The sequence below is a fragment of the Lepidochelys kempii genome, chromosome 1, assembly GCF_965140285.1.
Source record: "Lepidochelys kempii isolate rLepKem1 chromosome 1, rLepKem1.hap1, whole genome shotgun sequence".
NCBI lineage: Eukaryota > Metazoa > Chordata > Testudines > Cheloniidae > Lepidochelys > Lepidochelys kempii.
This window is the reverse complement of record NC_136380.1, coordinates 66,579,333-66,723,511: the sequence shown is the minus strand read 5'-3', so window position 1 is coordinate 66,723,511 and position 144,179 is coordinate 66,579,333.

Below are 144,179 nucleotides of genomic sequence, written 5' to 3'. Positions count from 1 at the left end.
TTACAGTAACTGTTAAACTGAAAGTTCAGAAATTAATTAACTGAACTCCAGCTAGTAGATTCTTATCTAAAATAGCATATATTAAAACATCTCTTTTATTTGTCCACAGTCTCATTCTAAATACCACTTTATTTGCTTCTTGTCCACAGTGGTGACAAATTGCAGATGCTGAGTCGACCTGAATGAATAATACAGAAAAATATTCACAGAACATTTAATATAAAATATGTCCTGAAATTTGCTAAATAACTTTTTGTAAATATGTTCAAAACTTTTGTGCCAGCGTTATGATTCTGGGTGAATAGTAGAAAAAAATCATCAACTAATTTATTCAGTAATATCACAAAACTTGTCAAAGAAATTACAATATTCAGAAAATATTACTTCATGAGTTCTAAGGCTGAGCTAATGCCAAATTTATTCCATACCTTGCACCACATGATTTACTCTAATATCTAATGAAAGCATGGCATGGGGAAAATGGTGTCATGGAAGACCTGGATTTTGTTAAAACATGTAGTAAATCAGAATTTGCTATATGCCCTTTTGTAATCTGTGGGCCTAATTGACTTCAGGAGCAGTGTAAAATCCTTCCTAAAATGGAAAGATCTTTTGTGCACAGATCTAATCACACTTAGTTAATATATGCACATTGTAATATTGAAATGCCTGACCAAGTTTTTCATCAATACATTCATGAGTGCAGCCTCTACAACTGCCTTTTGCTAGTCCACTGCACATGTGAATTGTTCTCCACACAAACAATGGTATTACAGTGGAAAATGTCTGCTCTAAAAGTGAATGTATAATGAAAACTAGTAATTTTACACCACTATTTTCAAGAGTTTAAAGGTTTTTCATGAGTTGTTTGAGAGGGCGAGGGCAATCATATATTGGGTTTAATTTAGGTTTACTGGTGTATTGGACAAATATTATCATTAAGTTGTGTGTCATTCTAATATATATGATGTAGTTATGGGATTACCCACAGAAATAAGTATTCATGCCCTATCTATCCCTAGAATTCTTAAATTACTCATAACCTCTTATCCTATCATAATCTTCTTTCCATGCATGGAATTTCCATTGAAGTCAGTGGGACTTCTATATACAGTAGGAGTAGGTCCAAATATACAATTATAAGTATACATGGTGGAGACTGATTAATGATAAAAAACTGTTTCTTTCCTCCACTTTTGCATCCATGAAGACTGATTCAATGGGACTTCTCTGTGTGGTTGACAACCTAGTAAATTCCAGTTCTCTCTGAATACAATTGTTTGCTAAGGCTTCGAGCTTACTCTTGCACAAACTCTCACTCTATCTACTCATCTTTCCTTCCTCCTTCTCAGTCTTCTTTCAGTCTGCTTCCCTGAGAAAAGGAACTCCCCACTCCTCTTCTATGAGTCTCCTACCTCCAACTGGACTCATCAACTCTTAAGGAGAGAAAAAAAAAAAACAAACCCTCTCTCTTCCAGCTGGGCTTTATCTCTGATTATGCCTGGCCCGCTCTCCAGGTGCAACCAGGAGGGCTAATTCACCTCTCAGGCTCATTTTAACCCTCTCATGGCATGTATGGGGTAAGTACCCTATCACACAATTTGAAACAACATTTTGTTTTGAAACTGAAGATAATTAGACTAAATAATAGATCATTCGACAATTGCTGAAATGTTTTGATTGACCCAAACTGGAAAAAAAATAATTGGGTGGGTTGGTTTGCTTTGTGACAATTTCTGAGATTTTGAATTTGTCATGATTTGAGACAGGAAACATTTGTGAACGCTTGAAAGTATTTGAGGGACAGGAAAATTATTTCCCACCTAGCTGTAGTGCCAGCATTTTCTAATAAACATCTTTTATATACGTTTTCAAGAAGGCAAACTTTAACCTTGCAAATCTTGCGCCCTTTTTGGTGCAGATTACTAAGAAGGATATGGTAAGTATATATGGCATCATATGACATTCTCAGATTTCCTTACTTCTTTTCATTCTCACTTTAGTTCTAGTATGGCATAGACACCACTTTGGTAACTTTGCTTAAGTGTTTATGTTGACTCTTCTAAATTACTATCTCTCTTTTTAGTAAGCTACCCTATAAAGAGAACATTGGAGACAGGTAGATAGGTATATCCTTATCACATTACTCTTTTGTAGTTAAAAAAGTGTGTGTGTGTGTGTGTTTAATCCTTGCTTGTGCTGTTCTAACTACTTAAGAATTTGCAAGACTCTTTAAACCTGCCTCAGCATCTTTACAAACACAGAAGAGTTTGCCTTTTTATGCTTTCAATTTGTGAAAGCATAAAATATGTGTGGGAGCCCATCCAAATGTGCTTGGATAGTGGAAACATAAAAACAGACTCTTCTATCTCTCAAAGGCTCCAGATCCATTAAGTGTTGTTCACTCTTTCCTATAATAGCGATGATCTGTGAAGTAAACTAAAAGGTAATGACTAACTACAAAAGGCTTTGGGCCATACCCTGACCCCTGGGTATGTGGGAGTAAGGAACATCTTGGCCCATTAGGCTTTTGAAAATCACACTAGGCAACTCTTTGCATCATTCAGCGCCTAAATACCTTGAAAAATCAGGCTCTTAGTCACTATATATGAACTAAGTACTGGGCTCACTGTTCCTGAGATTGGTCTGCCTGATGCAGAAAGTTGTGTGGCGAGGACTCTGCATCACAGATGTACTGTGTTTGGGATCTGTGGAGTTGCTGGGGGGCAGGACATTTTTGTAAATGAGTTCCTGTTTCCCTGACTATCCCTCCTCACATATTTCCTCTTTTTCTTCCCTATGGAGGCCCTGATGATGCTCCTGAATTCTTAAAAATGCACAAACCCCATGGGAACTAAGAACATAAGAATGGCCCGACTGGGTCAGACCAAAGGTCTGTCTAGCCCACTATCCTGTCTTCCGACAGTGGCCAGTCCTAGGTGCCTCAGAGGAAATGAACAGAACAGGTAATCATCAAGTGATTCATCCCCTGTCACTCATTCCCAGCTTCTGGCAACAGCTACTACTGTGAAGATGGAGAAGTAGATGGGGATAAGGGAACAGAAATGATGAGTGAGAGATTTTTGGAGTCACGGGGAAATATGCCTTCACCCCATGACTCCTGATTTCCGATGGTAGAAGGGTCTTTCAGGAACATGGTCCCAACTTCTGCAACTGAAAACTCAGTTTCAGAGCCTCTGAAGTTTCTATGCGCCTCTTGACTGAACTCTCTATGATTTTGCTTAGCTGGGGAGACTGTGCTCTCATTCTAGGATTTCTGAAGAGGCACTACTTTCCCTAGTGTTCCACTTCTTCCCCTTCTGTGGGGATATGTTCCAGCAAGTCTTATGGTGGAGGTGTGATGTCTTACTCACTAATGACTATGAAGGGCACAGAAATATAAATAGCAGATGGTGGACTAGAATGCATGGGGATGTGGCTCTAGTTTATGGTACTAAGGCATCTTTTGTAGGAGCCTCACTCTGTTGCAAGTTTGCAGAACAAGAAACTTGGTGAAGCTGAAGTGCAGACCATTCCACAAAAGGTAATATGCTTGAGAGCTCTTACTGAATGTTGGTCTGCCAGTGCAAACACTATTTTAAGATGCTCATCATACAAAGGAAGTTAAGCTAGGATTGTTACTCAGCTAGTTCAAGACGATGTTATGGGTGAATTATTGGTAAATTGAAGGTTATTTGATTCAGCTTAATCCCACTTCCTGGAGCTCAAAGGACCATGTGAGATGAAATTGGCAATCCCATTTCTCCTCTTGTACTTTTCTTTCCCCTAACTACTACTGCTGACTTGTTTGAACTTCCTAGACTGGGCTTGCCACCTTTACTTGCTATTTGTTTCTGAAGTGCCATCATGGTGTCTGAATTATTTGTTGTTGTTTTTTTCTCTCTTTAACAAAAGCAAAGAGAGAATTGCTAATGTATGCCATTTTCAGTTTTAATGTCAATTTACCTCCTTTATTAAGCTTTCCCAGACTGAGAATTTGGCTCTTTCAATTGGCTCTTTCTCCATCTGGCATGTGGGATTTCAAGATATGTATATTATTACCCTAGATTTTGCTGTTATTATTATTATTAATATTTTGAATTCATTGTCATCCTGAATGCTTATTTTAGATACACATTTTTTGTAGGTTGACTGCTAAATCACTGGTAATTGATTTTTAGTTTGAACTCTCAGTTTGAATGTTAATAATTGAACTTGTAACCATGGTGATTGTTCAATATTTTTCTTCTGCTTTGAAGCCTTTTATCTATGTATATGAAGGAGCACATCCACTCCCCATAAGCCAGTCATTCAGCTTCATAAGAGTAAGGGACATTTTTGAAGTCTTCAATAAACTTAATGAGAAGTAGCGGTATTTCTATGTGAATACTATATATATAAGATAGACATGGTCAAAAAAACCCCACAAACCACATATTTTGTCTGCTGATACAGCAGTCAAAAGTTTTCTTATTGTTTCATTTTTTTATTAATACTTCTGTTTCTGAATTGTGGGTAGGTCACTAATAGAGACCAGTCACCATCTCTCAATGGCTTGTGAGAAATAGGTGTGGGTCTCAGGCCAGCGCCCCGTGACTGATAGCCATATCACATAAACCACTATCATAGTTAACACCAACTGGCACCTTTGGGGCAGTCTCCGCCAAAAAGGCATAATCAAAGCTAACATGTCAGCTGAAATATGTTCACAGAAAACATCCATGAAACAGTTTTAAAAATATCAATACATTTGCCAAACTCAAAGTCTGCTTGAGGACAATTCAAAATCACAACAGGGCTTCATTCCTCAAGTAAATTATTTGCTATGAATAATACATCCTAATGATATTTGAAAATAATGGTAGTGAAAAACCAACCCCTCTTTGTTAAAGAAGCAATATTTTTCTTGGGTTAATTCAAATAAAATAAAAGCCCTTGGGAGTCTTCGTCACCAGGTGAATCTACAACTCTTATCTATCTTACATTTTGAAGGATTAATTATTGGCTTGAGGGGCTAATTCGTACTAACTTTACTTACAGGAAAAGTTTTACTGAAGTCAATGAAACTACTCTTGTGAGTAAGAAGAGTAGGATTTATCTCCTGAGATCTCAGATAAGGAATCTTTGTTGTATGTATTGAACAAATGTACGTATCTGGCTTTTGTCAGGATAAGTAACAAATTTATACAAAATCTCAACATTTCAAGAAGATGCAAATGCATAAAAGTAGGACTACTGTTCCATAACTCAATGAAAATAGATAAAATTCAATAAAACCAGGAGTCAGATTTGTAGCTGAATTTCATATATATGATGCTGTTAATGTTTCTTTTCTTGTCTTCAAATTATTTCATATTTATCATCTTATCTTATCAGTTCCACCACAGATAGTTGTTCGGACTTATGTCACTGCAAGACTTTATTATTGTAAAATCTCATTTGCTGCCTTTTCAATAACTATTTTCCTGACAATTACCATCCAGTACAATATATGCATCCATAGTAAAATAATGGAACATTAGGTAACAAATATCAAATAACTAGAGGCTAATGAAACTATCAGGAACAATCAGCACAGGAAATAATGGACAGTTGTTCCTGACTGACTTAATAGAGATACAAAACCATGGCCTGTTCCTGTAAACTTTACTTATTTAAATCATCCTTACTCACATGAGTACATACGTGTTTAAGGACTACTCAGGACTGGGCCCTTGACCCGGTTAATAGTTCTGTAGATTAGAGAAAATTCCTATAACAAAATTGTGGGACAATATCCTACACTAATAGGGGCACAGACTAGAACAGCTAACAGATCTTTATAATTTCCAGGATTTCCCACCCCTTATTCTCCTATTCTTGACTCAACCTGTAGACCCTGCATCTAACTGCCATCTTTCTTAGCTGAGACAGATGAATAGGTTTCCCTTTGGAAACTGTTAACCATGCTCCCTAATTGGGTGGAACAATTGATGGATAATACAAAGTTAATGTTAATATGCAGTGATTTCACTAACAAACATTGCAGCTCTAATATTATTTGTCACATACCCAAAGCCCTTCATTTTAGGTTTTTATTTTTTTTTAAATTTCCCAGGAAGTTATCAGCATTTGTTAGAATTTTTTTTTAAAACAGGTGAAAATCAGTGCAAAATTTAACTTCACGGCGTTCTGGGTAAATATAAGAGTTAATACTGTGGAAAAGTAAGAGTACTTCTGTCGTGGATCCCTGCTCTGGAAACAGAGACTGCAGTATTGGTAACCTGGGTGGCCCATTTTACCAAAACATGACCTCTCCTTTGGGAGTGGGCCTGGAATGGGTTCTGAAGCAGGCGAGGTAGAGAAAGTGAGGGGGTCATCGTCTCACATTGCCTCCTTCACCTCTTCTTCTTCTGGCCTACTCCAGAAGGAGAGATGGTAGCTTGGTTATGTAGGCCACCCCAGTTACTGATCCACCATGTCTCCTTCCAGAGAAGGGAGCTGGGTGCAAGGGCTCTGCCTGGGTTCCCTGAGATCCACTCAGGTAACTAATCCACCATCTCTGTTTCCAAAGCAGGGAGTTGGGTTCAGGGGTTCTCCCTGGGTTCCTACAGGATCCACCCAGATTACTGAGCTGCCAAGTCTCTTTCCAGGGGGAACCCCAGGATCCAGATCCTGTTCCTCACTCTGGAAGGAGCAATGACATCTCAGTCGCCTGGTCTGCCCAGGTAACAAAGTCACCATCTCTGTTTCCAGAGCAGGGAGTTCCACTACGTCTTTAATTAGGACTGATGTACACGTGTGTGTGTGTGAGTGTGAGTGTGTGTATTACAATTACCTTTAACAGACAGACTCACATTTACACTTAGACTCATTTATTATTAACATAAACATATTTACCTACTGTAATGTATTGGATTTTTTTAGTGTAGTCAGTATTTTCATGCACTTGAGTGGTCCACAATTAGGGTGAAAATTGGCAAAAAAACATACATCAGAGGTACAGAATCTGGGAGCAAACAGCATTTTTTCAATGTTTACTCACTATTTTTGCAAATTTCCAGGTTAGTAAAGCACAAAATCCTAAAATTACCTAATCCCAGACAATGGGATACCCCAATAAGTGTACAATTGTCTCTGTCTCATTTTCCTCATCTGTAAACTTTGGATAAACCTATGCACTTATCTCCTAAAGCTGTTGAAAATATGTTGATAGTTAATTGTTCACTGTTTATAAAATGCTTTAATGTAAATGCCAAGTATTGTTTATTATTAGCTATCTTCAATTCGTAGTATTGGTTAACTGATCTTTCAGGCTGTCTTCTATTAATTTCTGTGTCTTCACATTACTGAAGCAGATTTCTGCATGTAAAAGTGTTTAGAGTTATTTTGCTTTCAAAATAATCAGTACTATTCTCCTCACTGACCTCATCATCATTATCTATCTTTACATTCTAGGACAGATTATTGGCCTAATACAGCCCTTCTGTGCTATTTCAGCAATGCATAGGGGACATAAAACTGCCCTAAACATTCATCTGAGGAGTCCTCTAGGGTAGAGGAATTCCCAGGTAGCACAGAGCTTTTTGTGATATTGGTGAGTCATATTTTGCTCTAGGAAACTGGTCAGTTACTCAGTTCTGTTAAAGTTACCTAAGTGTCTTGTGAAATTGAAGGTGAAGTGTATGTGGCTGCTGGGTTGAGGATCTGATTCAAAACTACTCTGAGCATTTGAGTCCCACTCTGCCATATTTCCCACACCCATATCCAACCTATTCTTCTTGGCTAGGCCTCTCATTGGGAGTTACCTCCCTCTGCTTTTTATAGCCCAGGAGGCAGCTGGCAGACATGGTATGTGCCTACAGGGCAAGGATTTCTTGTCATAGATGCCAAAGTGGTGTTTTGATAGTCCCGATTCTCCATTGTCTTATACCTTATATAGTAATTTACAAAGGGAAAAGTAGGTGTAAAACACCACCATTCTGATTTGGTAACATTTTACACTCACTACACAAGGAGCAAGGCAGTGGAGAACTAGACCCTATACATATGGGTAACTAGGGGAAGTTTTGGAAGGGGGAAGTAGAGAGAGGGAACTGTGTTATGGTGGACAGGCTATGTATTGTGCAGGCATTGTGAGCTTAAGGTCTCCAGGATAAGTTCGCTCATCCTCAACACCTTAGTGCAATTTGTTGGAGATATCTTAGAGTCAAAGTGTTAATGAATTTTAAAGTATACAGAAGTAACATTACCCTCTAACTTTTGTGATGGTATTTTCTTCTTTGAAGCCATAAAATATGCTGTGCATTAAATTAAAGGACAAAAGGGCATTAGTAGCCTCTCAAGAGGATGAGGTCTGGTAGCTTAGTCTGAGTCTATCACTCCCAAGCAATTAACCCAAGGACTAAATAATAATAATAATAATAGGAAGCATATGTGTTATTTTCAATTTTGAAATGACTACATGATGACACATTATCAAGTTACAGTTGTGGGCAGAGTATATTTAATTTTAGTTGCAGGTTTTCTGATAAAAATACCACACATCAGTAACGCCATATTGGAAACACACTGCCAGAATGCTGACATTTGCCATGGGTAGGAAATTTACCTGTATGACCTCTGTGTTTAATACATTTACAATTGATGTTATTATATCTATTGTGGTAACATCTAGAGACTTCAAAAATACAGGAACTACAGGAACAGTACAAACAGAGTATGAGATAACCCATGCCCTGAAAAGCTAGCATCCTAAATAGACAAAGGATGGGAGAAAGGAGGTATCATTACCCCCCTCCTAACAGAGGGGGCTAGAGAGATTAAGGGTTTGTCTACACTTAGAAATTTACTGCTTCAACTATGCTTGCACAGTAAAAAAATGCATCCTCCTTTTCCTCCGCCCCCCACTATAAATGCAGTTATAGTTGTTATAGCTTATTTTGATTTGGGAACCAAAACAAGCTATACCAGTATCAATGCATCTCCACTAGGGTTTTTTACTGGCACAACTATGGTGGCAATAAATCACACTGACACAGTTATGTCAGTAGAACTTTTGAAGTATCTACCAGCCCTAAGCAATTTACCTGAGCAAGGTGGCAGAACTGCAAATTAAATGCCAATCTTGGGGTCTCATCCAGTGCCTGTAGCCACAAGACCACCCTTCCTGTCAAGACTGAGCTAATTTTGAAGGTAATTTCATTGGTGAACTGTGAGAGCTCTTAGAATTTGAGGATACACAGCAATTTGTAGAAAAGGGGTTCATAGAAAGAGGATGAAGTTAAGGTGGAATTGACAGAAATGGCATTCCAACATTTTCTCTCAACATGAAATTTATCTCCTGACTGCCCTTGAGTGAAAGTGTGTCAAGAAATAGCCCCAAGACAATGGTATTAACAGAAAAAGTGGTTATGTTAATTTATGGGGAGGAGTACAATGAATACATTTGATTAATTGTTTGAACTTTCTCAAAATAATGTTCCTGCAGGGATTGATAGTTGACAGCTGTGTTCACTGATTAGTAACCTTGATGCAAGTTCTCTGAAGAAAGATGTTCTTCTTCACTGGACTTGTCTCTGCTTTGTAATTTTTTTCTCAGAGCCAACACTGCTATTGTTACATTTTAAAATATTTTTATCATGTATTTCTTCTCTGAAATAATTATTTTTTCTTTACAATGCTTGGTTGATAACATGTCATAATGTAGGCTGCCAAGTGTCAAATGACTCTCAGAATCATTCAAGCTATCAAAGCAAGGAAAACCATTCATCTAGATAAGATCTTGTCTGACAAGTCAAGCTCAAGGAATCTCAGTTTAATTATACGGTGTTAATGAAGACCATGTATACAGGCAGTTCCCACTATTAACCTCTGTGTTAATCTATCAACAGTAATGCGGATCCATCATTTTAAGTTAGAACAAATAAGTAAATTTAGAAAAACTAAAACAAAAACTTTTTGCATAAACAGAACTTTGTATCTTTGTAACAGCTCATTAAGTTATAGCCTTCATTAAGATGTCATTGTTCTGTTTTTATTAACCAGTGCTTTTGAACAGGTGCTTAGAAACCAACAAATAGGCATTTTTGCTCAACAAAGGCTATTGCTTGATGTCTAATGTATCGGTTAATAGAACCCATTGATTCCATGTTTGTCTTTCTTGCCATGTCTTTCTTGTCTGTCTATCTAAATTTAAAATGACTGAAATTTCTGGATTTCAGAAATGCTGTGATTAACAATAATTTCTTGAAAGTATTCTTAATGGTAGAGCTGTGAATATATTTTAATCATTGATGGTAATTTCCTCTGGCTCTTTTTATTTCTTGGTCCGAGGTTGGTGTGAGAAGGTTTTATTTCATGAATTTACTTATTTATTAATTAGGTTAGATGTGTCTGGTTTGGGAAAATGACTTCAATCATGTCCTCTTACAATTATAAAGTTATCAGAGAGTTTGAATAACGTATCACACATAAAAAGCCCATTATGTTTACTTTTCATGTCTAAGGAAGATCACAAATTGGGTAAAATTGCACATGTACAAGAAACTGAACACAAGCAGAAAGTGCAATAACCAAGGGGAAGTTGCTATAGCACACAGTTGGGCAAACTACGGCCCGGGGGCCACATCCAGCCTGCAGGGCCATTTGGCCCGGCCCCTGAGCTCCTGGCCCAGCCCCTGAGCTCGCCCCGGCCCCTCCCCTGCTGCCCCCTCTCCCCTGCAGGCTCAGCTCACTGCACTGCCAGCGCAATGCTCTGGGCGGCTGGGCTGCGAGCTTCTGGTGCAGCGCAGCTGCAGAGCCCGGCCTGACCCGGTACTGTGTGCTGTGTGGTGCATGGCTGGCTCCAGCCGGGCAGCGCAACTGCCTGTTCTGGTGCAGCCGCGCCGCCAGGCAGCGGTTCTCCAGGCAGCGGGGCAAGGAGCAGGGGAGGGGGTTGGACAGAGGGCAGGGAAGTTCGGGGGGTGGTCAGGGGCCGGGAATGGGGATAGAGGTTGGGGTGGTCAGAGGGCAGGGAATAGGGGGGTTGAATGGGGACAGGGGTTCCGGCCTGTCACGGAGAAGGGATGGTTGGATGGGGCAGGGGTCCTGGGGAGGGCAGTCAGGAAGGAGAGGGGGTGTTGGATGGGGCAGTTAGGGGTGGGGGGTCCGGGGTTGGTCAGGAGACACAGACCAGGGAGTTGGCTGGGGCAGGGGCCATCAGGGGGCGGGAAGCGGGGGAGGGTCGGATAGGGGTGGGGGCCGGGCCACGCCTGGCTGTTTGGGGAGGCACAACCTCCCCTAACTGGCCTTCCATACAATTTCTGAAACCCGATGCAGCCCTCAGGTCAAAAAGTTTGCCCACCCCTGCTATAGTATGTATGTTGCCAAAAAAAGATGTAAAATCATATTGACTGTATTTGAGGCTATAATAATAATGCAGTACAGTAAATGTATGGATCACCTATATACACTGATATTCAAATTCCAAGAAACCTTTCTACATTTGAGTAGTCCCAATGTCGTTAATAGGTAATCTCCTTGGAGCAGGAACCATCTTTTTGCTATGAGTTTGTACAGCTCCTACCAGAAAGGATCTCTGATACCCCGTTGGGGGCCCTAACCACTACTGCAATACAATACAGATATATAATATATCAACATAATAATGTAAGTAAGGATTGCTCATGTAAGTAAGGGTTTGCTGAACTCACCCACCACATGCTTTGACCCTCATCCTCCACAGTGACCAGTGCCTGATTTTGTGGTCAGTCTCACTAATAGTTGAGGTTTGATTTATTATTTTTGAACTTTGGGGGTTGGCAATATTGAATCTGCTCCCATGAGAGCAACTGTAGAGGGCTTAAAGGAATACGTAAAAAAACTTTTAGAAAGAACTACAATTTCTAAATACAGAATTGTGTCATATTAGATTCAGGGAGTGAGAAGTGAGTGCCAAGTTTTACTGGGAAGTTGGGTAACTCCCTTTCCAATGGTACAGAGCCCCCACTTTTATCTATCTCAGTCATGGAATATTGAACAATACAGCATCACTGGTTCAATTCTGAATATTGACATGCGGCAGGTGAGATGAAAGCAGATGGGAGTCTAAGGGATTTAGCAGGTTGAGTTTGCTAACAGAGGAAGTCAGGGAAATAGAGTTGTATGGGTTTTTTTCCCTTTTCCTTTCCTTAACTTGCAGCTATCCCCAAGGAAGAACCTGCCAAGGAGGAAAACAGTATCACCAACAATACTGCTAACTCTTCTGTCTGCACCTCTGGAGGTCTCCACCAGACAGGCATCCTGACCCGAACCCTGGTCTTAACTTGCTGGGAATGCAGAATGCATGTTCCTGCCAACAAAAGCCAGACAGGGATACCGTATTGTTGGAATCCCTCAAGAAACATGTAAGAGAGCTGCAGGAGGTGGTGGCTTGTCTTTGTAGCATCATTGACTTCTTTGACAGTATGCATGTAGAAATATCTGAGATGGAAGAATCTAGCCAACCACAGATGACTGCAGCAACACCAGAGGAGGAAGGAGAGCCAGTTGCTATACAGGGGCAGACTGGCTGCTGGCCACCTCAGGCAGTGGGCAGTGCTCAACCCCGCACCACTGGGTGACACTACCCTGAGCTATTGCCACTAGGTAAAGCATTCTTTGGACTCTTGCCAGTGGGTGACACTACCTCAAGACATGAATGCCAGGGATACAGACTTTTTGACTCTCACCATGAGGTGATTCTGCCCTACCCAGAGTACACCGCTAATCCCCTGACTGGCATATTCATGAATTTTTAACAATTTGGGTTAGCAATACTACACACATCTGTTTCCTCACATACTCACTCATGTGGAGAAACTGAATTCCAACTTCATGTTTTCAATTTAAAAGTACCATGTTAAAGATTTTACCCCATCACATACATCCGTACATCACATAACCAACCTGTATTTACATTCAGGTTGGGTATGTGAGTGTGACTGTGAAGACCTAGATATGCAAATTGTGGGTTGATATTGATTTTTTCCCTGGATTTTTGGTGATGGTATTGATAGGATGTGCAGTTGAGCAGCCATAACTGTAAATTAACAACGTTTTTGGTATAGAACAAAAACAGATATAAAATCACCATGGACAAATTTTTGCCTTCACCTTTACTGAACTGGTCAAGAATTATCCAGTACTCACAGAACATTACATTTATAAATAAGTAGCTCAGTGTTTTGAGCATTGGCCTGCTAATGAGTTCAATCCTTGTGAGTTCAATCCCTGAGGGGGCCATTTAGGGATATGGGGGAAAAAATTGGGGATTGGTCCTGCTTTGAGCAGGGGGTTGGACTAGATGACCTCCTGAGGTCCCTTTCAACCTTGATATTCTAAGTATTGGCAGATTTTACTTTTGGTATTTCCAAAGAGAAAAAGCCACAACTTTGCTCATTGAATTTCACACTTTTTTAAATTCTTAATTCTTCTGCTTGAAAATCCACATCACTGCTTCAAACACTGAAAAGATATACAGACAACTCTAGGTAGATGCATATAATAATAATTAGTGTACAAGGTGCACTTCAGGATACATGAATCATATGTTCTAAAGAAGTAAAATCAGTGTCTTGTTCAAGAAATAAAGCACCGTGGTGAGTACAGACTGTATATATTACAAAAGCCCAATTCAGTCCTTGTCCAATTAAAATAATACAAAGCTAAAACAAAACTAGATATCAAAAATAGATTAGGTGATAACAGGAAAACATTTCTGACAAAAACACTTCAACATGTTTTTTCCTCTCATTTTGATTTAAGTATAAAATGGATATAGTAGTGTGGTACTGAAGAAAAACACGCAATGAATGGAAAAGTTCTGACTGCCTCATGACTACCTTGATTTTGAAGATTATCGCTAATGTGTCTTTTTTATTCTGACAGGGGCAGGGTAGTTGTTAGTTGTTGGAGAAGAATTCTGCCTTCTTTAGAAAGAAAGAAAGAAAGAAAGAAAGAAAGAAAGAAAGAAAGAAAGAAAGAAAGAAAGAAAGAAAGAAAGAAAGAAAGAAAGAAAGAAAGAAAGAAAGAAAATAGGAGGATGAATACAAGGAACAAGCAATCTATGAAATACTAAAAGATTTTTAAACTCCAGAAGGATCTGGTTCATATTTGAGCCAATCTGTAGATCCACATCTCTTCTCCATTTTCATGGATTATTCTGTCTTCTCCTAGCTCTGCAAATTCTCAGCCCTCCTCCTTTCAGCTGCCTAATCTGTATTTTTGACGTTCTCTTCTCCAAAATAACCATCAACTCTGTCTCCAGTTTAGCTGTCACTCTTGTGCTTGTTGACCTCTTTCTCCAAGTGAGAGTTGCTCATAATGCTCCTTCCTTTCCTCTACTCACCAATAGAACCTGCTTTAGCTTTAATCCCATTTCCCCATGCCCAGCAAGCAGTTGCTACAATTCCAGTCCACTGCCCATTGAGCTACCACCTAGTCCATATCATGAGCCTCTCTAGTTAGTTGGGCTGGACACTAAGTAATTTCACAAGGAACTGGGGGGTGGGGGACATTCACCTCATCCCAAGTCACACGACTTGGCCAGTGGCCAGTAGTGTAGGCTATAATAGCCATCTCTAACTCACACTCTGGAGGGTACATGTAGAGCAGGAGGAACCTCCATCACTGTCCCATTCCCATGCTTGTTGATTTAAAGGGAGATGCCACATGAAATCAGTGAGAAGCAATCTGCAATGTGCAGAGTTAGGCTGTAGTGACGTCCACATTTTTATCTTCCAAACATCTTACACATGAAGAATAGAAATACCAACTTAGCTGCACAGTATACATGATCTTTTTCTCTCTTTCCTAAAATCATTGGAAAGGCAGAGGAAGCATTTTTTTGTATTCATTAAAACAAATGACCAGTGATACTGCATTTTAGGACAACCTTTAGTATTCCCCTGTTCTTGACGATACCTTTCTTTCCATACATTGCATTTGCTAGGAGCTCAGTAATAAGGGTATCAGAAAGAAATTTATCTTCAAATCAATGAAAGGTTGTTGGTTTTTTTTGGGAAAGTATCATCTATGTCATCACCTTTAAGAAAGCCTGACAGTATTTTCACTCAGCCAAAAGAAGCAAAATAAGCCTCCTTTAAGTTTTGATTAGTTTAGAAAAAATATGTGCTCAGCATGCAAGGATAAAATGGGTTCAGTTCAGTTCATATACTCTACCTAGGTATGAATCTGTGTTTGTATCTTTTCTTTAAATGAGGAAAGCCTAAAACCATGTATACCTCGATATTCAATCATTGGATGTTACTCAGATTTTTTTGTATTAAGTAAGCCACCAAATGCTAGGCTGATGGGCACATTTAAAAGGTGAATACTAATTCAGTAAACTGATTTTTTTAAAATTTACATATCAGTTGAGTACTCTGTGCAGAATGATATTAATCTTGTATGAATACTCCTTTTATAAACACTATCATATGTTTAGTATAAAGATCAGTTTTTTTGAAGTTGACACAAAAATAAGTTTTACGTCTATCTATCTATCTATCTATCTATCTATCGATCTATCTATCTATCTATCTATCTATCTATCTATCTATCTATCTATCTATCGTTGTGTACTAAACCGACCAAACACAGAAACATAGCACCCAGCCTGAGAAGTGGGAACCAGCAAATGCAAAGGTATGAGAAAATATAAAGTATTATGAAAATAAGTTTGTCTCAATTTTCAAAAAGGGCTTTCTGGTGGGTTCAGTCCAAATGTTGTTCAGAAACTGGTTTGTCCATGTTTAGTGGCATTATGTCCTACTTCTGGTTTCTGAAATTGTTTTGAATACAGGTCCTGCTATTTAGTTCACTTCAGATATTCTTTCTGATTTCCCTTTCCTGTGAATATTAATATCACGCTTGAGAAAGACAAGCTCTCTGTATGTATAATAATGTGTGTAGCACAAGTTTGTATAGCAATGTGGGTACTGTGAGTTACAATACCTTCTTTCAAATCCCTTATCCTTCTGAAATTCTATCTTCTAGGGAATAGGTATTAATCTGAGGAAGACTGAGCAGTGGGGAAACCTTCCTTCGCCTCTTTTATGGATTTTTCTCAGTACTGGTGAGATTTTAGATTCTGCACATGTATTTCTGTATCTTTACTAACATTTTAATCAAAAGCAGAATGGAAGAATTATTTATTTATGGTCAATATCCTCTGGAAGTCTGAGAATTGATGGCATGACACACAAAGTTCTGGGTCCCCTTGTGTCTTCCATTAATATTGCACCTGCTAGTTTGTTGTTGCTAACGTACTTACTGGTCTGTCCTGTATTGGCTCGTTGCTGTAACTGTTACCCTATCACTGGCATTTGTAGAACAGGGGCCTGTACCAATACTTTCAGTTTTGTATTGTCTCTTTTTATTTCTGTTTGAAAGACCAAAAATGCCTACTCCACTAAACAGTAAAGCTTAGTCTCAGACAGCAGGGTTATGGACACACCTCCCAGTTTGAACTACTGGGAGAGGACCCTTCTTTCTTTTCTTCCCCCACTCCTGGATATGTAGCAGTGTAGCCTCAATATGCAGCCAAACCCAGAGGAGTGATTGGTTGAGTGGCAGACTGCAGTCTTGGCCATACTCCTTCTCTCCTATTGCTGACTGAGCCATTTGCGGGCAACTAAGGGCTGGATTGGCCCCTACTGCATCTGTCCCCACAACACCTTATATGATTCCTCCTAAGTAAAGCTGCTTTAGTTGTCATCATTTTGTGCTGACCATTCTCGCTCCCTAAATAGTTAAGTGTCAGTTGGAGATTGTTGTTGTCTTGGACTTCTGGATGTGCTGAGAGCAGAGATTAATGTCATTTGTTATTGGGAAAGACGTTTTTCTCTCACAAAGCAAAGATGGCATGCTCCTTTCGTGGGTTTTGCCTTCCTGTCTGCACCCTGTAGATCTGGTCGGGGAGCTGTTTTGTTAGTTGGTTTTTGTTTTAATCGTCACTGCATTGGCATGGGTCCAGTGCCTGCTGTCAGGGGGCTAGTTTGGAAGGCCAGAAATTTTGGCTGTGTTTAGAACAAATTTGTCTTTGACTTTCATTCAGCAGGATGGACTTGCTAGGCCATTATGTCTTCTATAAATTTTGATATTTCTGAAGTCACCAACTCTTACAGATTTATCACTAGTCATGCAATATTTGGTCCTTTTTCTTTAGTCCAGGTGTAGATTAATGTGGTTATATGACAATTTTAGCTTGCATTAAAAATAAAAAGTCAAAGTGAATGTCTAGCCCTTGCTAGACAAACATCGAGAAAAGCTAGAAAATATTAAGTGAGTGTACCCTAAAACTCAGAATCTGAAGACACATAAAAATAACCCAACCCTTTTTTTATCTCATTATTTATAAGTCAATCTCATGATCATTTAATGTTTGGAGTTGACAATACTGTACCTCTCAGTACTCTCATGAGAAATGGTTCTATGGGATATTGGCAGAGTAAGCTAATTCCCAACCATTGGCTTGGACAGGGTGTGGTGAGGACTTGCGGTTGCACTAAACCTTCTGGATTACAAATTAGATGACCACTGGGACAGCTTAAAGACAGCTTTGGGCTAGGTATGTCAGGCCAAGCACTGGGGAGTATAAGAGTAAAAATAACACATACATTGAACGTAGAGTTTTGCACATATAATTGAGCAAACTCCCGTTTGAAAATTAGATCCAAATGGTGCACCTGAATCAGCTCATTCTTTTTCCCATTGCACTATAACTAGGCACTTTCCCCCATGTAATATTCAAGAGCTGTTTTATAGCCTTCAACCTCTCCTTAATTTGTTCATGGGTTTCAAAGGTTATTGGATAGCAAATGAAGAAAATACTTGATTTCAATTAACAAGGGTATGTAGCTATCTGATCCTTTGGAGATATTCTTTCTTGTCTATCATACATGTGCTTTTCCACTGGCTTAAGTCCTGAAAAAAACAGACACAAACTACTTTGGCAAACAGCTGATCTCTCAGAACCATGAAAACTTTACAGATTTTCTTTCTGCAGAATTCCATCATGTTTCTTTAATATTACACGTGTCACAAAGAAAAGAATTAAAGACGTTTATCTTCCACAGTGCACTATTTGTATCTTTATATAATTTACCAATGAGAAAAGGTCATTTTGGGACAGGGCCAGCTCTACGTGCCGAATACACCGCCGCCGGAGAGAACAGGAACATCGGAGAGGTGCTTCTGCCGAATTGCCGCAGGGGCTGCTGCCGGAGCACCACCCCAAGAACAGCTGGATTGCCGCCCCTTCAGCAGCGCCGCCCCAGGCACCAGCTTGCTTAGCTGGTGCCTAGAACCAGCCCTGTTTTGCCGGGAGGGGAATTCATCAACATTAGAGGTGAAAAAGACCTCTTAGATTAACTAACATACTCTCTTGCACCCTGGCAACCCCTTGTTTAAAATCCAGTGTGAACAAATAAAAGGGGAGGGTTGTTTCCTTGCCTCCCATGGAATATATTCCCTCTTTTAATACTGCTTACTTAATTAGCCTTGCCAGACACTATTTACCTTTTTGGCTCATCAAAAAGCTCCTGTAAAAGCTGCTTTTTTTCCCCCCTCCCCTTTTTGGAATGTAACACATTACACTGAGTATAAAGAATTTTAAAAAGTAAAATTCCAAAAGGAGGATACTCCTGGCATTGCTCTACAAATTCTTCATAGACCCACCATATTAAAGTACACAAGTTGAATACAGTGTTATACTATTATGATACTTGGCATAATTTCAGGGACAAAGTGTAACTATTTCCAGCAAAGTCTTACCAGGTTCTTTGGTTATGCATCTCAGAAAGGATTTTTGTTTGAGTAGTGTTGCCCTTTCTTTCAACACCAATATTGTTATTCTATCGGGGAGAGCAGATAACGGGCTTGCAGGATAGCTTCCTAATGGAGGAGAAATTAGTGACACAGTCTGGGTATATTCCAAGTGTAATTTGCTTTATTTATAAATGTATCCCACTGTGGAAATGAGATGACCAAATAGTATGCAGGCCAGGAATCTCAGCCCAATACCAACCCCCAGTTCCCAAAGAGTAACTCTCCCTCAAAAATTTACTGCAATGAGAGCCCAAGTTAGACAGCAAACTCTTCTTCCTCTTGCACAACTCCCTCTCCAAGATGTCTTTAACACACAACCTTGAATAACCTAAAACTAACAAAAACACAGCATATTTTCCCAAGAGTCAAAATTTCCTCACACACAAACTGAGAAAAAATGACTTGGAAGACTATGTGGGGATGTCTTCCATAATAATAGCAAAACAAACAATCAAAAATAGATCTTTCAATTCATTACCCATCTTCCTTACAGGCATTTGTACCTCTGGTTATCATACAGAATTTTTCACCGGTTTTAGGGAATATATTTGTAGAAGTCCTTCATTAAAATATTGGCAATACATTGCCACTTCTGTCCTGGAGCAATATATTAGTTGAAACCTGAGCAGCTTTGGGGTGGATATAACTGTTGATGCTGGTACCTGGGATGCATTTACTCATTCTTGTGATATCTGATTTTTTTTAAAGGTTGCAACAGTAGATTTATTATTTTAGTTGAAGACAGCAGCCTTCACATGCATAAAGCAGGAACAAAGAGAAAGTTCACCTTCACCTTTAATCCCTTATTAATTGCTTTTGAGTAACACTGGCTATGGTTTTTCAAAGAATGGTAAAAACAGAATGAAATAATTTCACTAGACCTTAAAACATTTCCAAATTGTTATAACATGAGCATAGTAGCAGTTGTGCCTATATAAAGGTTGTGGATTTGTCACACTTGTGACAATGCATGAGATAAGATTGCTTTTCTTATACCAACATTTTCCACGTATATACTACTATGAGCCTGAGCTCAAACGTGCCCTAGTGCTTCATGCTATGTCAATACTTGGAACTAGGATTGTGATTCCCAGCTCATGCAAAAAGAAAAGGAGGACTTGTGGCACCTTAGAGACTAACCAATTTATTTGAGCATAAGCTTTTGTGAGCTACAGCTCACTTCATCAGATGCATATTATGGAAAATACAGATGTTTTTATACACACAAGCCATGAAAAAATGGGTGTTTATCACTACAAAAGGTTTTCTCTCCCCCCCAAACTACTCTCCTGCTGGTAATAGCTTATCTAAAGTGATCACTCTCCTTACAATGTGTATGATAATCAAGGTGGGCCATTTCCAGCACAAATCCAGGTTTTCTCCCCCCCTGCCCCCAACAAACCCACTCTCCTGTTGGTAATAGCTTATCTAAAGTGATCACTCTCCTTACCACATTGTAAGGAGAGTGATCACTTTTGATAAGCTATTACCAGCAGGAGAGTAGTTTGGGGGGGAGAGAAAACCTTTTGTAGTGATAAATACCCATTTTTTCATGGTCTGTGTGTATAAAAACATTTCTATTTTCCACAGTATGCATCTGATGAAGTGAGCTGTAGCTCACGAAAGCTTATGCTCAAATAAATTGGTTAGTCTCTAAAGTGCCACAAGTACTCTTTTTCTTTTTGCGAATACAGACTAACACGGCTGTTACTCTGAAACCTGTAATTTTGTAATATATTGAAAATAATACCACTTGTTTAGATCTCTAAAAACTTCTAAAATAGATTTTCTGTAACATTCATGTCATAGAATACATGATGTCATGGTAGAAAGTTGGAATTAGGTATTGGGGGTGAGATGCATAACTCATCTGTAATTTTGTCATATGTGAATAATGTGATCTTCTCAAACTCCTGTCAATGAAACATCTAAACCAGGAATCGACAAGCTTTGCGACACAGACCGTCAGGGAAATCCGCTAACAGGCCGCGACGGTTTGTTTACCTGCAGCGTCCGCCGGTTCGGCCGATCGCAGGTCCCACTGGCTGCAGTTTGCTGTTCCAGGTGAATGGGGCCTGCATAAAGATGCATGGGCCAAGGATGTGCTGGCTGACACTTCCCGCAGCCTCCATTGGCCTGGAGCGGTGAACCGCGGCCAGTGGGAGCTGTGATCGGCCGAACCTGCGGATGCTGCAGGTAAACAAACTGTCCTGGATTGCCAGCAGATTTCCCTGATGGGCCACGTGCCAAAGGTTGCCGATCCCAACTCTAAACCATGCCGCATCTTCAGATTCAGTCCTCATAAAACACTATTGCTCTGACACATGAGAAATAAACCAATTTATGATGGCTAAATCAGGGGCAGATATGGATAGCTGATGTTTATTTTGTTAGTTTATAATACCTTTTAAGAGGTGTAAATGCATACATGTATGTAAAATATTAGGGCTGTCAAATGATTAAAAAATTAATCATGATTAATCATGTGATTAATTGCGCTGTTAATAATAGAATACCATTTATTTAAATATTTTTGGATGTTTTCTACATTTTCAGATATACTGATTTCAATTATGACACAGCATACGTGTACAGTGCTCACTTTATATATATTTTTGATTACAAATATTTGCACTGTAAAAAACAAAAGATATAGTATTTTTCAATTCACCTAATAAAAGTGCTGTAGTGCAATCTCTTTATCATGAAAATTGAACTTACAAATGTAGAATTCTGTACCAAAAAAAACCCGTATTCAAAAATATATTTTTTTAAACCTTTAGAGCCGACAAGTCCACTTAATCATACTTGAGCCAATCGCTCAGACAACCAAGTTTGGTTGCAATATGCAGGAGATAATGCTGCCTGCTTCTTGTTCACAATGTCACCTGAAAGTGAGAACAGGCGTTTGCATGGCACTGTTATGGCTGGCATTGCAAGATATTTACATGCCAGATGCGCTAAAGATTCATATGTCCCTTCATGTTTCAACCACCCTGATGATGGATTCTGCTTGATAATGATCCAAGGCAAAGCAGACTGACACATGTTCATTTTCATCATTTGAATTGGATGCCACCAGCAGAAGGTTGATTTTCTTTTTTGATGATTCAGGTTCTGTAGTTTCCGCATCTGCATGTTGCTCTTTTAAGACTTCTGAAGGCATGCTCCCCACCTCGCCCCTCTCAGATTTTGGATGGCACTTCAGATTCTTAAACCTTGGGTCGAGTGCTGTAGTTATTTTTAGAAATCTCACATTTTTACCTTCTTTGTGTTTTGTCAAATCTGCTGTGAAAGTGTTCTTAAAACGAACATGTGCTGGGTCATTATCTGAGACTGCTATAACATGAAATATATGGCAGAATGCGGGTAAAACAGAACAAGAGACATACAATTCTCCCCCAAGGAGTTCAGCCACAAATTTAATTAATGCATTATTTTTTAACAAGCATCATCAGCATGGAAGCATGTCCTCTGCAATGGTGGCCAAAGCATGAAGGGGCATGAATGTTTAGCATATCTGGCACGTAAATACCTTGCAACACCGGCTACAAAAATGCCATGTAGATGCCTGTTCTAACTTTCAGGTGACATTGTAAATAAGAAGCAGGCAGCAGTATCTCCTGTAAATATAAACAAACTTGTTTGTCTTAGCAATTTGCTGAACAAAAAGTAGGACTGAGTGGACTTGTAGGCTCTAAAGTTTTACATTGTTTTGTTTTTTGAGTGCGGTTATGTAACAAAAAAATCTATATTAGTAAATTACACTTTCACGATAAAGAGATTAATTTTTAATCATGATTAATGTTTTGAGTTATTTGCATGAGTTAATTGTGATTAATTGACAGCCCTATAATATATATATATATATATACATCTAGGCTTGGAAGGATCAGATTTTTATCAATAATGTCAATTTCACTGTAGCCACACAATTGAACAAATATTATTTATATTGATAACAATTGTAATATACAGATAGACAAAGTAAGAAAAATGCTGATCAATAACTTATTGGAATTTGATTTCAGGACATTTACTTTGTGTATTTTGAAATGTGATGTTAATTTATCTTTTAACAGCTAGAAAAGCTTTAAATATTTTAATCTCAAAAACTATTGTCACTAAATAATTATTTTTGGTTTCTCTCTCATAATTTCTCTTAACTATGAAAGCTGAAATGAATAAAAATAGAAGAAAATGCTGACAAACTGATATTATCTGTCAAAATGATATAAAAACATAAAAACTGAATTCTGTGAAGCCAATTATATCGGATTGTATTCCTCTAGTTCTATTCTGAGATGGCCCTTGTTAGGTCTCAATTCTGCAGACATTTCAACACATGTAATTTGCTTAGGTGAGTCCATCTTGGGGGGAAAATGATACTTTATCAGCCACACTTCTAGCTGGGTTTTTCCTTGTTGCCAGGTGGTATAAAGAGCTGCAATTCCCTTACATTAGGTATAGGAGATAGGAGGGGCACACACATACACTGAGGAGAGGGCATATCAGAGCTTCACTTCACCAGCGGCAGAAGTCAGAGCTGCCCAGAACCAGCTTCAGTTGCTGATGGGGCTAGGGATGGCCCTCGGAATGAGGGGACTGGAACCAACTTGTTGACATTGCCCCATCCTCCTGTGCCAAACAGAGCTCCAGCCTAGAAGAGAATAAAACCCTTTGAGTCTATTCCTGCCAACATGCACGTTAATCATGTGAATAGCCCTAGATGTGTAAAGTTACTCACATGCTAAGGGTTTGCAGGATCTGGGCTCCATTTCATAAATATAACTACGAAGCCTCACTCAGTTGTGGAAGAGCAGACAGCTATGTGAAGGCTCAAAGGGAATCTGTGTGTGTGTGCGTGTGTTTATACAATTGTCAATGTGCAGAAAAAGTACTCCAGCTGCTCTGCATCAAGTGACTATTATTTAGCCTACTGTCATTTTAACTGGTGACTGTGATTAAATGGAGCACATGGCTGATACAAATAACATTTATGATTCACATTTATTAAAATGATTCCATAAACCTTTTCTTCTCTCCAATCTAAGCCTGCTTTCGACTAGTCCTTGTGATGTCTCTGAGGAGGAAGTTCATACCAATCGCATGACAGCATTCTGGAGAGTGACTTCTCTACACTTCCTGAGAACATGTCATTCCAAATCACTAAGGCCAGGTCTATACTAAAGAGTTAAGTTGACCCAGTTACATCGCTCAGCCAACTTACCCTGGTGTAGACAATACTAGGCTGACAGAAGAATTCTTCCTTCAACCTAGTTACCTCCTCTCAGGATTAACTATAGAGATGGGAGAACCCCTCCCGTCACTGTAGTAAGCGTCTACACTGACGCACTACAGCAGTGCAGCTGCAGTGTTACCTCTGTAGCCATTCAAGTGTAGGCATAGCCTAAGGAACAACATGGCTGTTGTTTTCTTTTTGTAAAATAGTAGACAACTTAACTGATGTGGTTTAGACTGTGTTTAATTTTCTGGACTTGCAAAAAGGTGCTCACGTTAGTTGTGTTTGGAAATAAGGGCTAGATTCCCTATGTATATATAGGTGTGCATACCACACATGCATGCGTGTATGTAGGTCTGTATGTATATAAATCTGCACATTATTTCCTCCGTGAAAGCAGCAAGCTCGTTTGTCTTTTGTTTGAAAGAATGCACACTGCTTGCCTTTCTTACTTTAAAAAAATAAACAACAAAACAAATTGTGTAAAATAAATACCCGTGAATTCAAAAGAACTACTCATTAAAAAATAATGGCTAATAATTAATTATTAATTATGGTGAGGAAAGACTGTCTGCAGTTGCCTCCGGCTTGACAAGCTGTCATGAATACCTGCCAAGGCTGCCAGGCTTACCAGGCTCCTGGGTAGTCACCATGTTAAACACAGAAAGTTAAATGACATTTCCAGGAACCTGGAGAGTAGCATTTGGACATAAAAATAAAAGTTTATCTTCCCCCTTTTTTTTTTTCCTATTTTTGGCAAAGGATAGAAAGATAATAGAAAATCTGTTTAACAGACAGTAAGTGGCACATTAACTGTGGAGCAGCTAATAGATTCTTACAACAGTGCCCCGAGAAAACAATTTGGAAAGCCAATAATCACAAAGGGATAAACTCCTTCCCTCATAAATATAACTTGTATAAATGTAAATGATAAAAAGTGATAGAAGACAAACAATAATAGAAATCATGGTGTATAGAATACTGTGTCGGTGTAGCCATTACTCCAGCCTCACATCTGGAGTATCATCTGCTGATCCACTATACCTGTTATGTGGTGGTTAGTGGTCACTGGCCCCATGCAAGCCTGGACCCAGTAGCCCTCCACTGGCCCCCTCCCAATGCTCCCTTCCCCTCTGGCACATTATGAGGCATTGATGCTTTTTGAACTTAGTTTTCACTCTACTCAAAGCCTGGCAACCAGGATCGGTGCTGATCCCCTAAGGTACCCCATTACTAAAGCATACCTTCCCCAGAACTCCACCCTCATGGGTACTCCAGTTTATATTTTAACCCTTCACAGACACATGACTGTTGAAGTAAGTAACCCATAGACTTTGCGGAGGACTTTTTAAAGCAATTATATTTTACTCAAAGACATAGCCCCAAAGAAGCATACTTAGTCAAAAAACAATAAACATCTGCATGCAATTCCGTCCCTTAGAGTCCTCATCATTCTTGAATGTTCTTTGTGTTTCAGTCAGTGCCTTCAGGTTCCCTCTCCTCACCCCGACTCCCATGACTCAGTCTTGTCATCATGGACTCTCTTCTAACTCCTGCAACAAGTTGTCCTTAGTGTGTTTAGACCCACCAGTCATAAGACTCCCTCTTAGCTCAGTGAGCATGTCCCTCTTTAACAGCAACTTCTAATACCTTCTATCTTTGGCCCTTCTTTTCTGCTGAGTCATTTCCATTGTTGCAACCCCACACCTTACAGGGAACCTGAGAAGAACTGATTTCTCTTAAGCTGCAGCCTTCTCATCATTCTTGCATGTAGCTCTTTGAATTGAAGATCAGTCAGTTAATGACTCTTATTTGTTCCTGTAGAATGTCCCTAGCTCAGGTCTGGGGGTATGTGACACAAACCCTAATATCAAATGGCTGATTCAGTATACAGTGAGACATTTTGTAAGGTTTACTTAGCTACATTTTCCAAACTGCCACACTAGGCTATTCTGCCTCTATACTGTCTGGAGATTTCCTCAACTGGGGAGATTCCTCAAGTCTGGTTAAGCTGGTTTACAAACCTCTTTTGTATTGCAAAATTCAAAATGGGTTAGCCCTGTCTTCTCTGTCAGACAAACAGTTTTCACCATTGGTTGATGAACATAGAGTGTGACAGCTGACAAGGATTGTCAACAGTGGGTCATTTTCCAAGTATCAGTGGACCTTAGACTATTGTGTGTGGAAGGAGCTAATCTGCAGTCTGCTGTTTCACTGGCTGTGAAAGATGATTGGTCTGGAATAAATACTTCTGGTTACAAGCCTTGTTTACACTAGGGATGAAATCCTGGTCCTATGAAAATAAATTGCAGTTTTGTCACTGACTTCAATAGGGCCAGATTTTCTCACTAGATATTAAAAAATGTGAAGGTAAAATGTCAAATACAAAGAATGCCACAGTAGGTATGGGTATTTTGTGAGTGCCATTGGGTCAAATAATAAACCGACACATCTTTTGATTTATTAACCTGTCTTGTAACTGAGCCAACTTCTGGCAAACTAAAAGTAGTATTCTAAATTATAAATTAACATGAGCTTCCCCCTATTAACAGCAAAACAACTTTTAGAAGACATTATGACACTTTATACAAAGGGAAAGTAATATGAGTGATTCTGGGAGTAAGCATACCGTATGCTATGGCATGTACAGGATTATAAAAAACATAAAGATGAAACAGTTAAATAAACAAAATAAAAACAAGTGCCAGGGTCCCAAAACACAATTTTCAGTTCAGCATACTGTAGATACTAGAAATAGTGCAAGAGGGAACTTTTTAAAAGTGCAAGAAAAATCTTAGAAGGAGCATATTCTCCAGAGGACTTTATGGGTACAGAGTAGCTGTATGTATTGTAATTGAAGAAATAGGAGCACTAAAAACAAACTAGCACTGCTTTTTTTTTAAAATTTGTATTAAAGATGTCTTAATGGACTGGATAAAACTAGATATATGCTATACAATGTACAGTAACTCCTATATCCAGAATATAATATACATGGCCAAATTCCGTTATGATTTACAATCTCTGGAACACAATTGGGATGCATCTGGATTGTACCATGTGTAGAATTTCCCCCTGCCCCTGAAACCTCCATGTGACCGCAGCATGTTTCAGGGCTAACATGAGGAAGGACATGCTCTCAGACAATTTTAGAAAAGCCCAGCCAGCTTGCAAAAAAGAAATTGAGAAGACAGAATTAACCTTTCCTTCCTTCCTTATGTGCAAGCATTTTCTTGTCATTTTTATTTATTATTCCTTTTTTAGTTGGTTATCATTTGCCTGGTCTTGTTTCATTTCTGATTATGTTTCTATTCTTCATTTTGGTTATTGACACATGATTCTTTGAGATGGGCACAGGTTCTCATTGTTAAAGCCCATCTGTTAGCAATTGTACATTTTCCCATTGCATTACAGAGTTTGGTGTAACATTTATTTCCCTACTTCTACAGGTTTTTCAACTTATCACAAGGGATCCACTCTCTGTGCTCGCTCCCTCCTCATAGATTTGCTCTTTCTTTCTCAATCCAGGTCAGAAGCTTTGAGAATTTGCCCTTGTCAGCTTCTGTGTTTTTATTTTATAGTTGCTGACCACACAGTCACTTGGGAGTTGTTGTTAAATCACTCCTCCCAGGGCCACTGAATCTGCATGTGCTATTATTAGAAAAGTCTGAAAGTACACAAAATGGATACCTATGATACAGAAAGCAGTCAAAATGGGCCCAAGTCCCATTTTGTGGGTACACAACTTCCTGGTGTTCATCACAGTTGCACATGCAAATTCTTTGCTACTGAAAATCAGGTATGCATCCTTCTTCCCACTCCTCTCAGTTTACTTGTATACAATTTCCATATGTAGCCTTCTGAAAAGACCTTCTTTTCCCCTGAAGGCTGTCATAGTCATGTCAAACAGAGGGTTATATTTCGGTGTCAGACACTGGAATGTGGGATTTATTAATCTCACATGAAAAATACTGCTAGCAACAATGTTTCTAAAAAGCAATCCTGTCCTCACTGCAGATTTTAAGTGTATAAAGATGGTTGGCTATTGTTGAGATAGAAATATAAATGGCACTGGGGCAATCCATTGCTGCCATGCATAGACATTTGCCAGCAGCAGTAACAGCGAATCTTGTGCTTTGTACTGCATAATGCATACCCAGTTTTCTGTGTGGACAGGGACGTCCTGAAAATATCTCTCAACAAATTTCTACACTATCACTCTGTTGTGGCTGGCTGGACCTGCCAAATGAGATTACTTCTCTTGTTCTGTCTTTGTCTCACCTTCTGGCTGTTGTTCCTCTCCCCAGGTATTTCTGTTTGGCTCTTTGTTTCATGAGGAACTTTAGCAATAATTCTAGCAAATTAGACTACCAACAATTCTGTTCAACATGCGGTAAGGGTCTGACTAAAATCCACAAAAGAAAGGAAATTCAAGCCTACAGCAGGGCTTAAACCTACGTCTATTTCAGTTATTTATATATAAGCAATTATAGTAGTGCCCATGTGCTGTTCATAACTCACTCTATTATACCGTCCAGTAATCCCCCCACACACACGCACTTATATAGTCATGCATATTTTAGATGACACATTCCAAATCTGGTGTGTCAAGAGCAGCCGGTGGATAGGACACATGACATGCATTCAGGATATCTGAGTTCTATTTCCTTTTTTCACTACTGACTTAACATTGAGGAAGTCACTGATATTACGAAAAAGAATGAGGAGTACTTGTGGCACCTTAGAGATTAACACATTTATTTCGGCATAAGCTTTCGTGGACTAAAACCCACTTCATCAGATGCATGCAGTGGAAAATACGGTAGGAAGATATATATACACAGCGAACATGAAAATATGGGTGTTGCCATACCAACTCTAACAAGACTAATCAATTAAGGTGGGCTATTATCAGCAGGAGAAAAAAAGATTGTAGTGATAATTAGGATGGCCCATTTTAAACAGTTGACAAGAAGGTGTGAGTAACAGTAGACAAATCACTTAAGCTGTCTGTGTGTTAGTTTCTTCACATCCACAATGAAGATAACAATACTTACCTTTGAAAAGCAGTTTGAGATCTGTGGATGAAAATTACTATATTGCGTAACAATTTACAGTACTCAGAGTACTCCTCTGTGAAGTCTATGGGAGCACTCACATAAGGTACTACTCAGCATGAACAAAGATGGTAGGACTAGGTGCAATATAGAAGGAAAGTATGTTATAAAATGATAAAATATTATTTATTATTTATCATCCCACTAAAAGTGTGGCACACACTAAGGCAGAGGGAAATCATCAAAGAAGTGAAAGCTAAATCCAGAATGTTATGCAGCAATTTTGCCTGCAGTGCAGTGAATGGGGCAATATCAAATAGGTCTGCTGTGTGTTAGTGGGCAACACAGTGTGAAAAAGCATGGTTTATGCACTGATGGACATTTTGAAGGGCTTGGAAATGGAAAGAGGTATAATTTCCCAATGAAATGGGTGTGTTGCATATATATGGGAGATGCAGGATCCAAACCTGCTAGGAGCTGTAACACGTTTTACCCCAGGTTGCAGGAGAGTTGCTGAGCATGAAAAACATGAAAGCTGGTCAAACAATTAAAAACAGGGATACATTTTCCAGAAAATGGTTGGGAAAGATGTGTTCCATTTTTTCTACCAGCTCTAATTCTGATTCATTACCTCAACGTCTGAGGATACCCACTGTTCCCCAATCTCTAATACCCATTTTCCTTTTATAGAGGATGTGATTACTTTAATATGCGTATCCATCAATGATTGGGGCAAGGCTCATTGCAAGTCATTCTGGCCCCAATTCTGTCGCGCTTGCTCACAACCAATGATGCTTTACTTGGAGAGCTGTCCCATAAAAATCCACTTCAGAACAGTGTGATTCCTCTTGAAGTAAAGTATTACTCAGAGTTTAGTAAGGGTAGTAGAATCTGGCCCTGGAATAGCAAGAGATGAACTGGCCACTAGTGAAGAAGGGTAAGACCATTTCCACACTTATGTTCTTTACTGATTATTTTTGTTATTACTTTTTAATTCATATTATCACCCAGACAGTGATTTTAACCTTTCCTCCCTGGCACCATTGTTCTGGGCTCTGTTTGGCTCCTATGTCATTGTTCAATTTTGTTTTCTTGAGTTCATTTATGACATCCTTATGATATCCATAAGGTGATTTTCTGACCTTCTGTGTTACCATGGAATACAACTATGTTCAGGCAACTTTGAGACCTTATCTTCTCTTGACTATACTTGTAATTACTAGCTCCTTTTCCCTCCATTTATAACCCCCAGCTTAAATTGTGGCTTAAATTGTGCTACTCAGCTTCTGGATGCTAACAGACAGCACATTTTCCCCCTGTGCAACATATGGTGCATTTCAAGTAACTGTACAATATTCTGAGCACTGGAGGAGATAGGGCCTCTGATTAGAAAAAATCTTCCCCTGTTTGTTTGAGAATATTTGAGTCCTTTGGATACAAGATTACACCAGAGCAGACTCAATCCCATGTTGATATGGTAACTACAGTTAACTCCTCAAATGCACAGGTTGTTTCACCTTTTGGGGTTACACTCATGGCTTTCAATTCAGGCCCAACTCCTTAGTAAATTAGCTCCCTTTTCAGCTTTGTGCTAAACTGTGCTAAATTTGCTCGTAGTCAGTGTGAATATATATTTACATATTTGATGCTATGGAGCTGTGGAGATTTTCTTTACAAAATGGCACCACAGATCCAGTAGTTCCCTTCAACTCATTAGATTAGTTGGAATTTCTTATTTCTTTTGTGCCACTAGTATTAAAGCTGAGACCCCCGACCCCCCCCCCCCCACACACACACACTTTTCTAGAAATAAAGGTCAGCGACTTAGAGTGAACACAAATGTTTTTTGGTCTATCAGGGCCATTGTCACTGACCAAAGGATTCTGTCTAACAGCACTATGGAGAAGCTTATCTTCATAAAAATGAACGAAGTCTCCCACACTATGCCTTGGGGACAGCCCTAAAGACTTAAGCAATCCACATGTTAAGGTCAGGAGATAAGAGGAAGTGCAAAAAAGTCAGAAAAAATTATTTGCCCATAGTCATGGAAATCACAGAAGAGGTAACTTTTCTTTTTAAGTGAAATAAAACGCTGTTAGTCTAAACATGTTTTTACTGATTTCAGGTTTTTGTTGTTCAGCTCACTTTTGTTCAGCGATTCACTTCATTTTTAATGGTTCACTGAGTTGGGACAAAGTAAAATGTACAATAACTATGCTTTATGTGTTTTCTTGTGTTGGGATGAATTTGGTGAAATGTATTGCTTTCGAAAGGAATTGATAGGCACTAATAGCCCTGGCGAAAGGCGAGTAGACAGGGAGAAGGAGCTACACAGGTTTCGGCAAGTAGCTCTGTCAATGTAGCTCAATTACTTGCAGTCCACCCTGCTCTTGCCATCCAAAATGTGCTGTGAGAAATGTAAGCGGTCAATTTCTGATTGCTAATCTGCCAAATATAATTTGAAACCTGAAATCACCCAGCAACCAGCCTTCAGACGTGAGATCATTATGGGTCTAGTACACCCAACGATAGAACTGAATGCTTGTGTTTGGTGACACTACTGAATTCATTTAAAACAACGAGGAGTACGGTGGCACCTTAAAGACTAACAAGTTATTTATTTATTTATTTATAACAGATGACTCCATGCATCTGAAGAAGTGGGGTTTTTACCCACGAAAGCTTATGCCCAAATAAATCTGTTAGTCTTTTAGGTGCCACCGCGCTCCTCGTTGTTTTTGTGGATACAGACTAACACGGCTAGCCCTCTGATACTTGAATTCAGTTGCACCTGCATTTGTGGTTTTCTCATTTCTAAGTTGAACATCTGCAATATCTGCATCAGATCAAGTCATAAACTGGCTGATACAAGTCATAAACTGGCTGATATGTTTTTATGGGTGAAAATTCTTCACAGTAAACATTCTCGTCTAGTTGACTGAAGGAGAAGAAAACCAGATCACATTGTTATTTTCAGGTTAGCATAGAACAGGCATTAACAGCTCAATTCATGTATATACCAAGCAATGATGTGAAAAATAAGACAAAATATTGGGAGGGATATACTTCTACTGAACCAATATCTTCCTATGCCAATGGCTGAACTGATAAAAATCTTTTGAAAGGGTCATTAGTAGCACTAGCTGAAGCACTAGCTACGGCCATCTCATTACTGAAATATTGCAAGCTCCTTGACAACAGAATGTCCCTCAGTTTCCCAATTGGTGAAAATTGGCTGACTGTGCCAGTTGTGGATCATTGTCTCTGGAATCACAGTGGCACTGTAGTTGCATTTTATTTAGATGTTTCTGTCTTAATTGAGTATTTAGTTTTGCAGCAGCAAAACTCTGTAAAATGAAGAGGGGAAATGTAGTGAGGTGTGTGGGGGGGCAAGGGGGATTAATTAAGGTCAGACATTCTTTGCATTTCTTTTTTCGTCACTTTTCTTGGCAGTTTACTTTGTCAAAATGGGCACTTAACTTATAGAGGGCCCAAACATCCATCTTTTGTGCGGAGCGCAAAGGGGTAACAGTCATTTTGAGTGAAAGAAAAGTAGTCAAATTTACACACACAAAAACAATATTACCATGCTGGTGCAGTGCACAGAGCAGGGAAAGTTGCACAGTGTGCTGGATGTGCATATCTACAAAAAAGAGGGCATGCCACATAAACAGAGAAAACGTGACCCAGGGAAACTGGCCTTTCCTTTCTTTGCTGCCCCCCAACCCCTGACACGCACATTAAAAATCTAAGCAGAAATAGGGAATGCTACTGCTGCCCTAGACAAATTAAACCCTACCTCCTTGTTGTGTATTCAAATATGGCCAACATTGGATGGGATTTCAGAGAAAGATGCTTCATTTGTCTGCCCACAATGCTAATCTTAGGTAAGGTAGAGAAAGGGAGTATTCCATGGGCTACTGAAGGACTGGAAGCAAATCATAAGACTGCACTGTCAGAAGAAAAAGTTGATCACCTGATATAAGGCAAAGAGGCTCCTTTAGGGTCAGGAAGGGCACAGGAGGTAAATGATGGTATGCTGGATCAAGTTCAGTCCAAGAGAAGTGATGTTAGAAAGAAGGGAGTAACACTAAGTGAGCTGTCAATAGATGAAGTTTTCCATTTATCAGAAACAGCAAAACAAAGATATCAAAGTGTGTGAAATCTGAGAGCCATGTTATCACTGATGGGCAAGCAGATTGACATAGTGAGTAAGAATACTTTTCTCCATCTTCAGCTAGCCAGAAGAGCTCTCAGAAGAGGACCTAGTCACATTTGTCTCCTCAGGTGTAGACTACTTGTACTCACTCTGATGTGGGGTGAACATAATCATCACAAAAAGGCTGCAGTTGGTGCAACATGTAGCAGTGTACCTGAGATGAGAACACAAGGTTATTAGGGAAGGATAGAAGAGGGAGATCTGAGGAGGTACTTGGAACGGACACTTTTGTCCTTAACAACAGCCTTATTGACAGGGGAAGACAGATTGCTTCTTTTGGCCTAGGGGAAAGCGGTGAAGGGATCTGAGGCTCTTCCCTTCCTCTGAGTGGGGAAGCTCCAGTAATCTTTCTCATAAGTGTGTACATTCTAAAGCTTCTCTTTGCTTCAGTGAAAGCACAGCTGCCACATGGGAAAATTATTCTCCAAATAAGATAAAGGTCAGCTTTCGTTATATATAAAGAGGTGAGGTCATTGGGTCCAATTTGAAAATGTGGATGTTTAAACATAGTCACCTAAATATCCATTATGGCCACTTAAATTACCACTTAGGTGTCTAAAATGGTTGTTTAGGTGACTGAATATAGATTTAGATGCCTAACTTGAAGCACCAAGTTGTCAAACTTCAGCATGTGTATTAGAAATAATTTTCAGATTCTTGGACAAACTCCTGAACATATTAGAAATGTCAGCATCTTTAGTGATTGTAGATAGCTGTTAAACTCTCTCGTGTCTAAACATACACATCCATGCTCATCATGAATTTCATCTGTTGTCTTTTTTGACAGAAATAGGTCATAAAGTTTAGTACTGGTAGCAAATTGAAAGATGATAACCCCAAAAGCACAGGAAATAGGACAGACATGAATGCAAGTAAATGCACGTATATGGCTGATTGAAAAAAAACTGCTCTTGGAAATCAAAAAGAAGATAAATAGAACTGGAAAAGTACAGCCTCAGTGTAGCATTTTCTTGCAACTTTAGCCTTTCTTCCTCAAAGCTATTGTTTGTGACTGTACCATAGATTAGCAGGTTCACTTGCTGCTCCATCAATGAGTTTTTTGGTGGTAGAAGTGCAACTTGCTGATGGCCACGTCAGTCAGAATCACCTAACTAAGTAGGTGGTTTGTTTTTTTGCAGCCCTTTGATAGATGCTTGTATCACTACCATTTTCTGAGTACTAGTGCGATGTCCAAGATGTGTTTTGCAAATGTATAGTATGGAATAATGAATTGAAAATACACTAAGACAGCAGGTTTTTTTTAATAATGAATTCAGAGTTGTCAATTGTAAAATAAGCACAAAACCATACACATAAATATTATTGTATTGGTCTCCATTGTTTCTGTTGTATTTTGAAAATATTTTATTTTGTCAAGTGACTGTTCTCTTACATTCCAAATGTCCTAATTACGCAATAGTTTAGCTAGATCAAAAGGAAGCATTCACAGTTTTCACATCCTTATAAGGTCTCTGGAAAGGAAGTGTATTGGGGGTGTGTGAGGACTACACCACATTTCCTGGTCTCTATATCATGTTTGGAGTCCTACTTTATTTAAGGTTTTTTTCCCGTTTAGGCAAGGCTGTTGAAAGCACTAACAGGCATGGCGTATGCTCAGGCCTGATACTCCAGTCAGGGCGAATTGATCCGAAAAATGGTTCATCCAGGGCAGAGTTGGTGCTGATGCTTCCTGCGGAGGCACATCTTTATAATCCATATACTAACAGGGATGGAGAAGGAGGATAAAGCCTCACTGAACCTTAACCATACAAGCCTCTCAGCAGCTCTTTCTGTGGTTGGGCCCTGACCAGTGTGGAAACAAGTCGCTAGCTAGTAATTCATTTGTTTGTAACTCTTATTTTCAGTTTATTTGTTTATCTTTTCTTGCTCCAGACCTGTGAGCTGTACTCAAGCTTTGGGGAGAGCAGAACAAACCATGGAGCTGCTGCTTCCCTCTGCTTTTGGAGGTCTTTTTCACCCCTTGTCTATCAATTGATGCCTCCATCTCTTGTAGCAAAGGAGATCATCAGGCCCAAGTGCTATAAGTGATTCTTACTTCTTCCTAGTGAGCCTGTACCTTCCTTTTTTAAGCTTTGGGAGTGTGCGGGAGATTGTTGTACTGTGCAAACTGAAGGAGGACTGCCTGGACCTGATGACTGAATATGTAAGTAATGTAGAACAATGTATTGAGCAGAATCAGGATTAAGCTCCATGGAAGCAGAGTTAGGAAAACCCACCAGAGGATCCATAGCAAAATCCACAGACAATGAATGCTGACAGGAATTAAACCCTTAATTACATTACAAATATTTAATTTTGGAAGTAGGATTATTCATGTGTTATGTTCAATTGCTGACAGCTGCCCAGCATTCATGAGTCTGACTAATTTTGTTTCCTTATATCTATATGAAGAGAATGAGCTATGCAGAAATAATTTACAATTGCCATGGATGTTAGCAGAGCACAGAGAAATTGCCCACCAATGTTTCTGGTGCCACCTTATCTTTGTGTTTTCAGAGTTCCTGAACAAAGGAAGACTACACTACATTCTTTCTCATTCATTTTGAGAGACTGAAGTGTCATTTTGAAGATCACTTCTTTTTTATGAGCTTTACTTAATTTCAATGAAGATATTTGGTGTTCCAAAAATACAGTTAGCTCAGCATCTTGACTGCCTCTAGCTTTTATTGCAGACAGATTTATCACTGCTTACATCTGTGTACTATTTGTGTACTATTTCCAAGATATGGTGCAATAGCACTTTGTACACTGTTCATATCAGCAAAAAGAAAAGGAGGACTTGTGGCACCTTAGAGACTAACCAATTTATTTGAGCATCAGCTTTCGTGAGCTACAGCTCACTTCATCGGATGCATATTATGGAAAGTGTAGAAGATCTTTTTATATACACACAAAGCATGAAAAAATACCTCCTCCCACCCCACTGTCCTGCTGGTAATAGCTTATCTAAAGTGATCACTCTCCTTACAATGTGTATGATAATCAAGTTGGGCCATTTCCAGCACAAATCCAGGTTTTCTCACCCCCCCCCCCCACACACACACAAACTCGCTCTCCTGCTGGTAATAGCTTATCTAAAGTGACCACTCTCCTTACTGTCAGTGAGTTTGCCTGTGTGTGGGGGGTGGGGGGTGAGAAAACCTGGATTTGCACTGGAAATGGCCCACCTTGATTATCATACACATTGTAAGGAGAGTGGTCACTTTAGATAAGCTATTACCAGCAGGAGAGTGGGGTGGGAGGAGGTATTTTTTCATGCTTTGTGTGTATATAAAAAGATCTTCTACACTTTCCATAATATGCATCCGATGAAGTGAGCTGTAGCTCACGAAAGCTGATGCTCAAATAAATTGGTTAGTCTCTAAGATGCCACAAGTACTCCTTTTCTTTTTGTGAATACAGACTAACACGGCTGTTACTCTGAAACCTGTTCATATCAGGAAGTTGATGTGTGAAAAAGCATGTTTTTGTGGTTAAGGCATGGAGTTGGTCAGTTAGGAGATGCAAGTTTGTTCTTGATTTTGTCACAGGTTCACTTGGCTAAGGCAGATTTCAGAGTAACAGCCGTGTTAGTTTGTATTCGCAAAAAGAAAAGGAGGACTTGTGGCATCTTAGAGACTAACCAATTTATTTGAGCATAAGCTTTCGTGAGCTACAGCTCACTTCATTGGATGAACTGAGCTGTAGCTCACGAAAGCTTATGCTCAAATAAATTGGTTAGTCTCTAAGGTGCCACCAGTACTCCTTTTCTTTTTGGCTAAGGCACTGACCCTTTCTGTGATACAGTTAGCTTGCTGGTAACCAGACCCCTGATAAGGCTATGAAAACAGTGATTGCTTCCTTTTGATCTAGCTAAACTATTGCTTAATTAAGAAATTTGGAATGGAAGAGTATAGCTACCTTACTGGTAAAATGAAGATAATGATCCTTGCTTGTGCATATATAAGTGTATTGTAAGACCAAATGCATTTGTAACATTAGTGTTTGTTTTTTAACATCTTTTTTTAAAAAAAAACGTGTATTATATATATATATATATATAGGATTGGTTGAACATTTTCTGTCAGAACTGTTTTTGATGGAAAATTGGGTTTTTGACAAACCAATTTTTCCCAAAGTCTCTGCTTTCTACAGAAAATTTCAATATTTTGTTGGAAAACTTAATGAAAACTGAAATGTTTCTGCTCTTTGGTTGACAATATTTTAGTTTTCAGACAAACATTTCAATTTTCAATATTTCACTGAAAAGCTGAAATTTCCCACGGGGAAAAAACAAAAACAAAACCAACTCAGCCCACCCCCACCATTTTCCAACCACCTCTTTATTTAAATACAAACACATAGAACTTTAATTAACACTCTCTGTGAATATACACACACACTTAAAATGTTTATTCAAAGTCATTGTTGTGAATTGGATGTATCTTTTAAAAAGTCCCCATTTTCTCCAGGAATGTTCCAAAACATTACAGCCTATTATCATTATTATGATAGCCCATTGGATCATTATTATGTAGAATTCTGGATTATTTCTATAAAGCATATTGAATATAGTTGGTTGAACAGATATTTTGATTCACTGCTAATTTTGAAAAAAAATATTTTAAGTTGAACAAAGAGCAATATTTATTTATTTATTTATTTATTTATTTTGCAATTTCTCTGAATCCAGATCCAAAAGTGGAAGAAAATTGTTTCAGGTCACACGAACAGTTTTTGTTCAAACTAAAACAAAACATTTTATTTTGGCTTTGAGTATTTGTTAACCTTATTGAAAAATGAAAAGGTTTTGCTTTGGTAAAAGTTGAAACCAAATGCTTCATTCCCCTCTATGAAAAAAAGAAAAGAAACATTTGTTGAAATGGACATGAATCTTTGAAACATTCCAGTGTAAATGAATCTGCAATTCTGCCTAATTTCTCCTGGCTCCAATATCAATTACTGGCATGTATAATTTAGAGGTGATGTGCATCATTTTAGCAAGCTCATGTTACAATGAAACATCTAATACATCCTTTGACACTGAAGCCATAATGTGACTAAACCATTTTGCCTTCCAACATTAAAGACCCCATTCTGCATTCAAGGTCAGCAAATCTCTCCTTAACTTAAATGAAGTTGACTTCAGATTTAGTATACAAGGATTGAAGTAACATACATGAACAGAATCTACTTGATTTATAATGGTTTGAGTCAGAAGCTTGTTGGAATGCCAGAGGATTGCTTTATTTATTTCAATTTCTAATTATAAAATTATTATTCATACCAGGTCTAGGACTATTATGTTAGGTTGATATGATATCTTTGGAGTACTAAAATGTTGAATTTAAGGAAAGATTAAATTTGTCTGGATCAAACAGAAAATTAAAGTCTACAGTACCATAGCAGATTTATATAAACTGCCACCCTCATGCTTTTTAAACTTTGTACAACATTGATCCCATGGGAATGTAAAACAGATCATTAAGGACTAGAAACTGACTGGCAGTTAATGTTTTCAAAGCTTGCTGCTTTGCTATGGAAATTGGGAGTTTCAAATTTCTTATGAATGTATTTGAATTTTTACTCATTGTTTGTCTTCGTCAGGCACTTCTGTTGGAAAAGTACTTGCAAAAATATCAAGGGTATTATAATCTATTTTTCTAGCATAGCCCATATGATTATATATTGCTTCATAAATTAAATAGTAGTTTTACTTCTTGTTTGGGGGTCTATTTTTGGCAGAAGAATACGTGGTCTACTCATTTTCAATATAATTTACATTCACTGCTGGAAGGCTACAAGCTTGCTTGGTGCCACATGATGTTGTGAATGAGACAAAAAGAACACCGTTAGAGAAATGTGAAATAATTAGCACATTAACACTTGGCCACTACGGAATTTCTTTTGGTCATAATAATGAGGAGATTTGTGCCATCAAAAGTTGCTGTGAAAATGGTGACAATTAAGTATCTTCAAAAATTACCATTGCCTTGGGCAAATTTGTCAAATTTTTGCTATGTTTCAGCATTGAACTGTTTTGTTTTGGTTTTTTTAGCCAAGAAAAGTGTTGACAGAAAGGGTGATGATTTACCTTTTAACCACAGTTGGAAATTCCTGTATAAACCTGAGGATATATTGATAGCTTCACGTAATTTTATTTATCTGGGAAATCCTTGTTCTTAAAGCTGAGACCAGAAAAACTTTAAACATCAACAAAGCTCTAGTGAAGGAAACAGGAAATCAGACACACTGGTTTGCAACCTAGAATGAAAGCAATAAATGCGTGGGTAGACTTGAGGTGGAAACCCTGCAAGCTTGACAGGAATCCAGTTTTTCTAGTGTAAGTCTTCCACTGCATTTTCTTGACCCTAATACTAACAAGCTGGACTCAAGACTCTATATACTGTTCTGGTGGACATCAGGAAAAAAACACCAAGGCAGAAATCATGAAAGTAGAAACCCCTAACAAGAGTAGGATTCTTTGTCCACTCCAGTTACCAGAGAGGACCAGCATGTGTTGTAGGGAACTTACTAAACGCGGGGACATCCTGGCCAGTGAGTTTTCTCTAGTTGTTGCTTAAAGCATGACTCTTTTTGTATATGTTGTCATGCTACATGTGTCAGAAGTGAATCAATTCCTCTCTCTAAAGGAGTAAAGGAAAGAAAAGAGACCCTTAGATTGCCAGAGTTGTGAATGAGGGAGGAAAGTGGAAAATCAGGGAGAAGACCTATGAAAGCTTCAGCAGGAAGAGGCACAGCCCTGTCTCAGCACCATTGTGGAGACAATGGCGTAAACGGGAATACTAAAGAAGCTGGATTTTAGCAATGCAGGAAGCTGGACACTATTTTACTAGGAGGGTGGTGAAGCATTGGAATGGGTTACCTAGGGAGGTGGTGGAATCTCCTTCCTTAGAAGTTTTTAAGGCCCAGCTTGACAAAGCCCTGGCTGGGATGATTTAGTTGGTGTTGATCCTGCTTTGAGCAGGGGATTGGACTAGATGACCTTCTGAAGTCTCTTCCAACCCTAATAGTCTATGATTCTATGATTCTATGGATCCATGGATCTGAGCTATTCCAGACGGCTTCTGTTTTAATTCAGAAAGCTCAAGAATACCAGGTAAATGACCTGATATTAGTCATGTGTGTGATGCTTCCAGGGGGCGCCCAGCATTGTGAGGAACCTTGCCACCACCTGCCCTCAGTGAGAGGAAGGCTTGTTTGTGCCTTCTGTGGATAAGCTACCTGAAACCACCAGTTTCAGAACTACCAGAAACACAAGCACTGCCTTCTAAGCCTTCACAGGCCTCGCTCTGCCTGGACAGGTAACGATAGGCACACAGAGCAACCCCTGAGTCCTTGGAGAGTTTGTTGTAGTGTCCAGCCCTTATTCACTGAACACTCACAGAATTACCAGGCCTGCTGTTCCCAAAAGAACAGTACACACCAGTTTATTAGTTATACCTTGGAACACAACTCTCAGATATATTTATAGAGAAAACAAAAATAAATTTATTGTCAAAGAACAGAGATTCAGGAGATAGTGAATAATAATATTGGAAACAAATGTTTACAAATAAAACAAAATCATCACCTGCTTTCTAGAGACTAAATTTGGTTAACCAGGCATTCCCCTATCTGCTGCAAGAAATCGTAACTCAAATTCTTTCCCCAGCATTTTCAATCAGTTGTTTGAGACCCCTTCTCATAAGATTAACCCTGCTGATAGCTTGTTCTCACAGACTGAAGGAATAACTAGGGGTTCATCTGTATGCAATTTATATCTTCCAAAGTTCATTGTATTACCCCTAAACAGAATATTCCCTGCTGTTTACCTCTTCCTGTTAATTTCCTCTCTTTGGAGATTTCACAATCACTCATTAGCATTTGGTTCAGAAATCTGAGGGGAGGCCCACTGTGAACCATACAGTACTTAATTTTCATTAAAAAGCAGCCTGATTTTTGTTTTACCTGAAAGAAAACCTCTTTTTAACCTTTGCTGATGATCAGGCCCCAGATACAGACCTTAAGAACATTATTTTCAGTATAGATACGTAACTCCTTACACAACATCTATACATGTGTTTTGCAATGATATTGATGACCAGTCTGACATGGGCTCTTATTAGAGACCTTACATGATCCCTTTTGGTGAACTAGAATGTAAATACCAGACTCAGGGGATTCTTGAAACACTTATGCACCTCTTACACTTGCTGGCATTAGGAGGTCCCTAGTCAGAACATCTTCCATTGGCACAGCAGGGTCAGCCATCGGCTGATCCATTGGCATGGTCTCAGAACCCTCTTGCCTGGTTAAAACATAAGCTACTACATTTTATTTACCCTTAATGTGTACAATTTCCGTGCTACATTCTTTGAGGGCAATGCTTCAATGTAGCAGTTTGAATTTGGTATCTTTTGTCCTGTGCAGCCATACCAATGGAAAGTGGTTTTAGGAATTTTCTGTTAAATAGATAAGGTCTTAGCTGCTTGATTGCCCACACAAATGCATAACATTCTTTTACTATGACCAAATAGTTCAGTTCAGTGATCTCAGTTTTATTTTTTTAACATAAGTAAGCAATGCATTGCTTCTTGTTATTTTCCCCTATTTGTATCAGTTCTGCTCCTAGGCCTGTGTCCGGTGCATCAGTGCACAGTTCAAAGATTTGTCTAAGTTTGGACTGGCCAGAACAGGATTTCCTGACAGAATTTTCTTTATCTCAAAGTCTTTCTGACAAGCTGCCATCCACCCTACTTTATATGGTTTTGTCTATGATAGCAGGCACAATGTTACTGAATTTTCAGAGTAACAGCCGTGTTAGTCTGTATTCGCAAAAAGAAAAGGAGTACTTGTGGCACCTTAGAGACTAACCAGTTTATTTGAGCATAAGCTTTCGTGAGCTACAGCTCACTTCATCGGATGCAACTAAATGTTACTGAAACCATTTACAAACTGGTGGTAATAGTTAACCAAGCCTATAAAAAAACAACAACTGGATTTTCACTTTAGTCTGGAGTATAAGCAAGTTAACAATGGATAGGGAGGTGGAGAGATTCCTCTCAATCCCCCAAAGTCAGTGGTTCTCAAACTAGGGCTGCCGCTTGTTCAGGGAAAACCCCTGGTGGGCTGGGCCAATTTGTTTACCTGCTGTGTCCGCAGGTTCAGTCGATCGTGGCTCTCACTGGCCATGGTTCACCGCTCCAGGCCAATGGGGCCTGCAGGAAGGGCGGCCAACACATTCCTCAGCCTGCGCCGCTTCCCGGGCCCCCATTAGCCTGTAGTGGCGAACCGTGGCCAGTGGGAGCTGTGATCAGCCGAATCTGCAGACGCGACAGGTAAACAAACCGGCCCAGCCCACCAGGGGCTTTCACTGAACAAGCAGTGGCCCTAGCTTGAGAACCACTGCTCTAGGGGCTGCTTAGAACATGTCACTTCGTGTTTGTCCTCACACTATTTAGTTCTGCCCTCCCCATAATTCCTGAAGTCATTTCCCCTAACCAGGAAGAAAGAAACAGAGTGGATCTGGGTTAACAATAATTTAAGTGGGGTTAGCATCTCCAGTACGTATTATTGGTTCATGCAGTTTCTCTCCTACCCCACCATTGGAATTCCTTATACACAGCCAGAACTTGGACATAGCCAGTGTCATAAATATAAAGGGAAGGGTAACCACCTTTCTGTATACAGTGCTATAAAATCCCTCCTGGCCAGAGTCAAAGTCCTTTTACCTGTAAAGGGTTAAGAAGCTCAGATAACCTGGCTGGCACCTGACCCAAAATGATCAATGAGGGGACAAGATATTTTCAAATCTGGAATGGGGGAAAAGGCTTTTATCTGTCTGTGTGATACCTTTGCCGGGAACAGATCAAGGATGCAAGCCCTCCAACTCCTGTAAAGTTAGTAAGTAATTTAGCTAGAAAATGCATTAGGTTTTCTTTGTTTTGGCTTGTGAAATTTGCTGTGCTGGAGGAAATGTGTATTCCTGTTTTTGTGTCTTTTTGTAACTTAAGGATTTGCCTAGAGGGATTCTCTATGATTTGAATCTGACTGCCTGAAAGATTATCTTCCATTCTGATCTTATAGAGTTGTTCTCTTATCTTTTTTTGTTCTTCTAATAAAGTTCTGATTTTTAAGAATCTGATTGGGTTTTTTGGGTCTTAAAAATTCAAGGCTGCTTTGTGCTCATCTTGTTTATTCTCAAGCCTCCCCAGGAAAGGGGGTGTAAGGGCTTGGAGGGATATTTTGGGGAAATAGGAATTCCAAATGGTCCTTTCCCTGCCCTGTTCTTTGTCTAAATCACTTGGTGGTGGCAGCATACTGTTCAAAGACAAGACAAAATTTGTGCCTTGGGAAAGTTTTTAACCTAAGCTGGTAAAAATAAGCTTAGGGGGTCTTTCATGTGGGTCCCCACATCTGTACCCTAGGATTCAGAGTGGGGAGGTAACCCTGACAGCCAGTATGTATCCATACACCATACTGGCACTTCACTAATGCTACTATCTTGTTTGCTAGAATCTCAGCCTATTTATTTATTTTAGAGTCAGTATCTGGTGGTTATGGTTGTGGGAAAATAACAGAAAATGTGAACCAAGGACTGGTCTACACTTAAATATTAGATCAACCTAACTGTGTTACTCCAGGCTATTAATAATTTGGTGCCTTGAGCATTTTCGTTAGGTTGACCTAACCCTCTGGGGTAGATGCAGCTTGAAGAATTCTTCTGTTGGCCTAGCTGACACCTTGGAAATGTGGATTAACTCTATCTACAGAAAAACACATTTTATCAATGTAGGAAACATATATGCTATTGCTCTACAATGGCACAACTGCAGCACCGTAGCTGTACTGCTGTGGGGGCTGTACTGTAGAGGTACCTTGATTGTAACATATACAGAGCTGAGACTTTAGAGAGCCTGGAACAATTGCTCTGAGAGATACAAACTGCTCCATTCATCCAGCGTTAACTCAAATGCCCAGTGATGATAGTCAACCTCATTGAAACTTAAATTATTTCACCCTTCCTGTAAAAAGTAGAGGTAGAATCATAGATTTACACTAGTTTCAGAGTAGCAGCCATGTTAGTCTGTATCCGCAAAAAGAAAAGGAGGACTTGTGGCACCTTAGCGACTAACACATTTATTTGAGCATAAGCTTTTGTGAGCTACAGCTCACTTCATCGGATGCATCCAATGAAGTGAGCTGTAGCTCACGAAAGCTTATGCTCAAATAAATTGGTTAGTCTCTAAGGTGCCACAAGTACTCCTTTTCTTTTTACTATTTACTATGTGTGTCATCTCACTGCAGTGCTACATTTTTCCCCTGATAGAGATGGAGCCAAGCCCAAGGAGCTTAGCAGAATCTATAGGCATATTTAAGTCCCACTCAAGGGGAGCCAAGCTAATGGAACTCATTTGATCCAAGTGGCACACATAATTATAGTGTTACTCCTTTGGATTCAATCAGCTGGCCAAAATTTGGAGTCTTGTAGGTTGTTCCATTAAGGAGAAGAAATAGGTGACAGGTATTTCTTTGATGCAGTTTTGTTTATTTACAAAGAATGTACAATGCCCTGTGTCTCTGAATACAAAAGGAATAAAATAGCAGGAAACATCTTCATTTGTTTAGAGCACCAAGAGCACTCCTTTTATCTCAAAAACCTCTCCTTAGGTTCATACACCATTCTTTCAGCTGTTCCTTCAGGCTGACTGTCTTGCTCTCTGGTTCTCTGTGTTCTGCCTAAAAACTTACTTTTATAAACAATACTCAGCAAAAACCCTGTGCCCACTTCCTGGGGAGGGTCCTATACTCCTTTTGTTTTAGGTGGGGGCTGTTGATTAATTCACTTTTACATATATATTAATTGAAGGGTACATTCACGCCCATCAGTCTCTGTGTGGTTTGTAATCCATGCAGTTACCAGTATGTCTCAGCATAACAATATTTTTAATATCTGCACATCCTACTGAGAGCAGAATCTCATTTGGTTCCTCTTATGGGTGGAGCTTGGAAGAGTACAACCCTCTTTTTTCCCTCAACCTGCCTCTGTCTATAAGTATTTTCCCATCTATAAGCTGGTTAATTTTTGGACCGTAAAGACTGAGTATATTTGTAACTGAGTACTCAGTAGTCATAAAATGTGTAGGGAGAGAGTCTATGACTAAACTTGCTGTTTGTGGGGTGACAATGATTTTTGTTGTGATTTATTACTAGTGTATTTTAATAGAGATTTTTATTCTGACTTATTTAAAATAATTTTCTATTTTCAGTTTTGGATCCTTTGTCAAAAACACATTCTGAACCTGCTTTGTGTGTCTACTTCCCACATTCTGTATGCATATTATTAGCTCCTTAGACTGCGGCATCAAATCTATTAGTGTAAGTGGGTCATATTTTTTCAAGCTAGCAGGGTTCAAGTAGACCTGTCTCTTGCTTAAAACTTGAAGACTGCTGGGCACCCTTTTTCTGGATAGGAGGCATTACATATTCTTTTTAAATAAAACTTTTATGGGATCCCAAATCTTTCTATTCTTCCCCCTCACCCCTCCCACCAACCATAAATGCTATCAACATTTGCGTTTTAAATCCTCCAGCAATTTCAGTGAGTTCCATAGAAATATCTTCTTTTATATTCCATCTATTTTGACTTAGGGGCTAAATAAAGGGTAGCTAGATGCTCAGCTTCCATCCTAAATAGCAGAATCCTCAAAATCAGTTTGCAATTAATAAGATAAAAATATGGACCGAATTATGAGCTTGTTTATTGATATTAGTATAGCTAACATATAGCTATGTCTTCTGTGACTGACTCAGTCAAAGGGGCATCATTCCATAGTGCTTCAATGGTCAGTGCTATTATCCTGTGGTTCCCATCTCCTCTCTAGGACCCTTATGATGTAAGGAAGTACTGTTATCCCCATTTTACAGTTGGAAAACGGAGGCACAGAGAGGCTAAATGAAACGACTTGCCCAATGTCATAGAGGAAGTCCATGATGGAACAGGAAATTGAATCTGAGTATCCCACATCCCAGGTATAATGGGGCTTACTCCTAGGGTGCCTCCTCCTGGCTGCTCTGGGGATTAGCTCTTTCCAGGTCTGACACCCCTTCTGTCACACGTTTGCCTGCCCTGCCACTCTGTGATTCAGGGTGCTCTGTCTTTGTGGCTTGGCCTTCCACCGAAGTCACTATGTGTTGTCCCCTAATGGGATATCAAAGTCTGTCCTTACAAACTATCTCAGGCAGTTTTTACATCGTTTCCCAGACTGTGCCTCTTCTCCAGTGGCTGGTAAGGGAACCTAGACCCACCCTCTATACTGGGTTCCAGGTCAGGGACCCTCTAATCAGCAAACAAGATTTGCAATGTCCCACCCTACTGCCATTTCCCTGAGTCCTTTTCTACTCCACCATCCTCCTGGACAAACCCTTCCTTCGGGGCCTGCATCCCCTGGGGTTTCTATTCTCCCTCTGGGTTTCCTTCCTTCCCTTTCTAACACCCAAAGAGTAGCTGCAGGCTCCCTCATGGCAGCCCTTTTTTGCTGCCAACTTCCTGGCTTTATACATGTCTGACTTTTTCCTTCTCTGCTGGACTCCATCACTGAATTCACCTCAGCTGTGGCTAGTGTGGGGTGAACAACCTATCACAGTGCCTCTCAAAACGTTTCCAGACTACATCTGATTTGTCTTGTGTACCCCCAAGTTTCACTTCACTTAAAAACTACTTGCTTACAAAATCAGACATAAAAATATGGAAGTTTCACAGTGCACTATTATTGAAAAATGCTTACTTTCTCATTTTTACTATATAATGATAAAATAAATCCTTTGGAATATAAATATTGTACTTACATTTCAGTGTATAGCATATAGAGCAGTATAAACAAGTCATTGTATGAAATTTTATTTTGCACTGACTTTGCTAGTGCTTTTTGTCTAGTTTTACAACAGGCTACATATCTAGGTGAGTTGATGTACTCCCTGGAAGACCTCTGCATTTCCTCAGGGGTACATGTACCCCTGTTTGAGAACCACTGCCCTATCACACCAAGCCAGTGGCCCAACCTATGGGCCATGCTTCCTCCACCTACCATATGCCATATACTCTGCAAGAGCTGCAATTGGTACAAAATGCAGGAGTGCATGGGCTTAGGAGCAGAGTGTCATGAACACATTACCCTAATGGTCTGCTCTTTGCAGTGTTTCTCCATTTAACATGGATCATTTCAAAATCTGTGTCCTTACGTTCCAAGCCCTCCATAACATTGACTTCTCAACACTGAGCTCCCATGACATTATGTCCCACTGGTCCTGAAGGATGTGGCTGATGGGTGCAGAAAACAGTATTTATAGAGCAGATGGAACTAGATTGTAGAACTCATTCCCACTAGAGATAAAAAATGACCATTTGTTTGATTTAAGGTCAAAACTCATTTGTTTGATTTTAGCACTCTCTTGATGTATTCCTCACTTGCACACAGCATAAAAACAAGCACACCAAATCAAACTATTTTTCTGACTGGCTGGGAAGAAAGAAAGAGAGATTTTCCTCAATGTTTTAATTCTACTTTTCAATACGTAGGATAGTCCCAAATACTACAGTGGTGTGGCCCATGTTAGGCATAACTCCATATTGTAAACTTTTCTATTTGTTTCTTACTACCTGCCCCATCTAAAATGTTTTCTGCATAGCCTACTGAAAAGAAAACCCTGTACTATTCTGGAAGAGCAAGGGTTAGAGTGAAGTGAATGTACCACATAGTCTTATTCTGTCACTAGCTCAGAACTGTCACTCTCGGTTGTTTGCCTCTCCTCCACAATTACATGTAGGGCCTTTTGTGTAAGGTTGGTGTGTGTCAGCTTCCATGGAAACCCTCAGAAGCAGTTTGAGGAGCAGTTTGCTGATCTCCTGATACAGCTGTCATTTATTTCTCAGGATCTCACAAACACAATGAGCACCGTAGTAGTACTGATGCAGTTTAGTGACAAAACCAGCAACTTCACTATAAAGGAAATGAAAGATGATTTTGGAAGATGAAACTACAAAAAGCATCCAGATAGATTTCTGGATTTGGTAGAGTTTGATTCTATGAAACAATCAAAATGGGTTTTTGTTGTTGTTGTTGTTTTGTTTTTTGTTTGGTTGGTTGGATTTTTTGGCCCCCAGAGTATCTTTAAAGCTGCGTTAACTAAAGTCTCAATGTCTGCCCTATACAGCCCCTCCCCTCCACCACACACATCCATATATTTTGGAAACAACTTCTGGGAGGTGAAGCAGTTTATGCTTCCAAGACTGAACAAGAACACTGATCAATGTGTATATGGAATACCACTTTCACAGTATACAACTTGATTGAGCTTCCAAAGGAAGTCCTGGGAAATAATATACAAAATAATATCTATAGGAATTGCTAAAGAGGATTTTACATGCTGGGCCTGAATATTGACTTTCAATAGCTACTTAATGGCCAACATTAGTTAAGGCTACTTTTCAATAGAAAAGATTTCCACAGTTCACAGGAGCCAATGACAACCTCAAACGCTAATAGCTAATTTTTGGCTTAAAAATGATTCAATATTTTAAAAAACTCCAGTGGCACGGAGATCTTATCTGATCACTTTTACAAAGACTGTCGTATAAGTGCATTGAATGATAACTCTACTGGGGCTCAATCCTGCAATCAGGAGGAATTCTAGTATTTTGTATTTCATCCACAGTAAAGTGTTTACAAAGAAGGACATTGAGACACAGAGCACTCAAGTGATTTGTCCCATGTCACACAGAAAATCTGTGGTAGGCCTAGAATACCATCTAGAATTCCTGACTCCCAGTACCAATCTCTAATTACTAGAAGTCAAAACAGTCATGTAGGCCCAGGTCCACAAAAGGACATAGGCACCTAACTCCCCACTTTAGGTACCTAACTCCAAAATGTAGGCATCACTGAGAGCCTCAGCCCTCCCAGCCCCCCATTCAGGTGCTGCCTAATCCTGTAGGTGCCTCAAAACTCTCAGTGTCTAAATGTTTGCTGTAAGAGTCCCCTTCATACCTAACTTTCTGCCTCTGGGCATGCACGCTATGCCTCACTGTAGGTGTCTGGATGTCTGTTTCATGCCTAAGCCCCAGCGAGATCCTCAGACTGGGTGCAGACAAGTGTTCCTCCACCTATTTTGCCTCTGGAGCCTGATCTGGTAAGTGTGCTCTGAGCATGCCTATCCATCGGATCAGCCCCATACAAAATAGAGGTGGAGGATGAAGTGGTGCCTTCATCATAACTTTTAGCCCAGCATATGGAAGACCCAGGTTCAATTCCCCACTCTGTCTGATGGGAAGAAAGTGTTTAAAGAGGGTGAGTGCCCTAACCACTGGGCTATGGGATATTCTGATATGGGGCTCCTTCAATCTCTTCTGCTGAAGCTGCTCTAGGATTGGAAAACTACTTAACTAGTCATTGGGGCAGACAGAAGGAGAAAAAAAGTGATTCTATACCCTTCTGATTAGGGTACTCATCTGTAGAGCCCTGCACAGACACAAATGTATATCCGCAGATGCAGATATCTGTGGACATAAATTGGTATCCGCAGAGGTGGAGGGCTCTACCAGGAACTGTAGCAGCAAAAGGAGCAGCATGTCAGGCTGCCACTCCCAGGAGCCAGCGCCCCATGCTGCCAGCTCCTTTGGCATGGCTGTACCACCCGCAGCCCCGTCCCCAGCCCTGCCCCCTGGAGCAGGCACCAGGTTCACTGACTGCTGTCCTTGGTCACGTGGCTCACACACTGCCAGACAGGAGGCACAGACCTCTGCACAGAAGGAGCTCCTGTACTGCAACTGTGCCACTGTAGTGCTGATAATGTTGACATGCCCTTACGTGCCTTAAGGTACATCTATAAGGCAAACTCCTTTTGGTGGCACGTACACAACCTCCTGGCATGGATATAAGTAATAGGGTAGGTCGTGAGGCACCTGATGTCCAACTTGGATATCCCTTTCCTCAAAACTGGCCTAATCCCCATATAATTTACCTTAACCTGTACAGTGAACGTGCACAGTGAACAGATTCACACTTAGATTCTTATTACACTTCTTTGGATACCTATGCCATAATCAGGTCCCTTTTCAATCTGCTTATGTCAATGCAGAGTATTATGCTCACAAAGACAGACAGGATGGAATGTGGTATGGGTCAAAGTTAGACAGTTTGGGCTAGATCTGTCAGTTACCGGAACAAAGATGGTAGGTGAAACGACTTGAGTAGATAAGATCACGCAATGATAAGATGTGAAGGAAAAAGAGGAAGGACAGAAGTCAGGAAAGCAGGATAGGAGGGGTAGGATCAGTTCACAACTGATCTTGCTGAACTTCTCATTGAAAAAGATGGCATGTTTTGGCATGTTTTGTAGAGACAAGGCAGGAGAGATGGAGGATACTATGAGGCATTAGGCCACATTAGTCACCTATGGACTAGCCTCATTTTGATGTCACTGCACAGAATTCCGCATGGTATTCCAAATGAAGCCTGATAAGTGGTGACAAATGAAAATCTGCACTAAATGGATTATGTGAGAAGGTACTAAAACCTATCTCAGATGATTTTGTACACTCCATGTAAAGTGTTATCTTACTTGTTAATGTTCCATAAAGCGTCATCAGTTTCTTGAAATATTTAGACTTCTCTTTTGCTACTATACCATGAAAATTTCTGCAAGAGAAAATATTATTGTAATAAAGTAATATTCTATTTTATTTCTTTCAAATAACCAGCTAGGAAAGCCCTCAACAGAATACAAAGGTTCTATTGTATATTTGTAATAGCAACTTTCATATTATAGCAACAACTACTGGTATGCAGGAAGAATTGTGAAATTGCATAACCAGTCTAAACAAATTAATCATTTGGTATTCAGCTTTATTCACCACGTTGGAATTCTTTCCTTTTTTAGATACCCTATAACTTGCAAGCGTTTTTTTCTCTTTAATGTCACAGATGGAAGTCCACAAAAGTGTGCTTTTAATTTATTTAATTTCCATTGAAATTAAGAACAAATGTAGTTTCATTCAGAGGAAGAGGTATTTGTGGTCTTTTAAAAAAAAACCTAAACTCTTCAGGTAATGGAATATGTTCTTATATGAGTTTGTACAGAACCTAGCTTTATAGGGGGCCCTGAACCTGACTGGGGTCATGAGGCACAACTGTTTAAATAATAAGGACCTAATTCTCATTTACACTAAGGTTACTTAAATCACTCTGTTAGGGTAAAGAGGGATTAAAGTGGAAGTAATATATATTTATGTCCATTTCAAGGCTTCTTTGAGCTACCAGAGCAGGGCAAAGTGGCTTTAGGGCATGTCTACATGGTGGGATAATGCATAATCCAGGGTAGAGATTTGTACAGCACATTGACATGTTGCACATTAATGATCCATGTAGACCCTGCTGGTGCACACTGGAAATGTTCTACTATGCTTTTACATAGTGCTGTTTGAAACAGTACTACTTTAAAGCATACAGGGAACTTTTAGTCACACCAGCAGAGGCTACATGGACTAATTAATGTGCAAAATGTTAGTGTATTGTACAAATCATATCCCCACTGTGTAGACAAGTCCTTAGTGTAAATGCAAATCAGGCCTTCCATAAGAATACTATACATGTGTATTCATGAATAATCTCTGGGTCTGTGATGTTAGTTTCTCTTAAGTCTTCAAATATCCGGATTCTGTACAGTCATAGAGGAGGTAGATGTGACATGTTTAAAGTTTTGGGCACTCTTATGGGATTTTAAAGAGTTTTCAGTGGCCTCCACATAGGTATCAAGATTTCTCTAAGATAATCATTCCTAATATAAGGGGACTGTTGCCCCCTTACTAACATTCAGTGGGGGTGTTTTAGTTGCTAGCTGCCAGTACTAAAAAGGGGGAAGGGTTGATGGGGAAACAGGACCCTGAGACTGACAGGCCCCAGGAACAATGGGGAGAGGCCAATGCTTCAGGTCAGCCTGAATGACAGGGCGAGCGGCTAATCAGGGAGTCAGGAGGCCAGGGAGGTCTTGTCCTTCCTGTGAGCTGGATTTGCCTGGGTCAGACAGAGTGGGGCCAAGCTAAGGAGAAAGCAGGTGCCCAAACTGAGCTGGGGAGCAGAGCTGGGCCAGATCCAGAGGGACCAGAAAAGCAGCCCAGAGAGAGCAGACTTGCCCTGGGAGCAGAGCTGCAGCAACCAGAGCCAGAGCGGCCAGAAAAGCAGCCCATGAAGCAGGTCAGTGCTGGGAGCAGACTCACAGAAGCAGCCTTCAGACAGACCTGTCCTGGGAGCAGAGCTGTAGCAACCAGAGGCAGAGGGGCCAGAGAAGCAGCCCAGGGAGCTGGAGGCAGAGCAGCAGCAGCACTGAGACAGAGTGGTGGAGCTGGGGCTGGAGCAGTCTAGAGCTGGGTGTGGTGAGAGCGAGGGGGACCCTGGGCAGCAGGCCCAGCACAGGGAGACGCCTCAGCCAAGAGGCTCTGCAGGCCAGGCTTGGATCGTAACCCCGACAGGGCAGGGGTGACACTGGGAAGAAGGGTCCTACCTCTTAGAGCCTGAAAGCGGGAGGTCACCACCAGAGCAAGTGTCCAACCCACAGCATCCCTGCAGCAAAGCCAGGGCCTGAGAAGAAGGCCTGGGACTTACAAGGAACAGACTGTGAACTGCCCTGACTTTCCAGAGATGCTGTTTGTGATGTTACCTGCCACAGAGCGGGTTGATGTGTTTCCTTTAACCTTTCCCATTTTTCCTTATTCTTTTTAAAATTAATTGTTGATTAAATAACTTGCATCTGCTTTAACTTGTATGTGATGGTCAGTGGGTCAGAGAAGTGCCCAGTGCAGAGAGAGTACCCCAGAGTGGGGACACCCTAGCCCCTGTCCTAGGTGACCACAGCAGGGTTGAGTGTCGAGCCCCCCCAGGAATCCTGGGCCCAGCCTTGTTGGGGTTACGAGGACTCTGGCAGACAGGAGAGTGGAAGAGGAGTCCTCAAGGGCAGGGAGGCCACTGGGTAAAGGAAATGGGAGCGAGGACTCAGATCCTTTCACTAGCCCACTTCACCAGGGTAGTGCAGAAGCCAGGAAAGTTCCCCACAATAGCGGGACTATTCCCCTGCTTACACTAAGGAATGTCCAACCTGGGAGATTCAAATAGACAACTTTCTGGCTGTCACATCTCCTTTTCCACCCTGTTCAGGACTGGCCAAAGATATATAAGGCAGGACATATGATCTCAACTCAACCCCAGTTCCAAGCCTAAGAAGCCACACAAACTAGCCCCACTAGAGTGAGTCCGCAAAAAGAACAGGAGTACTTGTGGCACCTTAGAGACTAACAAATTTATTTGAGCATAAGCTTTCGTGAGTTACAGCTCATTTCATGGGGTGCAACTGTGCTGGGATGCTCACTCCCAGCAGTAGTATAGCCATACCCTAACGCTACCTAACTGGACTGAAATTTCCTAGGCTTCAGTTTTTGAAGGTGAGCTGCTATATTTTAAGGAGACGTTAGTCTCCTCTGTCAAATAAGCTGTAGCAGAGCAACTCATGGAAACAGATTTCTGGTACATAAATGTTGTGACATTCTTCTGGAACTGAGGATTTGAAGGAACTTTTGCTGTATATCAGAAGCTTTGATTTTTCAAAAAAAGACTAGGGATTTTACATGCCCTCGTTGAGACACCTGAAAAGGACTGAGCATCTGCCCTCTGAAAAACAGGCCTCCTTAAGTAGTCTTAAATTGTACACTAAGAAACTGAACCACCCAAAAAGAAAAGAAGTACTTGTGGCACCTTAGAGACTAACCAGTTTATTTGAGCATAAGCTTTCATGAGCTACAGCTCACTTCATCGGATGCATACTGTGGAAACTGCAGAAGACATTATATACACAGAGACCATGAAACAATACCTCCTCCCACCCCACTGTCCTGCTGGTAATAGCTTATCTAAAGTGCTGGAAATGGCCCAACTTGATTATCATACACATTGTAAGGAGAGTGATCACTTTAGATAAGCTATTACCAGCAGGAGAGTGGGGTGGAAGGAGGTATTGTTTCATGGTCTCTGTGTATATAATGTCTTCTGCAGTTTCCACAGTATGCATCCAATGAAGTGAGCTGTAGCTCACGAAAGCTCATGCTCAAATAAATTGGTTAGTCTCTAAGGTGCCACAAGTACTCCTTTTCTTTTTGCGAATACAGACTAACACGGCTGTTACTCTGAACCACCCAAAGTCTCTAGTGACATTTAAAAATATACTGTACACTGAGTGACTTTGTATCCCTGAAAACCATGAATGCCCCTGATTTCAGAGCTTACCCCTCTCGGTTTTATGAATAACAATGCTTTATTGTTGTTTTTATAAACCCCTGCTGCTTCTAGCTACTTGAAGAAGTCACTGGAATCTGAGCTGTTGAAACCGACAACTTGTTGATAAAACGCAACTTACGGCCTAGGCCTATCAGATCTATCACGTTGATATCTTGAATTTCCCACTTGTGTTTTTTAGCTGCTAAAATACAGAGCTAGGCAGGAAATAATGTTTACATTCTGTGAGATTTTTTGAGATTTAAAAAAATTTCCCATCCCAAATAAGGACAAAAAAATCAAAATCTTATAAACTTTCAAACTGAATATCTGAAACAAATCTGATCGAGTCAATCAAAATATTTGATTTTGACCTTCATTTTATTTTACTTTTTTTTTTTACTATAAAATAACTTACACTTTGAAATGAAAAGTCATTTTAAACCAAATAACGTTTTTATTTTGAAAACGTTCAAACAGGGCGTTTTGGCAGTTTTGAAACTTTGTTTCAATTTTTTTTTAAACAGGAAATTGGCAAAAACAACCTAGCCCCACAATCTCAGTTTCCATGAATTGGCATTGTCTCATGAAAAATGTGTTGAAAAATTCCCAATCAGCTCTATTAAAGGCCTCCTCTATACTCCCTAACAATTTCCCAGATTCATCCCTTTGGAAATCCTTCTCCCCCTTTACAGTTGTCCAGCTATTCTGCTTTGAATATCTGTACAGTATACAGTGTTAGAAAGAAACACTGAAGACCTGAGGATGACCCCATACTACATTATAATGCTTATCTGTATAAACCCATTAAATAAATGTCAGCCTATACATCATTATTGTTATATTTTCAAAGAGTTGCACAAGGTTTTAGCTGCTGGACTCCTATTGCCTTTATTAGAAGTCATATGGCTAAAACTTTGTGCAACACTTTGAAACTCTTTGGGAAAATATCTAGTTAGGGGCTATATCTTCTTTTTCCAATAATTTGTCCAGTTCCCTCTTGAGCTGATTTATACTCTTTACTCCCACGCCTGACTTTGACAGCTTGTTTCATATTCCAGATAGCCTCTGTGGTTTTCTTTAAAGGCTTCCTGAAGTGCGGAAGCTACATGCTGGTGTCTTCTCACACACATGTCCTGTTTTCCATCAAATTAATTAGTATCTCAAAGTGTTTGTTGTCATCAATACATTCTGTTCCTGTTAAGAGATTATTTTGTCAGCCACATTTGTACTTCATCTGCTTTCCCCCCCTCCAACCTACCGTATGTAGAAATGAGAGCTGGACAAATTCATTTCAGTAAGCAATTTATTCAATCAATGTAATACAGTTGGAGGTTTGCAAATTATTTGGAAGCAGGTCACAATTTTTACAAATGTATCTATTGTTGTTATATTTATTATGTATATTACAACAACATGTCCAGAGCCCGACCAAGATGGGACCCCATTGTGCTAGGTGCTGTACAACACACAGCCCTGCCTTGAAGACAAATAAGCAAGACAAAGAGTGGGAGAAAGGAAGGGTTATTTGTCTGACATGTCACTTAAGGCAAACTGTATTTGTGCTGTCCTCTGATTCGTTAACTGGGAGAATCTCTATGCTGTTTGTGATTTACATGGGAACCTTCAGAATTTTTCAATAGATCTATTGTGTCAATAATATAAAGACCTTTTCAAAACAGCCACACAAATAGTTATGGTAGGAAAGCCCCCATGGATATTTCTTAATGGGTTATTCATAATATATTTTGCTCTGTGTGAATGTCGTGAATTCTAGCAAAACCAATCATAGGGCTTTATTCTTCAAGAATATTTGTTAACACTCTTTCACTGTATTCATCCAGCTGTAGTTGAGCCAGCTATTAAGCAAGCATCAAGCAGCTTAAGTAATTATTCACTGGTGCTACTGATATGTTCACGTGTACTTAGGTAACTGGACCTACCTCACACCCATCACGATGCAGCTCAGGTTCCTAGAACCAGTAAATGATGGCCTGGAGTTGTTTACCTTGCATGCTTTCTCATCAGTATTCAGCAGCACTGCCGCAGTTTGAGGAAAAGAAAAAAACACAGAAAACATAAGGAAAGAAGATAAAAAGAGAGCAGCAAGCAGAAAAATGCTTCAAGGGCCTTTGCTGCATACTTTCTTTTTACCCTCTGTCTGTTGGAATCCTCTCCTCCAATCCTAACTAAGGATGAGCAGCCGGTGTGCAGCATGCCCTCCTTATGAATAAGCAGTGGCAACTGTGCATAGATGTCATACAGGTGTTTGCATTTGCATGCTAGTCAGTTAGGGGTCAGATTTTATTGTTGTTTCAGACAAAGAAAGAATAATCTATGTATAAAGGCACTAGCTTTCATAACAAACCTCTACAGAAGAATATTTGAGCAACAGACACACTTTTTCTCTGTTTCTCCTACCTACTCTTACCTCTTTTCCCAAAGCTGAGTCATTCCCAAATTCTACACCCTATTCAAAAACCAGGTGCTATTGTTTGCAATGGAAATAGGTAGATGCAGAGGGTAGAACCAGTACCATTTATACACAGTCTCAGATCTAGCTAAGCGCCGCGTCTTGGCCGCTCACCGGTCTGCTGTGAGGGGATTCAAATGCTCAATCCTCATGTACTTTGAGCCTCCAGAATCTGAACACTCCAGGCACTGTCCCTTGCTGGGGTCTCTAGGCACACTCTTGGGGTGCAGCTCCTCTGTCTGACACCCCCTTTTGAGAACTGCAATCCTGTGATACAATTTTCTAACCCCTGGGACTAGTGCTGACTCCTCAGACTATGCTGTAGTGTAAACACCCTTTCTCCCAGATCTCCAACCAGGCAGTCACGTGATAAGTGTAACATGATAGGGGTAGCACACACACACACACACACACACACACACACACACACACTTTGTTCAGGTTTCTAAAATACCATTGCTGTTTAATTAATAGTATGATTAATACACACATCTAGTCCAAAATAATAAACTCTACACACATTTCCTTGTCTCAGTTTTCTCACCACTTTAGAGCATTCTTTGGGTGGGGTGAGGGTCCTCTGGGAGCCTTCTCCTCCAGTGCATGGCTTGTATTGTCTACGACGGAACATCTCTCTCTCACACACACACACACGCATGCATGCCTTGATCTTGGCTGGTCCTGTAGGTAAAACAGCCCTCCCGGCCACAAGCGCTTGTGGGTCTCTTCCCTTCTCCTACCCAAAACTTCTTGTGTGGCTCTGAGAATCTTCTCCTTGTGAGTCCCTTTTAACCCCCCGCTTTGACACCTCTGTATTTTGGTTGAATTTGGGAATTTCCACTTTCTCTCCCCTTCACCAGCCCCTCGTAGAGAGATAAGATAAAACTGGATATTTGAGGCATGAGCTAACCCAATGTCCCAAAGCACTTCTACCTGAACATGTGGCCATTAAGTTCTAATATTCAGCCATTGTACCTGGTTTGGGAGGGACATGGCACAGCTCTTGTCAGGAAAGATAGAATTGATATACACAGAGGTATTCAAAATATATCAATGTCAGAAGAACGACTTCATAGCATCACCCAGAATTCATAACTTGTAATCACATATGACATGTAATCCCCAAATCATCACATCAACATTTCCAGTCTTTGGTGTCTAAAGTTAGGCACCTGCCTCCATATTTAGGTGCCTAACATTGCCTGGTTTTCAAATGTGCTGAGTACGAACAAATGACTATCCCACCTCTGTTATTAATTATTATTGCTTCTTCATGGAGAAAAAACATAGTCTTTATTTTCCAAAAAATGGGTAGTGATTCCATTAATCCAGTAATTCCATTAATTAAAATGGGGACCCAAATCACTGCTGACTTTGGAAAAATTAGTCTGCTACTCCTACATTCAGTAAAATGGATTACCAATATTTAGGAAGTTTTAGCCATGGAGAAAAAGATTATGTGAAAAATTATGCCTACCACCATTATTTGGAAACGGGGCTACTCTTCATTACTTATAATACAAACTGAACTTTTTTTTCTTTTTATGTACGTAAACTTTTAAAATGTTCTTAATTTGACTCAGAGGACAACCTTCAGCTTCACAAATAATGTACTTGAGTGAAAATAGTTTGAAATCCATTTGCAAGCCTGATACAATTCTTTATTTTAAACATAGGTATTTTTAAGAAAGTTGACTGTGATAATATTCATACTGAGATACTTTATTTAATTTGTACACAGTGAAAAAAGATGCATAAATGGAAACCTCTTAGGTTTGATTTTTATTTGAAAGTCTTAGCATTATGTTTTACTCTTAAGGTCAAATGGATCACTGCAATTTCAGCACTATTATCTTTATCATCTAAAAATAATCTGTACCTAATGGAAATATTTTAAACCTTTTTTGTTAAGAAATGTAGTTTTCAGCATTATGCCTGTTTTTCATGAAGTGTTGCATGTTCGTGGCTTTTGGAATTAACTAGGGAATATACTTTGTCTCTTGTTGCATTTATGTAAAGTGCTTCATTCATTTTTCTTATTTATCTCTATTCGATTCACAGAACAATTCGGGCTTCCTCTTTCAACAATTTAACACTTAGAATTTCCACTTAACATTAAGTGAAAACTATGCTCCCTCAAGGTTTTGAGAAGTATTTTCTTGAGTTTTGGAGACATAGAATAATTTTAAAAGTAGAGACAAACACCTATAAGATCTCTATCAAGCATTCCTACAACTACAATACTCACCTGCTGAAGTAAAGAAACAGATTGACAGAGCCAGAAGAGTACCCAGCACTCACCTACTACAGGACAGGCCTGTCATAAATATAAAGGGAAGGGTAAACCCCTTTGAAATCCCTCCTGGCCAGGGGAAAGCTCCTCTCACCTATAAAGGGTTAAGAAGCTAAAGGTAACCTTGCTGGCACCTGACCAAAATGACCAATGAGGAGACAAGATACTTTCAAAAGCTGGGAGGAGGGAGAGAAACAAAGGGTCTGTGTCTGTCTGTAGTTGTCTTTACCGGGGATAGACCAGGAATGGAGTCTTAGAACTTTTAGTAAGTAATCTAGCTAGGTATGTGTTAGATTATGATTTCTTTAAATGGCTGAGAAAAGAATTGTGCTGAATAGAATAACTATTTCTGTCTGTGTATCTTTTTTGTAACTTAAGGTTTTGCCTAGAGGGGTTCTCTATGTTTTTGAATCTAATTACCCTGTAAGATATCTACCATCCTGATTTTACAGGGGGATTTCTTTATTTCTATTTACTTCTATTTTTTATTAAAAGTCTTCTTGTAAAAAACTGAATGCTTTTTCATTGTTCTCAGATCCAAGGGTTTGGGTCTGTGGTCACCTATGCAAATTGGTGAGGCTTTTTATCCAACATTTCCCAGGAAAGGGGGGGTGCAAGTGTTGGGAGGATTGTTCATTGTTCTTAAGATCCAAGGGTCTGGGTCTGTAGTCACCTAGGCAAATTGGTGAGGCTTTTTACCAAACCTTGTCCAGGAAGTGGGATGCAAGGTTTTGGGAAGTATTTTGGGGGGAAGGACGCGTCCAAACAGCTCTTCCCCAGTAACCAATATTAGTTTGGTGGTGGTAGCGGCCAGTCCAAGGACAACGGGTGGAATATTTTGTACCTTGGGGAAGTTTTGACCTAAGCTGGTAAAGATAAGCTTAGGAGGTTTTTCATGCAGGTCCCCACATCTGTACCCTAGAGTTCAGAGTGGGGGAGGAACCTTGACATGGTGGCATAGTGGTGGGATTAACCTGAAATCATTTTGAGATCCAGTTGAGATTTTTTGAACTAGAAATACAGATTTTAAAAAGGAAACTTTTTTTTCCTTTGGAAAGGAAGTCCAGAAAGCAGCTGAAACTGAAAGTAGCTTGTTTTTTCTCTGCTTTGTGGCCAAGCAGAGACAAAAGGGGATTATCTTTGTGAATTGCAGGTTTTCTTTGCCTGGAGGCAGGGTACTTAACTCCTGCAGGGAAATTCACAGTCTTCCAACCCAGAGGTTTTTTTTTTTTCTTCCTAAAAGTAAATAGGGGGTGTGTGTTCTACCCATTTGCTTTTTCTTTGGGCTGGGTAAGCAGGTTTCCAAGTAGTTGGAGGTGTTTTGCTTTAATTTGGGCCCAGAGCAGAGACAAGGGAATTGTCTTTTTCTGTAGGCTGACAATCACTATCAGAGAATAGGTATTCTATTCCAGCACAGCAAAATTTTACAGCCAAGTTTTGTTTATTTCTAAACCTCGGGTGTAAAGTTAGTTAAAAACAGAGAGGTTAGAATGACAAAATCCGCGGCTCGACTACAGCTCGAATTAGCCAAATTTCAGGCTGAGGAAAGACAAAGGGAACATGAAAGACAGATAGAACTCATGCGGCTGAAGAAGGAACAAGAAAGGGAGGCAGCGAGAGAAGCAGAACAACACCAAGTGGCTGCTCACAGGAGAGCTATGGAAGCAAGGGACAAAGAACTGGAGGAGAAGGAAAAAGAGAGGAAGTATGTGGAGGAGATGGAGAAGATAAAGGCTCAGCAGAATATCCCAACAAACCCTAGTAATCCTTCTCCAAGTACCACTTCCCATCCCAGAAAGTTCCCCACCTACAAGGCAGGCGATGATACTGAGGCCTTCCTAGAAAACTTCGAAAGGGCCTGCCTTGGGTACAACATCTCTACTGACCAATACATGGTAGAGCTGAGGCCGCAGCTCAGTGGACCCTTAGCTGAGGTGGCAGCTGAAATGCCTAAAGAACACATGAACAAGTATGAACTGTTTAAATCCAAGGCGAGAGTCAGAATGGGGATAACACCCGAGCAGTCTCGTCGGAGGTTCCGAGCCCTAAGGTGGAAACCAGACATGTCATTTACCCGACATGCCTACCACATTGTGAAACATTGGGATGCCTGGATATCAGGAGCAAGTGTTGAATCTCCAGTAAATTTGCCCTTCCTAATGCAAATGGAACAATTCTTAGAGGGTGTTCCTGAGGAAATAGAAAGATACATCCTAGATGGGAAACCCAAACCTGTAATCGAGGCAGGAGAGATTGGAGCCAGATGGGTGGAGGTGGCAGAGAAGAAGAAAACTGGTTGCAGTTGGAGCGGAGACCAGAAGGGACCACCCCAGACCACACCCTATTACCGGGGGCCGCCCAAGGCCCCACCTACCTCCCAAAAAACCCTCCAGACCCCTTATCGTCCCACCACCCCATTCTCCAGCAACCCACCTCGCCCCAGTGACCCGTCAGCTGGACGATGTTTTAAATGTAACGAGCTGGGGCATGTAAAGGCCAACTGCCCCAAGAACCCCAACAGATTACAGTTCATTGCACCGGAATCACACCAGAGGTCCACAGGCCCAGATACCTCCCAGATACCCTTGGAGCGGAGGGAAACTGTGAGTGTGGGCGGGAAGAAGGTCACCGCGTGGAGGGACACCGGAGCACAAGTGTCAGCTATCCATGCTTCCTTAGTGGACCCCAATTTAATCAACCCAGAGATCCAAGTGACGATTCAACCCTTCAAGTCCAACTCTTTCAATTTGCCTACAGCCAAGTTGCCAGTCCAGTACAAGGGCTGGTCAGGAATGTGGACTTTTGCAGTCTATGATGATGATCCCATCCCCATGCTGTTGGGGGAAGACTTGGCCAATCATGTGAAGCAGGCCAAGAGGGTGGGAACGGTCACCCGCAGCCAGGCTAAACAAGCCGTGAGGCCTAGTTCTGTTCCAGAAACTTCTATCAGGACCTAGTCAGAGGTGATGGACCCGGACCCCAGGCCAATGTCTGCAACAGCAGTAGTGGATCCAGTCTCAGAGACACAGACGGAACCAGTCCCAGAACCGGAGCCAGCCGAACAACCAACACCAGACCCCGTGTCAGCACTGAATCCAGTACTTGCAACCTCAACACCAGAGGGCCCCACCGAACCTGAACTGGCAACAGCCGATAACTCTACACAAGAGGCTCAGCCGGAGCCTGAATCCCAACATAGTGCGCCAGCGGAGAGCGGTTCACAGTCAACAGAAACAGCTCCATCCCTTATATCGCTTCCAGAGGGACCAAGCCTAGGTCCCCAATCCAATGAGGGACTGATGTCTCCAGCATCAAGGGAACAGTTCCAGACTGAACAGGAAGCAGATGAAAGCCTCCAGAGAGCGTGGACGGCGGCACGGAGCAACCCACCGCCTCTCAGCTCTTCTAATCGATCCAGGTTTGTTGTAGAAAGAGGACTTTTATACAAGGAAACTCTTTCTGGGGGACACCAGGAAGACTGGCATCCTCAGAGACAGTTGGTAGTTCCAACTAAATACCGGGCCAAGCTCTTGAGCTTAGCCCATGATCACCCTAGTGGCCATGCTGGGGTGAACAGGACCAAAGACCGTTTGGGGGGGTCATTCCACTGGGAGGGAATGGGCAAGGATGTTTCTACCTATGTCCAGTCTTGTGAGGTGTGCCAAAGAGTGGGAAAACCCCAAGACCAGGTCAAAGCCCCTCTCCAGCCACTCCCCATCATTGAAGTTCCATTTCAGCGAGTAGCTGTGGATATTCTGGGTCCTTTTCCAAAAAAGACAGCCAGAGGAAAGCAGTACATACTGACTTTCATGGATTTTGCCACCCGATGGCCGGAAGCAGTAGCTCTAAGGAACACCAGGGCTAAAAGTGTATGCCAGGCACTAGCAGACATTTTTGCCAGGGTAGGTTGGCCCTCCGACATCCTCACAGATGCAGGGACTAATTTCCTGGCAGGAACTATGAAAAACCTTTGGGAAGCTCATGGGGTAAATCACTTGGTTGCTACTCCTTACCACCATCAAACAAATGGCATGGTGGAGAAGTTTAATGGAACTTTGGGGGCCATGATACGTAAATTTGTAAATGAGCACTCCAATGATTGGGACCTAGTGTTGCAGCAGTTGCTCTTTGCCTACAGAGCTGTACCACATCCCAGTTTAGGGTTTTCCCCATTTGAACTTGTATATGGCCGTGAGGTTAAGGGGCCATTGCAGTTGGTGAAGCAGCAATGGGAGGGGTTTACACCTTCTCCAGGAACTAATATTCTGGACTTTGTAACCAACCTACAAAACACCCTCCGAACCTCTTTAGCCCTTGCTAAAGAAAACTTACAGGATGCTCAAAAAGAGCAAAAAGCCTGGTATGATAAACATGCCAGAGAGCGTTCCTTCAAAGTAGGGGACCAGGTCATGGTCTTAAAGGCGCTCCAGGCCCATAAAATGGAAGCATCGTGGGAAGGGCCATTCATGGTCCAGGAGCGCCTGGGAGCTGTTAATTATCTCATAGCATTCCCCACCTCCAACCGAAAGCCTAAGGTGTACCATATTAATTCTCTAAAGCCCTTTTATTCCAGAGAATTAAAGGTTTGTCAGTTTACAGCCCACGGAGGAGACGATGCTGAGTGGCCCGAAGGTGTCTACTACGAAGGGAAATGTGGTGGTGGTGTGGAAGAGGTGAACCTCTCCATTACCCTTGGACGTATGCAGCGACAGCAGATCCAGGAGCTGTGCACTAGCTACGCGCCAACGTTCTCAGCCACCCCAGGACTGACTGAACGGGCATACCACTCCATTGACACAGGTAATGCTCACCCAATTAGGGTCCACCCTTACCGGGTGTCTCCTCAAGCTAAAACTGCTATAGAACGGGAGATCCAGGATATGTTACAGATGGGTGTAATCCACCCCTCTGAAAGTGCATGGGCATCTCCAGTGGTTCTAGTTCCCAAACCAGATGGGGAAATACGTTTTTGCGTGGACTACCGTAAGCTAAATGCGGTAACTCGCCCAGACAACTATCCAATGCCACGCACAGATGAACTATTAGAGAAACTGGGATGGGCCCAGTTTATCTCTACCTTGGACTTAACCAAGGGGTACTGGCAGGTACCGCTAGATGAATCTGCCAAGGAAAGGTCAGCCTTCATCACACATCTCGGGCTGTATGAATTTAATGTACTCCCTTTCGGGCTGCGAAATGCACCCGCCACTTTCCAAAGACTTGTAGATGGTCTCCTAGCGGGATTAGGAGAATATGCAGTCGCCTACCTTGATGACGTGGCCATATTTTCGGATTCCTGGGCAGACCACCTGGAACATCTACAAAAAGTCCTTGAGCGCATAAGGGAGGCAGGACTAACTGTTAAGGCTAAGAAGTGTCAAATAGGCCTAAACAGAGTGACTTACCTTGGACACCAGGTGGGTCAAGGAACTATCAGCCCCCTACAGGCCAAAGTGGATGCTATCCAAAAGTGGCCTGTCCCAAAGTCAAAGAAACAGGTTCAATCCTTCTTAGGCTTGACCGATTATTACAGACGATTTGTACCGCACTACAGCCGAGTCGCTGCCCCACTGACAGACCTAACCAAAAAGAAACAGCCAAATGCTGTTCAGTGGACCGAAAAGTGTCAGAAGGCCTTTAACAAGCTTAAAGCGACACTCATGTCTGACCCTGTACTAAGGGTCCCAGACTTTGACAAACCGTCCCTAGTAACCACAGATGCGTCCGAGCGTGGTGTGGGAGCAGTTTTAATGCAGAAAGGACCTGATCAAGAATTCCACCCTGGAGTGTTTCTCAGCAAAAAAACTGTCTGAGAGGGAAAGCAACTGGTCAGTCACTGAAAAACAATGTTACGCCATTGTCTATGCTCTGGAAAAGCTACGCCCATATGTTTGGGGACGGCGTTTCCACCTGCAAACCGACCATGCTGCACTGAAGTGGCTTCACACCGTCAAGGAAACTAACAAAAAACTTCTTCGGTGGAGTTTAGCTCTCCAAGATTTTGATTTCGACATCCAACACATCTCAGGAGCTTCTAACAAAGTGGCTGATGCACTCTCCCGTGAAAGTTTCCCAGAATCAACTGGTTAAAATCATCCTTGAGATGTGGAAAATATTGTTAGTCTTTATGTACTTGGTAGTATATTTAGAGATGCATGTGTCTTATTAACTCTGTTTTTCCTAGAGCTCCAGGAAGAAATCCCAGCCAGTGTTTCACCCTAGCTGAGATTTGGGGGGCGTGTCATAAATATAAAGGGAAGGGTAAACCCCTTTGAAATCCCTCCTGGCGAGGGGAAAGCTCCTCTCACCTGTAAAGGGTTAAGAAGCTAAAGGTAACCTTGCTGGCACCTGACCAAAATGACCAATGAGGAGACAAGATACTTTCAAAAGCTGGGAGGAGGGAGAGAAACAAAGGGACTGTGTCTGTCTGTAGTTGTCTTTACCGGGGATAGACCAGGAATGGAGTCTTAGAACTTTTAGTAAGTAATCTAGCTAGGTATGTGTTAGATTATGATTTCTTTAAATGGCTGAGAAAAGAATTGTGCTGAATAGAATAACTATTTCTGTCTGTGTATCTTTTTTGTAACTTAAGGTTTTGCCTAGAGGGGTTCTCTATGTTTTTGAATCTAATTACCCTGTAAGATATCTACCATCCTGATTTTACAGGGGGATTTCTTTATTTCTATTTACTTCTATTTTTTATTAAAAGTCTTCTTGTAAAAAACTGAATGCTTTTTCATTGTTCTCAGATCCAAGGGTTTGGGTCTGTGGTCACCTATGCAAATTGGTGAGGCTTTTTATCCAACATTTCCCAGGAAAGGGGGGGTGCAAGTGTTGGGAGGATTGTTCATTGTTCTTAAGATCCAAGGGTCTGGGTCTGTAGTCACCTAGGCAAATTGGTGAGGCTTTTTACCAAACCTTGTCCAGGAAGTGGGGTGCAAGGTTTTGGGAAGTATTTTGGGGGGAAGGATGCGTCCAAACAGCTCTTCCCCAGTAACCAGTATTAGTTTGGTGGTGGTAGCGGCCAGTCCAAGGACAACGGGTGGAATATTTTGTACCTTGGGGAAGTTTTGACCTAAGCTGGTAAAGATAAGCTTAGGAGGTTTTTCATGCAGGTCCCCACATCTGTACCCTAGAGTTCAGAGTGGGGGAGGAACCTTGACAAGGCCCAACAAAGAAAATAACAGAACACCACTAGCCAGCACCTTCAGCCCCCAACTAAAACCTCTCCAGCGCATCATCAAGGATCTACAACCTATCCTGAAGGATGACCCATCACTCTCACAGATCTTGGGAAACAGGCAAGTCCTTGCTTATAGACAGCCCCCCAGCCTGAAGCAAATACTCACTAGCAACCACACACCACACAACAAAAACACTAACCCAGGAAACTATCCTTGCAACAAAGCCCTTTGCCAACTGTGTCCACATATCTATTCAGGGGACACCATCATAGGGCCTAATCACATCAGCCACACTATCAGAGGCTCGTTCACCTGCACATCTACCAATGTGATATATGCCATCATGGGCCAGCAATGCCCCTCTGCCATGTACATTGGCCAAACCGGACAGTCTCTACGTAAAAGAATAAATGGACACAAATCAGACGTCAAGAATTATAACATTCAAAAACCAGTCGGAGAACACTTCAATCTCTCTGCTCACTCGATTACAGACCTAAAAGTGGCAATTCTTCAAGAAAAAAACTTCAAAAACAGACTCCAACGAGAGACTGCTGAATTGGAACTAATTTGCAAACTGGACACCATTAACTTAGGCTTGAATAAAGACTGGGAGTGGATGTGTCATTACACAAAATAAAACTATTTCCCCATGTTTATTCACCCGCGCGTCCCCCTCCCCACACACTGTTCTTCACATGTTCTTGTCAACTGCTGGAAATGGCCCACTTTGATTATCGCTACAAAAGGTGTTGCTGTTGTTTTCCTGTCCTGGTGGTAATAGCTCACCTTACCTGATCACTCTCCTTACAGTGTGTATGGTAACACCCATTGTTTCATGTTCTCTGTATATAAAATGTCCCCACTGTATTTTCCACTGCATGCATCCGATGACGTGAGCTGTAGCGCACGAAAGCTTATGCTCAAATATATTTTTTAGTCTCTAAGGTGCCACAAGTCCTCCTTTTCACCTTACAGGGGAATTTTTGCCTGGGGCTATGCAAGTGTAAGGGGAAGTAAGACCTCTTCTTTACATTCCTGTCTGTACCAGTGGTCAGGGAGGGACAGAGTATGGGCAGAGTCTTGGTGGATCTGACACAGAGGAGGGGAATGTAATTTGAACGAGGTATAGTCCTGTAGCAATTTACTACCTCCTGAAGCAAAGTGGGAGCAGAGAGGGATTGTGGTTCTCTGAGGCATGATTCTTCCACTGAGCTGCTCATGTGCCAGTGGAGCTGTGCACCATCCCTTACACAATACCAGGGAAAACCCACATTCTGCTCCAACCTATAGTATGGTTACCCTTTTGCTGAGTGGTAGTAAATTTTAGGGTATGCAGGCCTGCTTTCCCCTTTAGAGCAGCAACTGATGAAATAGAGTTAAGTATTTATTTAAGGTAATATATTTATTTTAAAAAAATGTCCCCAAGTCCTGTCCCTTTGAACAGAAGTAGTAACAGACTTCACACAGACAGCTCCATTTTACAAAAGTTTCAGGTCCCAAGAAGTAGCTGCTTTGGGCTTCTCTCTCTTTCTCCAGGACTTGCACCAGTCTCAGACAAATCCAACTGCTTAAGTATGCCCCATTTCTTCTCTTGGCATTGCCACTCTTCCACCCAAGTATCCTTTCAATTACATGGTCAGGAAGAGGCATCTTTAATTGTTTCTTGCACCATAAGATTAGGTAACAGCATAATAAGCAGTCACCTTGTTGTTGTAATAGTATTGAACATTCAAATCCTGTATACATTGCATTTTTATGACAGTTTGTTTGTTTGTTTGTTTGTTTTCTCTTAGGCCCAAATCCTGAGCCTCAGTACTGGCCCTAGTAATGGAGCCAGGAGCTTGGCAGATGAATGAGTGACAGCAATATCCCCTAGGGTGTGGATACAAAGGCTGGAGTAGACTATGCAGATCCTCATGCAACCCCCTGTGCCTTTTGCATTAGGGAGAAAAAGGTGTGTTCTTACTTTGAGTTAGCTGAGCTGAGGTAAAATCCTAGTGAAGAACAAGGCAATTTATTGTTTTTACAGAAGTTAGCAGGCCAAGTTATATCCCCGCAAGACACTTAACTCAACCTGCTGATTCGTGAGAAAGCTACAAACTGCCCTGTCTTCAGTAGGGTTTATTTTAAGTTAGCTAACTCAAGTTAAGAACACACCTTTTTCTCATACTGAAGAAAAAGTGTAAGTGGGGGAGGATGGGAGGATCTACAGAGGTGTTAATCTTTCTGCCCTTCCCCTCCCCGATCTACCTATTACCCACTGCTTGCAGTAGGACGGGAGTCTGTGCCACACAGGGTAGGTTTGTTCCATGACCTGCCCTCTATGTCCATCCCTTTCCCTCCCCCATTCAGCTTCCTTATGCACTAGAACTGCAGTAGTTCTGCTGCCAGGGATCCCTTTGTAGCTACTGAAAAGGGGGTGAATTTTCCCCTTAATGTCAGTCAACAACTACATTTTTAGGGTTTAACTTTATCACAGTAAAGTACTCTACACTTTGCATTAAATTTGGATATTTAAATGACTTAGAATTGAGCAAAGAAATTGCTGAAATAGTTTACTCGTATAGTCAGCCTGTTTCCCTTCCTGCAGAAAGTCCATAAGCAGATCATGATTTCCTGGGCTGTATTTGTTATTCCGATTTCCGCAGCGAATGTTGTGATTTTATCTTTAGTTTCGCAACATGTGGTGTTTTCTTGGAATCCCATCTGATGAGAAAAAGTTACTAATGGAGAATCTCAGCTTTTATTAAAAGAAAATTAAAAATCTATCCCCCAGAGTGGTGGAGAAAATATTTGATAAATTGAACCCTAAATGCATGCACGCTGGTTAGCAAATAACAAGAACCCAGCTGTGATGCTTTTTTGCGGTACCCAGGACTATGAGTCACCTTGTTGTCTCAGCAAGAGATAAACTTGCTTGTGCTTAACTGAGTATCAGTTCCCTGACCCCACCAGTCTGTTACCACCCAAACACTGTCCTCAGGGCTCTGTCAGTCCTTACTTTGCCTTACAGGTTAATATTAGTTACACCCAGTCCCTGAGCCCCCTTGAAGCATTCCTCTACAATGTCTGGCCCTTAACCACTGGCCTCTCACAGAAAGGAACAGTGCACACACCAGCTTGTTTGATTAAACTAAGGATCAGCTCCAATATAACATCACAGCTCTGAAATACAGTTATAGTGAAAACAATATTTATTTTTATTATCAAAGATTAAGATTTGAGAGATAGGGAGTAAGGATAACGATGGAAACAGAAATAGTTGCATATAAAACAAACAGCATAACACACTTGCTAGAATCTAAACTTAATATAACAGGCTAAACCCTTGAATAAAGTAGTTTGTCTCACCTACAACTGTCTCCCAGCATCATCAACCAGCATGACTGGGATCATGCTTTTATGAATTCAAAAAGTGTTGTCCTTTTTGCTTCTTTAGCGAAGCATGCAAAGTTGTCCTTTTGCCTTCTCTTTATATCCCCAAGATTCATTGTTCATGCCAAGAGTGAGGATGACCCTTGTGGTTTATTCCCTGGTGTGTGGGCTCCATGTTGCCTTTGCACCTGTGTGGTGATGTCATATGCAAGAGGCTTCCACTGTGTTGGCTTATGCTTATTCTGATCATCGTTTGTCTGGTCAAAATCTGCTGGTCAACCCTGCTTTGATTCAGATTTTAAAACATATTTTCCAATATATATACACACAACTCCATATATATAAACTATACATACATGTTACAATGATTATGAGGATCAGTATGACATAAGCTTTTATTAAAGACCTCACTTGACCCTCTTTGGATAACTATATGCAAGCAATGTGTTGGGTGTAGTGAGTAGTCATGCCTGTCAGAAGTACTAGTACAAAAACCTTTGCAAGGTGGCACTGAGGTGTTTTTAGGGTCACACCAATATTTACAATTTGAAAATCTCATGGGATTTTAAGCCAATCTCATGCTTTTATGGTGAGTCCTCATGATTTTAGAATCTTTGAGCTTGGCAATGTTTTTTAAGTTGCTTCCCACACACTCTATGAATGATCACAAGCAATTCCACACTCAAAGACCCATACTCAGAGAATAGTTATAATTGGTTTGCTGTGTAGTAGTCCTGCAGAGGTCTGTCCTAGGTGTGGTAATATTCAATACTTTCATTAATGATTCAGCTTATACAAGAGTTCCCAAACTTGTTTTGCAGCTTGTTCAGCGATGGCATAGCCCACACCACTTCCCGCAGCTCCCATTGGCCGGGAAGGGCAAACTGTGGACGCTCAGGTAAACAAAGCATCTTGTGACCTGCCAGGGGCTTACCCTGAACAAGCCATGATCCAAGTTTGGGAACCCCTGAGCTAATAGAATGGCAAGTATGCTTAGAAAATCTGTATATGACAAGAAGCTGGGAGGAGTTGCAAGCACTTTGGAAGTCAGCATTAGAATTCACGATGACCTTGACAAATTACAGAATTAATAAAAATAAAATAAATAAATAAATTAAATAAATAAAATGACATAAATAAAATATATGTCTGAAATAAAAAAAATGACATTCAATAAAAACAAGTGCAAAGTAAAACATTAAATAACAGATACGCATTAGTAGTGCTGGAAATGATCTTGGAATCATAGTGGATTACAAACTGAACATGAGTTAGTAGTATGATGCCGTTGCAAAAAAAAGTTAATATAATTCAGGTGTGTATTAACAGACACAGGAGTTAATTGTCCTGTTCTACTCAGCACCGATGAGACCTCAGCTGCAGTACCATGTCCAGTTATGGGCAAAACGCTTTAAAAATATGTGGCCAAATTGGAAAGAGGCCAGTGGAGAGTAACAAAAATGATGAAAGGTTGAGCAAACCTGATCTCTGAGGAAATATAAAAAATCTGGGCATGTTTAATCTTGAGAAAAGATGACGGAGGTGCAGACCTGATAACAGTCTTCAAATCTGTTAGGGTCTGTTTTAAAGAGGACAGTGATCAATTGTTCATGGCTGAAGGTACGATAAGAAATAATGGGCTTAATCTGCAACAGGAGAGATTTGGGTTAGATATAAGGGAAAACTGTCTAACTATAAGGGTAGTTAAGAACTGGAATAGGCTTCCAAGGGAGGTTGTGGAATCACCATCACTGGAGGTTTATAATACAACTTCTCGTGCAAATGCTCACATGGACACATTTAGGGTGAGATTTTCAAGAGTGCTCAGTCTGGTGGTGAGGTAAGCGGTAAAATTTCCATTGACTTCAACAGAGTGAAGTTATGCTACTGCTGAGCAGTTTTAAAAATCTGACTCTTAAAATTTGCTCACTTCAAGAGCTTGAGTGGTCAACTAAAATGTAATTTTTGCAAGAATTTTACAGATTTATAGATGTTGGTATGAATTAGTAAGAGAGACAAGGTGGCTGAGGTCTTATCTTTTATTAGACCAATTTCTGTTGGTGAGAGAGACAAGCTTTCGAGCCACACAGAGCTGTTCCTCTGGTCTGAGAAAGGTATTCTAAGCATCACAGCTAAATGCAAGGTGAAACAGATTTATCATAAGTAATTAGCATATATTCTAAGGGACCATTCAAGGTAGAATGGCCTGTTAATCCCTCTGCAGTCAAAGACAAAAAGAGGGGTTAGTGGGTTACAGATTGTTCTAATAAGCCATAAATCCAGTGTCTCTGTTCAGTCCACAATATTTAAAGTTTAGCAGAGTTATGAATTTAACCAGACCTGAAGAAGAAGCCACCTGTGTGGCTCAAAAGCCTGTCTCTCTCATCAACAGAAGTTGGTCTAATAAACAATATTATTACCTCACCCACCTTGTTTCTCTAATATACTGGGACCAACATGGCTATATAGGAGTTACACTGCATATATGAATTAATAACACATTTTGTTTGAACTTTATAACCCTCTGATAATTTCTGTATTTTTTTAGTAATTCTCACCATATTTTTTCTTGATTTACATATGAAATGATCAATCCTTGGGTGGACAAATGAATTCCCATAGCAGCAGCATGTTAAGTCATCTATGGATCAATCCATAATGGAAAACACTTCAAATCCTCCTTTCTTGCCAAATAAACCTTTTGTGCAGGTCCTATTGAGTACCATCTGCACTCTCTGTTCTGCCAACAATGCCAGCCCAGGTTCTCCATTCATTTTTTTCTCTCATCCTCCTAGCTGTGTCTTTTTCTATGATATTCCCTGTGCAAAGAGTGTCTCTCCATTTATGATCATGTAGGTTACCTCTCTCCTTTCCTAGTTTAAATCTCTTCCTTCTCCCATAACAACCTCTCCTCACCTTATTCAAATTCTTCCTAAAGACTCACTTATTCCAAGTTGTCTACAGGAAAGAGTCAACAGTTAAAATATCAAAGCAAGCAAATCACATTCCCCCCCACCCCCCCCACCCCACACACTAAATGAATCCTCATCTGGGCTTGCCAGAAATCTTTCTTGTCTGTGTCTGTCTTTTAGACAGTAAGATCTTAGGGCCAGGGACCATATTTATTTTGTTCTTAAAAGGCCTGATCCAAACTCCATTTGAAGTCAATGGAAAGATTCTATTGACTCCAACGGGTTACAGATCAGGCCCATGGAGTGACAAGTACATTGTTCATGCTTAGCAAATAATAATGTCAGTAACCAAAAACAAGAAGGTATTCAAATACTTATAAAGTGAAAACTCAGGTAAATGGCAGAGAATTCATTCCTGCTGAGACTCAACATAAGGGTCCAAATGTCTCTGAAGCCACATATTATTTACGTGATAAATATGAGAATATCTAGGATGCTTACCTTTCACCCCAAAAAAGCTTTATTGAAATTAACACAAACACCTTTTTCCTTTTTAAATGATCATTCTTACCAGAAAGATAATAGTTCTCCAATTATTTTCTTTTTTAACAGAACACTATAGGCTGTTAATTTACTGCACAGCTCAGTGACTGAATAATGCATTGGAAACAAAGTGTGTGCATGTTCTTTTTTTTTAGGTTGATCTTTATACCAAAAAATACTTCTGTCAGCAGGAAAGATGTTATATTTAAGCTTTCATCTCCTTTGAGTGTGTTTCTTTGACGAGAAGAATGGGTTATTTATTATTTGAAAGACAAAGGTGGTGTTAAAATCCTGACTATTACAGCTTCCTTTAGTTTCTATTCAGCAATAAAAATTACTTCTAATGTCTTTGATGTTTCTCTATGTAGCTTCAGTATCTTTGGTACTTTAGGGAATATCTTCCCAGCTGCATACAAACTATTTTGTTGTATGCAGAGAAAGGTAATGTGACTTGTCTTTGGTAATCTTTTCCCGTTATGCTTCTGGGCATAAATTATATTGATAGAGTTAACTGCCCAACATTTACAAAAAAATATTTTGCTGTGACACTTTTGTTTCACATTGTATAATACCGTACAAATTATTTAGCCTCTTCAATTAAATAAATGCAGTGTACCATACAAAATAAATACAATAAAAAAAAATTCAAAAAGCTCTTTAAGCAAAGACTTCAGATTCTAATTGAATAATATAGGCAATTGTGCAGCATTAAATAGATGACTGAATAGCTACAAATTTAAAAGAAACAACTTCTCAGTGTGACATTCATAACTGGAGATTTGGTAGGTGATCATTCTACAAATTAGGTTAATGGAATGCTAAAATACATAATACCTTGTATCCAATGAAGTTTAAAAGAAGATTATTAGTGGCCTTTTTATACTGATTTACAGAGAAAGGAAAATATTTAGACCCTTTATCACTGGAGATTGACCTTTATATGTGAATTAAAAATTAAATGTTCTCATGTATTATAGGTCCACCCAGGCAGTTACTAATATCTGTGGGGGAAAATAGTTCTTAACTTTTTAAATATGCCAAGAGCGTAGATGCTGGAACTAGATGCCACACCCCCTGTCTTGAAGTGGTTTCCATTCTATACATGCTTTACAGTTTGGTTCAATGGCTCTCAGCACCCCTACTATAAAAATTGGTCCAGCACCCCTGCCATATATGCTTTCTGTGCTTCAATGGAAGTGAAAGAAAACACATTTTCATAATAACAAATACAGTATATATGTTAGTAACTGCTGCCTGTCAAACAGGTTTTGGTAGCAGGAGAATTTTTGAGTGGATAATGAAAATACTCTTCTGATGGATTATCCAAACTTTGCACAATTTATCTTTTATCTGCCAAAATATTGGTAAAATACATGTCATCTAATCCTCCTGGAAAAGCAATGAAATGATAGGAAAATATAGTATACAGGATCACTAATGCTATAGCAAATATTACAGATCTTGTGGATAGTGAAAGATAGTGAAAAGAAGATACAGTTACTATCGTTAAATACATTTATTTCATACCACAATCCTTCTATAAAAAAAACATCACTTATAGTGACTATTTCTTACTGCCCATGTCCTGCAACTGCATAGTTGCAATTTGACATGAACAAAAAATCAATTACAGGCATACACACTGTCACAATAATAGCAGTAATAGTGAGGAGAAAAAAAGGATCTTATATTAGTAATGGCGTAAGTAGCTATCTCACTTGTTTACCCTTACTAGTACAGAAACTCTTTTAGAAAGTTATGCCTGCTTAGGAGAATAATTACTGTGGAACTTATAACTAACTAAAAGGAATCTGTTCCTATTTTCAGGAATCAACTGATGTAATTGGGCAAGCTCTACCTGTTTATTAAATTGATCAATGGCTACCAGATGTTTTTTCCAAGAAAACTCCGTGGTATAATTTCATATAATCTTTACTTCTGTTCTATCAAGGTAGTTACTCAAATTGGATTAAACAAAAAATAAAAAACAACACCACATCTTTCTCCCCAATAGAAACAAGATGATCTTCAACCCAGTGACTTCTTCCTTCCCCGTTGCCCTGGCATGCCCCATGACATTTCACTACTCCATATACTTCTTTGAACATTTGGAAATGTGATTGGTTAGTTTTCAAACAGTTTTCCTGTTCTGGCACCTCCTTGAAGACAACAGTTTCTCTCTGGTCCAAATGTGTCATCTGCTTTTGGTGCACCATGAATCTGTGTTTGCTAACTGGCAAGACATTTGATGTTTGATTTACAATGGCATGGTTTAGCTTTTCCACTCTGCCTGTGGCAGATGCAGTCTGCTTGACACTGGCAACACGCTATATCATCACTGAGCACATCTAATGTCTTACTACTTTTCCCTATTGGGCTTTTTAATTTTTTCCTTAAGAAACACTAGATCAGACCTGTGAAGATACTATAAAATCATTACACTTTTAGCACTTTACAATAACATATTGAAGAGACTTGGTAAGGATGCGCAATATACAACCGCAAATTTGAGTGTATTACCAAGGACCAAATTATACAAGTTTGTGTGTGAGAGTTTTTTGGTGGGTTTTTTTCCTTTGTTTACTTTGTTTTTAAGGTGGGAAACAATGTTCCTCACAATTTTTGCTTGAATAATAAAATACATAGTTGGAAAATTCTTGTTAGGTAATCTTCATAGATAGACAAACAGGAGAGATAAATAAAGTAGATAACTAGCCATGGGAATACAGACACAGTTGTATTGTGGACTAACTAGAGAAAAGACATTGTAAAACCCTTGGGGACCACAGTTCACAGTCTGAGATCCTCTGATTCATGGATTCAAGGCCAGAAGGGACCACTGTGATCATCTATTCTGACCTTCTGTATAATACAGGCCATAGAACTGCCCCAAAATAATACCTAGAGCATCCAGCCTTGATTTAAAAATTGCCAGTGATTGAGAGTCCACCATGACTCTTGGTAAACTGTTTCTATATTTAATTACCCTAATTTAGACCTTATTTACAGTCTGAATTTGTCTATCTTCCACTTCAGCCATTGGATTGTGTTATATGTTCTCTGCTAGATTGAAGAGCCCATTATGAAATGTTTTTTTTCCACATGTAGGTACTTATAAGCTGTGATCAAGTCACTCCTTAACTTTCTCCTTCTTAAGCTAAATAAATTGAGTCCCTTAAGCCTGTCACTGTCAGGCATGTTTTCTAATCCTTTAACCACTCTTGTGGCTCTTCTCTGAACTCTCTCTGATTTATCAACATCCTTCTTGAATTGTGGACATGAGAACTGGACACAGTATTCCAGCAGCAGTCACACCAATGCTCCTACTTGAGATTCCCCTATTTATGCATCCACCGAACAATAAAGGCTTGCCAAATGTTTGGGTCTTCCCAAAATGGATAACTTTATCCTGCTCCTATGCAGATCTTTATGGGTATGTCTGCACTGCAATGTAAGCCTATGCTTGAGCCTGGGCTCAAGGCTAACCCTCTTTGAATCTACACTGCAATTGTACTAACCCATGGCTTGGACCCAGGGTCCCAGGAACTGGCAGAGCTGGCAGGTCCAAGCTCGAGTCAAGCTGGGACCCAGATGCTGGGCCCTATTGCTTTTGCAGTGTAGATGCAGCCCCTCTTGATGCAGGCCCCAGGTGTCGGCCAGAAGTATCACACAATTCCATCAGACAACTTCCTCAGTCTTCTCTATCCCATCAACCTGCAATCCACACTATTGAAATGGAAGCTGCATCGAGTTTGTAAATGGCAGCAGCTCAGGTCAGTGTTAACCTATTCTGTTCTGATCACCGATCTGCAAGCACACAATCAGAGACCCTCCTGGATTTGCAATGGAGAGTGAACTGATCAAGCCTTTTGCAAAGCGAGCTGCTTCCTGATATTATGTAGGGCAGGCAGAAAAGTTTTTCCACAGTGCACCATGGTTGTAGGGCTATAGTCGCCACATTTCATGGGGGGCAGTAGGGACTCTGGGATATGGTTACTGTGACTTGGGTCAGGATCCTGCAGTGTGGACACCAAAGCATGGGTCAGAAAATTCTTAACCTAGGTTAAAACACAATGTAGATGCTCAACCCCAGGGTTCCCTAACACAGGTCAGCTGATTGAGTCCCACTAACCCTTGGCTTACATTGCAGTTTAGACATATCCTATGTGATATGTGAAACGTTATGTGAAACGTTAACTGGGAATTGGTCCTGCTTCGAGCAGGGGGTTGGACTAGATGACCTTCTGGGGTCCCTTCCAACCCTGATATTCTATGATTCTATGATTTGATAAGATTTCACATATGCAAAAACCTTACTTAATTTCATAGACATTCTCCTCTCTATGTAGTAGATTTACAGTATTATATAGTATATGTTCTATTACCTGTGCCTGGCCTCCTTCTTAATTGGGCATTCTGTCCTGTCACTGGTTGATCTGTCATGTGTTTCTCAGTTCCTGCTTAGTTCTTTCTTAGAACAATAAGTTCTTTTAGTCCTTATGCTGCCGGCTCCTGGCAGGCATCTTCCTCATTCTTCATTCCCATCATTGTCAGACCTGCCTAAGCTAATCACTTCTATGACAATGCTAAAGGCCTTATTTCCAAGGGCTCAGCTTAATGGAGATATTGCAACTCTTCCCAGAATGATATATCCTCCCACACGAAACCACTGACTCTGGGCTCCAAGCCTGCTTGTGTCCTCTTTTAGTTAGTGTTCTCGACTCTTGTTTTAATAATACTACTTAGCAGTAGAGCTGGGAGAAATTTTTCAGACAAATAGTTTATTCACTGAAAAATGAAGTTTTGAGCCAACTGAAACTCCTTGCAAACATGTGTTGAGTTAGGTGAATAGCTTCAGCCAACGAAAAAAAAAAAAGTTGAAAAAGTCAAAATATTTCATTTTGACATTTCCAAACCAAAAAAAGTTTGACTTTTCATTTGGAAACAATGTTTTGTTTATAAATTTAGTAAGAAAAAAAGTTAATCATAACTCCTAAAAGTTACACAAAATGAAAACGAAAATTAGAGAAAAAAACATTTTGGGTCAACAAACGATTTCATTCAACCCAAAATGATATATATTTTTTTCTGTTTAGTGTCACTGCTGCCATTCTGACTCAGCAAGTAAGAAGCTGTGCCTCCTGTGAAACGTTTCATTTCAGAAATCCCATTCTTCAGTGTTTCTGAATCAAAATAATTAATAGAGTTCCACAAAAAGGGGTGGGGTTTTTGTTTGCTTTTGTTTTTTGTTTTTTTTTTAATTTTGACTTTTTGTTCCAATTTGGGATGAACAACGTTCCAACAACTCAAAAAATAATGCAGGACTGATTTTTTTTCCCACCAAAATGACAGTTAATATCATATTTAAAACCATCTCAAAAGACTGTCAAGCAGGAGTTTTCACTTATAAAGGTTTCATATAGCAAAAGGCAATATGGGAAATGGTTATAATGAAAATCTTTCTTAATTCCTTAAGTTCCAAATCTTTATTGTTTTCTTTCTTTTCTTGTGTTTAATAAAATATTAAAAAATATTTTATAGTGGTAGTTACGATAGAACCAGACATAGAATCATAGAATATCAAGGTTGGAAGGGACCTCAGGAGGTCATCTAGTCCAACCCCTGCTCAAAGCAGGACCAATCCCCAATTTTTGCCCCAGATCCCTAAATGGGCCCCTCAAGGATTGAACTCACAACCCTGGGTTTAGCAGGCCAATGCTCAAACCACTGAGCTATCCCTCCCCCAAATTAAAACAGGACCAATCCCCAGTTTTTGCCCCAGATCCCTAAATGGCCCCCTAAGGATTGAACTCACAACCCTGGGTTTAGCAGGCCAATGTTCAAACCACTGAGCTATCCCTTCCCTGTATATCTGTCCTTCTGACATGCTGTGTCAAGCCCTCACACAGCTTGGCTCTACTGTAGGTATTTGAACTTGGGTTTCTTACTTCCAGTTTGACTGCACAGCCTCTAGCTGCATAAAGTGCTACCAACTGCCCATGTTAATAGAGGTCTCCAGCAGCATTTGATCTCCAGTTGTATTTTCTCCTTGCATGTGATCACTTTATCAGGGGGGAGGAATAGCTCAGTGGTTTGAACATTCGCCTGCTAAACCCAGGGTTGTGAGTTCAATCCTTGAGGGGACCATTTAGGGACCTGGGGCAAAAATTGGGGATTGGTCCTGCTTTGCTAAATGACCTCCTGAGGTCCCTTCCAACCCTGATAGTCTATGATTCTATGCTCTATTCCAGGGCTTAAATTCTCATATACCTGGTGTCATTAACCTACTATTCCTTGCAGTGTGTTGTAGCACCACGCAAATGCAATACAAACTTTAAGAACAGTATTACAGAAAATATTTATCACATTAGTTAAAGGTGATGCAACACAATAATCTATATTAAATCACAATTAACAGTGCCATTACTGTACAATATGAATTTCAAGAGTTATTTCCACAGTTACAGAACAATCACTGCTGCTCCTTTTAGATTTTCCTACTTCAAATAGGATAAAGACATAAATCTGATTGTAATAATATGAATAGTACAACAGATAAGGACAGCAGCATTAAATTTAAAGAAATATCTACTTTTAGAATGCTATGAAAAAATCAAATATCCACTTTTAAAATCCATGTTAAGCAAAATGGTTGGGGTAGAAAAAGTCTAAGTCTAATTCTTGCTCTACAATTGCTTTAAACAAGACATTTTCTGGTAACTCCTAAGCCTTGCTTCATTGTGTCCAGTCTGAACAGTTTCTTTTCTCTCTCTGCCAGGGAGAAATCACAATGTAGCAAAAGTGTTCCTTTCTTGCACTCCAAGGTGTCGCTGCTTTAAAAAAAACATCATAGTCTTCAATCCACTCCATGGAAAGTAATGGGATTAGATCGCTATCAGAGTTTCTTTCACTGGGTTAAATGAGCTGAGTCTTGCTGAAAAGCTCTATGCTCTTCATTACAGCAGAGCCAGGAAGCATAAGCTATCCTTTGTTGGTTTTACAGTTAGATGTCCTCATTGTGTTTAGTCGTGTCATTATCTGAACTTTTACTTTTCCTGTACTTAAAAATCTTGGTATTAGCAGCAGGTTAACTTTATATAAAGAGTCAGCCAGTGTGAACTAATTTGCTGTCTAGGATTTTACGTTGTCGGCCTCATTTTTAAATGCAGTGTAACCAATGGAAAGTCTCTAATTTATATCTGTTTTTTACATTGGCTTTCTCCAAGTAATCTGAGCAGTATTCTTTTGTCTTCATTTGATGAATCAGACATTTGATGGATATACAGTTTGTCTATTCTGTATGACCACTGTTGTTCAACAATATGACATAATTCATCAAACTGTGCTAAATCTACTAGGGTTATTTCAAATATATTAAAGGATTCATGAATTCATTTATAGAATGATATTTTATCTTTTATTTCAATCTCCTGTTCTAATCAATCAGTTATATTAGCCTTAGGCATAATCACATGCTGTAGTGCTGCTCTTAGGTTTAGCACACTTTTAGGATCATGGAAATAAAATATGGTAGGGTTTTTTTTTATGTGCAAAGAAGCCCGATCATCACAGATATACTTTAGTATTTACAGGATCATAGTCCAAAAGTTATATCTTGTTTCTAGAATCATAGATGTAATAACTAATTTTCCAAAATGTACTCATTTTTTTTATATTAATTGATTATAAAACCAACCAAAAATTACAAGGAAAAAGCCCTAGAGAATCACTTTTCTAGATTATTAAATTTCCATGATTTGCCACATGAGAGTGCCTTCTCCTGGTGTTTCAGTAGGAATATAATTTCTCTGTTTTTTGTGTAAATGATGGTAACATTGGCCTTAAAGACATGTTCAAAACCACAGATGGGATTTGGCTATAAAATTCCGATTAGTGAGCTGCAGATGACTTTGAAACATTACCCTGGCATGAAATTCTAGGTGGCCAGCCATAAACTCCAAAAATTAAATGGGTATTTTTCTGTGTAATACCCTCATGATGTATCCAAACTGCTGCTGCAACTCATACAATAGACTGTACTCTTTTCAATTTACTTAAAAGGTGGCTAAATTGTCATGTGAATTGAGATGGACATATAACTGACCACCGGTTCACTCATTTTGGCTGATTTGAAAAATGTGGCGTAATAGGTGCCTGGAGAAACTTGGTATACAGCTGGATTATCACATTCAGTTTTAGGCACAATTTTACCAGAAAGATAATGACAAATTGGCAGATGTCAGAGAGAAGCAACATAAGTGATCCAGGGACTTCAGTAGAATGATGAAAAAAGGTAACTATAGAGAGCTTAGCTAAAATGATAACTAAAGGGGACAGGAGGGAGGAATTATTTGATACGGACCATGAGCTGTACTAGGAGTAATGAGATGAGATTAAGAAAAAGAAAATTTAGGCTAAATATCAGGAAGACTTCTTGACAGGAGGTGTATTAGAATGTGGAATAGTGTCCTAAGGGGTAGTGGTGGAAGATTCATCACTTTAGGTTTTGAACACTAGACAAAACAAACCACAGAAGAATGTATAGTAGTGGAAAATCCTTCATTGGCAGAGAGATGAAATAAACTCTAACTTCTATTTTCTGTGAAACTGTCAGGAAATTCTAAACTTAATCCTCTCAGTGTGTTTTATACATTTACACATATTTTTTTCTTAATCTCTTTTTGCACATTTTCTCCCTTTCCAGAATACACTACCATATATTTTGTGAAGGTATTTTGAAATGTATTTTGTTGTATGTTTGCTTTGATTCAGTTGTTGTAGGAGCTTTTTAATTCTCATAAGTGTGAAACATTAATAGAACATGTTTTAGCCAGGTTGTAAAGATGATCAGGAATTTTCCAGAATTTTTTTTTTGATGGAAAACATATTTTCTGTGAAACTTCTTTGTGGAAAAAATTGATGTGGCCGGAATGGCAGAAAATCAAAATGAAAATTTCAATTGTCAAACTGAATCCAAATTTTTTTTTTTTTTTGCTTTTCAAGTCACTTTAACATTAATCTGTAATTGCTATTGTGCCTCATGAGGGTTGCAGCTCAGCTTCACTACATCTCCCATGATGGACCTCAGTCTACCATCTGGTTGAAATGCCCAGGTGCACCATGGAAATCCTATGTCTAACTAATAGGTCTCAAAATGTAACTATAAACAGAGACTCATAACTGAATCATAGAATCATAGAATATCAGGGTTGGAAAGAACCTCAGGAGGTCATCTAGTCCAACCCCCTGCTCAAAGCAGGACCAATCCCCAATTAAATCATCTCAGCCAGGGCTTTGTCAAGCCTGACCTTAAAAACTTCTAAGGAAGGAGATTCTACCACCTCCCTAGGTAACGCATTCCAGTGTTTCACCACCCTCCTAGTGAAAAAGTTTTTCCTAATATCCAACCTAAACCTCCCCCACTGCAACTTGAGACCATTACTCCTTGTCCTGTCCTCTTCTACCACTGAGAATAGTCTAGAACCATCCTCTCTGGAACCACCTCTCAGGTAGTTGAAAGCAGCTATCAGATCCCCCCTCATTCTTCTCTTCTGCAGACTAAACAATCCCAGTTCCCTCAGCCTCTCCTCATAAGTCATGTGTTCCAGACCCCTAATCATTTTTGCTGCCCTTCGCTGGACTCTCTCCAATTTATCCACATCCTTCTTGTAGTGTGGGGCCCAAAACTGGACACAGTACTCCAGATGAGGCCTCACCAATGTCGAATAGAGGGGAATGATCACGTCCCTCGATCTGCTCGCTATGCCCCTACTTGAACAAGCGTGTGACTCTAGGCACCCCTGTATTCACACCCTCCACATGCTTGCAATGATTTTTCTACAAAATAAGCCTAGTGAGGTATCATTTGAAAAATAACAACACACTGGTCAATAATATCATTGTCACATACATGTAACAATGTTATATGTAAAGTTATGAATTCTCTCTGTGTGATGTTACTAGAACATATTTAAGACCACACAGCATAGCCCAGGTAAAAGTGATAAACAGGTCAAGGATGACCAAATAGCAAGTGTGAAAAATCGGGACAAGAGGGTGGGGGGTAATACGCTCCTTTATAAGCCAAAGCCCCAAATATTGGGACTGTCCCTATAAAATCGGGTCATCTGGTCACCCTATACAGGTCTGTCCTAGATGAAGAAATGTATGCTTACCTTGATTTACAAAGTAGCAGTAAACAAAGCCATCAAACCAAACCAATGGGGTTCATCCTGAAAGTGAACACAAAAGATAGAGAATTAGCATGACTCCTGCACCCCGGAGAGAGACAGGAGACTGAATCCTCAAGGAACCTTCCTGACAAAGACCTTCCTTTTGGGACTATAGGGGACAGAGAGATAGAAAGAGAGATTCCACCTTTGGCCTACACCTGAGGAGACAAAGGAGCCATGCACGTTGTGCTCCATGTATTGGCTCTTGGCCAAAGGGTCTGGTCAGCCATGCTGGGCAAAGGAAAAATAGTGAAAAAATTACTGAGTGAAGTCTGTAGCATTTTAAGTTATGTCTTAGTCATTACAAAGCATATTTAAACTTGTATTTTTTGTAGCCTATTCTGCTTTCAATTCCTTCTCCTTGGTATGACTTAACTGATGCCTTTTTGCTAATAAATGTGTTTCATTTGTCCTGTAAACCAACTCAGTGCTATATTTGAATTAAAGGGATTGTTAACTCCAATTAAAGTGATAAGCTATACTTTTGTCTCTTTGAAGGAGCAAATGACCTTATTTATTTCTCTGAGTGTTCTAGGAGAGGGCTGGACACTTCAGGGCAGATAGTTTGGGAAAATTCAGGACTGGAAGTGTGTTGGGGGATGCCCATCAAGTCGCAGCCAAGGTTGATGGAGACCAGGGTGGGGCTGTTGTGTTGTAGGCAGGCTGCTGAGGTCAGAGCACTGACACAGGGCTGCATAGCACATAGACACTCTGGGAACCACATGCTTGTCTTTTGGCTGTTGGTGTCCAAGCTGTGAGCCACAGCAGCAGAGCATTTAAGGTCTCCAGTGTTACAGAAAGGAGGTGACACAATCTCTCACTGGTCTAGATTGCATCTCAAAATATTATGGGATGTTTTTCTATTGCTTTATAGTGATGGACTCAAGGATTTCAATCTATTTAGCTTAAGAAAGAGAAGGTTTAGAGGTGACTTGATCCTAGTTTATAAGTACCTAACCTGGGGAACAAATCTTTGATAATGGGCTCTTCAGTCTAGCAGAGAAATATATAACAAAATCCAATAGTTAGAAGTTGAAGCTAGACAAATTCAGGTTGGAAATAAGTAGTATTTTTTTTTAACAGTGACGGAAATTAACTATGGGAATAATTTATCAAGGGTCCTGGTGGAATCTCCAACACTGGAAATTTTTAGATCAAGATTAAATGGTTTTTTTTCTAAAAGAGATGCTGTAGGAATTATTTTGGCAAAGTTCTATGCCCTGTATAATACAGGAAATCAGACCAGATGATCAAAATGGTCCTTTCTGGCCATGGAATCTATGAATCTATATGTCTACATAGATGAATAAGATTTCTGAAGTCCTTCAGCTTGACTCCCCAGTATTCGAATGGAGGAAATCTTATATTTTAAGCTCAAAGTAGGATGTTTCTTGCAGTGAAGTTTTACAATTAGCCATTTTAGAGGAGATGCTTTAGCAGCGTTCTTATCTTGTTGTCTACATTTCTTTGGTTTTCTTTATCTTGACTATTTTGTTATGTTTTAATTCATTATTTGGCAAATTATGACATCAGCTTTTGAATTATTTTCATATTCACATTGCACCTCTGTCTTTTGTGGATTTTACATCTTCAGTCTCCACCTGACCCATGCCCTTGCAAAAGCCTTTTCATGCTAAATTTATAAATTGTACATGTTCCTTTTTGGCCATTTTCCAACTGTCTTGTTGGGATTTCAGAGCATGAAGGTAAAAATATTTCATGAACTTTTTTTCTTCAAGTTTTTACTTTATATTAGCATTGAAGTACCAGGCTGAATTAACTAATATGATATTGTAATTTGTGTCTGTTATTATTTGCAAACAATGAACCTCATATATACCATCCTTATAAGCTTGTATGTTGCTGATTTGATCCTCACCATACAACACACATATCTTCATGCAATCTTCCTCTGAGCAATAAGATCTACTATGGATGTGAGAGGTAACTTGTGCCCTTTTTGAAGGCAAATCTGTTGGGGAGTTCACGACAATACCAGTAACTTTAAAAAAAAACATTATATTTACTCTTTGCTTTGAGGAAGAGGGAAAATGGCAATGGGCCATCTTACGCTCTCAGCACCATAGAGGTGCACATGTTCTACCTTATACCCAGAGATGAAGAAAAATGACTGTTCTGATGTGTCACAAACACAAAAAGAATAAACACTGCAGCTTCTGAAGCAGTGTGCACCATAGCCTCTTGAAGTCTTTTAAAGCTTTTTAATTGCTATGTTTTCTGAACATCTCTAGTTGGTCTTACAAGCCTGGGAGGCTGAGAGAACCAGGTGGGCTTGGCAGGTTTTCCTGCTGCCTTACTGAGCCTCAGGCAAGCAAGGGTCATAACTCACTGTGGGCTTAATTATCATTGCTATATTGATGACATTCTGATTTACTGCAAGACTGACAATTCTCTTTTTATTTACACAAGTTTTGCAAGATTGGCTGTTAGTCCAAAAATGGATGTTTTTTCATTATCTTTCTTTGAATGGTAATAAAAAAGAATTATTGGATATTGTCCTCCCATCTACCTTTACTTTACTTTAAAGATTTGTAGCTTTACTTTTTTTAAGAGCTCTAATCTAATATCTAAGACAGTCATGTAAATTCTGGGTTATTTATGGATTGTATTTTGGGGGTTTTTTTTCATCATATTTTAAGTAGTTTAGAACTTGCTCAAAATGTGTGAACTAACACATTTGTGTATACCCTACATCTGTGGCATAGGTGTAATTGTTCGTGCAAAATAATTATAAATTGTATTTTTCATGGGATTTATTAATTTAGTTTGTTGTAATTTAGTGGAATTCCAAATCCTTGTTGAGAATTGCACTAACATCAATTCCAGGTGGGTGGAAACCAAACACATCTTTGGTTCCCAAACTTGAGACACCTAAGAAGGAACAAATTATCTAAAAGTGCTGGGAACCCATCCTCTGTGGTGTCTCTAAATTGGGCCTCCCAAATCACCACAGTTTTAAAAAAAATGTAGTACAAGTATATTTTTTAAGATTAGGATAGCACTCCTTGAATAACCATAGCTTCCCCTGTAGACAGCCACTTGATATTTTTTATTTCCTCTCAATTTGGAGAGTAAAAGGGGAAAGAGCAAAGGAAGGAGAAAGAGACAAAATGTGCATCAGATAAAAAATCAAAAGAAACTAAATATTATAATGCTTGATAATAAATTGTACTAGATTTCTAACAGATTCACTAGAGCATTTGCATCTACATACATTCAAAAGAATTCATCATGATTAATGGTAGTACAAAGAATAACAAAGGAAATAATGATGCTCTGTAACCTGTTAAAGAGGGTTGCCATAAAAAATTTGCTAAAATATGTGAAAATAGTGTGTTCTTTAAGTTACGATGGCACTTTAAAATAATAGACCAATGATTATTAATTCCTTTGGTACTTATTGTAATACCATTAACCAAGATGAGCTCATCTGCTATTAGTGAAGATGTCATACATATTTCTAACATTATTTCGGCATTATTTAACTGGAGCATTACTAACAAAAAATACCTGAGGGTACAATAATTGTGTTTCCAGTATCAGTGCACAGTGTGATTACAGAAAGTGGGGATGATTTCCCCTTCCTTTGAAGTGGTAAGGTAGTGAGTGAAAAGCTGAGCAGGGACAAGGCTATGGGAGGAATAGGGCTTTTTGTGTGTGCATGTGTGTGGGAGAAGGCATGAGGCAGAAAGATGAAGACAGCGTGTAAAATCCACTTCACCAGCCTTTTCAGTGCTGTGGCTTGGATGCTTGCTATGGGTCATCTCTGCAGGCTACATACAGAAATATAATTCCATATCCTAGAATCAGACTTTTATTTAGGTTAGGATTTAGACATTAACATTAAATTAAAGAATTGAAATAAAATAAAATAAATCAGAGAATAGCTCACCTGAGTGAGAATAGTGAGAATTTTTTTTCTCTCCCTGGAGTCCGGTTGTCAAGATCAATATTTGTAAGGGCAAGTTGGAGACAGCAGCCAAAGGTGTCACTTTCCACCTTGTTGTGATGTTTTGATTTCATGTTTTTCATTACTGAGAATGTGGTTTTACAGACCTATGTGCTTCCAAACATTGAACATACTTGGGAAAATGAATCTAAAGACCAAGTTTACAGAAGTTTTTAGTCACTTCATTCTTCTTGGAAAGAAAACAAGAATCAGCCTGCAGTTCACACAGATGTAGCTGAAGATCTTGCAGTTGCTGCTCAACTGGTACCTTCATTGCATTTTTGAACAGTTGAATGTTGGATCTCAAACTCTAACAATCTGAAAATCTGGCACTGAACTAGGCTGAGATATCTGATAGAATCTCCAAGAAGCTGTGAAAATCAGCAACATCAATCTCAATTGAGAATTCCTTGCATGATGGAAAACAATTGATGTTGTTCTTCTGAGGGAACTCACTGAGGAGTCTGAGCTTTCTGTAGAATGCATTGACATGTCCCATAAGTTTAAAAGTATTCTGATCTCTACCTTGAAACTAGACACTGAGTGAATGGAGATGAGATGTTATATCTTTTAGAAAAGCCAGTGAGCAGAGAAATGCTGGGTCTTCCAACTTCTCTTGAAACTGGGAGGCATTGCTTATTTTCTCTTCTTCCGAAAATGCAAGAATCTATTTTTTGAGTGAAAACAAATGTTGAAGGCATTGTCCTGCACTCAGCCACCAAACTTGTGAATGGAGAAGGAAGTCCTCATGTTTTGCATCCAACTCCTCAAGGAAACTGATACATTTTCTGTGCCTCCTTGCTCTGTTTCCTCTATGGAAGATGTTGACCACTTGTACTACACTGGCCATCCTCTCAGTAATTTTAACATATTTCTCACAAAGTACCTCCTGGTGTATGACAGAATGAAAGGTATAACATTCAACTCCATTTTGTCTTTGCAAACCTACTAAGCCACTTTTACTGCCAGTGATTGCTTGTGCATCATCTATGACAATCTATGACATCTATCACAGTGCAGGAGCACTTTTGGAAACCACCATGTTTGCTCACAGCAAAAGCAAGTGCCTTGTAAATAAGTGCCCCGGCTGTACTGCACTCATGTGGAATTAGCTCCAGTAACTTCTCATACATGAAGAAATCCGCATCAGTACTTTCAATGAAAATTAATAGCTGGCAGATATCACTGACATCAGTGCTCTCGTGTAGAACTAATGAAAAGAACTTACATTTTTCAATAACTGTCTTCAGTTGAGGACACATGATTGTTCATATCACTTACCCTTCTTGCTACAGTTTGATGAGACAGTGGCATACTTTCAAAATTCTTTGCCATTTTGTTCATCCCCAAAGGCATGAGCTCTCTTGATTGCACACCTTTTTATCACATCACCATGCCTAAAAGGCTTTTGACATTTCACTGGCTTGAGGCAGATCTCATAAGATGCAAACAGACTTTCAATGTGTGCAGTTGAAGGTTTCCTCAGTATGTTTCTCTGCTTTTGAAATTTGCTATGCTACAAAATGGCAGCTTCCATGCAGTGGGACCTCACACGCACCATATGTGAGAGGTCACATCATGCGGAGGATGCCATGTTGTAAAGTGGATCTCTGGCATGTGCAGCATTTCACTGCAATGCTTTTGGGCAGCCTCTGCTGAGAGAATAGTTTCCTCAGGGCCTGGATGGAATTGTCTCGAGGGCTAGATCTGCCACCAGTTGGACCACCCATAATATGGATGGAGTGCAGTGAGTCGGGGAGGTGAAATTGAACCCCAGTTGCAGGTCCAGAATGCTGGGCTTGCACAAACACTCCAAGTCTGGTCTTTGTGGCCACTATTCTAGTTTATACACTGGATTAACAGCTCCAGTATTTCTGGGCCATTTATACAGAGTACTGGGGACACTATTAACACAGTTATATAGTCCCACCCCAGTATGGCCTTCTACACTAGCTTATAAAGGGTTGACATGGAGATGTTTTAGATGGAACTTATGGATTGCACCCTTTCAGGCAGTCATCCAGTGCTGTATGCAGCCTTCCCCAAGGTTCTTAAGTGATGGGACAGGCCTTTCATCAACAACACCAATTTTCCCAAAAGGGTGGGCATTGTAACAGAAGCATCTTTCCCTCCAGCCACTCATTTCATTCAAGCCAGGGGCCCATTGGTATCCTTCTCCCTCTTTATTGGATTTGTTGATGTTTGCAAATCTTAAGTGAGAAGAAGGAAGCTCAGTGCTAATAAACACAAGTGCCCCAAGCATTCGATGGGTAGAAACTATCAAAAGCTGCGGGAGCATAAGTCTCCTTCTGGGAGACTAAAGGCATGTCTACACTGCAATAAATACACACAGCTGGCCCATGTCGGTTGCCTCGAGCTCATGGGACCCAGGCTCTGGGACGATAAAACTGTAGACATTTGGGCTTGGGGACCCTGTGAGGGGGGAAGTGTCCCAGAGCCTGGGCTGAAATCAGGATTTTACTGTAGGAACTTAAATTCTGCATGGAAGAGCCAAACTCTGATATCCTGCTCACCTTATGTGCCTGCAGCTACTTTTGAATCATAGAAGTTACCACAGGAAAAAAGCTATCTATCCAGTCTTTGCAACTTCGAGACTAGTGAATCCATGAACATGTCATGGTGACGGAGTATATTTCAAAAAAATCCTCTACTATTGACACGACTTTACAATTGAAAAATCAAGTCTACAAAAGTTAAAATTTCCACAACATCTATGTCTATTTCTATATCTATACACACACACACACACACTCTCTCTCTCTTTATGAGCCAGTTGTATTTTGATTATTTTCCATGTCGATCAAAGTGATTAATAAGATCATAAAAAGCAGCTGGAACATCTACATCTATATACACAAACACAGTTGCTTTTACATTTTGTAAAACTTTATAATTAGCCTGGCAGGGGGAGGTCCCTTCTCTCCGAATAGCACATTTGTGATTGAGATTAGATAGTGAATCTTTTTTCTCTCAACACTTACAGAAATAGCTCAAGTGCTGAAGTCCAGGTCCTTTATTTTGTGAGTGTTAATTAGTTTTATAATTAGGAATCGCAACGCTTTGTCTTGCACTGCAAGATGATGATAAAACAAAGCAAAACAAAACAAAAGAATTTTGAGACCGCCATTTCAAAGTATCTGAAGGAAATTCTGATGCCATTTGGGGAAGAGTGAATTTGTGGTTAAAACAGGAATGGGGGACGTGGAAGATCTGTGTTTAATTCACTTCTTGGTCAGACCCTGTATGACCATAGATGTATTACTTAAGACACAATTTTCAAATTTGAGGGCATAGAGTTATGCACCTAAATTAACATATAAATTCCTTTACCTATCTTTGAAATTGCTGGGTATAGCCCCCATGTGTCTCGCTTTTACTCTGTGTTGGAAAGTGACAGTTGTATTGACCTAACTCATATGAGGATTCATTAATTCATCAAGCGCTTTGAAACCTTTGCAGAGTAGGTACTATATATGTGTGCCCAATTTCATAAAGTTGCCCTAGATGGGCAACTGAGAATCCCATGCATGAGGGAATCCTCAGCTGACACCAAGGTGACCTACAAGTTGTAGGCCACACTGTCCTGTATCTCACCTCATCATAAAGGAGTATGTGGAGGCATGCCAGGTCTCTAATGTTCCTCTGCCAGTGTAAGATGCTGGCTGAATTTAGAGCAGCTGTGAAGCTGCTCTGGGTTATGCAGGAGACTAAACCAGGGACTGGCTGGCCTCAGGATTTGAAGGGGAGGGTCCAAAATGTGTCAGAATGCCAGATTTGTCCCTCCATCCTTGTATGCCAACTGTTGTTTCAATGCACCTGAGGTCTGAGCCCTGTATATCCATAGCACTCAGATATAGACAGGTATCTTTCATGGAATGAAAGTCTTCTTTGATGAAAGATGTTTTCCTGAGCCATCCTGAATTTTGCTAGACCAGTGATTCCCAGCATTTTAGGCCAACTGTAACAATTTACCAGACTAAGAACTTGTCGGTACCAGTCAGTATGCAACACCTTCAAGTCAAACACAGTCTCTACACTAGAATGAACCTCCAACATTTGTCTTGCAAACCCAAATTCCATAAGTGAGAACATAAATAATTGATTGGGAAGTAGTCAGCACACCAAGGTCTAGCAATGATGCTAATTACCAATGTAGGGACGGTATTCCTATAGTACCAGACACAATGGCCTGATGTAGCTGTACTTGCTCTATGCTAGAGAAAGGGGAATATGTACTGAATATATTTATGGCAAGTAGACATCAAAAGAAGCAAAGACTTTTATTTCTGCTTGGGAAATGCACCTCAGGGAGACATGATCTCTAGTAGAATTGGACATGAGTTGATGTTAATTTTAGTATGTTTCTGAACTGACTTCCTTATCTGTAAAGTACATATACATACAGTTTACTATATGACAGGCTATAGATTTCTGTTACTCAGATCCAGACACTTAAAAACTAACAAGCATTCTGTATGGGATAAGAGTTAATTTTTATCTATCTTTTATTTCTTTTTGATGCTCATAATAAATGCCCATATAACTGTCAAGGTTCCTCCCCCACTCTGAACTCTAGGGTACAGATTTGGGGACCTGCATGAAAACCTCCTAAGCTTACTTTTACCAGCTTAGGTTAAAACTTCCCCAAGGTACAAATTATCCTTTGTCCTTGGAATATCCACTGCCACCACCAAACTCTAACTGGGTTTACTGGGAAATGTCGTTTGGACACATCTTTCCCCCCAAAATCCTCCCAACCCTTGCACCCCACTTCCTGGGAAAGGTTTGGTAAAAATCCTCACCAATTTGCATAGGTGACCACAGACCCAAACCCTTGGATCTGAAAACAATGAAAAAGTATTCAGTATTCTTACAAGAAGACTTTTAATAGAAGTAGAAGTAAATAGAAATAGAGGAATCACCTCTGTAAAATCAGGATGGTAGATACCTTACAGGGTAATTAGATTCAAAACATAGAGAATCCATCTAGGCAAAACCTTAAGTTACAAAAGAGACACACAGACAGATATAGTCATTCTATTCAGCACAGTTCTTTTCTCAGCCATTTAAAGAAATCATAATCTAACACATACCTAGCTAGATTACTTACTCAAAGTTCTAAGACTCCATTCCTGTTCTATCCCTGGCAAAAACAGCATACCGACAGACACAGACACTTTCTTTCTCTCCCTCCTCCCAGCTTTTGAAAGTATCTTGTCTCCTCATTGGTCATTTTGGTCAGGTGCCAGCAAGGTTACCTTTAACTTCTTAACCCTTTACAGGTGAGAGGAGTTTTCCTCTGGCCAGGAGGGATTTTAAAGGGGTTTACCCTTCCCTTTATATTTATGACAATAACACTCACACACAATCAAATAATAACAAGGCATACAAAGAAACACAGATGAAAATATAGATTTTAATTTGATTGAAGTAGTCTCCATGGTCCCTTTCAGGGAGACAGAAAGGGCCCCACTAGTTATCAATTTAAACTGCAACTGATAAGATTGTGCATGAAGGAGAAACAACAACAATGTTCTAGCATCCCTGGTTGTGAAGAAAAGCTTGAAAATGTGATCAAAGCATAACCAATGCTGTGATGTATTCCTGAATTTGAAGAGAGCCTGAAACAATTGTCAGAGTAGTAGCCATGTTAGTCTGTATCCGCAAAAAGAAAAGGAGTACTTGTGGCACCTTAGAGACTAACAGATTTATTTGAGCTTAAGGTTTCATGAGCTACAGCTCACTTCATCGGATGCATGCAGTGGAAAATACAGTGGGGAGATTTTATATACACAGAGAACATGAAACAATGGGTGTTACCATACATACTGTAACAAGAGTGATCAGAAAAGGGGAGCTATTACCAGCAGGAGAGCCAGGGGGTCAGGAGGGGGAAGACTTTTGCAGTGATAATCAAGGTGGGCCATTTCCAGCAGTTGACAAGAATGTCTGAGGAACAGTAGGGGGGAAATAAATAAGAGGAAATAGTTTTACTTTGTGTAATGACCCATCCACTCCCAGTCTTTATTCAAGCCTAAGTTAATTGTATCAAGTTTGCAAATTAATTCCAATTCAGCAGTCTCTCGTTGGAGTCTGTTTTTGAAGTTTTTTTCTTGAAGAATTGCCACTTTTAGGTCTGTAATCGAGTGAGCAGAGAGATTGAAGTGTTCTCTGACTGGTTTTTGAATGTTATAATTCTTGACATCTGATTTGTGTCCATTTATTCTTTTACGTAGAGACTGTCCGGTTTGGCCAATGTACATGGCAGAGGGGCATTGCTGGCACATTATGGCATATATCACATTGGTAGATGCACAGGTGAACGAGCCTCTGATATTGTGGCTGATGTGATTAGGCCCTATGATGGTGTCCCCTGAATAGATATGTGGACACAGTTGGCAATGGGCTTTGTTGCAAGGATAGGTTAATTGGGTTAGTGTTTTTGTTGTGTGGTGTGTGTGGTTGCTGGTGAGTATTTGCTTAAGGTTGGTGGGGGGGAGGAGCTGTCTGTAAGCAAGGACTGGCCTGTCTCCCAAGATCTGTGAGAGTGATGGGTCATCCTTCAGGATAGGTTGTAGATCCTTGATGATGTGTTCGAGAGGTTTTAGTTGGGGGCTGAAGGTGCTGGCTAGTGGCATTCTGTTATTTTCTTTGTTGGGCCTGTCCTGTAGTAGGTAACTTCTGGTTACTCTCTGGCTCTGTCAATCTGTTTCTTCACTTCAGCAGGTGGGTAGTGTAGTTGTGAGAACGCTTGATAGAGCTCTTGTAGGTGTTTGTCTCTGTCTGAGGGGTTGGAGCAAATGTGGTTGTATTGTACAGCTTGGCTGTAGACAATGGATTGTGTGGTGTGGTCTGGATGAAGGCTGGAGGCATGTAGGTAGGCATAGCGGTCAGTAGGTTTCCAGTATAGGGTGGTGTTTATGTGACCATCGCTTATTAGCACTGTAGTGTCCAGGAAGTGGATCTCTTGTGTGGACTGGTCTAGGCTGAGGTTGATGGTGGGATGGAAATTGTTGAAATCATGGTGGAATTCCTCAAGGGCTTCTTTTCCATGGGTCCAGATGATGAAGATGTCATCAATGTAGCTCAAGTAGAGTAGGGGCATTAGGGGATGAGAGCTGAGGAAACGTTGTTCTAAGTCAGCCATAGAAATGTTGGCATATAGTGGGGCCATGTGGGTACCCATAGCAGTGTGTGTGTGTGTGTGTGTGTGCGCACGTGCGTGCATCTTTGTGTGTGGACTCCCTCATGCATTTCCATAAAATGCTAAATCCAAAAGCCACTGTTGCTGGGGAAGGAGATGAGGATTCCAACACCATCCCAACAGAGGGCTCTGTGTGATAGCAGGAGAAACATGAAGTGGACTCCATCTACCCTCAAGCAAATACAGTTTGATGGCTGGGGTAAGTACTGGAGGGACCCCCCCTACTGCCACTCATACTGCTCCAGGAGTAGGAGAGGGGAATCCCTTGTACTGCTTTTGCTGCACTGGGGGAAAAAGGGTCCCATATGCCATTGTCTTATATCTCTAGGAGTGGATGAAGGCCCCACTGCCACTCCGATAAGAGGATAAAGACACAGTGCAAGTATAAGGCTATGAGCATGAAGCCATAGGTGTGCTTAGAGCCCTGGATTGCCTTAATCCAGCTCTGTGAATCATGGAACCCGCCATGCCCCCTTTGGGTTTACCTGATCATCTTCAGGATTAGTCAGGCTGGTAAAATGCTTCCCTATGCAAGACTAAGGGGTCTTCCTTCCTTCCCCTCATAATTTGCCACTATATTTAAACTAAATAACACACATCTTTGTTGTATTTCAAAACTGGATTTTTATTCTCCTTGGCACAAATTCTCCTGAGGCAGACACTACTCTGGTTTAAATAACTGTAACTCCATTAACTTCACTGTATCCAGGCCAATTCACAGCAGCTGAGGATCTTGTCCTTTGTAAGAGGATGCAGTTTTTCTCGTGCTCAAATTTTTCATTAAACCATATTGGGATTTCATTGTTATGCCATGATTCCCATAGTGTGAGGACATTTGGCAGATAACACAGCTTCAAATTAGGGCAATTTAACCTCCTGTTGCCTTTTTGGATGGCAGAATTTCTCATTTTAATCTTGGTGATTTACCTTCCCATACCAAGTTTTTAATTGTAGCTTGCACTTATTTTTAGAGTCCATTAGGCATCTAGAAGGGTAGCATACTGAAAGCATAATTATGCCAGGGAGAAGTAATCTATCTAATGATTTGTATTCTACCCCACCTAGTGAACTGCATCTTGTTCCAATTTACTATGTCATTGCACTGCAATTGTACAAGGGGGTAAATATTACCTCTCATAATGATTTTAAGCTTTTATTAAGGAGACTTCCTGAGTATTTCATACCTGCAGTTATCCATTCAGATTGCTGCTGTGAAAAAAAATCATATGAGGGTTTACTTCTGACAGCAGCAAAACCTTATTATTTTTGCCAGTTAATTGAATACCCAGCAATCTTCTAGAAATCACTATCACCATTAGTTATTTTTGCCAGTTAATTTAATCTCCATTAATTGTCTAGAAATCATCGTCACCATTTGATATCTAGGCAATCGGACACATATGGAGCAGGGGTCTACTTGTCTTGATCTGATTGCAGAATTGGTACCTATGGTGAGACCTTTAGTTGTGACTGGAAAAGCAAGAGCTTGTTCACATATTGAAAGCTTTCGTGCTCCTCATCCCTTGTTCTAACACTCTATTTATTTCTAATCACCACAGCAAGTGGTTCTAAAGCCAAAATAAATAGTAGATATAACTAAGAACAACCTTATTTGGAATGCAACTGATTTTGAATGATAGTCAGACACAACCATTACGCATAATACATGTCAGAGGATTTGTGTGCAGTAATTAGACCCTTTCTAAAAATACTACCCACAAATTATGTGTACACATAAACCATCTCAATCCACTCTGTCAAATGCCTTATATACATCTAGAGACAGACACTTTGCTCATTATGCCATAACACTTTTCAAATTTCATGTGAGGTGCTTATTATTATGGGAAAATAAACCACCAATGCTCATTCTGCCACTATTTTTGCACAAATTATCAGTTTGCAATTGAATAAATAAGAGGTGTGAGTATTGAGAGTACCATTTTTTGGTTATCTTTATTATTTAGCCTTGGGCTGCTAAAGGTACAACAAATTCAGGAAAAAGAATCTTTGAATAATCTATTATCTAATATGGATTTAGTAGGTATGGGAGAGCCATGCACCTGAAGGATAGGGATTATTTTTTTCTTTCCCCAAACTGTAGGGTATTTTCCCTGTATTGATTCACAATCTATTTGCAATAGTGGACAGCAAACAGATGTGATATTTTGGTCCCTACATTATTAGACCATTCCCCTGTATTGTTAATTCTCTTGCTATGACCCATGAGTATTAACCCTTTAAGGTACAGACTAGATCCATATCTGTTACAAGTCCCAGTGTTTCATGTGCAGATCAGAGTCAAAGCTGTAGGATCTGGTCTAGGTTATAACAAGCTTTATATGGAAGCAGTGTAGGGGGAACAAGTCTCTTGTGCAAGGACTATTCATAATTCCAGCCCTTCAAACTCCTTGAATGCAAAGCCTTCTCCACGCTTAAACTTCCAATGCAAGGGAGGAAGTGAGGGGAGTAGCAAGGTCAGTGCCATAGCCCTTGTGCCATTCTGCACAGGCCAGTGGAACTGAGCTATCTCAGGTGCTCTGTGTGTCTTTGGGGAGGAGGAAGGGTATTCATGCTGTCCCCTTTCTGGCCCAAACTCCCTGAGAGTATGTGATCCCAATGATTTGTGGCTTCCATGCTGCTCCCTAATACTGCCTTTGGGGTGGGGCTTTCTATGTCTACACCACATCTCCTACAGCAGCAGTGCATCTGTACCTCTTGAGCCCCATAGTGTCCACACCTGCAATGGAAGGTTTTTTCTTCATCACTGTAATTAAGCCACTCCCTCAGGAGATGTTAGCTAGATCTACAGTGTGACTTAGGTTGGCTTTTTCACAGCCCTGTGCAAGGTAGCTAACATGACCTAAATTTTAGCTGTAGACCAGACCTCAGTGACTAAGGAACACATATCCCATTGCAAATCATTGAGTCTTGTGCTCTTCCGTCACTTTTGGAAATCCCAGTCTCAAGCCACACTGTGACCTTTTATATCTAATAAAAGATACTGTGCCTTATCAGTTATCACCTGTATGGGCAATTTTGAAGGACCATTCAAGAGAAAATTTTCCCCCCAAAAGGTGAAAGTAAATCATTGGGTTAAAAAACTAGTGACAGCTTTTCAAAAGGGCTTAGTTTTGACCTAAATCTACTTCCATTGAAATCAGACAGAATATTACAGCTGTTTTGAATAGGGTTAGGCCAGTGCTGAGCATTTTAGAAAATTGCATCCTAAGCGTTTTTGATGCTAAATTGAACCAATGTTGGTTTTAGAGTAGCAGCCGTGTTAGTTTGTATCCGCAAAAAGAACGGGAGTACTTGTGGCACCTTAAGAGACTAACAAATTTATTTGAGCATAAGCTTTCATGGGCAACAGCCCACTTCATTGGATGCATGCATTGGAAAATACAGCAGGACGATTTTATATACACAGAGAACATGAAACAATGGGTGTTACCGTACACACTGTAATGACAGTGATCAGGTAAGGTGAGCTACTACCAGCGGGAGAGAAAAAAACCTTTTGCAGTGATAATCAAGATGGTCCATTTCCAGCAGTTGACAAGAACATGTGAGGAACAGGGTGTGTGTGTGTGTGTGTGGGGGGGGGGATAAACATGGCAAATAGTTTTACTTTGTGCAATGACATATCCAATCCCAGTCTTTATTCAAGCCTAATTTAATGGTGTCCAGTTTGCAAATTAATTCCAATTCAGCAGTCTCTCGTTGGAGTCACTTCAGAAGGTGGGTATTATAGTTGTAATAATGCCCACCTGCTGAAGTGAAGAAACAGATTGACAGAGCCAGAAGAGTACCCAGCAGTCACCTACTACAGGACAGGCCCAACAAAGAACACCACTAGCCGTCACCTTCAGCCCCCAACTAAAACCTCTCCAGCGCATCATCAAGGATCTACAACCTATCCTGAAGGACGACCCATCACTCTCACAGATCTTGGGGGACAGGCCAGTCCTTGCTTACAGACAGCCCCCCAACCTGAAGCAAATACTCACCAGCAACCACACACCACATACCAAAAACACTAACCCAGGAACCTATCCTTGCAACAAAGCCCTTTGCCAACTGTGTCCACATATCTATTCAGGGGACACCATCATAGGGCCTAATCACATCAGCCACACTATCAGAGGCTCGTTCACCTGTGCATCTACCAATGTGATATATGCCATCATGTGCCAGCAATACCCCTCTGCCATGTACATTGGCCAAACCGGACAGTCTCTACGTAAAAGAATAAATGGACACAAATCAGACGTCAAGAATTATAACATTCAAAAACCAGTCGGAGAACACTTCAATCTCTCTGGTCACTCGATTACAGACTTAAGAGTTGCAATATTACAACAAAAAAACTTCAAAAACAGACTCCAATGAGAGACTGCTGACTCTTCGTAACGTTGGTTTTGTTGCAGATTTCAATGGCAGCAGGATCTGGCCCATATTTATCTGTTAGGATTATAGTTTAGGTTTCTATGTAGCCCTTGCAAAAGTTGATGACATGACAAAGTCTTAAAGCAAGGCAAAGAATACAGTGGTTCATTAAGGGCCAAATCCCCAAATCTTCGTGCCAGTACACAACCTAAGTGGCTGGGATGCTCTATGGACAGTGGTTGAGTAGGGCGGGATTCCTACCTTCCCAAATACATAGCAACTTGGAAGCCATTTCATAGAGGCTACTTCAGTTAATAAATCAGTAGACTGAAGTAAACCACCCCTCCATTATTCCCCACTACTTCAGTAGATCCATGCAGTAGATTATCTGACTTTGATCCAACCTATCCCTTCCCTTCCTCATACTTACCTTTGTACTCTGCTGCACATGTAATCTCCACAGCTAAGATATCTCCATGTAGAGTTCATGCCATAACCTTTCAAAATCAAATGTACTAGTGTGCAAGATTATGCCTCAATTTTACAATCCCGAATTGTCTGTATAAAATAGATAAAGGTTAAGTAATCCCTCAAACTTTTCCACGCATTTGAATATTTTGAAGTTTACCCATAAACTATTAAAAACCTATGATATGGTATTTAGACAGATTTACTTCTTCTTTGCTTTATATACAGAGAATATTTGTGCATAAATTCTGGGTGATTACTCTTGTTTCACTCTTTTGTTTTTATCATTGGAATTCAGCTATTTCAGCCTAATTTCTCCTCTCTGGCAGCAATTCTATTTCATTACTGAACTCCATGCTGGAGGATTGCTCTATATTCTTCGTTGAGTGATTTTTCTGTACCAATTTGGATACTGTTCTTCTGAGGGAAAATTATGCATGTATGATTATGCACAATGGCCTATCCGGTAATTCAGAATTACTCTGTTGAGGATAGGTATTGTGAAAAAAATAAAACTCATTGAAATCTGTCAGTTTACATAAAGACTCTGGGTAAGAGATTTTGTAACAATAATACAAAATAAACTAAGGAAAAGAAAGATTTATAGAAACCAAAAAAACTCAGCATGCAACCTAATCTTGAGGGCCTCTCCAGTCCTTACACTGGTGGGACTCCCACTGGAGCCAAGAGATCATAGGGTTAGGTTCTGAATTAGTCTGAATGTATACCTAATGGATACATACAGGTAACATAAATCCACATGCACTATTTTACCAGGTACTACTCAATTAAACTGAGACTTTCAAAGTCTGAGGGAGTTAGGCACCGAGCTCCCATAACAGGTCACAGTGTTTACCATGAAATCCCATTTTGTCTGATATCTGTTGTCCTTATGAATGACCAGATCCTTGAATGTATTCCATTCAGGTAAAGTACTGTGCCCATGTGACTTTAATGGGGCTCCAGGTGGTGCAGGATTGAAGGCTAAGGGGCTAATCCAAATCCTCTGAAGCCCATTGATATAAGCCCCCATTCAGTAGCTGCTTAAGCATGTGAATAATGTTAAGCACGCAATTAGGCCTCTTAAGATCAATTAGACTACACATGCTTAAAGTGAAACTACACTAGGTACCTTGGTGAATCTAGGCCACAATGATCATGACAATTTTGTTCAGTACTTACTAGCATTTAACATGGGGCTATGGAAATCAACGTAAATTCATAAATTGTCTGAAAGAAAACATCACAAAATCTTGAAAATCTTTGAGTCACAATTGATGGGGTCCAAAGCTAAAAGGTGGGACAAAAATATTTATCCTTTCATCACAACCTGAATGAAAGGTCCACTCATAAGCAAACAAAAATAACATTTAATAAAGCTAGTAAATACATTGTATCTCTGAACATTTTTTTTTAAAAGCAACCATGCAGGAAAGCAGAATAAATCAGACTCCCTGAAGAACATTAAAAATTTAATGTCTATGACCCCATGTCCTTGGTCTTGATCTCCCCCTCCACTAGTCAAGGGGGGAAAAGCTGGAGAAAATGGTCGGTGGGGGGGGGCGGAAACAGGGGCTTCTCCTGTGTGGGGTTTGGGAGATGGCCACATGCTGGCCTTCAGGAATGGTCACCATTCCCCTCCTGCACCACCACAGGATTTCCCATGGGAGGGGCTTCAGGTGCCAGTGCACAGCATTCCACAACAGTGCAGACAGCACTGGATACATTGGCATCCAATCAAGTGTGTAGGAATTCCAACAAGCCTTCAACCATCCAAAGGCACACTCCACTATCATCCAGCAGTGGTTTAGTTTGAAATTTAATTTCTATTTTCCATGGTTGCTGATGCCAAGGTAGGGTTTCATTAATCTGGATAAGAACAGGTATGTGAGGTCCCCCAGAATAACTGAGGACACAAAGACACCAGACATAAACAAGTCATTTCTGGGGAACAAAAGGACTGAAATTAATGGGCAAAGATCCATCAGAAAGGTAAAATGTCCACAAAAGTCCTTGTGAGTACCTGTCCAAGAAGCCTGAAACCATGACCAAGGGTGTAGACAAGCTGGGCCAGGATAATTATGAATTTTCTGAAACGTAGTACAGCACTTTGTCTTCCTCTCAATATCTTTGTCAATCCCCAGCCACAAGACCTGACTCTAAAATATCAATTATGCATCGTATAGCCTTTATCCATACAATGCCAAAATGACCTTTGGGAAGAGCTTCCAAAATTGAGATTGAAGTGATTTCAGAATGATCACTTACATTCCCCATAAGATGCAGCCATCATTCACAGATAATTCACATTGATGTGACGCAGATGATGTAAACTGGGGATTCTTTTGACACAACACTATACCTTGTGGTACCATTTCTTTCACAAGAGGAAGCAAATCATACTTAGTGATGTCTTTGTTAATGCATGTGTTAGCGATGGATAATCTGTCAAATTGAGATAGAACATTTTGTCCAAACTTTATTTGGGTTGATGGGAGCTTGGGCATGGTAGGCGGGACAGCCCATCAGCATTGCTGTGCTGAGTCCCTTTATGGGTACAGGAATAACTGAAAGTAGCCATGCTCATCCTTGCACATGAGCAGCAGATGATAGAATTCCATGTTTTGGTCTAAAAAGAGAAATGAATGGCCAATGATCCATAGGCAAGGTGTAATGTCTACCATACAGATAGGATGGAACTTGAGAATTCCAAAGATAATTCTGAGAGCTTCTTGCTCTATTTGTGCATAGCGCTTCTTAGGAGTAGTGAATGTTTATGAAGCAAAGGCAATAGATTTCTTCATGCCAAAAGTTAAAATGTAGGAAAGAACTGCACCCACTCCATATGGTGAAGCATCACAAGCCAATTGCAATGGTAGTGAAGCATCAAAGTTTAAAAAACCTTTTGCTGAGGTCAACAGTTTCTTTGTTTCCTTCAATGCACACTCACACTCTTTAGTCCAGTTCCATTTGTGCTTTACTGGTAAGTGTTCATGTAAAGGTGCCAGTGTTGACTTCAGATGAGGCAGAAATTTACCAAGGTAGTGAAGCAGGCCTAAGAATGAACATAACTGTGACGAGTTCTCTGGTGGGAGTGTTTGAAGAACAGCTTCTCTTTCTCTGTTGATTTCCTTAAGACTGTGGAATCAATTACATGACCAAGATATTCAACTGGATGTTTGAAAAAATCACATTTATCTCAAAGTACTCAGTTTTCCAAATGTTCCAAGACAGCCTCCACATTTTGAAGATGACTCTCTTTATCCTTTTCTGTAACTATGACGTTATCCAAATAACACTGAACTCCATTCAGTTCCTTCAGGATCTCATTCATGGCTTTCTGAAACAGGGCAGCTGTTGACATTATACTGAAAGGCAACCTGATACAACAATATAAGCCTTTTAGTATGTTGATTGTGAGATATTTGTGAGATGCTGGATCAATTGCTATATATATGCATTAAGCAAATTCAATTTACTGAAACACTGTCCGCCACTAAGAGCATCAAACAAAACTAAGAAGTAGTGGATACTGGTCTGCATATAAAAGTGAATTCACTGTCATTTTGAAATCTCCAAATATTTAGACTGAGCCATCCTTCTTGATCACTGATACAATGGGATTAGCCCACAATGGGATTAGCCCACTCACTCTATAAAACCAGTAACAAGATCCAAAGTTCACTAAATGGTCCAAATAAGTTTTCATTATAGGCTTACAATATTTTGGCTAGCTTTCAGACTTAACAGTAAGCTTCACTTATACATTTCTCATCTGTTCAGCTCTATTTCAGAAATGTGAGAGTATCTGTCCAGTATTTCTTGAAGATAATTGGTGCTTTTGTGATTGCCTTAAACTTGGTACAATTCACCTCAATCTAAAATCTGCCAAATAATGGTGTATAGTTTCCTTCAATCACATACAAGGGTAAAACAGCTCATTTCCATCTGGTTGAAATTTCCTCTGGAGTATCGCTTATAGGACTAGCATTTCCCTGGTATAAGTCTTCAAAACTCTGGTGGTTTCTTCTAGAAGAACTTGTGACGAAGTCTGGTGATAGTGGATGAACTAATCAGTGAGATGGCAGCTCCAGTATCAAGCTCCATTCTTCTCAGAAGTCCTTCAACCAAGGGTGTAATCCAGATGCCATCTCTGACTCGACTTTGCAATAACACATGTAGTGCTAGATTTTGGTCAGTGTCACTAGAGTTCTTCTCTTTTTCCACATTATGAATTCCCTCTTCCACCCTTTCTTAAGTTTGATCTTCACAGGTGTCTTCTTGGATGTGTTGTTACTCTTTATTGCTGGGTGTTGAACTGTGTGACAATCGCAGAGATGTTTCCTTTCTTCTGGTACCTCCCGCAAATAACCTGGTGTGCCCAACAATCCTTCTGGGTATGTGTAGTTTGTGCAGAATGTCCAGAGGGACATTGCTTGCATTTCCATGGTCCTCTGTCTCACTGATTCATAAGATAACTTCTCAGTTAACTCAAAAGCCCAGAGAATCCTTCTCTGAAGTTTCCATTACAATGGCTGCTTCAGTAACCTTTTTCAATATAAATGCTGATACAGTCAGCATCTATTTATGGACCTGATAATTACATAATTCAGAGACAAATTGGTTACACTGGACATCTCTTAATGTTTGTCCAAAATGACAATGCTCTGAGAACTTCCTTAGAGCAGCAATGAACTGTGCTACTGTCAAGGTTCCTTCCCCACTCTGAACGCTAGGGTACAGATGTGGGGACCTGCATGAAAAACCTCCTAAGGCTATCTTTACCAGCTTAGGTCAAAACTTCCCCAAGGTACAAAATATTCCACCCTTTGTCCTTGGATTGGCCGCTACCACCACCAAACAAATACTTGTTACTGGGGGAGAGCTGTTTGGACACGTGTTTCCCCCCAAAATACTTCCCAAAACCTTGCACCCCACTTTCTGGACAAGGTTTGGTAAAAAGCCTCACCAATTTGCCTAGGTGACTACAGACCCAGACCCTTGGATCTTAAGAACAATGAACAATCCTCCCAACACTTGCACCCCCCCCTTTCCAGGGAAATGTTGGATAAAAAGCCTCACCAATTTGCATAGGTGACCACAGACCCAAACCCTTGGATCTGAGAACAATGAAAAAGCATTCAGTTTTCTTACAAGAAGACTTTTAATAGAAATAGAAGTAAATAGAAATCCCCCCTGTAAAATCAGGATGGTAGATACCTTATAGGGTAATTAGATTCAAAACATAGAGAATCCCTCTAGGCAAAACCTTAAGTTACAAAAAAGATACACAGACAGAAATAGTTATTCTATTCAGCACAATTCTTTTCTCAGCGATTTAAAGAAATCATAATCTAACACATACCTAGCTAGATTACTTACTAAAAGTTCTAAGACTCCATTCCTGGTCTATCCCCGGCAGAAACAGCATATAGACAGACCCACAGACCCTTTGTTTCTCTCCCTCCTCCCAGCTTTTGAAAGTATTTTGTCTCCTCGTTGGTCATTTTGCTCAGGTGCCAGTGAGGCTACCTTTAGCTTCTTAACCCTTTACAGGTGAGAGGATTTTTTTCTCTGGCCAGGAGGGATTTTAAAGGGGTTTACCCTTCCCTTTATATTTATGACAGCTACCAACTCTCAACTCCCCTGATGGAACCTATATTTTTTCTGCTATCATTGATGGGAGAGGAGAAAAATGTCCCCGCAATGCTGCAGTAATTGCAGCATATGTGGCAGTTCCAGGCACAGTTGGAAACAGTTGGTCATGCAGGAGTCTGTATGCCTTTGGACTCATCAGTGTCAAAAAGGTTGAAGCTTGTCCATCTGCAATGGTGTTGCAGGTTACAAATTTCTCAAAGCTTTTGAGCATCGGCACTGACTCTCTGGGTGCTCTGGAGCTGGAGCACCCATGGGGAAAAATTAGTGGGTGCTCTGCACCCACCAGAAGCCAAGCTATCCTCTCCCCCATCCCATCTCCTCCTCCGCCACCTCCTCCTCCTCCCCAAGTGTGCCGTATCCCTGCTCCTTCGCCTACCTCCCAGCGCTTCCTGCTCAGCCTCCACCAAACAGCTGTTTGGCTGCTCTGGGAGGCAGGGGCTGGGAAGAGTGGGAATGTGGTGCACTCAGGGGCGGAGGCGGGTAAGAGGCGGGGTTGGGGCGGGGATTTGGGGAAGGGGACTTTGGGGGAAGGGTTTGGAATGGCGGTGGGGCAGAGGTGGAGTCAGGGTGGGGGTGGGGGCAGAAGAGGGTCAAGCACCCACCAACAGGAGCAGAAGTCAGCGCCTGTGCTTTTGAGGTATACCACCTATGATGTGGTTGTTGTCCAATTCACCAACATTGTGCAGAAATGTTGCCATTTTCTGTGCTTTCTTGTTGTACTTCACACCCTCTTGGATCCTTTTGTACCACAGGAGAACTCTTTTTTGTTACTGTACTATCTGTGCTCGGTCTGACACTTCTGGCTGTGAGCCAACAGTTCTGACTGCAAAATTCTTCCTTTGACTGCTGATTGCAAAACTGGGATCTCTCTGTTGGCTATAGACCCTCAGTTTAGGCTATGCTGTTTATCTGCCTGCTTGCACCTGGTCAGTCATGATGGCTGCTTGGTTCCCTCTCACTGCTTTGTTTGCAGAAGCTCCAGGCAGCAGACTATTCCCTTGTTCTGTGTAAACCTTCTGCCCATCAGAGTTGGCAGCAACAAGGGCCAGGTTCAGTATCTAGGGGTTCTGTTTCAATAACACAATGCAAAACTGGCTCGAGCCCCCACCCAGTGACCTGGGACAATTACATAACACCCCCTGGGTGCCTCTAAGACGCAATACTTCCCCTCTCACAAGCACAGAGTCTGAGTGTAGCAAAAACCTTTTTATAAAGGAGGGAAACAATGCGGTATTATGTTGGGGAAACACCAAAAACAGGATTCATAACACCAACCATGAGCAAAAGACCCACCCCTAGGTAAGTTTGTCACTGTCCTTTTCCCCTCAGGGTCTTAAATCCAGCAACCCAATACCCCCCCCCCCCCACCAGTTTCTGTCCTTGGTCAATGCAGTGTCCCAGAGTTCAGAAGTTCATCTGCAGAGTTTACCTCCCAGCATGGGTGGAAGTGGAGGGAGGTATGGGGGGCATCTTACATGCTCTGCTGCTCGGGTCAACAGCCAAGTGCCATGCCTCTCCATGGTGTTCTGCTGCAGTCTTCACCACCAGCTGCACCTCTCCGTCAGCTGCCCTGCTATCCACTCCACTCCACTAACTGTCTGCTCACCAACTTGTCTTCAGTCCCCCCTCACACACTTAACACAGCTCTCAGCAACTTCAGTTCTCAGTGATTTTTAACTGGTAGTGGGGGAGCCTCAGTGCTGATGCACCACTAGCCCAAAGTAGGTCTAATGCTTAGACCTAGGTGTCAATGGTTTCAGCTCTGCAGCACGTAACAAGACTCCTAATGGAGCCAGAATTACACCATGGAGAGAGGAGGGGTTAGAGTAGTGTTTAGGGCCCTCACAAGGAGGCACACACTACCAGATACACATACCTATCCCCAGCCTCTCTCAATTCCCTGGGTTTTGGAACCCATGTCCCTTGCCTATCAAGTGCTACTTAGTTGAGGGCGAGCCCCTCCATCATAAAATGCCAAGTACAGTTCTTCTGTCCTTGATTCACATAACCAGGATAACAACCCTTTATTACTCCTGCCCCAGCAACAGAGAGACTGGGGATCCCACAGCAGCCCAAAGTGACCATTTAGGCAAGCAGTCCATCATGCTAGGCAGGGTGGGTGTGCCCCTGCAAACGAGATCAGCCCCCGAAGTCCTTTTCCACAGCTCACTACCAGATGTCATGGTAGAGCTCATTCTGACTCTGTTTACATCTGTTTTTAATTTGCCAGCTTCCCCTCTCTAGCAATCTGGTTCATAATGTCCCAGCAGCCACCTTGTCACCTTGTGCTTCAAACTTTTCCCCTTTTTAATATTATTATTATTTGCTTAGCATTTCTTCTTGTTGTTCAGGCACATGCAGCATTGGACTCATGGTATCAAAATTCTTCATCAATAAATGTTATATCTGGACCCAGAAGAGAGGGAAAAAAACAAATATAGAGGAGCTCACAGATTTCTACTCTGCAAATGTTTATTGTTCTGGATACAAAACATAAACCAATATGAAAATATAAAAGTGAGGCTTTGCACTGGGGAGGGAGGAAAGGACTCAAAACGGTCATGACATCACAGTCATCCCAAGGTTCCAGGATGATGTGATCCCACCACACCATGCTGATTCACCTGGTCCAGAGGTGGCAGTCAACTGATGGACATATAGTCACAAAGCAGCAGTCTCCCGAATCTCTGTGTCATATGGGTAAGTACTTGAATATGTGCACCAGTGTAGACTTAATTTTAGGTACCTATCTCCAAGATGGGGCAGATTTAGTACATACTCCTTGCTTTGGCATCTCACGTTAGACACGAAGCCATCTAGCATGCTGTCTTTTGTGAATCTCATTCTGAGACACCTATCTCCCTCCATTTATTGTATAGGGAGCAGAGGCTTTGTGAATCCCAGGGAATCCCTAGGCACCTAAAATTCAGGCCTGCTGACACTTAGCATCTTTGTGAATCTAGCCCTATTAAAGTCTCATTCGTAGATTTGGGATCCTATTTTTCATTAGTGGCACAGGGTGGCCTCCTCCAGGGCACCTTCTCATTGCCTAGTGTTGCCAACCCCCCAGGACTGTCCTGGAGTCTCCAGGAATTAAAGATCAATGTTTAATTAAAGATTATGTCATGTGATGAAATCTGCAGGAATTTGTCCATCCAATGTTGGCAACCATACTGTCACCTGATGTCACTCTGCAGGCCCACTGCCATCAATTTTTCCCCTCTTCAGGGCTTCCCAATTAAACTCCCCATAGACAGACTCAGACGCCCTGCTTGCATAGCTTTATTTATTTTCCAAAAACAGCAAACCAAACCAGAAACAACAGCATTAGACAATTACATGCTGGCCTTAGTCTCTGCCCTCAGGGGTATTTCCTCCCAAACTGCTGGCAGACTTCCTGTGTCTGTCATTCCCCACAGTTAGGTCATTTCTTCCTCTGCATCTCTCTCAGCCCCTCCCTCTTCCACTCCTTATAGGAATATCTCTCTGAGGTGTGCCTCCGCAGTAATCAGGCTTGGCTGGACCCAACCCTCTGACCTATAAAGGGCCAAGACATCTTGTTACAATTAGACAGGGACAAGAGCCATTTCAAATCTGGATCCAAACTCCAGATGCGTTTTTTAAACCTCTTCTATTTTTACTTCTTTTAAAACTCTTTTAATATTTTTGCTTTGCACTAAGGTCTTTGTACGTAGCTGAGTTTATATCTCCTCAGTAAATTCTCCCTCTCAATAAATCAGACCATCTCAAAGTTCTTCATCCCATTTCTTTTATCTCACAGCATCTAACTTTGTTTGCTTCTCTGCTTTTTGATAAGCAAGGCTCATTCAAATGTTGTTCAACCTAAGGGCTATTATCAATCACAGTATACAGAATTTTTAAAGTGAAAATACAATGTGGATGGGTCGAGCACAAAAGGTAAAAACTCCCTTTTAAGATCAGTCCCAGCAGGTACTGTTTTAAAGCTTTAAAATTATAATAATAAAAAAGAAGTTCAAGCAATTTAGAAAGTTACAAGCTATTGCTTGGGAGGAGAATCAAATTGCTGGATGATATCAAGTGATGCCAACTCTTGAACTAGCAGAGATAACTCTGGCAGCAGCAATAAGAGAACTTTTGAATCAAGAAAATGAGTATTTGTATTACCAAGACATAATGCAGTGCCTCAGTTAAAAGTAATAGCTGATGACCTAAGGGGATGATTATGTAGATGAAAGCAATTTTGTTTTCTGAAAGTAAGGCTTTTTCGAGAAGAAAATGATCTCAGCTTCACCGCCCCCCACAATGCTAACTGGACATAGCTTAATAACATAACAAGCGAATGTGAAAGGAAATTTAGAAGTCTAATTTACCAGATATTTGTTTTTTATTGAATATAAGCACTCGCGATCATTTAAAGTTCATGTCGTTCACCTGTTCAAATATTTTAATAGTTTTCCTTTAATAAGACCAATGTTGGCCTTCTGTTACTGTTCCACAGGCTTTGGGGGAACAGAGATAATTGAACTGATGGGATATGGGTGACTTAAAAGGTATTGGTACTTTCTATTAGGCACTAGCAATAAACAGGGTATGTGATCCTGAAAAATTACAGATTTAGTTCACCTTGGTTGTTTTAAACTGTAATTTAAGAAGTCAAAATAAGAAGTCAGGTGTGTGGGGGCAGATTTTCCAAAATGTACTTGTTTGACAATGTGTAAGTGTGACGTTGCACTCTATATGATTTTATGAAAATATGCTAATGAGTGTGAATATAATGTAACTGGAATATGCTTCATGCAAAAGGTCTCTTGTAAGGTATCATTACAAAGCTTATAATCTACTAAGTGTGGTCATCCTATTTGTATGTATGTATCATTCTTGTATCTCAAACTAGATATATGAAATATAACTCTGAGGGCCTATTGTAATTATGCAAAGGGTGGGCCATTAATGGTGGTTTGGAATCCTGATGGCTCCCATCAACCAGGACAATTGACTGTGGATGGCTCTCTTTGCTTGCAGGCCTTCCTGTGAGTCAGGCTGGGAGAAATGAGGGTTTGGAGTCTTACAGAACTGGAATCCATCTTTAACCTGGTGCTTTTCCATTTAGAAGGAGGGGTGGGAATCCAGAGAGGGACCAACCTGATTGCCTTTTATGATGAGATAACTGGCTCTGTGGATATGGGGAAAACAGTGGATGTGACATATCTTGACTTTAGCAAGGTTTTTGATACGGTCTCCCACAGTATTCTTGCCAACAAGTTAAAAAAGTATGGATTGTATGAATGGACTATAAGGTGGATAGAAAGCTGGCTCAATTGTCAGGCTTAACAGGTAGTGATCAATGGTTCGATGTCTAGTTGGCAGCCGGTATCAAGCAGAGTGCCCCAGGGATCAGTCCTGGGGCCGATTTTGTTCAACATCTTCATTAATGATCTGGATGATGGGAGGAATTGCACCCTCAGCAAGTTCACAAATGACACTAAGCTGGGGGGAGAGGTAGATATGCTGGAGGGTAGGGATAGGGTCCAGAGGGACCTAGACAAATTGGAGGATTGGGCCAAAAGAAATCTGATGAGGTTCAACAAGGACAAGTGCAGAGTCCTGCACTTAGGACGGAAGACTCCCATGCACCACTACAGGCTGGGGACTGACTGGCAAAGCAGCAGTTCTGCAGAAAAGGACCTGGGGATTACAGTGGAGAAGAAGCTGGATATGAGTCAGCAGTGAGCCCTTGTTGAGAAGAAGGCTAACGGCATATTGCACTGCATTAGTAGGAGCATTGCCAGCAGATTGAGGGAAGTGATTATTCCCCTCTATTCAGCACTGGTGAGGCTACATCTGAAGTATTGCTTCCAGTTTTGGGTCCCCCACTACAGAAAGGATGTGGACAAATTGGAGAGAGTCCGGCAGAGGGCAACAAAAATGATTAGGGGACTGGGGCACATGACTTACAAGGAGAGGCTGAGGGAACTGATCTTGTTTAGTCTGCCGAAGAGAAGAGTGAGTTAGAATTTGATAGCAGCCTTCAACTACCTGACGGGGGATTCCAAAGAGGATGGAGCTCAGCAGTTCTCAGCGGTGGAAGATGACAGAACAAGGAGCAATGGTCTCAAGTTGCAGTGCAGGAGGTCTATGTTGGATATTAGGAAACACTATTTCACTAGGAGCGTGGTGAAGCACTGGAATGGGTTACCTAGGGAGGTGGTTGAATTTCCATCCTTAGAGGTTTTTAAGGCCCGTCTTGAAAAAGCCCTGGCTGGGATGATTTAGTTGGTGTTAGTCCTGCTTTGAGCAGGAGATTGGACTAGATGACCTCCTGAGGTCTCTTCCAACCCTAATCTTCTATGATTCAATCATTCTAAGGGAAAACAAGAATAAGTACTTTGAAATAGATTTCTGCCTTTGCCCCCTCCTCAAATCTCTCCCACTCCCACCTTTCTCTTATTGGACACTCTCAAATTCTATCTCTCCTGGGCAGGATTTGAAGTAGATCAATAAGGGCAAATTTCTCTTACTCTGTCTCCCCACTTCCCCCAACCCTCTCCTGAGCAGAAGGTGGGGATATTAGTAAAAGGTCCAGGAACTGAAAGAAAGGACTCCATAACATACATCACAGCACATTTTAAAACTCAGTGAGGAGCACTAATATCTGCCACTACATCCAGCCAGTAGATAAATACATAGGGGTCCAGATCTCTCCCTGGTGTAAGTCAATGGCTATTCGCTGATTTACACAAGCGGATGTTCTGGTCCATTAGCTGCACATAAACCGTTCTAAAGACTTTTTTATGTAGCTGTCTGCTAGAAAACACTGTTTTGTGTCCATTTATTTAATCATGTAGTTAGTATATCAGTCTTCCTTTGTCTCTTTGTCTTGGAAAAGTAATAGTGCTATGTACTGGCAAGCACAAAATGGCAAAAGAAAAATGTCACACAAAATAAGGAAAAAGTTTGCATAACCCATTGAAAGCAGAAAATCACTAATAATTAGCAATTATTTAGTCCTTTTCATCTTCAAAGCAATTAAAAATTAACTAATTAATGTTAAGGGGATATGAAGAATAAAATGGGTTTTTTAATGTATGGGGGGAAAGTAGTATTGAAAAGAAAGAAGGTCCATTAACAAATGAAGGAGATTAATGTAATGAAGAATCAAAAAATGACTGAAGTACTGAGTACGTTTTAAAAATCTATTTTAGGTAAGAAAAATAATGAGAGGAAGTTTAGAGAATTAAGAATGAGGATAACATACAAATAACTAATGATCTGTAACAGGCAGGGGAACACTAAGAAAATCTGAATATAGGCAGATATTTTGATGTGGACAACACACATTCTAGGACATTAAGACTGATTTTTATCCTAACTGTGTAGGTCCAGTATAAAGTCCTCTGCATCACTTAAACCTCTACATACCTCTCATAAATTGCCAGTGTATACACTGGAGGCAGGAAGATCAAGGGAGGATCTACCAAATAGTGCCTCAATTCTCCATACAGGAGGCACTGCAAATGCTATATAAAGCCATAGGCTGGAGTAGCAGCAATGAAAGGACTGCACTGCAGAATTGCACCCTGGAGATGCTTTGGGATATGGTCTCTATGTAAAAGAATAAATGGACACAAATCAGACGTCAAGAATTATAACATTCAAAAACCAGTCGGAGAACACTTCAATCTCTCTGGTCACTTGATTACAGACCTAAAAGTGGCAATTCTATAACAAAAAGACTTCAAAAACAGACTCCAATGAGAGACTGCTGAATTGGAATTAATTTGCAAACTGGATACAATTAACTTAGGCTTGAATAGAGACTGGGAGTGGATGAGTCATTACACAAAGTAAAACTATTTCCCCATGTTAATTCCCCACCACCACCTCACACTGTTCCTCAGACGTTCTTGTCAACTGCTGGAAATGGCTCACCTTGATTATCACTACAAAAGGCCAAAATCATGATCACTCTCCTTGCAGACTGTATGGTAACACCCATTGTTTCATGTTCTCTATGTATATAAATCTCCCCACTGTATTTTCCACTGAATGCATCTGATGAAGTGAGCTGTAGCTCACGAAAGCTTATGCTCAAATAAATTTGTTAGTCTTGAAGGTGCCACAAGTCCTCCTTTTCTTTTTGCAACCTACTTATAGTTCATTTGCTTAGGACCCAATTAGAAGTAATGGAAAGATATTGAGACAGACGAAATATAGGGTGGATATCAGGAAAAATTCCCACAACTGATGCCTATTAGATTATAAAATAATCTTCCAAAAAAACCATGGGGAAGTCCCATTTGTTGGCGCAATGAAAACTGGACTGTAAAGAACACTTATAAATATAGAATGGAAATCAATATTGCATTAGCAGGGAGATACATTCTATGACCCTATGGGTATTTTCAATCTTGTTAGGTGACTTGCCCAATGTCAAACAGGGAGTTTTTAGCAAAGACAATATCAGCTCTCAAGGCCTGATCATTTCTACAGATACATGCACACAAGTCCTTGTATGATTGGGCCCCAGGAGTTCCTGACTCAGAGTCCTAATTTCAGACCACAACACACATTATTGGGGTCAATACAAGGGTAACTGGAAAAAACTTTATGGCCTATGGCATATAGGAGGTCAGACTAGGCCAGGCCCTTAAACTCTATTAATCTATTAACCAGTTATATCCCCACCTTCTATTTCTGTCATATATATGTTCACACTGAGGATCTGTAGAGTTCATGCTGTTTGCTTTTTCCATATTCTGACTTGTGTGTGTGTGTTCCTCTGTTTTTTTCTAAGAAATCACTACACTGGCTTCAATAATTGCTGCACGTTTCATTCAGGTAGCTAGCTGCATGGAATAAAAGCATGTATCCTTCCTCAGTCCATTTTTTGGGATCTTCTTAAAGTGTTTTTAGTGAGCAACATTTTCAGTGACTACTTCTGGATTTTGCTGTCCCATCTTGTCTTGCTTCACAATGAAAATGTTAATAGCTGCCTCTGACTGTTATTGGGAGAACATGTAGTAGGTAGCAGGCTAGGAATCTGATTTTTTGTGAAAGAAGGCTGTCTGATTCAGTTAGTCAGCCTCTCTCAGGCTGTCTTTGTCTTAACACAAACCAGTGCTACTTTTTATTTTGGTTATCTCTGTGACAATTTCTGTTCTATCTCTTTGTTAAAAGCCTCAACATCCAGCGAACTTGCTGTCATAATGGTCTTGGAATAGATTATTCTAGCCTCAAAGCTTAAACAAGAAAAAAAGAAACAACAGTTACACAACCAATAGTAAGTTATGGTGACACAGCCACTTCACTTTCTGCTTGGTACTTTCACTTCACAGCTGCTGCTCTTGATGACCATGGAGATGGTGATGATATATTTTTCAGTATCCCCAAAACTTAAAGATAACCCACCCCCAAGTTAGTAGACTTATAACATATCTCATACACAAAAATAGCCAAACAAAAAAAAACAAACACAGTCCACTTATACATTATAGGACCTGATTCTCATGTTCACCAAGGCCACTTTACATTCATCGGGAAGAAATACTTTAATCTTCCTGGTCATTCTCTTTGGGGAAGTACCTAACATCTTTATTCCTTTTTCTGCCTGGCCCAGGGGCTAACCATGTGTGCTCTTTCACAAACAAGGCTTTGTGTCTATATACCTACCTAGTTCCATTCTGTTGGTATTTATTTGCCTTTCCAGTGTGATGCCTCCCTGTAGCTATGAGTCATTAGACTGCATTGTTCTCCGCCATCTGAGATCTACCAGCAGGAGAGTGGGGTGGGAGGAGGTATTGTTTCATGGTCTCTGTGTATATAATGTCTTCTGCAGTTTCCACAGTATGCATCCGATGAAGTGAGCTGTAGCTCACGAAAGCTTATGCTCAAATAAATTGGTTAGTCTATAAGGTGCCACAAGTACTCCTTTTCTTTTCTCTACATAGCATTTTCTGTTTGTAATGTTTTGACTACTTCCAACTGTGTGCTTTAGGGTGACCACCCTTTCAAAAGACAAAAGTGGGACACATGCAGCAACCTTACCCCATCCCCTGCTCCTCCTCTTCCCCCAGAGGCTCAGGAGCAGCACCAGCCTCTTCCCACTGGAGCGGGGGAGGAGGACTGAGATGGGCCTTAGCTACCCCTCACCAAGAGGCCCCACCCCTGCTCCTCCTCTCCCCCCCCCACGACTCCCCTGGCCAGACCAAAAGCCGGAGATGGGCCATGGTAAGAGCCACCCAGATACTTTAGTGCATTCTGTAATGAACTATGGCCTATCATTTCCTTGCTACTCTCTCTCTCTCTCTCTCTCTCTCTCTCTCTCACACACACACACACACACACACACACATGAATAGGGCCTGAAAGGCAGCATAGCTAGAGAAAATCTGGTGTGCTATACAGAAAAAATGTTGGGTTGTTGGGTCATGGCAGCATATCTGTAAATATTCAGAGTCCAACTTCCTCCAAAAACAGCACAGAGCAGCAGCTGGGGAATCTATTACAATCCAAAGACTGCAGTGCCGGCCACTGATTAGACCCTCTAGCACTCCATGTCCTGGGGTGTAGGATTCTATCCATCTTGATCTTGATGGAGAAACCTTACTCAATGCTTTTGTAATCTAGTTTCGTGCAGGAAGGGAGAATTTGACTCTTTGAGAGGATTTGTCCTATTGCTTACATATAGTCTGTTTTACTAACTGTCTAAATAACTTTTATAGGTACCTTTGATTCCTTTGAGAGATTGTTAAATCTCTACTTGTTTACTCCTTTTAAGTATAACATTCATTGTTACGCCAGGCAGCTCTATATGTTTTAGAAAATGAAGTGTTTAGCTTCCGCTTTTCTGCTGATAATACACAGGTCTTTTTTCTCCTTCCCGGGTGAATAATAAGAAAAATATGCTACAAAATCAACACATCAGATCCTACGGAAAAAAAAATATGGAGGAATAGGCAATAATAATAGAGTAAATCTTGAGGCCCCTAAAAATCTGGGATGGGGAAGAAGACCCAATTTTGTGCAGGGTCTTTTAGCTGTCCTGCTAATCAAGATTATAATGGGTCAGAATGGCTGGGGAATGGACTTTAGGGGAATGTATGTTACCTCTCTTCCAAAACAGAAAAGCATGCTACCCTCCTCCTGGAGCACATTTTGCCATACACCCAGTACATAGACTCAGTAGTCAGGAGGCTTTTCCTAGTGTTTCAAATTCTTATGCCTTTATCATTTTGGGGGAGGGGGATTCTTGAAACCATTTACTGCAGGAATTATGAAATGATGTGAGAATTTCGTCTTTCATTTAAAAGAAAAAGTAAGTTTCTAGCCATCATGGTGGCAGAGAAAAGCTTACAACATGAACTCTAAAACTCTAGCAGCAGTAGATCAATATTACAAAAAAAACAAACAACCCCCCCCAAACAACTGTACATTTATTATTCTCTAAATCTCATAATTTTTAAACCAATGCAAGGATTTGCGGGGACTTAATTCCTGATATTTGAATGCAGTTGGAAATACTCATAACAGCCAATTAATTATTATTTTTAATAATTGGGTGGGTTTCAATGAAGTCACACAAATGAGGGTCATTCTTATCAGTTGCCAGCTTGTGCAGATCAAGGAGTGACTGGTTCACATTTTTTTCCAGGTGCAAAGCACACTCCATTGCTGTCAACCCATTCTCCCAATCATCAAGATCTGGTTTCTTGATGTCCTGCAAAAAGATCTCCTGCAATACTATTAAATATTTAAATTAGTGAGATGCCTAGAAGCCCCAGTCCTGGACAAGCACCCCATGGTGCTAGGCTCTATACAAACACAGAACATAAAGACAGACCCTGCCCCCAAAGAGTTTACAATCTCTGTAAGATCTTACAATCTTGATGCTGTGCAGGGGCCTCCAACACTAGTTGGCCTCCTCTCTTAAAATTCTCTTGATCAATTGGAGGGATGTTGAATGCTGCTGCTGAGCACCAGTGGGAGTAGTCTTCCTGCATCTCTTTCGCAATTTCAGCACACAAGTGCAACACAGGGCAGGATTTTGGCCTCAGCCTCTCTTACTCTATGGTAGTGCCCCAACCTCGATCAGTGGGATATTCGAGCAGGAGCCTCCTGGTTGTAAATGGGAAGAGGCCACTATGAAGACATTTTCCGTGAAGTGTCGTCGAATAGGGAACTCTCTCCCCACTTTGGTAATAGCGAGAGCAGACATTTTAACTGTCTGGGCAAGCTACAAGACTCATCCTGAAGTTCTGATAAGGGGAAAGAAGATGGTAATTAAATGGGATTATTATATTATTGTCATTTTCCTCTTGAGTGACTACTGTTGATGTGGAGGCTCATGGCTAGCTACTTCATTTGAATTCAACTGTAGTTTAGGCTTAAGCTTTTTCTGGTACTTTTTTGGTTCATAGAGGATTTAGAGCTAGATGCTTTATATATTTCAATAAAAATTAATGAAATAATTGTACATAGTGCTTTAAATCATCAAAGCTTTGTATGGATATACATTTAATATAGATATAGACTCTTGTAAAACATTGTAAACAACCTTATATAATATTCAGGGGAGGCTGAATTGATTCAAATAGGCTTGAATTTTTTCCCCAAATATTTTTCTTTATTTTTTTAAAGCAAACATAATTGTGTTACAATGCAGAAGCACTATGTTGGTCAAGGAATCATATCTGAATCTATTTTGCCATTCAAGAATATATAAATCAAATCCCCAGAGTTTCCCAATTGTCATTTAAGGAAGATTTCCAGACAGCAATTGATCCTCTTATGCCCCATTTTGGGATATTGAGACCCGCATCTGTTATCTTTCAAACAGAAATTTGTAAACTGGTCTTGCAGCTTACTGCAGGAATTCTCAAATGAATTCAAAATACAGAAACTTAAATGGATGAATTAACTTATGCACCCCATACTTTACAGACACTACTGTGAATACCAGTAAAGCAACCTATTGATTTTAAGATTTTTACTTTGCTTTATAAATCCATTCACTGGCTTTGTCTACAATATCTGTGTGAATTACTAACACCGTATTTCCCTCCCTGCTGGTTGAATACTGGTCCAGTAATGGCTCTTTTGATCTTTCTAAAATCTTTCAGAGCAGTGCATTATTCCCACTCTCTCAAGACTTAACTACCCACTATACATCAATGTCACTTACTATTCCTAAAATCAAGTCTAAAATCTGATCCGTTAGGTGTAGACTGCTGGCATTGTTCTACTTTGCCAGCCAAATGAATGCAGTATGATCATATCAATTCAATACTTTTCTGTTAGAAAGAAGTTTGACACATTCTTTATTTCTTTTGCATGACTTGTTTTGTTTAGATTGTTTTTGTTTGTTTGTTTTTTGCAGAATTTTGAGGCACTAGTCAAAAAGTTTACAAGTGCTATGATAAATGATATATTGGAGACAATTATGTGATGGACGGGAGAAGAAATTATTGATGAAACAAGCCTAATTTTTGAGACCTGGACTATTTGGTGAGCAAAGATCCATGGGAAATAACTAAAGGGGAAGTGATGAAAGAAGGCTAAAAAGTGGAAGAAGGAATAGCATTATTATCCTTCTTAGGTGTTACATTAACATATTAATGCTATTTTATTAGAAATTAGGTGAACCTTAATATAAAAAAAAAATAGGTTCAGCATAATCTTTGGACCAGATCCAGTGAAGTCAATACGGTGCGACTGATTCACACTACCTGAGGACCTGGCTCATTGTGTGTAAATCCAGATTCCAGAATACCATTGTGAACCTCCGTAGTGAGACATTACTAGAAACAGAAGAGAGTGTCTCCTCACTTTGCACACCAAGGCTACTGATTAGAGGGAGCTGAGTGAGAATGGATAAGTCGTCCATTCCATCTGTATATAGGGCCCAGGCTTTAAAGGGTATGTAGGCCCCCTGTGGCAGGTAAGACGTGGCTGGTGAGACTAGCGTAGCTGGGAGACCAAGGAAGTTAGCCAGTGGAGTTTGCCAGTAGAGGGATGGAGGTTTTCCCTTAACTTGCAGATACTCTACAAGGAAGAACCTGCAACAGGAGGAAAATGTTGCATCACCAACTATACTGCTACCTGGTCATCTGCCTGCACCTCTGAGGGCCCCCAAGAGATAGACATACTGACCGTGGAGACTTCCATTCAGGCCATGATTTAGATTAGCTGGGAATGACGCATGCATCTCCCTGCTGAAGAAATCCAAGCAGAGGGACGCACTGCATGTGAGAGTTGTCTGTTGGAAGAGTCTCTCAGGAAGGAGGTAAGAGAGCTACAGTAGGAGGTGGCCCTTCTGCATAGCATCCCGAAGAGTGAGGACTTATTTGACAGGAAGTACATGGAGATGTCTGGGATGGATAATGCTGACAGATAGATAAGACTACAGAGTCAACCGAGAAGGAAGGAGAATGGCTATTCTGTGGGAAAAAGCTGGCTGCTGACCACCTCCACACTCCACCCAGGTCCCCCATCCATCATGGTAAGGTGAGGAGCAGACCAAAATGCTTGAGGAGGAGACACCATCTCTCCCCAAAGCCACTGCTCCCAAGAGGAGGAGACACCGAGTGCTAATGCTCAGTGAGTTCCTTCTAAGGAGGACAGAGACATCCATCTGCCATCCATCCATGATGTCCTGGGAAGTGTGCTGCCTGCCTGGAACCTGTGTCTGAGATGTTACAGAAAGGTTGCTGAAACTCATCCATCCCTCTGAGCAGTACCCCAGGCTGTTTATCCACATGGAAACTAATAATACTGTCAGGTATGACCCTGAGAAGCTCAACAGAGACTTCTGTGCTCTGGGAGCATGGGTGAAGGAGTCAGGGGTAAAGGTTATGTTCTTGTCCATCCTTCCAGTTGAGGATAATGGCCCAGGCAGGGACATGAGCACCCTGGAGATGAAAGCATGGTTGTGCAGATGGTGTTGCCAGGAGGGCTTTAGCTTCCTCAACCATAGGTGCTGTTCTTGGAAGGAGGACTGCTGGGAAGATGGGGTCCATCCAACCAAGAAGGGGAACAGGTCTTTGTGTACCACTCACCAATCTAGTGAGGAGGGCTTTAAACTAGGTTCATGTGACAAAAGTCCACAGGTAATCATAAAAAAGGGTGGGGGATATTAACAGTGGTTGGGCATGACATGGAAAATTACAATAGGGTCATAGAAGCAACAAGAGAAAAATAATGGAAGAATCTTCTCAACATCTTAGATGTCTATGCACAAACACAAAGAGTATTAGAATAAACAGAAAGAACTGGAAGTCGAGGTACATAAGCCAAATTAGAGCTTAATTTTTATTACTGAGACTTGGTGGGATAAATCTGTTGAGTGGAATATTGATATAGTGGGGAATAGCTAGTTCAGAAAGGAGAGGCAGAGAAAAAAGGGAGGAAAACTATACACACACACACACACCCCAGTACACATCTGTATACTGAGATCTAGAAGTAGTTGAGATGCAGACCAGTTGAAAATCTCAGTGTGAAGATAAAAGGGTTAATAAATAGTGACAACATCATGGTAGGTATATATTGTAGACTGCCAAATCGGGAAGAGGAGGTGGATGAGGCAATTCTAGAACAAATAACAGAAATATCCAAAACACAAGACCTGGTATTATGGGCAATTTTAACTGCCTAGGTGTCTGTTGGAAAAGAAATATAGCAAAACATAAAGTGTCCCCAGTATATTCCAAGAACTTATGAACAACTTCTTGTTTCAGAAAGTGGGGAAGTAAACAAGGGAGACAGCCATTTTATAGGTTTCAGAGTAACAGCCGTGTTAGTCTGTATTCGCAGAAAGAAAAGGAATACTTGTGGCACCTTAGAGACTAACCAATTTATTTGAGCATAAGCTTTCGTGAGCTACAGCTCACTTCATCGGATGCATACTGTGGAAAGTATAGAAGATCTTTTATACACACAAAGCATGAAAAAATGGGTGTTGAGTGGAGAACTGGTAGGTAAGGTCCCATGGGAAGAAAATCTAAGTCTACACTATGAAATTAGGTCGAATTTATAGAAGTCATTTTTTTAGAAATCGTTTTTATATAGTCGATTGTGTGTGTCCCCACACAAAATGCTCTAAGTGCATTAAGTGCATTAACTCGGCAGAGTGCTTCCACAGTACCAAGGCTAGCGTCGACTTCTGGAGTGTTGCACTGTGGGTAGCTATCCCACAGTTCCCGCAGTCTCCGCTGCCCATTGGAATTCTGGGTTGAGATCCCAATGCCGGATGGGGCAAAAAACATTGTCGCGGGTGGTTCTGGGTACATGTCGTCAGGCCCTCCCTCCGTGAAAGAAACGGCAGACAATCGTTTCGCACCTTTTTTCCTGAGTTACCTGTGCAGATGCCATACAACAGCAAGCATGGAGCCCGCTCAGCTCACTGTCACCATATGTCTTCTGGGTGCTGGCAGATGCAGTACTACATTGATACACAGCAGTAGCAACCCATTGCCTTGTGGCAGCAGATGGTGCAATAGGCCTGAAAACCATCATCATCGTGTCTGAGGTGCTCCTGGCCGCCTCGGTAAGGTTGGTCAGGAGCACCTGGGCAGACATGGGTGCAGGGACTAAATTAGGAGTGACTCGACCAGGTCAGTCTCTTTAGTCCTGCAGGCAATCCTATTGTACCATCTTATGGTGAGCAGGCAGGAGATGAGGATGGCTAGCAGGCCTATTGCACCGTCTGCTGCCAGCCAAAGATGTAAAAGATAGATGGAGTGGATCAAAACAAGAAATAGACCAGATTTGTTTTGTATTCATTTGCTCCCTCGTCTCTCCCTCCCTCCCTCCTTCCGTGAAATCAACGGCCAACAATCGATTTGGTGAGGTCTATCAGGGGTACCTTGAAAACTTTAATGGAAATTCAGTCCTGCCTGAAATACCAGAGGGAGGGTTAGCTTAGTGGGTTGAGCATTGTCCTGCTAAACCCAGATGTTTGAGTTCAATCCTTGAGGGGGCCATTCTGTGTAACAGTTGTTTTTGTTTCTCCTTGATGTAAAGACACCCCCTTTGTTGATTTTAATTCCCTGTAAGCCAAATCTGTAAGCCATGTCATCAGTCACCCCTCCCTCCTTCAGAGCAACGGCAGACAATCATTCCGCACCTTTTTTCTGTGCAGACACCACACCACGGCAAGCATGGAGCCCGCTCAGATCACTTTGGCAATTAGAAGTACATTAAACACCACGCGCATTATCCAGCAGTATATGCAGCACCAAAACCTGGCAAAGCGAAACTGGGCGAGTAGGCGACGTCAGCGTGGTGACGAGAGTGTGGAGGTCATGGATGCAGACTTTTCTCAAAGCACAGGCCCTAGCAATGTGGGCATCATGGTGCTAATGGGGCAGGTTCATGCGGTGGAATGCCAATTCTGAGCCCGGGAAACAAGCACAGACTGGTGGGACCACATAGTATTGCAGGTCTGGGACGATTCCCGGTGGCTGCAAAACTTTCACATGCATAAGGGCACTTTCATGGAACTTGGTGACTTGCTTTCCCCTGCCCTGAAGCGCATGAATTCCGAGATGAGAGCAGTCCTCACAGTTGAGAAGCGAGTGGCAATAGCCCTGTGGAAGCTTGCAATGCCAGACAGCTACCGGTCAGTCGGGAATCTATTTGGAGTGGGCAAATATACTGTGGGGGCTGCTGTGATGCAAGTAGCCAACACAATTAAAGATGTGCTGATATCAAGAGTAGTGACCCTGGGAAATGTGCAGGTCATAGTGGATGGCTTCGCTGCAATGAGATTCGCTAACTGTGGTGGGGCCATAGACGGAACCCGTATCCCTATCTTGGCACCAGAGCACCAAGCTGGCAAGTACATAAACTGCAAGGGGTACTTTTCAATAGTGCTGCAAGCTCTGGTGGATCACAAGGGATGTTTCACCAACATCAACGTGGGATGGCCGGGAAAGGTACATGACACTCGCATCTTCAGGAACTCTGGTCTGTTTCAAAAGCTGCAGGAAGGGACTTTATTCCCAGACCAGAAAATAACCATTGGGGATGTTGAAATGCCTATAGTTAACCTTGGGGACCCAGCCTACCCCTTAATGTCATGGCTCATGAAGCCATACACAGGCAGCCTGGACAGTAGTCAGGAGTTGTTCAACTACAGGCTGAGCAAGTGCAGAATGGTGGTAGAATGTGCATTTGGAGTTTTAAAAGTGTGCTGGCGCAGTTTACTCACTTGGTTAGACCTCAGTGAAACCAATATTCCCACTTATTACTGCTTGCTGTGCGCTCCACAATATCTGTGAGAGTAAGGGGGAGACACTTATGGTGGGGTGGGAGGTTGAGGCAAATCGCCTGGCAGCTGGTTACACGCAGCCAGACACCAGCATGGTTAGAAGAGCACAGGAGGGTGTGGTGCGCATCAGAGAAGCTTTGAAAACCAGTTTCATGACTGGCGAGGCTACGGTGTGACAGTTCTGTTTGTTTCTCCTTGATGAACCCCGCCGCCCCTTGGTTCACTCTACTTCCCTGTAAGCTAACCAAACTCCCCTCCTCCCTTCGATCACCGCTTGCAGGGGCAATAAAGTCATTGTTGCTTCATATTCATGCATTCTTTATTAATTCATCACACAAATAGGCGGATAATTGCCAAGGTAGCCCGGGAGGGGTGGTGGAGGAGAGAAGCACCAGGAGAGGTGGTGGAGGAGGGAAGGACAAGGCCACACAGCACTTTAAAATTTTAAAACTTTAAAACGTATTGAATGCCAGCTTTCTGTTGCTTGGGCAATCCTCTGGGGTGGAGTGGCTGGGTGGCTGGAGGCCCCCCACTGCGTTCTTGGGCGTCTGGGTGAGGAGGCTATGGAACTTGGGGAGGAGGGCTGTTGGTTACACAGGGGCTGTAGCGGCGGTCTGTGCTCCAGCTGCCTTTCCTGCAGCTCAACCATATGCTGGAGCATATTAGTTTGATCTTCCAGCAGCCTCAGCATTGAATCCTGCCTCCTCTCATCACACTGCCGCCACCTTTCAGCTTCAGCCCTCTCTTCAGCCCACCACTTACTCTCTTCAGCCTGCCACCTCTCCTCCCGGTCATTTTGTGCTTTCCTGCACTCTGACGTCTGCCTCCACGCATTCATCTGTGCTCTGTCAGTGTGGGAGGACAGCATGAGCTCAGTGAGTGCGTTTTTTTCACCTTCTAATCTTCACTAGCCTCTGGGAAGGAGAAGATCCTGTGATCCTTGAAACACATGCAACTGGTGGAGAAAAAAGGGACAGTGGTATTTAATGGGTACACTCTTTCATGGTAAACCTTGCTGTTAACATTACATACATAGCACATGTGCTTTCGTTCCAAGGTGCGTTTTGCCTCTCCCCTCCCTCCTTCCCTCCCTCCCCCTCCCCATGGCTAATAGCGGGGAACATTTCTGATCAGTCACAGGCAAACAGCCCAGCAGGAATGGGCACCTCTGAATGTCCCCTTAAGAAAAGCACCCTATTTCAACCAGGTGACCATGAATGATATCACTGTCCTGAGGATAACACAGAGAGATAAAGAACGGATGTTGTTTGAATGCCAGCAAACATACACTGCAATGGTTTGTTCTACAATGATTCCTGAGTATCTGCTACTGGCCTGGAGTGGTAAAGTGTCCTACCATGGTGGATGGAATAAGGCTGCCCTCCCAGAAACTTTTTGCAAAGGCTTTGGGAGTACATCCAGAAGAGCTGCTAATGCCAGGGCAAATTAATCATTAAACATGCTTGCTTTTAAACCATGTATAGTATTTTAAAAGGTATACTCCCAGAGGTCCCTTCTCCACCTGGTGGGTCCGGGAGGCAGCCTGGGGTGTGTTCGGGGGGTACTGGCTCCAGGTCCAGGGTGAGAAACAGTTCCTGGCTGTCGGGAAAACTGGTTTCTCTGCTTGCTTGCTGTGAGCTATCTACCTCATCATCCTCGTCCCCAAAACCTGCTTCCATGTTGCCTCCCTCTCCATTGAAGGAGTCAAGCAACACGGCTGGGGTAGTGGTGGCTGAACCCCCTAAAATGTCATGCAGCTCATCATAGAAGCGGCATGTTTTGGGCTCTGACCTGGAGCAGCCATTTGCCACTCTGGTTTTCTGGTAGGCTTGCCTCAGCTTCTTAAGTTTCACGCGGCACTGCTTCGGGTCCCTGTTATGGCCTCTGTCCTTCATGCCCTGGGAGATTTTGACAAAGGTTTTGGCATTTTGAAAACTGGAACGGAGTTCTGATAGCACGGATTCCTCTCCCCATACAGCGATCAGATCCCGTACCTCCCGTTCAGTCCATGCTGGAGCTCTTTGAGATTCTGGGACTCCATCATAGTCACCTCTGCTGATGAGCTCTGCGTGGTCTCCTCTGCTGATGAGCTCTGCACTCACCTGCAGCTTGCCACACTGGCCAAACAGGAAATTGAAATTCAAAAGTTCATGGGCCTTTTCCTGTCTACCTGGCCAGTGTGTCTGAGTTGAGAGTGCTGTCCAGAGCAGTCACAATGGAGCACTCTGGGATAGCTCCTGGAGGCCAATACCATCTAATTGCTTCCACGGTACTCCAAATTTGACCCGGCAAGGCCAATTTCAGTGCTAATCCCCTTGTCGAGGGTGGAATAAGGAAATCAATTTTAAGAGCCCTTTAAGTCGAAAAAAAGGGCTTCATTGTGTGGACGGGTGCTGGGTTAAATTGGTTTAATGTGACCTCAACTCCTAGTGTAGACCAGAGCTAAGGGAAACAGGAGTTGAGGAGGTCTGGCAGTTTCTGAAGGAGACAATATTAAAAAAAACATCTGCAAACTATCTAAATGTTAAGGACAAAAAAGAATAATTAGAGTTCAATATGGCTACATCAGAAGCTTTTTAATTACCTGAAAATCAAAAAGGAATGGAAAGATGTACAAATTACTAAGGAGGAGTACAAAAGTATAGCACAAACAGGTAGGGACAAAATCAGAAAGGCTAAGGCGCAAAATTAGTTACACCTAGCAAGGGATGTAAAAGGCAATAAGAAGAGGTTCTTTAAATATATTAGGAGCAAGAGAAAGACAAAGGAAAATTTATATTCCCTAGTTAGCATCAAAGCAGCGCTAATAACTGATGACAGCAAGAAGCTTAAGGTATTTAATGCCTATTTTGCTTTAGTCTTCATTAAAAAAGTTTATTCGTGATCAGATGATCAACAAAATATTAACAGGAAGGGGAAAGGAATGCAAACCAGCATAGGGAAAGAACAGGTTAAAGTATATTTTGATAAGTTAGATATATTTAAGGTCACAGAGTCTGATGAAATTCATCCTAGGGTACTTGAAGAACTAGCTGAAGCAATCTTGGAACAGTAGCAATTATCTGTGAGCACTCTTGGAGAATGGGTGAGGTCCCAGAAGAATGGAGAATGACAAACATAGTATCTATCTTTAAAAAGGGGAACAAAAAGGATCAGGGGAATTATAGACCAGTCAGACTAACATCAGTACCAGGACAGATGAAAGAACAATTTAGTATATAATCAGTCTGTAAGCACCTAGAGGATAATAGGATTATATGGAATAGCCAGCATGGATCTCTCAAGGAGAAACTATGCCAAACTAATTTCGTTTTTTTTGACAGGGTTATTCATAGGTGCTGGAACTAGGGGCTCCTTGGCTTGAAGTGGATTCCATTAAATACAGAGTTTACAGTTCAATGGCTCTCAGTACCCCCACTATAAAAATAGTTCCAACACCCCAGGGGTTACTGGTCTAGTGGATTGTGGATAGATGAGAAGGAGTAGACATGATATATCTTGATTTTAGTTTGACTTTTGATAGTTCCACATTACGTTCTCATAAGCAAACTAGGGGAAAATGGTGTAGATGAAATTACTATAAGGTGGATTGAAGACTCATTGAAATACCGTACTCAGCGAGCAGTTATCATTGGTTCACTGGCAGACTGGGAGGGCGTATCTAATAGGTCGTATCTAATATGTGTCTGTCCTCAGTCCAGTACTTTTCAATATTTTCACTAATGACTTGGATAATGGAGTAGAGAGTATTCTTATAAAATATGCACATTAGACCAATATGGGAGGGTTACTAGCACTTTGGAGAACAGGATTAGCTTTCAAAATGACCTTGACAAACTGGAGAATTGGTCTGAATTCAAGAAGATGAAATTCAACGTAGACAAGTGCAAAGTACTTCACTTAGGAAGGAAAAATAAAAAAAAAAATTGCTTTACTAAGCATTGGTGAGATCTCAGCTGGAGTATTGTGTCCTGTTCTGGGCATCATGGTTTAAGAAAGGTGTGGATGAATTGGAGAAAGTCCAGAGGAAAGCAACAACAATGATAAAAAGGTTTAGAAAACCTGGCCTATGAGGTAATGTTAAAAAATCTGGGCATGTTTAGTCTTGAGAGATGAAGACTGGAGGCAGACCTGTTAACAGGCTTCAAATATGTTAAAGGCTACTATAAAGAGGACTGTGATCAATTGTTGTCCATGTCCACAGAAGGTAGAACAAGAAGCAATGGGGTTAATGTGCAGCAAGAGAGATTTAGGTTAGATGTTAGGAAAAACTTTCTAACTATAAGTGTAGTTAAGTGATGGAATAGGCTTCTTAGGCAAGTTATGGCATCCCTGTCATTGGAGGTTTTTAAAAACAGGTTGGACAAACACCTGTCAGGGATGATCTAGCGTTACTTGGCCCTGCCTCAGCACAGAGGGCTGGATTTGATGACTTCTGAAGATTCCTTTCAGCCCTACATTTCTATGGTTGTACTAGGTTGCAAATCTGAAGGTGGAAGGGAATTTGATTGAAAGTGATCATGAAATGACAGATTTCATGATTCTAAGGAAAGGAAGAAGTGATAGCAGAAGAATAAGGATAATGGACTTCAAAAAAGCAGACTTTTGCAAAGTCAGAGAACCAATAGGTAAGGTCCCATGGGAAGAAAATCTAAGGGAAAAAGAAGTTCATTAGAGATGGCAGTTATTAAAGAGACAATATTAAAGACACAATAGCAAACTAACCTGAGGAGAAGAAAAGATAGGAAGAATAGTGAAAGTTCAATATGTTTACATCAGGAGCTCTTGAATTACCTGAAAATCAAAAAAGAATCCTACATAAAGTGAAAACATGGACAAATTGCTAAGGATGAATATAAAAAAAATCATGAGCAGGGACAAAATCAGAAAGGATAAGGCACAAAATGAGTTACACCTCGCTTGGATCAATAAAAAGAGGTTCTGTAAATATGTTGGGAACAAGAGGAAGACGGAGGAAATTGGGGGTGCACTGCTTAACAGGAAATGAGAGCTAATAACAGATGACATCACAAATGTTGAGATGTTTAATTCCTATTTTGCTTCAGTCTTCATTAATTGATGTAATTGTGACTGGATGCTTAACACTATAATATTAACAACAAGGGGAAAGGAATACAAACCAGAATAGAGAAAGAACATAATATTTAGATAAGTTAATATGTATTCAGGCCACCATAGAACACTTAAGGAAGCAGCTGAAACAAACTTGTGATTATCTTCAAGAACTGATGGAAGAAAGGTGAGGTTCCAGAGGACTGGAGAAAGGCAAACATAGTACCTATCTTTTAAAGGTGGAGCAAAGAGAACCCAGGGAATTATAGATCTCACTTCAATACCTGGAACAAATTCTTAAACAATAGATTTGTAAGTACTAAGAAGACAATAAGGTGATAAATAATAGTCCACATGGATTTGTCCAGAACAAATCATGCCAAAGCAACATAATTTCCATCTTTGGCAAGGTTACTGGCCTAGTGGATAGAGAAGGAAGTAGATGTGATATACCTTGATTTCATTCTCACACAGTCCCACATAACATTTTCATAAGCAAACTAAGAAAATGTGATCTAAATGAAATTACAAAAAGGTGGGTACATAACTTGTTGGATGACTCTACTCAAAAAGTTGCTTTCAATGATTCACTGTTAAACTGGGAGGACATATCTGGTGGGGTGCCACAGGGATCTGTTGTGGGTCAGGCACTATTCAACACTTTCATTAATAACAGGGATAATGCAGAGTAGAATACTCTTATATAATTTGCTGATGAGATGAAGCTGGGAGTGGTTGCAAGAATTTTGGATGATAGGATTAGAATTGAAAAGGACCTTGACAAATTAGAGAATTGGTCTGAAATCAAAAAGATTAAATTTAAAAAAGATAAGTGCAAAGTACTAAATTTAGGAAGGAAAAAGCATATGGATAACTTCAGACAAAGACTTGGGACCAACTATCCACACCCATCCCATTATCTGAATTCTTCTTTGAGCCAGCTTCTGGCATCTTGCATTCAACAAGAACAAACAGTTTGAAAACTGCAGAGGAACCAACATTCCAGTTCTTGTTCAGGATTACATTCTCATTGTATTTCCTCCTTGACCACATGTCATAAATATAAAGGGAAGGGTAACCACCTTTAAATCCCTCCTGGCCAGAGGCAAAACCCTTTCACCTGTAAAGGGTTAAGAAGCTCAGGTAACCTCGCTGGCACCTGACCAAAATGACCAATGAGGAGACAAGATACATTCAAAGCTGAGGGGGGAAGGGCCTGTCTGTGTGTGTGATGCTTTTGCTGGGAACAGATCAGGAATGCAGCTCAGAACTCCTGTAAAAAGTTAGTAAGTAATCTAGCTAGAAATGTGTTAGATTTCCTTTCGTTAAATGGCTGGTAAAATAGGTTGTGCTGAATGGAATGTATATTCCTGTTTTTGTGTCTTTTTGTAACTTAAGGTTTTGCCTAGAGGGAGTCTCTATGTTTTGAATCGGATTACCCTGAAAGGTATTTACCATCCTGATTTTACAGAGGTGATTCTTTTACCTTTTTCTTTAATTAAAATTCTACTTTTAAGAACCTGATTGTTTTTTCATTGTTCTTAAGATCCAAGGGTTTGGGTCTGTGTTCACCTGTACAAATTGGTGAGGATTTTTATCAAGCCTTCCCCAGGAAAGGGGGTGTAGGGTTTAGGGGGATATTTTGGGGGGAAGATGTCTCCAAGTGGGCTCTTTCCCTGCTCTTTGTTTAACATGCTTGGTGGTGGCAGCATAGGGTCCAAGGACAAGGCAAAGTTTGTATCTTGGGGAAGTTTTTAACCTAAGCTGGTAAGAAAAAGCCTAGGGGGTCTTTCATACAGGTCCCCACATCTGTACCGTAGAGTTCAGAGTGGGGAAGGAACCTTGACACCACACTTACTGTTAAACCAGGGCTCTTACTCTTTCACCAAAGACCTGCTCCTCCCATTAAAGACTGCCCTATCTCAACCCCCAACATATTGCCCCTTTTGTGTTCACTGTTGGTATTTTGAACTTCTATATGTATGAATTATGCACTATTGGGGGCTGGGTTACTACAAACATTCTTTTATATACACACAATTATAGACAATATTGAACTTGCAAAACTAAAACTGTTGATAATGAGTTCTCTAAAACCAAAATATGCCTTTCTCATCCTATCTCTACAGCCAGTATTTCACCACTGGCAATTTCCCAGAACAATATTTACCAAATTGATATCAGACTAAGTTTCTAAATTATTTATCTTATCTGTTCTATCATATCTAAGTATTAATACTGCATTCATAACAGTTGTATATGTACATGAAACCACAAGATACTTTCTTGAAGGGTAACCAGAAGAATAACAATAACATGAGAGCAAGTTTTAGAAACAAGCCTGTTTCTATAATCCTACTATAAACTAATCTAATAATATTTTGTTGTTGGTAAAAAAACAACCACCATAAATTACTTTTACTGGTATAGAAACTTAAGGTCAAATTCAGCTCTGCAATTACAGCAGAGGAGACACAAAGGATGAGTTTACAACCTTTATTTTCCTATTTTACAGGGCTTTTAAATTGCTGTGAAAAGGAAACTTTTTAACAGAAAGAGCTACTTTAAAATGTATGCTAATAGCAAAAAATAAATAAATAAAAAATAAAACTTTTATCAATTGTCTGTAAACAAAAACATTTTCAGACTGATTTTCAGGTGCCCATTTGTGAGTGTGTGTATCTGGATGTGTGTAAACCCCAAATAGCTATATTCACATCTGTCTATTAGTCAAACTGGGAATCTACATAGACACAGTAAGAACATTCCTCTGAAGCATGGGGCAAATGTCACAGGTTTAAACAAGTGTAAATGGTGGATTATCTGTAACTTGAACTCTTTAAATCATGATTTGAGGGTTTCAGTAATAAAGCCAGAGGTTATGGGATTATTAAAGGAGTGGGTGGGCAAGGTTCTATGGCCTGCAACGTGCAGGAGGACAGAATAGATGATCATGTTGGTCCTTTCTAGCCTTAAACTATGAGTCTATTGTGAATGTGTAAATGTACTATCTTGGGTTGTAAAGCAAGCTTTGATTTTATAAATTATATCAATATTTAGTTTTACATATGCAACGGGTGTATGCAGTTCTGTCGGCTTTTGTGATTTTATCTCACAATGTTTGGGTTTTTGTTTGTGTGTTTGTTTGTTTTTACTCCTGTAACAAGGAAATAATCCTTTTCTTGTTATGGGAGTAAATATCTCAAGAACAGCATTTTCATGGTATGTTGGCAGTTCTGGTTCTAGTTTCAGCTAGAAAGTGGAGAGCAAAAACTGAACAGAACCTTAAAATGAGTTCATTCTTGTTCTAGAAATAGATGGATATTTGGGGCAGTTAGGCAGGAATCATTTAATCTGCCCCCTGGTTCAATAAACAGATATATAAAAGGCATCATGTTTTACATACTTTTAGGGGAGAAAAATAATTCAGAAAGAATCATTTGACATGACTATTTTATTATCACTATATTTTTTCAAACCTAAGAGAATTTTCCAATAGGAAGATTCAGGAGGTGTCATCCATCTAGATACAAAGCATATACTCAGTGCTCTATGGACTTATGTAACATAATCAGAATTTAGAGCCAAGAGAACAGGGAACATGGCTTTACTCCCAAAATTGTAATGAATCAAGAATGAATGCATTTTTACAAAGGACCAAAAACTTAAAACAAGAGCTTCTCAGGGGAAATGATCTCAATAAACTAAAGAAGATATTTTTTCCCTACAAGACAGAACAGAAGCCAGTAACATGTTTCATTGCTCTTTGGAGGACCCTTTCAGGGACGATGAAGGATCTAAAGGTTATGTATATTTAAATAATGCAGTCAGGGGTAAGTAGTGTCATCTGCAAAATACAAAACCTAGCTGCTAAAGAAATTAGACTGAAGAAACTTTTTTTCTCTCTTCAAAGTTGAATTGCATCCTAGAACAGACCAACAATCCACCTAGCCTGGTATCAGTTTGATGAAGGCTAAAAAAACTCTATAATGCTTCTGGTAGAGAGTCCAGTACCATAACAAGGGGAAAGAATGTATTTTTGACTAGTGAGAGTGATGATCAGCTCAAACTCTGAAGAATGAGTTCTGTTGGTCCTTTATGCAGTTTCTGTCTTATTAGTGGCCAATCGTATTCTGAATCTTAATAAGCTATTTATTTTAGTAATCTGTATGTCTCATGGATGAATTGTTTGTTGCTGAAAATAATTATATGTTGTTGAAAATAATGTTTCCTTTCTACAGAGGCAACATGGTATTGTAGCTGGACCACAGGGCTTGAAGCTGTGAGATCTTGGTTCTATTCTGGGCTCTTCGTTGGACAGATCATTTATTGAATCTCAGGGCAAGTCTCTCCATCAGTAATAAGGAAATAACAATGGTTACTTGACTCACACAGTCACTTTCAGCCCTGATTGTGCAAAGACTTCTTCATGTGCTCAACTTAACCCTCAATGGGACTATTTACGTTCTTAAAGTTAAACACGTAAGTCTTCGCAGGACTGAGTCCTAGTTCATTAATATTTGTAAAGTACTTTGAGATTCTTTGAGGAAAGGTGAATAGAAGTTCAAGGATTTTTATTTTACATTACACATTAATGTATACATTTATACTGTATTTTAAAGAGAAAAATACAAATATTTTATGTTTATGTACTTTACAAACAATACTTGTATTTGAGTGCCACATTGTTTCTGCATGGCGGCACCAGCTAAATAGGATAATTAAATATTATCTTTCCTTATACCACTATATACAAATCTGTGAATACTTGCTCTGCTTCTCATTTGGGCCCCTCTATTAGAAATATATATCAAAATACTCCACTGGACAAACTGAATAAAAATGCTTTACATATTTTGGATTTTATTTGGGTTAAATATAATAATGAAACCTGACATGAAATTCCACCTATCCCACACTGAATAATGCTGGTTACTTCTATAAAAGATACTTGTCTCCTGTTCAACAAGAGGAATTTAAAGGACCATGTTCTTTAAGATGATGCCAATTAATACTTTCCACAGAAGAGCAATAATAAGATAAAGAGATTTGTATAAGAGTAGAAAGAAAAACACAACAAATAGATAGAACTGTTACCCAAAATGATATGAAAAAAAAAACACTAAAAAAAACTTATGAATTAGACCAATGGTGGACAACCTGCGGCCCCCCGCGCTGCATATGGCTGGTGTGAGTAATCCGCTGGCGCCGACAGACAGTTTGTTTATATTTTCATGGTCGCCCGCAGCTCCCAGTGGCCGCGGTTCACCGTTCCCGGCCAATGGGAGTTGTAATCTGCTGGCGGGCCGTCAGACAGTTTGTTTATATTTGCACAGCTTCCCGCAGCTCCCATGGTCGCGGTTTGCCATACCTGACCAATGGGAGTTGTAATCCGCTGGCGGGCCATCAAACAGTTTGTTTACATTTGCTCGGCCTCCCACAGCTCCCAGTGGCCGCGGTTCTCCGTTCCCGGCCAATGAGAGCTGCGGGAAGTGGCGGCCCACACGTCCCTGTGGCACTTCCCACGGGCTGCAGGTTGCCCACCACCGAATTAGACTGTTAACTTAAATAACATAAGTCAGTTTTTGGTTATACTAAAGAAAACAATGTATAACAACTCAAACATGTGGCCTAATGAGTCAGTAACAGATCATTTTATAAGTGTAAAGGTGTATTTTTCTCTGATGTGTTTAGTGCTTTCTTAGGAAATTAACTGAAATATTCAACATTTAAATACTATGTTTACTTCCTAAAAGGCCTGCTCTTTGCCTGTGATTGGTCCATAGGGTTCTGAAAAGCTATCAGAAAGCCATTAGATCTGCTTTTTTTTTCATGTGCTAGGTAAAATTACTACATGTGAACCTTCAAGGATTTCAGACAAAGAAGTTACATAGACTAATACTTTTGTATGGGCTGCAGAATGTGGATGTCCCCTGCCTATACTTTTACTTAGTTTGGTATTCAAGCCTCTGGGCAAGAAAATATAAAAAAACAGCTTAGAAATTAGGCAACTACATGCAGTAAAAAGATGAGAAATTATGCATACACTGAGATAATATGTTGCTATTAGTGACAGATTTCACCCCCACCGTTAAGAAATGGCAGAGCTGTTGGATAGTTTTACTGCTCTCGCAGAATGTAAAATAAACTGAGTAAAAATAGAAAACATTAGATAGTAAATGTTCTCCAGATTAAATGCATTCTGTCTTCAATCAGACATCCAAGGGAATGTTTAGCTTGGGTGTTAAATTGTCTAGTGATTTAGAAAAATTGTGTAGATGAACTGGATATTACTAGGAAGTGAATTATTTACCATATTAAAAAGATGGATGCATTTTCTATTCCACAGATACCAGACAAATGGCAAAAAAAACCCTCAAAACACAAAAAACAAAAAAAACCCCAACAGTGTCTGAATAATAGAGAGATTTTATTGTTAAAAATTAAAGAGAGCAGAAAGAGAAACCAAACAATGTTTCCAGATATGCCAGGCTCACAACCATTAAAAACAAAAACACCTCCAAAACCTTATGGAAGACTGTAGGCTCCTTCATGTATGAGGAAGAACAGTAATGGAAAGAGGAACACAATCCCAAGGTACTGTACAAAAAAGACTGATAAAGGAGCGAGTAAATTTATTGATTTACTAATTCAGAGAAGAGATTAAAGAGATGCTTGAGATCTTTCTTCTGATAAACAAACCAGGGCTTTTTGAACTAGCACATGGCAACAACTAGCACATGGCAATTCTGTTATGTCTGGAAGAAGCTGTTTATGTTATTTAGTCAGCTGTCAGGACTATATTAGTATCAGCTAAAAGTTAAAAAATGCTCCATGTTATAAACTAGGCACAGATTTCTTATCACCCACCAGCCAGCTTCATTTTCTATCCTTAGATTACTTCATATTCTTGGCTAAATAGGAAATTGCATCTCTGCCAGTAGCTCATTTCTACTTTCTCACAACCTTCATCCAGACGCTATCAGGACCAAGCCTAGAGTTGGTCAACATTTTTGAAATTTTCAAAATTGTGATGGAAAATGACAAACTTTTAAATCTGTTATATTTTATTTATCTATTTCTTACCAGTTCTATGAGCAGACTGAGGTCCCATCAAAGCCAATGGGAGTCTTGAGGGGAAGCAAGATCTGATCTGTTCCAACTGAAAGCCTAATTCTACTTTGCATAATGACAGGTTTCAAAGTAGCAGCTGTGTTAGTCTGTATTTGCAAGAAGAAAAGGAGTACTTGTGGCACCTTAGAGACTAAAACATTTATTTGAGCATAAGCTTTCGTGAGCTACAGTGGATGCATTCATCGGATGCATTCAGTGGAAAATACAGTGCGGAGATTTACATACATAGAGAACATGAAAAAATGGGTGTTACCATACACACTGTAATGAGAGTGATCACTTAAGGTGAGCTATTACCAGCAGTAGAACGGGGGGCGGGGGGAAAGGCGGGGGAGGAGAGCTTTTATAGTGATATCCAAGGTGGGTCATTTCTAGCAGTTGACAAGTAAACAGACTCCAATGAGAGACTGCTGAATTGGAATTAATTTGCAAACTGGATACAATTAACTTAGGCTTGAATAGAGACTGGGAGTGGATAGGTCATTACACAAAGTAAAACTATTTCCCCTTGTTTATTCCGCCCGCCCCCCCCCCCCCCACTGTTCCTCAGACGTTCTTGTCAACTGCTAGAAATGGCCCACCTTGCTTATCACTGCAAAAGGTTCCCCCCACCCTCCGCTCTCCTGCTGGTAATAGCTCACCTTAAGTGATCACTCTCATTACAGTGTGTATGGTAACACCCATTGTTTCATGTTCTCTGTGTATATAAATCTCCCCACTGTATTTTCCACTGTATGCATCCGATGAAGTGAGCTGTAGCTCATGAAAGCTTATGCTCAAATAAATTGGTTAGTCTCTAAGGTGCCACAAGCCCTCCTTTTTTTTTTTTTGCGGATACAGACTAACACGGCTGCTACTCTGAAATTTGTTATAGCTGTGCTGTGTGAGTGAAGATGACTGGAACACACTTGTATAATTGACAGAATAAAGTAAAGATAGTGTAGCCTCGATGATACATAAACAAAAAAATGCATGTTGTCTTTGAGTCCTTGACTGTTTTTGCAGGGCTGTCGGGGTAGATTGGTGAAAGGATATTTTGTAAACTGAGCAGATTTGCTCAGGAAATTGTTGAGACAATATGAAACTCCATGATTTTGTTTATAGGAAATGGTAATTTTATAACTTCTGATCAGCTGCCAATAATTTTTTTAAATGTTTATTATTTTATATATTTTCCTCTCTTGTAACTACAGATAGAGTAGTATCCAAAATGAGACTAAAGCATTTTTTTATTTATTTATCTTGACAGACACAAAACTCAGTGTAATAAATTAGATACTTTGAAGTCTGAATTAGTACATATAGATGTTCAATTGGTGGTATCTTGCTCCTATAAATTATGCAATAATTTGTGGGGAATGAAATATTCATTTTATGATAATGATGATGAAATCCATTACTCCACTCTAAAATGACTTGTCCTCAAGAGATAAATTATGGACTTTTATGGAGCTCTAATGCTGAAATGTTAAGGGACTGATACTTGTCAGAATGTTAATATGATGTACTTAGTGTGACAGGGTCAGGCCAGATGGCTATAGGAGAGTAATAGAAGGCAGATATATTAGCCCCAGGCTAAGTAGGTCCCTTTTCCCTGGGTAAGGTAACAGGGGATGTTCCAGAACAATCAGGAACCTTCTGGAGACAATTAAGACAGGCTGATTAGAACACCTGCAGCCAATCAAGAAGCTGCTAGAATCAATTAAGGCAGGCTAATCAGGGCACCTGGGTTTTAAAAAGGAGCTCACTTCAGTTTGTGGTGTGCGTGTGAGGAGCTGGGAGCAAGAGGCACTAGGAGCTGAGAGTGAGAATGTGGACTGTTGGAGGAGTGAGGTGTACAAGCATTATCAGACACCAGGAGGAAGGTCCTATGGTGAGGATAAAGAAGGTGTTGGGAGGAGGCCATGGGGAAGTAGCCCAGGGAGTTGTAGCTGTCGCACAGCTGTTCCAGGAGGCACTCTAGACAGCTGCATTCCACAGGGCCCTGGGCTGGAACCTGGAGTAGAGGGCGGGCCCGGGTTCCCCCCAAATCCTCCCAACTCCTGGTCAGACACAGGAGTCGACCTGGACTGTGAATTCAGAAAAACGGCCAAGCTGAGGGCTGCCGTGAAGCTCCAGGGCGAGCAAATCCGCCAATAAACGCAAGACCCCCCAAGGTAGAGCAGGAACTTTGTCACATTAGCAAATAGTCTTCTATGACCTGATCCTGTGACATATTGTCTCCACCCATGCACAATAAGTAGCAATATTGAATTATTTTCCTTTCTTATAATTTCAAATACTTTGGGGTGTTTGAATGACCATCATTACAATGTAAATCTGTTTCAGATTTGACAACAATATAAGTTGAATCTTAGCATTTTATGAAAAAATCTTTAATGTAACATACTTTTTCCTATCTTTGACTCTGAGTGGTGAATGTATGTCAAGAATAGGGTGTCTCACTAGCTGAAACACAATAAAACCATTTCAGGATCAGGGCTTATACCATATTTTAATTGTCTTATAAAAATAAGGATAATTATTATTATTAATAAAACCTTATTCTTTATTATAAGTGAAGATTCCCTATGTATGGTCTAGATAGTTGTTTATGCTTACTTTTGTTTATATATAAATTTTGAAAAAAATGAAGCCAATTTTATAGAGTCATATGTTCATAATTAGGATGAAACTTGTCTGCAGTTCGAGAAAATGTAGCCCAAGAATGTATAGAAGCAATCCAGTTTTTAGAAGTTACTGCTCAGTAACTGGTTTCAGAGTAGCAGCCGTGTTAGTCTGTATTCGCAAAAAGAAAAAGGGGACTTGTGGCACCTTAGAGACGAACCAATTTATTAGAGCATAAGCTCAATGCATCCGATGAAGTGAGCTGTAACTCACGAAAGCTCATGCTCAAATAAATTGGTTTGTCTCTAAGGTGCCACAAGTACTTGCTCAGTAACTGTTCATGCAACATATTTTTTTAAAACCAATTTTAGGAGGCCTAATATCGAGATCATTAATAGAGTATCAGTTTCATATTATGGTCTGGTTAAAAGGGTTTAACAGGTAAGTATTTTTGGATTTTCTTATTCCAAAGCATAAATGCTATTATTATATATTAAAATTTGAAAGAAGATAAATAATGAATAGTTCTCAAGCTAATTACCAAATTTTGTTGTTTGTAGAAAGCCATTAAGTATTTTTTCTAGTTTAGAAAGCTGGAACTCCATAAATATTGAATTGAGTTTTATCTGCATAGGTGCCAGTTTTCTATAAATATACAAAGTCATTAATAGGACAATATCTCTTACTAGATCTGCAATGTCCACTTATTTGTTATGACGTACTGAATAAATAATGTGTGTTGTAAAGTTATCTAAATACATATTAATATGATAGACCAGTGTTTCCCAAACTTGGGACGCCGCTTGCTCAGGGAAAGCCCTTGCCGGGCCGGGCCTGTTTGTTTACCTGCCGCGTCCACAGGTTCGGCCGATCATGGATCCCACTGGCCCTGGTTCTCCGCTGCAGGCCAGTGGGGGCTGCAGGAAGTGGCGCGGGCCGAGGGACGTACTGGCCGCCACTTCCCGCAGCCCCCATTGGCCAGGCACAGGGAACCGTGGCCAGTGGGAGCCACGATTGGCCAAACCTGCAGACGTGGCAGGTAAACAAACTGGCCTGGCCCGCCAGGGGCTTTCCCTGAACAAGCGGCGTCCCAAGTTTGGGAAACACTGTGATAGACCATTCTAACGATCTGCGGCCACATATCTGCAGACATCATGGTCATCTTTTAAACAATCCTACTGCATCATGAGGAATGGAATAAATGACTTTCTGCTCAAAAATCACATGCCACTGCTACTTGATCTAAAACACAGCACCCACAACTCCCATTGACTTCAAGGGGTGTTGAGGGTGTTCACCATCTTACAGGACTCAGCTTCAATACATTATCGTACACTGAAGATATTTAAATATCTTTAAATCTTTAAATATATTTAAATCTTTTGAAATCAATAATACCTTAAAAACTGAACCAGAGCCCATCAGACTGCTATTGTATATTGGCCATGAATAGCCGTTGTGTAACTCTATGTGATTGACTAGGCAAAATGAGATGTTACAATATGTTAGCGATATCATGCACTTTTCTGCAATCCCCATTATGGGTTGAGGCCCAGCTAATACTCCGATCTTGCCAGCAGTTATGCATGTGAGCTACTTGACCCAGCTAGTTGTACCATTCTTAAGTGTGCGTGAATGGTTGTGGGACCAGGGTCTTGAACTTACTTCCTGATGTGGTAGACTCTTATTTACCCTGGCAATTCTAACTCACATAAATAGTCCCAATGATTTCAACAGCTCCCTCTGTATGAGTTAAGTTTGGGCACTTTGACCATGATCTTGCAAACACTTAAGTATGTCCATAGCTTTATTCAAATGAATAGTTCCATTGAAGCGAAAGGAAAGAAAAGCATGAGCCAAGTCACTAACAATGTGCTATGGGGAGCCTATCCTGTCTTGGTTCTTAGGCTTCAATGGAATTTTTTTCATTTTGTTTCTTATCCAATGGAGGATTTTCCTTTGGGGATTTATTTCCCTCTTCTAGTGGTCCAAGGTACTAAAATAAGAGTTCTGAAATATGTATAAAAATATATTTACTAGAAACTATTAGAAATCAGGTTGTACCTGAGGCAATATAGCAAAATAAACTGCATGCACTGGCCTCAAGCCAAGAAAGGGTGTGGAGTTTGCAAATTTATAGTTCAAATATAACAAAGGACATTTGAAATAAGAGTCAAAACAGATTAGGCACCCAAAATAAAACAAAAAAAGAACAGTCTGATATCTGTAACTTCTGATAGTCAAACAAATTATGTTTTGAGTATTTGGCACTGAAAACCTCTAGAAATGCTCTTGCTCAATTTATATCTCAGGAGGAATTTCTGGGATATGGTTGGACATGAGTTAGTGCAGTATATTGCTACTAGAACATAAAATAAACTAGACTCCGGCAGACCAGAGGACTTAGACTTAGTCCTGCCAGAACTAGGTCTCCATTCAATAAAAATTATTCATGTGTGTGCCTTAGAATCACAACAAAGATGTCATTATACAGCAGGAATAGAAAAGTATGTTACTTTTGACAAGTTTGTTAAAAATCTTAAATATCGTGTCTAACCCATTAGTCATTAAAATAATTTTCAAAGATCTAAGTGAGCTGACTGGACTTTTTTAGATTAATTTTCATATAACTCATATTTTAAACATCAACGGATAACATATACTATTTTGAAGCACATAATTACCCTGGTCCAGTACCCCACCCTCTAACAGCTCTGAACTTACTTTCTGTTTGAAATAAATCTATAGAAAGAAAATATTCTGAAAAACTAGATGGATATTTCCCATTTTGTATAACACTGCAACTGGGATCTTCAATTCAATATCTAGATTACAATACAGAGATTTGTGTCTCTTATTTAGTTTGTCTATCTATGTATGTAGAGCCTATCACAATGGCAGCGAAGGCCTTGATCTTATAATTAACTCAGTGTGGGCTGGACCTTGCACACACCAAGAGTTACACTGAAGTTACTGGTAGTCTGCATGGGCACAGGGATCTGCCTGCTCAAAGTCTGTTGCAGGATATGGACCCTAAAGTGTCAGCAAATGCACATCAGTAATTTTAAGTGCAATTAGTGGGCAGGCTTTTGATGGTTATCAACCTTTCTTCCCCAGTTGTTGTGTGTGTGTGACACCTATGAAAAGGAGAAATTGCTACATATCATTCAGAGTAGCAGCCGTGTTAATTTGTATCCGCAAAAAGAAAAGGAGTACTTGTAGCACCTTAGAGACTAACCAATTTATCTGAGCATAAGCTTTCGTGAGCTACAGCTCACTTCGTCGGATGCATACAGTGGAAAATACAGTGCGGAGATTTTATATACACAGAGAACATGAAACAATGGGTGTTACCACACACACTGTAACAAGAGTGATCAGGTAAGGTGAGCTATTAACAGCAAGAGGGCGGGGGAGAGAGTATTTTCCTCTGCATGCAGCCGATGAAGTGAGCTGTAGATCACAAAACCTTATGCTCAGATAAATTTGTTAGTCTCTAAGGTGCCACAAGTCCTCCTTTTCTTTCTACATATCATTGTCATTCTTTCATTCTTTCAAGGTATGTGCAACCAATCAGATTTCATTGTGATAATGTATTCCTGTAACTCAATACTCTGCGTCACAATTGTGATTAGATGTTTCTCTGGAACCACTCTGAGCTGTCTCTCCCCAGCTTGGAGAAGTGTCTGACTTCCTCTACGTTGCTTGCTAAGTGTATTGTATGTGAATCATCTGTAGGGTGACCAGATGTCCCAATTTTACAGGGACAGTTCTGATATTTGGGGCTTTTTCTTATATAGGCTTCTATTACCCCCCACCTCCTGTCCCACTTGCTATCTGGTCACCCTAATCTTCTGGTGGTTGATTTATGGTGAATCTTAGTCCCATTCAGTTCAACTAGGACAGGATTTCATCCTTAGTATTTGAACAGTTACTCACTTTTGAGATGGATGAGCAAAAACATTTACAGTGATACTAGGACTGGTTCAAATTCCCTATGTACATTTACCCAGTGATCTGAAACATGTCCAATCTAGGTATAAGGATTCTAATAGATGTAGAATTTACTACATTCCTTTAATTTAATTGTTTAATTGTTGGCTGGATTTTAAAACCAACATCCAAAATTATGGAGCATGCCCAGAACTTCTATTATCTCTAGACATCTTCTGAATTCCTATGAAATCCTAATGGTTTTATCCTATTCAATTGTATGGATTTTTTTTTTCATAAAGAAGGATTTTATGCTTTCTTAGTCTATTTCAAACTTTTCAGAAACATCCAAATTGAAATGCTCGTTAAATGAGAACGTAAAGCACGACCATGTTTTACCATTTTCATTTGTTTGTTAAACCTGATTCAAAGTGTGAGAAAACAAAAGAAACTGCATCACATGCAGACAGCAAAATAACCTAAACATTTGAATAATTGATTTGAATTTTCATTTGTAAAGGCCATTAGGCCTTCTACTATGGAGGGCTAGCAGCTTAATCTTTAAATCAGTATTAGTGGTGTACAGACTCTGACTTAATCATTAGCTGTTCAGTTTTCTATGGAAGTGGGTGTATTTAACTGGGAAAAACAACTGACTGAGAGAAAGAACAAAACTCAACAGCAAAAGTTATCTAAAAATAAATATCTTTAGGGATCATGGATCATGTACTGTGCCCTTCAAAAACTGAGCATGATTTATGCCTTTAGATATTTTCAATAATACATTGAGCATGATCTGTGCCTTCAGATATATTCACAATAATTCATTGAACATGCTCTAGTAATCTTCTGCAACTAAACATGCTTTGTTGTGCCTCAGCATCATGTGTAATCATAAGTTTCATCAGTTTAGCAGAAGGCTGTCATCACTCACAAAGAGATAGCAGCGTGACAGTTTGTGGGTGCAATTACTGTTTCTTTTCCCCCAATGTTAACTATTAATGCCAAGTGCAATTTATTATTTGGAGGTTAAGGAATAGTGCTTTATTTTTAGAAGTTACAGAAATTGTCTATAATTTGAGGAAACACAGATATATTGGTGTGTAAAAGAGAGACACCAAGCAGGAGATGGGGGGAAGAAGTTTTACACCAGGTACAGGACAAGATTTCAAGGTTTATCTGACCTTCTTTCATTTGATATGGGTTCAGGATACTAACGCTTGACCCCATAGAGTTATGTTTGGTGGATTTTTCATCTAGCAAAATATTAACATTTTATTAACATATTTTGTTTGATTTTAAAAAAAAGAATTAGGTGCTGTTGGTTCCATTTATCCAAAATGTTTCAAAGACATCAAAATATTTGGAGAAATGGTTTGTGTGATAATTAGGGAAGTTATGGGGGAAGACCCTGTTCCAGAAACTTATTGAGTGCATCTAATGCCCCACTGACTTCAGTTACATTTCATATGAATGTTGGAGTCCACGCATGAGGAGTCAGTTTCAGGATTGGTGCCTATATGCTTCCCATTGGGGGCATAATTTAAATTAGTATAAAAAGAATTAAGGGCACAGTGGGAGGGTGGGTTAGCCCACAAAACTAAACCCGCAGTCTGATTTGCTTTTTCCTGGGATGGAAAAACAAATGAGCCCTTTCAGCCTAGGTACACAGCCCTTCAGTCTGCTGATCAATGTGCAGTCTGCTTCTGCTCTCAACCATGAAAGCTTAAAAGACTAAAACCTGTTTTACCAAGACCCCAGTCCAAGGTCCACTGAAGTCAATCCATAGAC